The sequence below is a fragment of the Pseudophryne corroboree genome, chromosome 5, assembly GCF_028390025.1.
Source record: "Pseudophryne corroboree isolate aPseCor3 chromosome 5, aPseCor3.hap2, whole genome shotgun sequence".
NCBI lineage: Eukaryota > Metazoa > Chordata > Amphibia > Anura > Myobatrachidae > Pseudophryne > Pseudophryne corroboree.
Genome location: NC_086448.1, coordinates 260,640,754 through 260,784,932, shown reverse-complemented (window position 1 = coordinate 260,784,932; position 144,179 = coordinate 260,640,754). Strand labels below are relative to the sequence as shown.

General features: G+C 43.9%; 1 long non-coding RNA gene across 1 annotated transcript; it reads left to right on the top strand.

Moving 5' to 3' along the window:
* Positions 1 to 30,016: 30,016 nt before the first annotated feature.
* LOC134928972 (uncharacterized) lies at positions 30,017 to 125,884 on the top strand. The gene is made up of 3 exons (XR_010178174.1): positions 30,017 to 30,313; positions 60,160 to 60,270; positions 124,350 to 125,884. It is a non-coding gene; the product is annotated as an uncharacterized LOC134928972 (long non-coding RNA).
* The last annotated feature ends 18,295 nt before the right edge of the window (positions 125,885 to 144,179 follow it).

Sequence of the window (144,179 nt, the reverse complement as noted above, 5' to 3'; positions counted from 1 at the left end):
CACTGTGCCCCTTGTAGTTATCCCCCAGTCGCTGTGCCCCCTGTAGTTATCCCCCAGTCGCTGTGCCCCCTGTAGTTGTGCCCCAAGTCACTGTGCCCCTTGTAGCAGTACCCCTTGTGGCTGTGCCCCAAAGCCCAAACACATTAAAAAAAACAAAAACACACACACATACTTACCGCTCCTGCAGCGCTGTCCTCCATCTCCGTCCGCCGGCTCCTCTCTACTATGGGTGAGACGTCATGACTCATGATGTCTCTCCCACTGTAGCGCCGCTCAGACACCAGGGGTCAATTATGACCTCTAGTGTCAGTCAGCGGCGTTGGCTGCAGTGGGCGCCCACACAGCCCACGGCGCCTGCTACAGCCAGGAAGGGGGATCGCTAGTGATTGGACAGCGGATCCAGCACTGGATCCGCTGGTCCAATCACATCTGGGGGACTGACAGGGGCGTGCATTCATCGGGGCTGAATGCACACCCCTGTCATTGCGGCACCAGTAAAGGTGCCGCTTCCCCATACATCTTCAATGGGCTTTCACAGCCCATTGCTGCGCCCTGCCCGCCCCCCGCTGCCCGGACTGTAATGGTATCAGCGGGAGGCACCTCTCCCGCTGCCTCAACCCAAGGATGCAGCACAGTGACAGTGGACAATGGTTAAAATAATAGAAGATATTTATAACAGACGCTGTGTCATAAATATCTTCTTTTTATTATTTTAAACATTATGACAGGGGAGGCACTGCCTCCCCTGACTGCACGTCCCTGGTTTTGAGCCGCCCGCTAATTGCAGTAAACTCCAGCACTATAGGAAATTCATATTGCTTACATGACTACACAATTTTATATATATATATATATATATATATATATATTTCTCTGACGTCCTAGTGGATGCTGGGGACTCCGTAAGGACCATGGGGAATAGACGGGCTCCGCTGGAGACTGGGCACTCTTAAAGAAAGATTAGGTACTATATCTGGTGTGCACTGGCTCCTCCCTCTATGCCCCTCCTCCAGATCTCAGTTAGAATCTGTGCCCGGCCAGAGCTGGAGGCACCTAGTGGGCTCTCCTGAGCCTGCTAGAAAAGAAAGTATTTGTTAGGTTTTTTATTTTCAGTGAGATCTGCTGGCAATAGACTCACTGCTACGAGGGACTGAGGGGAGAGAAGCCAACGTACCTGCTTGCAGCTAGGTTGCGCTTCTTAGGCTACTGGACACCATTAGCTCCAGAGGGATCGAACACAGGCACCTGTCCTCGGTCGTCCGTTCCCGGAGCCACGCCGCCGTCCCCCTCGCAGAGCCAGAAGCATTGAAGTCCAGGATAGAAGATCAAAATCGACGGCAAGAAGACCCTGTCTTCATTTTAAGGTAGCGCACAGCACCGCAGCTGTGCGCCATTGCTCCCACCACACACCACACACTCCGGTCACTGTAGGGTGCAGGGCGCTGGGGGGGGGAGCGCCCTGGGCAGCAATTACATTACCTTTGGGCAAAAATATAACATATATACAGTCCTAGACTGTATATATGTAAAACCCCCGCCATTTTCAATATCTGAGAGCGGGACAGAAGCCCGCCGCTGAGTGGGCGGAGCTTCTTCCTCAGCACTAACCAGCGCCATTTTTTCTTCACAGCTCTGCTGGAAGAGGCTCCACAGGCTCTCCCCTGCAGTATACAAGGTACAACAAGGGAAAAAAGAGAGGGGGGGGGGCACTTAAATTTAGGCGCATATTTACAGTATCAGCAGCTAAGGGGAAAAACACAGTTATCGTGTAAATCCCTGGGTTAATTAGTGCTGTGGTGTGTGCTGGCATACTCTCTCTCTCTCTCTCTGTCTCCCCAAAAGCCCTTGTGGGGTCCTGTCCTCAATTAGAGCATTCCCTGTGTGTTTGCGGTGTGTCGGTACGTCAGTCAACATGTTTGATGAGGAGGGATACGTGGAGGCGGAGCAAGTGCAGATGGATGTGGTGTCGCTGACAACGGTGTCGACACCGGACTGGATGGATATGTGGAAGGTGTTAAGTGAGAATGTTAACTCTTTGCATAAGACAGGGCTGGCCAAACCGGTCCTCGAGATCTACCAACGGTTCACATTTTCCAGACCACCTAGCTGGTGCACAGGTGTAGTCATTACTAATTAAGATGTGCTGCATTCATTCCTAACTGACAATTCTACAGATCTCCAGGAGGCCTGGAAAACATGAACTGTCGGTAGATCTCGAGGACCGGTTTGCCCTGGCATAAGAGGTTAGACAAAGCTGAATCCTTGGGACAGTCAGGGTCTCAAACGGTGCCTGATCCCACAGCTCAGGGACCTTCAGGCGCTCACAAGCGGCCGCTATCCCAGTTAGTCGACACAGATGCCGACACGGAGTCTGACTCCAGTGTCGACGAGGAGGAGGCGAGATTACAGCCTAAAATGGTTAAGGCCATACGTTACATGATAATTGCAATGAAGGATGTTTTGCACATTTCAGAGGAAACTAGAGATGTGCACCGGAAATTTTTCGGGTTTTGTGTTTTGGTTTTGGGTTCGGTTCCGCGGCCGTGTTTTGGGTTCGAACGCGTTTTGGCAAAACCTCACCGAATTTTTTTTGTCGGATTCGGGTGTGTTTTGGATTCGGGTGTTTTTTTCAAAAAACCCTAAAAAACAGCTTAAATCATAGAATTTGGGGGTCATTTTGATCCCAAAGTATTATTAACCTCAATAACCATAATTTCCACTCACACCTCACAATATTATTTTTAGTCATATAATTTGCACCAAGGTCGCTGGATGACTAAGCTCAGCGACCCAAGTGGCCGACACAAACACCTGGCCCATCTAGGAGTGGCACTGCAGTGTCACGCAGGATGGCCCTTCCAAAAAATACTCCCCAAACAGCACATGACGCAAAGAAGAAAAAAAAGAGGCGCAATGAGGTAGCTGTGTGAGTAAGCTAAGCGACCCTAGTGGCCAACACAAACACCTGGCCCATCTAGGAGTGGCACTGCAGTGTCACGCAGGATGGCCCTTCCAAAAAATACTCCCCAAACAGCGACAAACAGTGAGTATATTGATCTTTTCTTTTCAGGTATCCGTGGATTCTACATGGAGAAGAGGACCGATGTCGGCGTGTGAACATAGGTAAGTATGTGTGTGTCGACGTATGAATTAAAGTTTTACTGTCACGGTGTGTGTGTCCTGTTTTTATTTGGGTATTTTTTTTCCAGTAGTACTACAGGTACCAGCGGGCCCGTTTTTCTCCCGCATGCTGGTACTTGTTGTTCTCCAAGTACCAGCTTGCGGGGGAGGCTTGCTGGGACTTGTAGTACTACTGTAAAAAACAATATTCAGACATTTTACTCCAGGCTATTAGCCTCCCATCCGCAGCCCATTGGATGGGGGGGACAGCCTCGGGCTTCACCCCTGGCCCTTGGGTGGCTGGGGGGGGGGGGACCCCTTGATTGAAGGGGTCCCCACTTCCCCAGGGTACCCCGGCCAGGGGTGACTAGTTGGATATTTAATGCCACGGCCGCAGGGCACTGTATAAAAGTGACCCCCGGCTGTGGCATTATCTGTCCAGCTAGTGGAGCCCGATGCTGGTGTGAAAAATACGGGGGACCCCTACTCGTTTTGTCCCCCGTATTTTTTGCACCAGCACCAGGCGCAGAGCCCGGTGCTGGTTTTAAAAATACGGGGGATCCCCTGTCAATTTTTTCCCCGCATTTTTAGAACCAGGACCAGCTCGAAGAGCCCGAGGCTGGTTATGCTTTGGAGGGGGGACACCACGCCGTTTTTTCCCGTTTTTTAAAATCGCGGCAAAATCCGGCAAATCGCCCGTTTTTCGCCCGCGGGAATGTCGAATCCGTTTTTCATTGAGCCGGAATTCACCTGTCGAATTGTGTCGAATTAAAAAACGGCGATAATTTGCCGCGATTCGCCGTGAATTGCATATACCCCTAAGTATTTTCATTTTTCTAGCGAGAGGCTGAGTGCTTCCATCCTCATATGAAGCGGAACCACTAGCCATGAACATAGGCCAGGGCCTCAGCCGTTCCTTGCCACTCCGTGTGAACTACTAGTATGAAGAAGATAGAAAAAAAAACCCCACCACTGGTAGGTATACAATTATGGACGAGCACTGACGACACAGAGGTAGCTACAGCCGTGGACTACCGTACTGCGTCTGCTAGTATAGAGATGACAATGATATAAAAAAGATATATATATCACTACTGCAGGTATATATATAATATAATGAGGGACCTGCTGGACACTGTCAGCAGACTGCTGAACTACTAGTATGAAGAAGATAGAAAAAAAAACCCCACCACAGGTAGGTATACAATTATGGACGAGCACTGACGTGACGACACAGAGGTAGCCACAGCCGTGGACTACCGTACTGCGTCTGCTAATATAGAGATGATAGAGATGAACAAAAAAAATATAACACTACTGCAGGTAAATATTTATATAATATAATGAATGACGGAACTGGTTTTCCATATGGACAGGGCAGAGTTGCGGACCCGTCCACATTTTCTGCCAAAGGTGGTGTCATCTTTTCATCTGAACCAACCTATTGTGGTGCCTGCGGCTACTCGTGATTTGGAGGACTCCAAGTTACTGGACGTAGTCCGGGCTTTGAAGATTTATGTTTCCAGAACGGCTGCAGTCAGGAAGACTGAATCGCTGTTTATACTGTATGCACCCAACAAGTTGGGAGCACCTGCTTCAAAGCAGACAATTGCTCGCTGGATATGTAACACAATTCAGCAGGCTCATTCTGCGGCGGGATTGCTGCATCCTAAATCAGTAAAGGCCCATTCCACAAGGAAGGTGGGCTCTTCTTGGGCGGCTGCCCGAGGGGTCTCGGCACTGCAACTTTGCCGAGCAGCTACTTGGTCGGGGTCAAACACGTTTGCAAAATTCTACAAGTTTGATACCCTGGCTAAGGAGGACCTTGAGTTTGCCCATTCGGTGCTGCAGAGTCATCCCCACTCTCCCGCCCGTTTGGGAGCTTTGATATAATCCCCATGGTCCTTACGGAGTCCCCAGCATCCACTAGGACGTCAGAGAAAATAAGATTTTACTCACCGGTAAATCTATTTCTCGTAGTCCGTAGTGGATGCTGGGCGCCCGTCCCAAGTGCGGACTGTTTCTGCAATGCTTGTATATAGTTATTGCTAATTACAGGTTTTTTTGTTATGAGCCATCCGTTGTGTGAGGCTCCATTATATTCATACTGTTAACTGGGTAAGGTTATCACAAGTTGTACGGTGTGATTGGTGTGGCTGGTTTGAGTCTTACCCTGGGGTTCAAATCCTTTCCTTGTAATGTTAGCTCTTCCGGGCACAGTTTCCTTAACTGAGGTGTGGAGGAGGGGCATAGAGGGAGGAGCCAGTGCACACCAGATATAGTACCTAATCTTTCTTTAAGAGTGCCCAGTCTCCTGCGGAGCCCGTCTATTCCCCATGGTCCTTACGGAGTCCCCAGCATCCACTACGGACTACGAGAAATAGATTTACCGGTGAGTAAAATCTTATTTATTTATTTTTACATTTAATCTGTGACCTATACATTTAGATGTCTGTCTGTGATTGCTTAAAGTTTTAATGAATTTACAGATATGTTTTCATACTGCTTTTATACTTACTGGTTATTCAGCTACAGAATTGCCATGAAGGAAAGCTGGTATGAGACGGCATAGAGTAAATAACTGTTATCAAACCCTCTTCTTGGCTACAAAGTACTATCATAAATTGTTGTGCAGTCTGTGTCAGATATACATTGTAGTAATGACTGTATTAGGCTACATTTTGCTAGTGGGTCTCTGACCTCACCTGTTGTGCAGGAACTCAGTTTTTTCAGCCTGATGATCCTGACTGTGTGGGGTTGCTTCTATTTAGTCAGTCCATTGGCATACAAATATTTTCAGTCCGAAGGACACATTGCATTTTCATTTTGTCCATTGTTTGGGTGCATTGTTTAGGCCTCTGTTAAACTCTAAAGAATGTTAATAGCACACTTTTTTTTATAATATACATGCATTGACATATTCTAGTTAATATGGACCATGAATCATCCAATATCTTCAAAAACAGATAGTAGAACCTAACTTTATCTAAATCTGTCTCTGTTAAGGGCCCATGAAGCTCTGATGTAGAGAAACTTTATTTCAGACTGTAGTTTGAAAGCTTTTTTTAAGCAACCCCACTGATGTCTGTGTGCTGACATGTTACAGTAATATAGTACATCTTAATGGAAGTCTGACTCTGGGGGTTTATGATTTGTTTAGGGGTTGGGTTTCAGTACTGTTTCAGCTGTTGAGTTTTACGGCTTGTTAGCCGGGGTTTGCCTTGTATGTGTGATCTGGTATGAATCTCGCCACTATCTGTGTATTTCCTTCTCTCGAAGTATGTTGACTCCTCAGGCACAGTTTCTAGACTGAGTCTGGTAGGAGGGTCATAGAGGGAGGAGCCAGCCCACACTAAACTCATTAAAGTGCCAATTGCTTTTGGTGGACCCGTCTATACCCCATGGTACTAATATGGACCCCAGCATCCTCTACGGACTACGAGAAAAGGATTTACCGGTTGGTAACCAAAATCCTATTTTCTGCAAAGCAATATCAGATTTGCTGGAAGAATAAATGTTTTATGAAATGCTCTTTTTAAGTTGGTTTAAAGTCTAAATTCCCACGTACTGTAACACATGTACAAAAGTAAAATGTAGTCAACCTCAAATTAACATACTAAACTGTTTTTTGGAGTGCAGGAGGACGCTACTCCAAATTGTGTAGACTCCAAGTGAGTAGCTAAGCGATTACCGGCAGGCACAGAGCAAAGTCAGCAGGCCTGGAGTAGAACAAACAAATCTCTTGCTGGAGAACAAGGCCTATTATAATATTTCCTTCCTTCTCAGCCAGTAAAGGTATTTTCATATAAATAATTAATTGGCTATTAATTACTTGGGCTTGTTTTAGAATTCAGTGTTGCCTTTTTTCCTTTATACAGTTGCCAACTAAACTGACCGTGAAGTGTCAGCGATTCAGTGGCAATGGTGAGTCTGCTGAATATTTACTTTTTTCAGAAAAAATTGCTGTGCACATGGTTCTGCACACAGTTTTGTACTGTACATGTAACACGAACATAGATGTCTCAAAACTACATCTCTTTAACATCTATGTTCATCCTGTCCGTAAGATATGTGAAGGCAGCCATATGCACAAACATAGCCAGATTAAGGAGGGATGCGGGGCATACTGTACCCTGGGACCCCCTTTGTTATATTTATATAATAGTTGTCTTTCAATTAGGTGGAGCTATAAAAAGTACCCAGCCATTATTAAACTATTAGTTTAAAACAATGTATCACAGGGAAGTGTGACCGGCATTCTCAGGACACTCCCAGCCCCCGTAGCCCTCTATCCAGCCCATTAGATATATCTCATGTTACAATTGTATGCCGTATGATATATTGCATGCAGTATATAGCGGCTTCATCAATCGCATGCGATATTCTTATGCAAAAATAGTGCAAAAGTACCAAATTGTATGGAATCACTCCGGGGAAGGTCCCGGGGGAGTTCAAAGGAAATGACATCAGACTTCAGCCTCAGACATATCGTTGTAGTGTATGGGGCCCTTTACAATGACAGCATTTGAGATGGCCTATTGTAGCTACCTTGACCTTTTGCCAAAATTAATCTGCTGTTTTATTTACACACACTTATAGGACAGTATACACCTTATAGTAAATTATTGTATATTGAATGTTCATTGTATAAAAAAAATATTTAAAACATTTCTTCAAAGGAATCAAAGAAAGTTAAAGGGGGTGCAGAAAAAGAACGAGAAAAAAAAAGAAGGAAGTTGCTAGAAGCTGCTAGTCAGTGTGTTAAGTTGGATCGTTTTACTGTAAAACAACCTAGCGCTACTCAGTCTGTTCCGTCAGTAGAAGTGGAATGTGTACAGCCAGGCGAGCTACAGCCGTCAACTGGCCCTGTTGCTGCTTCATTGCTTGAACATTCTGAATCTGAAACACCAAGTAGCTCCGCATCTCTGTTAGATATCTATGTGCATCCTGATAAACCTGGCCACTCAACAGTTCATAGTGATATTATGTTATCTGTAGGCTCTGCTGAGCCTGTAATGGGGAGCGGGGAGAAAGTTAAAAGTTCTGCCATGGCAGTAGAATGTGTAGGTAGTGTGGAAGATGTTGAGGCTGTCTGTAATCTTTTTGCAAGACCACGGGTAGGTGAGAGGCCATTCTTTTTTGAAAAACATCCTATTCAACCATTTGACAGCTCTGATTTGCCATTTGCAGCTAAAAAAGTGTTTAAAAGAAAAGATGGCTCACAACGTTTTTGGGTTACCTATGACAAAACTTCAAATGCTCTGTATTGTTCTGTATGTTTAGCATATAGCAAAGATACAGAAAGCAATGCGTTCATTCTAGGTATGAAGTCTTGGACACATGTTTATCAAAGAATTGATGAACATGAAAACTCTAAGCATCACAATAAATGTGCTGAGGCCCATATGTATACTGTAATGCACAAAGATGTTGGAGAGCTGGTATTCTCTGTACAGAAAAAGAAACATAGAGAAGAGGTCATAGGTAACAGACAAGTTGTGGAACGAGTGATTGATGTCATTAAGCTTATAGGTAAACGAGGTTTGAGCTACCGTGGTAAGACTGCAGAAGCCGCGTATACCTTAGATGATCCTGTTTTAGATCATGGTAACTTTCTAGAGCTAATTATTCTGCTTAGCAAGTGTGACCCACTGCTGAAAACCCATCTAGATAAGGTTATTAAAAGCAGTCAAAAGGCACGTGCTGCAGGCAGCAAAGGCAGAGGAAATCTTGTGACATTTCTATCAAAGACCACAGTGAACCAGATCATAGTTACTGTTTCAACTTTAATCAAACAGTTTATCTCTAATGAAGTTCAAGAAGCTGGAATGTATTCTGTACAGTTAGACACTACCCAGGACATTTCTGTGAAGGACCAGTGCTCTGTGATTATTCGTTACGTCACTGATCAAGTACATGAGCGACTTCTGTCTTTAGTCAGCTGCACAGATTCTTCTGGGAAGGGATTTTTGGAATTGTTTAAAAAAGTCCTTGGAGAAAATGGATTAGATATTACGAAGTGTGTGGCAAATGCGACAGATGGTGCAGCAAATATGCAGGGCACATACAAGGGGTTTTCAGCTTGGCTAGGCAAAGAGTCACCAAATCAAGTTCACATTTGGTGTTACAGTCATGTTTTAAACCTAGTTATTGGTGATGCAACTCGTTCCCCCTTAGCTGCTGCATCATTCTTCTCCTTGCTTAATGCAGTTGGTGCCTTTTTTAGGGAATCCTATCTCCGTATGGACATACTAGAAAGCTTCATGACTGATAAAAGTGGAAACCAAATGCGATTACAGACCATAGGCCAGACACGATGGTGGGCTAAAGATGCAGCTTTATCCAAAATTTTTGGTTCCTATAAAAACATAGAAAAAGCACTCTTTGTGGATGTCATACTAGCTTTGACCAATGTTGAGGAGTCAGAGAAATTTTCACCTGAGCTACGTGCCAAAGCCAAAGCACAAAAAGAAGCCCTATTAAAATATGAAACCATCATGACTGCATTTATGTATTTACGAATATTTCAAATTACAACACCCTTATCTAAGTATTTGCAAACAAGTGGCCTTGATTTGTTGAAGGCTCAACAAATGGTTACCTCTTCTCTAGAGCAACTGGTAGTGATTCAGCGAGACCTTGCTAATATCAAACTTGTTGTTGACAACTTTATCACACACGTAAAAGAAGAACTAGTTAGACGATTACCTGAAAACATAATAGAAGTCCAGGAGGATTTCCCTGAGAAGAGAATCCGAAAGAAAAAAATGATGCCTGGAGAACAGATTCCAGATGATGTCATTACTGATCCTCTGAAGGATTTTGAGGTTTGCATTTACAACAGGGTCTTAGATGCAGCAATTGAAAGCCTGAAAAGCAGGTTTGCGAAGAATAGTGCAATTTACAGAGATCTAGCTTGTTTATCTCCTACACAGTTTGATGAGGTGAAAGTGCATTTGCCAGCCGATGCCTTGGAGAAACTGGGAGATATTCTGATACAATATGATGAGGAAGCAACCAAAGCCAATCTGCAGTTAGAATTAGTTAGTTTAGCTAAAAACTGGGATCGGTTAAAACTTACGCTACCAGAAGAGTATTGTCTTACCAGGCTTGATGAGGAGGTAGATGAAATTGAAGAACTGTCATCCACACATAGATCTGAAGTGACTTCTGATCAGCAACAGGTAAATTGCAGGAGATGCCTAAACTGTGCTATATGTGTATATGACACTCTGAAACGCTACAGTTTATATTCACTGGCCTACAAGAATATAGGCCTAGCTTATAAGTACTTGCTAACACTCTCGGCAACACAGGTAGCTTGTGAGAGATCTTTTTCAACATTAAAAGTAGTTAAAAACAGGCTACGGTCCACTCTTGGAGCAACAAATTTGGAAGCTTTTATGCTGATGGCTGTTGAGAGAGATGTTTTGATGAACAATGTGGACAGTGAAACTGTCATTGACAAATTGGCTTCCCAGAGTTCATTATTACGAAAAGAATTGTTTTTGGATTGAGCTAATGGAGACCAGGAGGTATATATTTTTGTTGGCTGTTCTTCATTGGTTTCTAAATCTGCTGCTTAGTAAATACAGGGTTACAATTCTGAAACATTGCTGGTTAGCCGATGTTCAATTGTATTCTAATGCCGGGATACGCCACATTTTTCAGTCATTTTGGGTTTCATTAAATCTATGGCATGCAATCACACAAATAAATTGCCTAAAGCCAAAAGCGACGCATAGTAAATATACCCCTAGGTAAGACTTGTTTCTTTAATTTGCTACTAAAAGGATGAAAATGGGTTGGGTTTTCATTTTTCTGCACTTTTTTTTATTAAAAATATTGCTGTTTTGAGGTTTAAAACAGTAATTTTTTGTTGATTTTAGTTACTATGCACAGTGTTTACATTTTTCAGCACTTTATTGGTATTTTAATATTGCTGTTTTGAAGTTTGAAATGTTTGTTTTTTATTACTATGCACAGCGCGTTTTCAGTAATTACCAACTGTTATTTATATATTGTTATGTGTTATGTTTAACCTACATGCAAATAAATTATTTTATCTGATATCCATGTCTGGGCAATAATTATAAGAAATATAGTGTTGATGTAGATCAGAATAGCTATTGATAAAGATTATTGTGTACAGTTTGTACCACTGATGCACCCTACATGGGGGAACACATGTATACCATCAGATTCCAGGAAAACAAACAATGGAAGTTTCACTTTTGACAAAGCTTTTGCTTCTGAGAAGAGATCATCCTGCCTTGTCACCAGGCCCCGCCCCTCAACAGACTCCTCCCCTCAGCAGACTCCACCCGCATTAGGGCTGCTTTGAGAAATTTCCCGGGCTGGTTTTCCAACCCAATCCGCCCCTGCACACACCTGCCGCCCATAGTAATTATACACACATGCCCCATTCTAATTCCACACACCTGCCCTCCCATAGTCATGCCACACACATGCCCCCATTGTAATTCCTTACACCTGTCCCACCCATAGTAATTTTACATACCTGCCCCCCATTGTCATTCCACACACCTGCCCCCACATAGTAATCATACTGTACACACATACTCACATTGTAATTCCACACACCTGCACCCCCCTACAGTAATTCCACACACCTGCCCCCCAACATAGTAATTTCTCGCACATCAATGTTATATATTTATACATACACACACACATATATATATACATATATATATATATATATATATATATATATAGTGGCAGAGACAGCATTTTTCCAAGTGAAAGTAATGTGGAGGATCCAGAGCAGGTTTTGGAAACAGTAGCAGAATCCCAGGTGTGTGATCAGCAGCACCTGGGATTTCCTGATATAAGGGTTTCCAGGGAAGAGTCACCTTGCTCTTGATGGTGGAATAGCTACCCAAGTGATAGGCCGGGTTGTGTGGGTTAGACTAGGGACCACTGGAGCCTATCAAGAGTCTGCCATGCTGAGAGTGCCTGTATGCAACTTTCAGCTGCAGCAAAGCGGGGATCATGCGCGGCAAAGCCGAGTGAGCTCCTGAAAAGGGGCGTGACCTATGAAAAGGGGGCATGGCTTTGCAGGAGGACCCACGATCATGAGCCACGCCCCTGTTTTCATCACTGAGGGGGCATGCCCAACGCTCCGTGAGCTGCTGGCATGCCTCCTCTCCTCCTGTCTCCACTGAATAGATGCTGTGTGCATGCGCACAGCGTCTGACAGGAGTATCCCAACTGCCCCCCCCCACCACCACGGGACACTGCGGCCCGCGGGTGGGACAGCGGTACAGTCCCCAAAAATGGGACTGTCCCATGAAAATCGGGACAGTTGGGAGGTATGCTGCCTGTAATACCGACTGCATATGGATTTAACTTGCTATGTGGTAACTTGCTGTTCAAAATAAACACTGAAAGTGTTCATCTGAGTCCCCGTATTTGTGATCCTTGTCACAAGTGGTGGAGAATGTGAGCAAGGACACGGTGTACAGCAGAAACTGTTGGTAAGCATACCGGTGTTTAAATTGCAAGTTTTCCCTTTTCTTTCGTTCCTCTCTGGTTATGCAGTGCAAGTGGCAGCTTTAAAGGGCCATAGCATTATAGGCAGACTGTTTGCTGTTATGTGTTAAATAGCCAGCAAAACAGACGAGTGTCGGCTTGGACTGTTTGATAAGCCTGGCACATTATATTAAACATCCTAGATTTGTCCTTAAAGGGGCCACGCAGGGCAATATGGAGGAGTTACTAAAACAATTTGCTGATCTTGCAGCTGTGCAACAAACCCAGATTCAAATGTTACATGAGGGGCAACAAACCCAGATTCAAATGTTACATGAGGGGCAACAAACCCAGATTCGGATGTTACATGAGGGGCAACGAACCCAGGCTGAAAGACAGCAAACTCAAATTCAAATGTTGTGTGATGAGTTAAAAGTGCTTAGAAAATCTGAGCCAGAGTGGCAAAGGCTACTAAAGCTCACTCCAGCGGATGATATAGAGGCATTCCTTTGCACGTTTGAGCACACAGCCATGCGGTTGGGATGCAGGAGAAGGTAATAAGAAATACCCAAGGGTATTCGGGCGCTGTGAGGCGAGGTGCTCAGGTAAGCGGTAGCCCATGTTAAGAGGGAAGTCACTCCCAATATATATGCACTGATAAAAAGAAGAAGAGGAGGCTGCGCTTCAAGAGGAAAAGGACAATAATCCACTAAATGTGTACAATTTTATGGCAATTTATTAAAAACACTAGCTCATTAAAAAACAACAGTATTCTGTACAGTTATATTGTGCCATGTGCATGCATGAAAAGGAATAAAATTTACCCAAGATATTGGTTCAGCACATGTATCACATAAGCTCTAAAGGATCCGTTCCAGATATTGCCCTTAAATGGTATAGGTCCAGTTGTAATCCACTATAGCAAGTCCCTTTTAGATGGTGTCTAGAGAGTCCTTTATAAATTCCATATGCCGCTAGAGGTTTCAGGATGGAATGAATGTCCCGTAAACAGTGGGTACCTCATGCAGTGCGGTGATTGAATGGTGCCTCTCTAGGACTCCTTTGGGTAACTGGAAGGTGGTATGGGCTGGTTCGGATCCAATTGAAGAAAGTCCTGCTCCAAGGGTTTAAAAACCTGACGCGCTTCGCTGCATATGCCTTGCAGCTTTTTGAAAAAGCTGCAAGGCATATGCAGCGAAACGCGTCAGGTTTTTTAACCCTTGGAGCAGGACTTTCTTCAATTGGATCGGAACCAGCCCATACCACCTTCCAGTTACCCAGAGGAGTCCTAGAGAGGCACCATCCAATCACCGCACTGCATGAGGTACCCACTGTTTACGGGACATTCATTCCATCCTGAATCCTCTAGCGGCATATGGAATTTATAAAGGACTCTCTAGACACCATCTAAAAGGGACTTGCTATAGTGGATTACAACTGGACCTATACCATTTAAGGGCAATATCTGGAACGGATCCTTTAGAGCTTATGTGATACATGTCCTGAACCAATATCTTGGGTAAATTTTATTCCTTTTCATGCATGCACATGGCACAATATAACTGTACAGAATACTGTTGTTTTTTAATGAGCTAGTGTTTTTAATAAATTGACATAAAATTGTACACATTTAGTGGATTATTGTTCTTTTCCTCTTGATGCGGTTGGGATGGCCTGCGGAGAAATGGTCTGACAGGCTGGCTACCTGTTTAAAAGGGAAGGCACAGCGGGCGTATGTGGACATGACTGTGGCTGAGGCACGCTCCTATCCTGGCCTGAAAAAGGATATACTGGATAGGATTGGAGTGACGGGGCCCAGCAAAGCCCAAGAATTCCGTGACTAGCGGCTGGAGGGCTCAGAGCCTCCCAGGATTCAGCTGGCCAAACTAACCTGACTGGCAAGGGTCTGGTTGCAGCCGGATAAAAACTCTGCAGTACAGATTGTGGAAGTTTTCTCACTGGACCAGGCTATGTGGGTGTTAGACCGCTCAGTGCAGCAGTGGGCCCTTCAGGCTGACCCCCAGACATTTGAGGAGTTGGCAGTGGTGATTAAGCAGCACCTGATGCTGAAAAAGCTGAATAAAGCCAGGTCAGGATACGGGCCACAACCTAAACCCAGAACTCCGGTCCCAGTAGTTAAACCAAAGGCTCCACCTCCCTTGGTGTGCTTTGAGTGTGGCAAGCCTGGTCATGTGCGGCAGGACTGCCCGAAACAGGGTGAGCTGATGGATTGCAGTGCGGGGAAAACGGCGCAGCCATTGGTCAGCATGGCAGCTGCGGGGGTATCCCAAGCAGAGTTTCCCTGTACCGGGTGCAGGTACCATTTGAGCAGATTGGTATGGATCTGATAGGGCCAGTGGAAAAATCTGCTTGAGGGCACCAATACATATTGGTGGTAATGGATTATGCCACCAGGTACCCAGAGGCTATACCCCTGCGCAATATGAAATCTGGCACTATTGCCAGAGAACTACTAACCATGGCCCTCATTCCGAGTTGTTCGCTCGCAAAGCGATTTTAGCAGAGTTGCTCACGCTAAGCCGCCGCCTACTGGGAGTGAATCTTAGCATCTTAAAAATGCGAACGATGTATTCGCAATATTGCGATTACACACCTCGTAGCAGTTTCTGAGTAGCTTCAGACTTACTCGGCATCTGCGATCAGTTCAGTGCTTGTCGTTCCTGGTTTGACGTCACAAACACACCCAGCGTTCGCCCAGACACTCCTCCGTTTCTCCGGCCACTCCTGCGTTTTTTCCGGAAACGGTAGCGTTTTTTGCCACACGCCCATAAAACGGCCTGTTTCCGCCCAGTAACACCCATTTCCTGTCAATCACATTACGATCGCCAGAACGATGAAAAAGCCGTGAGTAAAATTACTAAGTGCATAGCAAATTTACTTGGCGCAGTCGCAGTGCGAACATTGCGCATGCGCATTAAGCGGAAAATCGCTGCGATGCGAAGATTTTTACCGAGCGAACAACTCGGAATGAGGGCCCATGTACTGTATACCCGCTTAGGAATATCAAAAGAGGTCTTAAAGGACCAAGGTACACCTTTCGTGTCTAAACTCATGAAAGATTTATGTTGGTTGCTAAATGTAAACAGGATTGCCACCTCAGTGTACCACCTGGTAGAAAGATTTAATAAAACCCTTAAGCAAATGATAAAGAGGGCAGTGTCACAAGAAAAACGAGATTGGGATCTGCTCCTACCTTACTTGATGTTTGCGGTCAGAGAGGTACCCCAATCCTCTACAGGGTTTAGTCCCTTTGAGCTCCTCTATGGGAGACAGCCCAGAGGAATTCTAGATCTCTTAAAAGAAGGGTGGGAAGAACAACAATGCCAGGACCCTAACGTCGTTATGTTTGTGGCCCAGTTATACGGCCGACTAAGGCAGATTGCACCACTACTGAACGAACACATGGAAAGGGCCCAACAACATCAGAAGTAGAGGTATGATGTCACCTCAGTCAACTGGTCCTTTAATCCAGGAGTCAAAGTGTTAGTGCTGGTGCCCACCGCAGAAAGCAAGATGTATGCACAATGAGATCATCGAGGCTTATGAGATCATCGAGACAGTGGGACCGGTCAATTACAGGGTCCTACAGGAGGGTAAAAGAAGGGGGATACAAGTCTACCATGTAAACCTGTTAAAACCCTGGAAGGAAATTGCCTATAGGCCCACATTGGTAGCTAAAAATATTTCAGAATGCCAGGTACCCATTGAAGTCACGCTTACTCCTGAACAGAAACGGGAAGTGGTGAACTTGGCGAAACGCTACCAAGATGTGTTTTCTGCCATTCCGGGAAAGACACAAATCATCCAACATGATGTTGTGACTCCACCTGGGGTGGTCATTAAACAGAGGCCATATTGCATACCTGAAGCGAAGCGGGCAGCGCTAAAGCAGGAGGTGGAAGATATGTTACGCCTAGGGATTATAGAGGAATCCACCAGTTAGTGGAATAATCCAATTGTCCTGCTACCAAAGCCTTCAGGTGCCTTACGGTTCTGCAATGACTTCCATAAATTTAATCAAGTGTCCCGGTTTGATTCTTACCCTATGCCCGGGGTTGATGAGCTGGTAGAAAATTTAGCCAATAGTCAATATCTCACTACACTTGATTTGTCAAAAGGTTAACAGAAGCTGCTAAGGCAAAAACAGCCTTCTCTGCCCCAGAAGGCTTATTCCAATATAAAATGCTCCCATTTGGTTTACATGGTGCCCCAGCAACCTACCAGAGAGCTATGAATAAGTTGCTGTGGCCCCACAGGGAATATGTGACTGCATATTTAGATGACATTGTTATTTTTAGCTCTGACTGGGAGTCACACCTACCAAAAGTAGAAGCCGTTTTACAATCTCTACAGGTACACGGGTTTACCGCCAACCCTGAGAAATGTGCCATTGGTATGATTGAGGCCAAGTATTTGGGGTACATTGTGGGCAGAGGACAGGTTAAACCTTAGCCTAGTAAGGTAGCAGCAGTCCTCACCTGGTCTAGACCTAAATGTAAATCACAACTTAGGACATTTCTCGATTTGGTCGGATATTATCGTAGGTTCATTCGAGATTTCACTGCTAAAGCGGCTCCACTAACCGAATGTCTGTCTTAAAAAACAATTCCCAGACAAGATAATGTAGTCTGGACCAGTGGAAACTGCTTGGCAGGATTTAAGACGAGCTTTGTGTACTGAGCCTGTCTTGCAAGCTCCTGACTTTAAAAGCAATTTGTGTTGCAAACGGATGCCTCTGGGACAGGATTAGAAGCAGTCCTATCCCAAGAGGTAGATGGAGAGGAGAAGCCCATCCTCTACCTTAGGCGTAAATTATTGCCCAGGGAGAGCAGGTACTCAACTGTAGAGCAGGAGTGCTTGGCCATTAAATGGGAAGTTGAGTCAGTAAGGTATTATTTATTGGGATGAGAGTTTTTGTTGGTCACAGACCATGCAACCTTACAGTGGATGCATACAAACAAAGAGGTGAATGCTCGTGTGACCCGTTGGTTTTTGGCATTGCAGCCATTTAAATTTGAGGTGAGGCATCGTCCAGGGAAACAGCACCTCAATGCCGATGCCCTTTCCAGGAGGTTTGTAGATCCTGGTCCTCCAAGCAACCCTATGGTGAAGCTAGGGGAGGAGGAAGTAGGCAAGGTGGGTGACCTCTGGAAGGTAGTGGAAGGCTGTGTACCTGGGCGGATGGCACAGGTAGGGGTGGGCGAGGCAGAGAGCTTGCCTGAAAATAGTGTAGCTTCACCAGGGTGGTTGAAGCTAAGGGGGAAGGAGTGTGGCAGAGACAGCATTTTTCCATGTGAAAGTAATGTGGAGGATCCAGACCAGGTTTTGGAAGCAGTAGCAGAATCCCAGGGGTGTGATCAGCAGCACCTGGGATTTCCTGATATAAGGGTTTCCAGGGCAGAGTCACCTTGCTCTTGATGGTGGAATAGCTACCCAAGTGATAGGCTAGGTTGTGTGGGTTAGACTAGGGACCACTGGAGCCTATCAAGAGTCTGCCATGCTGAGAGTGCCTGTATGCTACTGCCTGTAATACCGACTGCATATGGACTTAACTTGCTATGTGGTGACTTGCTGTTCAAAATAAACACTGAAAGTGTTCATCTGAGTCCCCGTGTTTGTGATCCTTGTCACAATATATACATATATATATGTGTATGTTTCTAACCTTAAATCTTTCCCTCTCAGTGGGGAGAAGTGAGGAGCGCTGGGACAAGGCAGCATGGAGGAGGAGTAGCAGAGAGTGTGTGTGCACTGCAGGCAGGGAGAACGCGACGTGGGGTACGGGCCGTCTGATGCGGAAGTGCAGCACTGACTGGCGAGCACAGGTACATCTGCCTGGCAGCTGCGGATGTTCTGTGAGCGGGCGGCAGCACTGGGGCCTGGCGGCTGTGGTGGTTCTGTGTGCGGGCGGTGGCGCCGGGTCTGTGTGCGGGCAGCGGTAGGAGGCGGGCCTCTCTGGCGGGCAGCGGTGGCAGAACACCTGGCAACTGCAGCGGCACACCTGTTGAAAAAGGCTGCCCTAAGTGAGTATAATACTGTGATAGCAGTGGTTTGATGAAATGCTAAATTGATTCCTGTCCAATATGCAGAGTGTATATATGGTATCTGAACAAAATCCTGAGCTATGTTTCCTATTAATGTCAGGTATATGAGCTTGTGCAGGTAAAATCTGTATTAGAGTTTTGGATGATGATGTGGGAATAAAAAGAACTTTTTTAGACTGATCATTAGTTGATAAATATTATCATTCCAGGTGTCCTGTAGCTAATGTGACTTCTGAATGTAATCAGGAAAAAACCTTTGTTATGTGGTTCCAGATGCCATATCTGGGATAATTACTGTAGGAAATTAAACAGTGTATTCAATAATGTTAATATTTACGTTAAACTCTGGCTATTTAAATGTAATAGGCTATAAAAAAGTAATAAACTTAAGTAGGTAGGGTATTTTCATCCATTTTAAGATACTGTAATGTTATTGCTAGAAGGGGATATGCAAAAATTCTTAAGGTGTAAGGGTTAAAAATGTGGTGTTCTTTTAGTAACTTACTTGGTTTTGAAGTGATTTGGAGAAAAACCTCATAGTATCCAGTAATGTATGGTCTGAATAGTATGTTTGTATAGGCATAATAAAGTTAATTTCATGTACTTACAGTACTGTATGTTTGACATAGATTTGTAGCAAAGGTCAATGGTAATGGATGTTTCATAATATCCCAAGTGTTGAGGCCAAAATAGTTTTTTCAGTTCCAAATCTATATTTAGCTACTTGGTGGGAAATCCAATTAATGATTTCTTCATAAAATCTGTTAATGTCACCCCCATCCAGTTGACATAGAACTTTTTGATCCCTTGAAATGTTAGACACTTGGGATCACAATTGTATTTCATCCTAATATGTGTTGTTAAAAATCTGCTGATGCTGTTTCTCCTATGTTCACCATTTCTGATGTTCAGGATTTCACTGCAAACCCCATGATAAATCTACTGTATATGTGCTGCTAATGTGGTTTTACAATGTTTTTTTTTAACTGACTCCAAAAATGTGAGATTATAATCTCAGAAATTACATGTATAAATCGCTTGCTATTTCCAAATGATCATTGGTCGGAACCAGGAAAGAGTGATGAAAGGAGACTTATAATTTGAAACACATATTAAATGTCAAAAAATGTTGTCTTGTGTATTATTTGTAGCCTTGTCACATTATTAACTAATGCTAATTGCTGTCTGCAGTATTTTTTATGTTCTGTCTATGCTGTTTGTGTATGAAGATTAACAGAGTTTTATTAACCCAAGAGCATATAAGCGCCCAGATATGTCCAAATATACCAATATCAGTTGTGTTGTTGGGATAAAGGGGGCCTGGGTCATGATAATTGACAGTTGTTTACTGGGGGATTCTGCAGGATGCGAGAGTGTGGAGTTGATATAAGCAACTGTACTAGAATGTTCTCCTCCTCTCCATCTTAAACTCCCAACTAACCCCTCGCCCCTCCCCCCGTTATCTTTTATCTTTATTGTCACTGTTGGGTAAATTTGTGTTTCACTTACTAACCAAAAGAAGAGGCAGAGAACTCATAGGGAATTTATTTCTATGATGGGCACAGGGGGTGTGTTGGTTGGTAGTGGAGCATCTTCTCTTATAATATTCATTTCATGACTTCTTAGACTATGTACACACAGTTTTGTAGGTACTGTCCTATTTTCCTATTTTCTGTGGGCATTGTCTACAACTATATATGCACTGTTTTTTATCATTCATTCCTGAATCTTTATTTTATATCTCCTCTGTGAGGAACATCTCATATTGCTCAACCTATCTCAACATTACCATTTGTACTGCGTTTAATGATATTTGCTTGAAATTAAAAAGCAACTTATAATCATTAGTGACATCTATAATTTTGCAACTTCTGCAGATTTCACTCATAAAAAGAAGGCCATTTTGATAATAGATAAAATATTGATAAATGTAACCGTGACACTGAAATATCAACTATATTCTTACTTGTGCATGTGTCTTAAGGTACTGTATTTCTCTAAGTAAAATGTTTCTATTAGTCTGTAGCTTTGTTATTACATCAATAAGGGAATAGCAAGAAGTACAGTACTTACTGAATCTTAATAATGGTAGTAGTGATGTAACAAGCCTTCAAGCTCAATTAATAGTGTTTTCTATTTGTCATCAGTGGAGTAGTTGTTAAATTAATCTTTTCGGAAAAGTAATACTTTTCCCCCTACAGCTGAGGTGTCCATAAGAATTTACTCACACTGTGTATACACATTTAAAACATTTTCCCCTATTTTCCCATATCTGTACCCCCCACCCCCATTGTTGACCTCTGCCACTCTCTGTAACCACTGCCCCCCTCTCAGAATTGCAGTCCTTGTTGCTGCCACTGGTGACTGTCTCCAGCTGCTGTCCCTGCTAGGTCTGCTGCCTAGCTCACAGTGTATACATTCTACAGTGCTGCCCCAAGAGACTCCTCACCATCCATTGTAGGGAGATAATGCAGCCGAAGGTATCATGTACCCCCCTCCCTCTGGTGACCTGTGCTGGCATTTGGGACACTTGCAAGTGCCAACAGGAAGAGAAGGGGATCAGGAGGTAGCGGCAATTGTAGTTAGTGGCATGGGAAGAAGGGAAAAATGAAAAGCTCAAAGCTGCTGTACAAGAAGGCAAAAGCAGGCAGGGTTCTGAATAGAGCCCGCTGCTGCAGCTACACAAAATACTGTGTACATGGAAGCTTGTGTACACATCCGGAGGCTGTGTGCCATCTCAGAATGGCACACAGCTTCACTGTCAAGTTCCAAAGAAAACCTAGTTTAGAAATTTGATGAATCACATAAATCACTGGGGCAGATTTGTAACCAGGAATGATGAATGATGCATCTGCATCTCTCTTTCTCCACCATGATGAATGAGCCTGACAATTTCTACAAAAGTAGGTGAAATTGTTAATTTTTATTTGCTTTAATATAATTTATGTGATGATGAATAGATCTCTAAAGGTAAACTTACTATAAAGCTCTATTCAAAGTCAGCATGTCTTCAGCTTTTTTGACCAATGGATTTAAAAAGGCAATAATATAAAATACAGTACAAGGCATGTTTGGTATTTGATACTAATGCTCCATTAAATCTTACTACTGAAACCACAAAAGACACAGCAATTATGAAAAGCACCACATAGTAAATTGACACCTAAATATCTTTTCCTTCCTAATACTGCAGTATGTCTACAGAAGGTCTTAGGGAAATCATAAATATACATGGATTTATCTGATAAAGTAGTTTCTGTACAAAATTGGTAGCTTATCTTCTGGATCACTAAACTGAGGTACATTAAATAATTAATTATAGTGTATTGTAATTTCAATATGTTGTCATTTATGCTCAAGGTTGCATAAAAAACCCAAGTTGCATTTTTAGAAATGAAAGATCTTATAGTCTATTTTTTTCAAGGAACTACTACAGTAAGTGACCTTTAAGTCTCTCCTGATCATTAACCATTAATGACCAAAGAGAGCTGGACTGTGGATAGAGTTGCTGGTTCTTCAGCTCATCATAGACATTCCTGTAGTGGCATTAGATAGGGGATTCCAGACTTCTTGGTGCTGAGCACTTTACCATCTCAGGTGCTGAGCACTTTACCAATACCTTTTAAAAAGCTATTTTGCATTAATGATATATTGTGCAGTCAAAACATTTAATATAATTTGAGCTTTAGATTTGCCTGTGACATTTGACTATTCGGAGAATCCATGGAGTGCCTGAAAATTTATTTATTTTATTTTATTTTAATTCTGTCCATTTATTTTTATTAACAACAGTTGGACTTATTTTATTCAAGACAATTTATAAGCAGTGTTTTTAGCTTATTTATATTGCTTGCATTTCAATTTGCATATTTTATGTATTATATGTATTATATTATATTCATGATCATATATCACAGTACAGCAAATAATTTGCATGGACAGATGATGGAATAATATTTTCTAAATTTCAGTAGAAACAAAACAATTTCAATGGCTTCAACATTGGGAGCAGTTGTAGAACTGTGCCACTAGTGGTTTACAGTATTTATCTGTTTTTCCCCCCTTGGCTGCTTCCATTCATCAACTCTTCATTCCTCTTTTGCAATATTCTGCCAGATATTCTGTAGCGTTCATCAAGCGATAAAAGCCTCATCAGCATCGCAATCTGCTCAACTTGTTAATGGTCTTTAGTGATTTTGTTTTAAAAGGACTAAAGATTATGCTTAACACACTCTTTATTAAGCTCCCAAAGCAAAAGAATAGGTGTGTACAATGCACTGCAGCTGTGTGCATTACATTGGTTGTTAGAAATTTCTTTGTGTTCCAGTAATTAAGATTCTTTTCACCCAAGATATTTTAGAATTGTTTTGCATATTTGGTAAAAGTAAATAGGTATCATACAAAAAAGCATGAATGGATGAAAGTCAGGTAAAGAATGTAAACCGTGTAATAAAGACTTGTTATAAAACAACATGCTACTATAACTGTTCTTCTATTTGAGTCTACTATACATTCTAATAACTATTATCTAAGAGCAGCAGAGATGTTGAGAGATAATTATAGCATATGCATTTATAGTATGCTTTTCTAATAAAGTGATCACATGAAACCTTATAATTGCAGTCACAGCACTTGGAACCATGAGCTTGTCAGCTAAGACAATAATTGTTCATAATACCTCCCAACATTCCTGACTTACAGCTTGTTGCACATTAATAATCACATCCACTATTCAGGCCATGAACAGATACAGCTATTCATGTCTACATTTCCCCCTTGGTTTCTCTGTTAAAAACCGATCTGCACCATGAAAGATTAGCCTATTGGGAGGTTTATGTTACTAAAGTCTGTAAACCCTACTACAATAGCATTGGGTTCATATATTATTGAAATGGACTAAAGGTTCCATAGGGACTGTACGTAAACCAGTGTTATTGTGTGTGCATGATACTCTCAGATGAGATCAGAAAATGTAGGCTATAGAACTATTTGATTGAGAAAAAAGGGTTAGCTTTATGTACTGTAATCTCTGAGCTTTCAGAGAAGGTGGCATCTACAAAGTTTAGCTGACACCCCAGGGCAAGGATACTCCGTTCTTTTACTACTGGCAGTAGTGAGTATTAAGGGCTCATATGGTCATTATTTGTCTGTGTAGTTATTTACTGCTTAGATTGAGAGCTCCTTGGAGCAGGGCCCTCTTCCCTCCTGTTCTCACAACCCTCCTCTCTCGCAATTCAATTACAGCCTACAAAGCGAGTGTCTAAACCTGCCTCTCCTCTTGCTCATTACTGTTTATCTCTTCCAGTGGCTACCTGCTACCAGTAGTATGACGACTACTGCTTTGCTTCCTTTCATCTCGGCTTTAGTGTGTACCGAGACTTGTGTTGCTAATTGTTACCTGTGCTCTGTTTTAGTTTTACTGTTACTGTAATGTTAGGTTCTGTGTACCATGTATTGTTCTAATGTCTGCTGTATGTACAGTGCTGCAAAACACTTGTGGCACGCTATAAATAAAATGTAATAATAAGAACAATATATGCAAATATAGTAACTATAATTTGGAACGAGTGCTGACTCAACCTATACCATATTGTATGGGTTAAGTAGATGGGTTTAAAGCCACTGATTGCAGGAAAAACACAGATGGTGAAGAGAAGATGGAATAGGTAAGGAAATGAAGAATATAACAGAATTTACAATCTATAAGAGAAGGGCAATCATGCATTGAAGCTTTGAAAAGAGTTTGATAGGGAGTGGAAGTATTTTCATTTGTTGGGGGTATGGTATGAGTTAAGTCCTAGAGGCTGGAATGGGAAGAGGACATTTGTTGGGAAGAGAGATGGAGGTCATTGGCAGAAGGAAGTAACAAGCAAGTGGGTGGATGGAGATGAGGTTAGACATATAGGGAGAGAGGATTGGGTTGGCACTATATGAGTGTGAGGAGTTTGGAGCTGACTGTAGAGTAAGGGAAATAGTGTAAGGCCTGCTGGAGAGAGGAGTTTATACTTATTTATTCTAGGTATAATCGTATATATTGATTCTGAAATCACTACCTGAAATACCCTTTCATATTTTATATGTACTGTATAATAAATGCCATGATGTCTAAATTGTAAAACCTAACAACATACAATAGACATAACTTCCACTTTTTTTGTGAAATTGTAAATATTTTCTTCTAAAATGTCCATTTTGTTTGTTGATAAAAATAACTTTGTTACTTTCATGAAGTAACTTAAATTGAAAGTCTTGATGCTACTATCTTAAATTCATTACATAGCATTGTCTACTTGTCAAATTTGTTTTGTGGTGTATTAACCCTTAACAAAGGTTCCTTTCTACAGAAATTTTTTCTTATAAAAAATTGTCTTTCGCTGAATGCAGATCAAAGACAAGTACAATCAATAAATGTATGTTTGGATGTTGAATGTGTAAACAAAGTAGATTCTGTGTGCCCCCACTGGGTCATATTCTGTTTTTTTTAATCTATTTTTCTCTATGCATATCCAAGTGTGGAAATGTATGAGTGCCTCTCTTTGCTCACCTGAAATTTTGGTAAATGTGATTAAGCTATGTGAAAAATTCCTTTAAATGTCTTATGATCTAAAATCAATTTCTACTGCAACTGCATGGACTTTGATGTACGAAGCGACACAATTTTTCAATTAGAGCAAACTATTTTAAATGGAAAGGATAATGATTGTGTTATTGATAGCAATTAAATTCATTGTGACAAAAAGAATCCTACAGAATATGTTTCAAACCACCCAAGCATAAATTCCTATTTTGTGATTTTTGTTTTTACAATGTTTACTATTGTGTTCATGGACTATACTTGAGCAAAAGCTCTTAAGTTTGATATGTAACAATCAAACAAATGATCTGAGAATATCAAATGCCCTTTCTTGTATTTATTCATCTAGATTTCAGCAATATGTATTTACTAAATGTCTGTTTGGATTATCCCTGCTCTGAGAGCATCATAGTCATGTTATCATGAGCAGGAAATACCCTAATCATACAGCTTAATATGTACTACCTCTAAAACAAGTAACGAAGGAAGAGATCCATTAGCGATGAAAGGACAGTAACAGATTGCCAAAAGTCTTTGCATGGATAAAGTAGAGGATTGAAATACAATTAGCATGTCATTTTGAGGCTAAAAGCAGATGGTCTGAAGTCTTTGCTTTGTGTGAATTTAAACTATGTGTCATTGGTAAAAGAAAAACTGCTTGTCAGAAGCTAAAATAGCAAAGAAATTTGTAGCTAATACTTTGGAATAATAAATGTTTCAGAACAGATCTCTAAAGAACCAGATGAAATGACATAAAACTGTAGCAAGAGTGTTTGATTGTAACTTTTAACTCTTCATCTGGGATTAAAATGCTTTGTGAGAAAACACTGACGGATTGTTTTGTTATCCTTTTCTGCACATTAGGTTAAATGTGGTATTAGTTTAGCACAGCATTGCTTTTAAAAAGATTTAAGATTATTGTCTGTGAAATAGAATTCCCACCAGTATCAGCACAACTGTCAGGCATGTTTGCATGTGTAACCGCTTGGCGGAAAGCTCCCTCGAGTGTTAAATGTTAACTGTACATTTAATCATAGTTGTCATCTTCACTGACCCTGGTCATTCTTGAATGTCTCTAAGGGGGAGCTGGATATATCTTCTACCCTTCAAAAGTCATCCTGGGAGAACTTCTGCTTATTTTGCCCACAACACTAGGTAAAAGTAGAGGCAAAAGGGGAAGAAAACTCAAAATAGAGCTTGTTTGTGCTTTACCATGGCAAAGAAATGAGAGGCAAGGGGAATTATTTATTATTTATTTATTTATTAACAGTTTCTTATATAGCGCAGCAAATTCCGTTGCGCTTCACAATTTGAAATAATAATAACAAACTGGGTGATAACAGTCATAGAGTTAGGAAGGCCCTGCTCGCAAGCTTACAATCTATAGGGAAATAGGCATATGTACACAAGGAAAGGTGCTATCTATTGCATAGAATGAGAAGACATGTGAGGATATGTGTGGACTGTACAGAGTGGATGTAATTTGATAGGAAGGTTTATGAAAGTTATGTGGGCGGTTCAGGAATTTGATACGCTTGCCTAAAGAGGTGAGTTTTGAGGGAACGCTTGAAGGTTTGGAGACTAGAGGAGAGTCTTATTGTGCGTGGTAGGGCATTCCACAGGGTGGGTGCAGCCCAATGAAAGTCCTGCAGTCGTGAGTGGGAGCGATTAATGAGTGTGGATGAGAGACGCAGGTCTTGTGAAGAGCGCAGAGGTCGGGTTGGGAGATATTTTGTGATAAGCGAAGTGATGTACATTGGTGTAGTTTGGTTAATGGCCTTGTGTGTGAGTAAAAGTATTTTATATTGAATGCGGTAGAGTACAGGTAACCAATGGAGGGACTGACAGAGTGGATCTGCAGACGATGAACGTCTAGCGAGGAAGATAAGCCTCGCCGCTGCATTCAGAATGGATTGTAGTGGTGAGAGTCTTGTTTTGGGAAGACCAGTTAGAAGACTATTGCAATAATCAATGCGGGAGATAATGAGAGCGTGGATTAGAGTTTTAGCAGTGTCTTGTGTAAGGTATGGTCGTATTTTGGATATGTTTTTTAGATGCATGTAACATGATCTTGAGACAGATTGAATGTGGGGAACAAAGGACAGATCAGAGTCAAGGATGACACCTAGGCAGCGAGCTTGTGGGGTAGGGAATTAAAGGGTAAGACCATGCAATAGTAACATAAAATAACAGTGCTGTGCAAAATATGATCTAGGTGTAATTTATAGGTGACAAGGCAGCTCCCACAGTATGCTACAGTAACGTGCTATGAGAACAATAGTAAGTTTGTAACAGTGAGGCAATAACATGGATCCAGGCTTGCTATAGTACACATGCAGCACATATTAAGCACTGATCCCACTGCATCAACTTGGCTAGTGCTTTGAAATGTTCTGCTTCCTGAAGGACTTCTCAAGACTTCTTCACTGACTTGAGTCTGGCATCGGGGGAGGGGGGGGGGATTTGAGAACAGTGTTTCATGTGGAAGAAGCACCATAATATTAATTTTTCAGGACTTGTTTTCTGTATCTTTGGAACATCCATATGACGTCCATACAACTTAGAAGTACTTTCTTTAATACAAATAATAATTCAAATAGTATGTACTTCTGTATGTTAAAAATAATGTATTAATCTAAGAATAAATCATTTAAAATAAACTGTTGTTCGCACCATCTCAAGATGACACTACAGGACTCTGTAATGCTCTTACACTTAAAACAAGTTCAAATCTAAAAATGTTTTTATAGCTCATAGGTGACCTTTTAGTAACACATTTAGTTGGACAAGTCTGCTTTATTGCTTCCTTAGGTGAGCATATTTTTGTAATGCATGTATACAATAAACCTAAGTCATATGAATGCATATATATGAAATACACATATGTAAAAGTTATATTTTTTTACTTGATTTCTTATATTTTCCCATTTTAAAAAATATCCTCCAAAATAAATATGCATGTATTTCAGAAACATGTATAAATATTGTTTGCATGTCAATGTACTGTACATACAGTATACAGTACATTTTATTATTACAAGCTCATGAATATATACTGTATTTGCAAATGTAAGGATAGTTTTCCTATAGACATACAGTATGAAGAGCACAGTAGACTTTACAGCATTAGGGGGTTTACGCTCATTTGGTAAAAGAAAAAACTGGTTTTGTTATATGAAAGCCATTATATAATAATATTCACTGATGTCAAAATCAAGTAGAATATTACAGAGGTGTTTTCTGTTTATCTTGCAGTGAGTGCTGCTTTTTACAGTAGGCATGTGTTTTTTTGCCCTTGGTAGGAGCAGCGGCTGCTGCCCATGGGCTGTAGCATAGGCCACACATGCAGCATGGGGTGCGGGGGGGGGGGGGGGAAGCAGGGGGGTGGTTAGCACATAGATACATACATGTAATATTGTATGTAACATATGTGCTGGCTGCCTTACCTGGGGATAAGCAGCACTGCTGTGTTCCACTGAGCTGCCACTGCACGGGACACAGCACTCAGCTTGTCTTTCCTCTATAAGCACACCCCTACACTCCCATTGGATAGTTCCACAGGAGTCTGGTGGTGAGCTTATAGAGGATAGACAAGCTAAGTGCTATACAGTGTGTTCCATGCAACGGAGGCTCAATGAAACACATCGTCACTGCTGATCCACGGGTAAGGCAGCCAGCACATATAAACATACATGTCATGTTGTATGTAATATATGTGGTAACACCTCCCCCTCTTCCATGCTATGTGTGGTCTGTGCTGCAGCTCAGAAGCAACAGCCACCACTGTTTGGTAGCATACTGCACAGAACTGGGGGACTGATTTAATTATGTATTATTATTATTATTAACAGTTTCTTATATAGCACAGCATATTCCATTGTGCTTTACAATTAGAACAGTAATAGAACAAAACTGGGCAAAAACGACAGACATAGTGGTAGGATGGCCCTGCTCGCAAGTTTACAATCTAGCAGGTTAGCCCTACTTGTACAATGTACTTTTGACTTTATGCGCTATATGAATCTCAGGTGGATACATGACTGAACAAATACACTTATATAATGAATTTATATATATTTATATCTCAACAAAATGTATATATATATATATATATATATATACCCAAAGTATTGCATAGGTGCACTCTCCTCTTTACTTTCTTCACCATGCAGGGTGCACTTTAATTATTCCTCACCGGAATTATCCATATCCACAAAAGTAAAGGCACTTACTACTATTTTCATATTCCAACAACATACAATTTTTATTAATGTTCAATCTTCAGGCACAGCTGTATCAATTCGCTGTTTCAATAAAGCATGTTCTTTAGCTCAGGGTCATAAGGTGCAACTTGTCATATACATCGCTTTTTCAAATGTATTGCAGTGCTCATCAGGAAAAAGAACTTCCATTTAATGCATATTCCATTCTGTGACTCCAAATATTATGCCAACATGCTTTTCCATTTTAAGATATATCATATTTCTTTAATATTAAAGAAATATGATATATCTTAAAATGGAAAAGCATGTTGGCATGCTTTGGTGAGGCTTGTCCAATTGGGAGTATTGGGATATAAGGACTTTCTGAAGTTACAGGGATTTCACTCTATGAGGAAGCACCCATGGGTGCAAAATGTGTTAGTGATTTACACCAAATTCCCAGGAAGGACTTTCCATTTGCCATCATCACCTATTCTCCAGTTGTCATCTGCTGCCAGTGGCCTTGTGGTCACGGAGCCATTCGTGGCGCTATACGCCAGACGCGCCCACTGTGATCATTACATCTAAGCTCGGAGACAACAGCACATTAGGAGATTGGAAGGGAGATGCGGTCCAGGTTACCAGGACACCTCCGGCGGCTGGTGCACACCGCAGTGAGGCACATCCGCCCCGAACAGCAGAGGGTCGGTAACTGTGCACGGGCGCGCAGCCGACCACAGACACTCTCGCTGCAAAGGAATTTTCCACCCAAGGGAACGCGGTGTTCACATTCTCTCTGCATTCTGACAGTTTATTTTTGAAGCCGCATTCATACGGACACATTAGAACGGAGAAAGGTGAGCCCACATTCAAGTAGCCACATTGTTGTGTTTTGGCTTTCTAAATCAAATTGTATCGATACAGTGAATAACAATCAAGATATATTTCTTCAACATGAATACAGTAATATAAATAAGGACACATTTTTTAGATTGTTTTGTCTGTAGCAGACATGACAAACGTCACGTGACCTTTTTTTATATAACATTAGATGCCGTTTACTTATCAGTTTTTAATTATATTAAATGTTTGTGAATATATGTATACTTTTTTTGAGATATAAAGATATATAAATTAATTATATAAGTGTGTGTGTTCAGTCATTTATGCACCTGAGATTCATATAGCGCATAAAGTCAAAAGTACATTGTGTTTTGTTCCAAAGTGCAGGTGGTTTACTCCAGCTGTCACTAATTATTAGTTGTGTGTACACAGACACAACTGGACTTAATTGATGCTTGTTCTATTTTTGGATAGATTTCACATTCATGCAGTTTTAATCTAATTGCATATATATTAGCGCCTCAATAAGTTGTGTGTGGGTAGCCCTACTTGTAGCCTTGTCTGCTTCTGATTGCACCCCATAGTGTTGCAAGAAAAAATAGTGAGGTTACCATTCTTAATTACCTACATTGTGTATAGTGTAAGGTTCTGACAGAATCCTGCACTTTGAATCTTTCCCTGAATGTACTAGATGTTATTTTTTTAACATTTCTATCCGAAATAATGAAGTTAATCATTATACTAGGTGTGGGGCAACTAAAATGGAATGGTTCTTATTATTAACACAAATCAAAATAATGAGTTAATTTGCTGTGTAATGTTGTTGGATAGTTCTAACAGGCCAAGGGTAGTATCCTATTAGAGGAGATAAAACATTGGATGTAAAAAACGTCAGTTTTTCACACTTTTCTCCAATGTTTCACCAATATTTTTTACAGGCTATTCATTTAGGATCGCCCGTGAAAAAACAGCTTTCCTCCCTAAAATACACAGGTTCAGTGAAACCTGTGTGTTTTCGGAAGAAACAGCCCGTTTTCGCATGAAAACTTGGCTGTTTCTGGAGATATGGTTTTGCCTGCCTGAGGCAGGTGAAACAAAATCCCTGATAAGCTGTGCTTTGCGCCGGCTGACGTGGGCTAATAGGAGAGCCCCCGGCGAGGCCTTTAGCCATGGTAATTTATTGCAACTAGTAGGATACTGCCATTAGGGCCAGATGTACTAAGCTTTGAAAAGTGATAAATTGCATGGTGATAAAGTACCCACGAACCAGTGTCTGTCATTTTTCAAACCCAGCCTGTAACCTGGCAGTTAGGAGCTAATTGGCTGGTACTTTATCACCGTGAAATGTATCACTTTTCAAGGCTTTGTACATCTCCCCCTAAGTGTTATCACTTTATCCTGTACTGGATACACAGAGAAGTCATCAGTTCAAAAAGTCACAGCCAGAAACTGTGCCCTTCAACAAATGATTCTTTACAACTTTAAGGATTTTCTGACCTTCAAGACTTTTAGTCTATACGTAGTAGGAATCTGTCCAATTTTATGGTTTAGTATCTAAGTTATTTGAATGGAATAATTCTTGATTTACTATAGTAAAATAACACCATATGATAGTAATAATAAAGATGCATAGAATGTCTCGGCTTGTTACATCCTAATCAGAGGGGACCAATCAGTTCTATCTAAGTAGCATTCATGTATTGTAGAGCAGGTCTGAGCAATGATAATCACAGTTTCCTTTTAGCACAGAGCTCTGCAGTGCAGTATTAGCAACATAATACTCAAAGAAGCACGTTTGTAGTTAAAATTGCCTTCTAAAGTACAGAAAGATCATCATGTTGACCGCTATCATGTACTGCTTAGGGATATTGATGAGGAAATCTACTCTGCACATGTGAAAAAATTATTTCTCCTTAAGTAACACACAGTCATCACTTAAGTTATACGCTTTATGCAGTATAACTGATTATTGAAGTAATGATCTTGTATTTCTTAAATAATCAGCTTTCTGCATATACAGTATATAAGATGCCATGTAATGATTGTGTCTTACTTAACACCTTAAGTAACTCAATTGCTACCTTAGCTCTAAGTAAGAGGTGTTAGGTGGGGTAACTGATCTGAACTTATAAACGACAATTTTATATCATATGTTATTTTAATTAAGGTGCCCTAAATTACCTTTCATAAAGAACTATAGGAAGTCTACAGTATTACACTTTTAAGGAACTCTTGCCAACGGTGACACAATTACTGTATCATTTGGTGTTTCCAATGAAGAATACATAACTGCTGTAGTTGATGAGAAATTGTAAGAATATCATGGAATCTTAAATAAGTTGTAATATACTTTTTACAATAAGGATAATCTAGATGCTAAACAGTACGTAACTTTGCAGTTTAACAAAACACTCCCAGTGGCTGCTTTCCAGGTGGAAAAAGGATTATTGATTTCATTCTTAAGTAAAAATAGAGCAAAAAGTCTAAGTGCATGTGCATTGTGATATATTCCTGCAGTAAATGCTCACACAGTCAATTGTACATTGACAATTGTACCTCTCACCGGTGAAGAGAATGAATTAGAGGCACAGGACATGTCATCAATTAGGTTTTGCAAATGATTACTATTCTAAATGTAAGTAAAGGATAATAATAATGCAAATGTTAATGAATTTTCTCTATAGCTGCAGATATGAAAGACTAATTTATTACATCCATTATAAAGTAAATGTTTTACATACACAGTGTAAATAATGTGTTACAGCAAACAGTATGGGCATGTTTTATTTTCCATTTTTGTTTTGATAATTTGGGATTCAATGAATGTGTGCTCATAACTTTAGGAGGAGCACTTAAGGTGCCATCATAGTAGAACCATTGTGATGGAAGACGGAGACACAATGTAAGACAGAGGGGCAGATGTATTAAGCCTGGAGAAGTGATAAAGCAGTGATAAGTGGAAAGTGATAATGCACCAGTCAATCATTACGGGTTTGAAAAGTGACAATTAGGAGCTGATTAGCTGGTGCATTATCACCTTACACTTATCACTGCTTTATCACTTCTCCAGGCTTAATACATCTGCCCCAGAGAGTGGAAATGCAGACTAACTCGGCCCGGCATGCACACTAAATGGGTGGCAACATGCCCCCATTTTGAATAATGGTGCTGGGTGCCACTCTCACTTCAGCCCCAAATGCTGCAGCGTGTCAGTCATGCGAGCTGCAAACAACATCACAAGACACATTCTGCATATGTGTAAAATGGGACTTGCAATTGCGCAGACCACTAGCTATCGGATTTTTGCGTAGGCCATTGGATTTGCTTACAAATCCAAATCAGGTCCTAAATAATAGAGATGTGCACTGGAAATTTTTCGGGTTTGTGTTTTGGTTTTGGATTTGGTTCCGCGGCCGGGTTTTGGATTGGGATGCGTTTTGGCAAAACCTCCCTGAAATTTTTTTGCCGGATTCGGGTGTGTTTTGGATTCGGGTGTTTTTTTTTCCAAAAACCCCTCAAAAACAGCTTAAATCATAGATTTTGGGGGTAATTTTGATCCAATATTATTATTATTTACCTCAATAACCATAATTTTTACTCATTTCCAGTCTATTCTGAACACCTCACACCTCACAATATTATTTTTAGTCCTAAAATTTGCACAGAGGTCGCTGGATGACTAAGCTAAGCGACCCAAGTGGGCGGCACAAACACCTGGTCCATCTAGGAGTAGAACTGCAGTGTCAGACAGGATGGCACTTCAAAAAAATAGTCCCCAAACAGCACATGATGCAAAGAAAAAAAGAGGCGCGCCAAGGTCGCTGGATGGTGGTCGCTGGATGGCTAAGCTAAGTGACCCAAGTGACCGGCACAAACACCTGGCCCATCTAGGAGTGGCACTGCAGTGTCAGACAGGATGGAACTTAAAAAAATAGTCCCCAAACAGTACATGATGCAAAGAAAAAAAGAGGTGCACCAAGGTCGCTGGATGGCTAAGATAAGCGACCCAAGTGGCCGGCACAAACACCTGGCCCATATAGGAGTGGCACTGCAGTATCAGACAGGATGGCACTTAAAAAAATAGTCCCCAAACAGCACATGATGCAAAGAAAAAAAGAGGTGCACCGAGGTCGCTGGATGACTAAGCTAAGCGACCCAAGTGGGCGGCACAAACACCTGGCACATATAGGAGTGGCACTGCAGTGTCAGACAGGATGGCACTTAAAAAAATTGTCCCCAAACAGCACATGATGCAAAGAAAAAAAGAGGTGCACCAAGGTCGCTGGATGGTGGTCACTGGATGGCTAAGCTAAGTGACCCAAGTGGCCGGCACAAACACCTGGCACATATAGGAGTGGCACTGCAGTGTCAGACAGGATGGCACTTAAAAAAATAGTCTCCAAACAGCACATGATGCAAAGAAAAAAAGAGGTGCACTGAGGTCGCTGGATGACTAAGCTAAGCGACCCAAGTGGGCGGCACAAACACCTGGCCCATCTAGGAGCGGCACTGCAGTGTCAGACAGGATGGCACTTAAAAAAATAGTCCCCAAACAGCACATGAGGCAAAGAAAAAAAGAGGTGCACCAAGGTCGCTGGATGGCGGTCACTGGATGGCTAAGCTAAGTGACCCAAGTGGCCGGCACAAACACCTGGCCCATCTAGGAATGGCACTGCAGTGTCAGACAGGATGGCACTTAAAAAAGTTGTCCCCAAACAGCACATGATGCAAAGATAAATAAAAAAAGAGGTGCAAGATGGAATTGTCCTTGTGCTCTCCCACCCACCCTTATGTTGTATAAACAGGACATGCACACTTTAACAAACCCATCATTTCAGCCACAGGGTCTGCCACACGACTGTGGCTGAAATGACTGGTTGGTTTAGGCCCCCACCAAAAAAAGCAATCAATCTCTCCTTGCTCAAACTGGATGTACAGAGGCAAGATGTCGACCTCATCATCATCCTCCGATTCCTCACCTCTTTCACTGTGTACATCCCCCTCCTCACATAGTATTAATTCGTCCCCACTGGAATCCACCATCACAGGTCCCTGTGTACGTTCTGGAGGCAATTGCTGGTAAATGTCTCCACGGAGGAATTTATTATAATTCATTTTGATGAACATCATCTTCTCCACATTTTCTGGAAGTAACCTTGTACGCTGATCGCTGACAATGTTACGGGCTGCACTAAACACTCTTTCGGAGTACACGCTGGATGGGGGGAAACCTAGGTAAAATAAAGCCAGTTTGTGCAAGGACCTCCAAATTGCCTCTTTTTCCTGCCAGTATACGTACGGACTGTCTGATGTGCCTATTTGGATGCTGTCACTCATATAATCCTACACCATTCTTTAAATGGTGACATAATCATATGCAGTGACAGTAGACATATCAATAATCGTTGGCAGGTCCTTCAGTCCGGACCAGATGTCAGCTTTCGCTCCTGACTGCCCTGCATCACCGCCAGCGGGTGGTTTTGGAAATCTGATCTTTTTCTTGGCAGCTCCAGTGGCAGAAGAAAATGAAAGAGGAGCTATTGGCGGGTCACGTTTTGCTTGACTTGACAAGTGTCTCACCAGCAGGTCTTTGAACATCTGCAGACTTATGTCTGCCGGAGAGATACAACATAGGCTTTAAACCTAGGATCGAGCACAGTGGCCAAAATGTAGTGCTCTGATTTCAACAGATTGACCACCCATGAATTCTGGTTAAGCAAATTAAGGGCTCCATCCACAAGTCCCACATGCCTAGCGGAATCGCTCCATTTTAGCTCTTCCTTCAATCTCTCCAGCTGCTTCTGCTGCTGATTCTGCCTGATGAGGGGAATGACCTAACTCAGGCTGGCAGTGTCTGAACTGACTTCACGTGTGGCAAGTTCAAAGGGTTGCAGAGCCTTGCACAACGTTGAAATCATTCTCCACTGCGCTTGAGTCGGGTGCATTCCCCCTCCTTTGCCTATATCATAGGCAGATGTATAGGCTTGAATGGCCTTTTGCTGCTCCTCCATACTCTGAAGCATATAGAGGGTTGAATTCCACCTCGTTACCAGCTCTTGTTTCAGATGATGGCGTGGCTGAATGCCGAAAGTGGCCCGCAATTCTTCGGGCCACCGACAGCATCTCTTGCACGCCCCTGTCGTTTTTTAAAAATTCTGCACCACCAAATTCATTGTATGTGCAAAACATGGGACTTGCTGGAATTTGCCCACATGTAATGCACGCACAATATTGGTGGCGTTGTCCGATGTCACAAATACCCAGGAGAGTCCAATTGGGGTAAGCCAATCTCCGATGATATTCCTCAGTTTCCGTAAGAGGTTGTCAGCTGTGTGTCTCTTATGGAAAGCGGTGATAAAAGCGTAGCCTGCCTAGGAACGAGTTGGTGTTTGCGAGATGCTGCTACTGGTGCCGCCGCTGCTGTTGTTGCTGCGGGAGGCAATACATCTACCCAGTGGGCTGTCACAGTCATATAGTCCTGAGTCTGCACTGCTCCACTTGTCCACATGTCCGTGGTTAAGTGGACATTGGGTACAACTGCTTTTTTTAGGACACTGGTGACTCTTTTTCTGACATCTGTGTACATTCTCGGTATCGCCTGCCTAGAGAAGTGAAACCTAGATGGCATTTGGTACCGGGGACACACTACCTCAAGAAATTCTCTAATTCCCTGTGAACTATCGGTGGATACCAGACGCATGTTTAACACCAACACAGCTGCCAAGGCCTGAGTTTTCCGCTTTGCAACAGGATGACTGCTGTGATATTTCCTATTCCTCGCAAAGGAGTGTTGGACAGTCAATTGCTTACTGGAAGTAGTAAAAGTGGTCTTCGGACTTCCCCTCTGGGATGACGATCGACTCCCAGCAGGCGTTACACTCAAGGATCCATCAGAGGAATCCTAGTCAGGAGAGGACTCGTCAGACTTGCCAGTGACATGGCCTGCAGGACTATTGGCGTTCCTGTCTAAGGAGGAAATTGACACTGAGGGAGTTGGTGGTGTGGTTTGCACTGGGAGCTTGGGTACAAGAGGAAGAAGGGATTTAGTTGTCAGTGGACTGCTTCCACTGTCACCCAAAGTTTTTGAACTTTTCAATTACTTCTGATGAATGCGCTCAATGTGATGTATAAGGGAGGATGTTCCTAGGTGGTTAAAGTCCTTACCCCTACTTATTACAGCTTGACAAAGGCAACACACGGCTTGACACCTGTTGTCCGCATTTGTGTTAAAATAATTCCACTTCGAAGAGGTGATTTTTTTTTTGTATTTTGACCAGGCATGTCAATGGCCATATTCATCCCACGGACAACAGGTGTCTCCCCGGGTGCCTGACTTAAACAAACCACCTCACCATCAGAATCCTCCTTGTCAATTTCCTCCTCAGCGCCAGCAACACCCATATCCTCATCCTGGAGTACTTCAACAGTGACATCTTCAATTTGACTATCAGGAACTGGACTGTGGGTGCTCCTTCCAGCACTTGCAGAGGGTGTGCAAATGGTGGAAGGAGCCACCTCTTCCCGTCCAGTGTTGGGAAGGTCAGGCATCGCAACTGACACAATTGGACTCTCCTTGGGGATTTGTGATTTAGAAGAATGCACAGTTCTTTGCTGTGCTTTTGCCAGTTTAACTCTTTTCATTTCTCTAGCGGGAGGATGAGTGCTTCCATCCTCATGTGAAGCTGAACCACTAGCCATTAACATAGGCCAGTGCATCAGCCATTCCTTGCCACTCCGTGTCGTAAATGGCATATTGGCAAGTTTACGCTTCTCATCAGACGCTTTTAATTTAGATTTTTGGGTCATTTTACTGAACTTTTGTTTTTGGGATTTTACATGCTCTCTACTATGACATTGGGCATCGGTCTTGGCAGACGACGTTGATGGCATTGAATCATCTCTGCCATGACTAGTGGCAGCAGCTTCAGCACTAGGTGGAAGTGGATCTTGATCTTTCCCTATTTTACCCTCCACATTTTTGTTCTCCATTTTTTAATGTGTGGAATTATATGCCATTAATATATCAATAGCAATGGCCTACTGTACTGTACTCTATATATACTGGTGGTCACCAAAATGCTGCACTGTACTACTATATACTGCTCACAACAATGCAGCACATATATGGATACTTGAAGTGACACGGAGCTGCAAGGTACAGCAAAGGCCTACTGTACTGTACTACTATATATACTGGTGGTCACCAAAATGTTGCACTGTACTACTGTATATACTGCTCACAACAATGCAGCACAGATATGGATACTTGAAGTGACATGGAGCTGCAAGGTACAGCAATGGCCTACTGTACTGTACTACTATATATACTGGTGGTCACCAAAATGCTGCTCTGTACTACTATATACTGCTCACAACAATGCAGCACAGATATGGATACTTGAAGTGACAGGAAGCTGCAAGGTACAGCAATGGCCTACTGTACTGTACTATACTGGTGGTCACCAAAACGCTGCACTGTACTACTATATGGTATATACTGGTCACAAAACAATGCAGCAGATATTGAGCACTGATCAGGATACTGTCTAGAACGGAGTCTGACACGGAGCTGCAAGATACAGCAATGGCCTACTGTACTGTACTACTATAATATACTGGTGGTCACCACAATGCAGCACACTGAGCACAGATATTTGCAGCACACTGAGCACAGATATTGAGCTTTTCAGGCAGAGAATGTAGCCACGTCCTCTCCGCTCAATCTCCAATGCACGAGTGAAAACGGCGGCGACGCGCGGCTCTTTATATGGAATACGAATCTCGCGAGAATCCGACAGCGGGATGATGACGTTCGGCCTCGTTCGGGTTAACCGAGCAAGGCGGGAAGATCCGAGGCTGCCTCAGACCCGTGAAAACACATGAAGTTCGGCGGGGTTCGGATCTTGACGAACCGAACCCGCTCATCTCTACTGAATACACAACTGTTTTGTGAGGATGATTTGCCACAGTATCATTGTACTACAGTACTTGTTTGTAAAAATGATAATGAGTCATTAAGGTACACTACTTGATCAAAAAGTTTTGCGCATCAGTTTATATGCCCACAAAATTAGAATGTATTTTATTGATTTGATGGAGGTGATTTATACTGCAGTACTTTATTGTGTCTTACTCACAATGTCAAGTTTATGTTTAATTGAAAAATTTGGTGTTTCTTAGGACTTTTTCTTTAAGGACTTCGGCCCTCATTCAGCATCAGTTTCAGTTTTGCTAAAAAAGCAAAACTGCAACTGCTATCAGCATTCTGGTGGCTGCCCAGCACAGGGTAAGGCTGCCTAGTGTGCTAATGGTGACCAGTGATGTGATCGCAATTTAATTGCAGTTTCATTGCTGAATAAGGGAAACCCCCCTGCCTGCTCAGCCTGGTTGCGAAGGCAGTCATGTCTTCACCATTTTTCTTGTCGCAGCAGCCATGTCTGACATCACACAGCCACCCCGAACCTGCTCCCATTTTTACTGCCACATCTCCGCAACACCATGTTGCCACCCCTGACCACCCCATGAATGTCTCTGCCTGTCAGTCAGGAACAGGCATTCTTATCAATGCAATGCGATCGCATTTGCCGGCTTGCACACATGCAGAAGGGAAGCTGTGCATGCGCATTTGGCCGAAAATTGGCCCAATGTAATCACAGATGCAATGCTAGCTGAATAGTTCCATTAGACTTTATATCAGCATTGCAGAACCACTGCCAAGGGAGCAGTTGTTCCAGAAATTATAACGCTAAGGCTTTGCACACAGCTTGCAGTCCTACCTATGGCCTCAACTTCTGGTGGAGTAGACAACAGTTTGATTTACAGATGGGCACAAGTACAACTGCAGTCTGCAAATATGTGCTGTACCTCAATGTGCATGTATAGTGTTTTTCCTGTGTACTGTACCTTGTTGATACTAAATTATCATGGCAAATATTTTCTACATTTAAAAAAAATCAAACATTTAGAAACCTCTATACATGAATCCTGCATTTGTTCCTGTCTACATTCCCCTGTACTGAGATTCATAGTCAGTGCCATCTCCAGGCACGTTCGATGGATGTGGCCACGCGGGACATCAGACTAGTAAGGGCATGCAGGTATTTCAAATGTGGTGTTGGTTGGCAGCCAATCAGAGGTTGTGGACCATCAGCAATGGCTCCTGATTGGTTGCCGAACCGCGAGCTTTGATTGGCTCACGAGCCTGTGCCATTTGAAATGGCTGCCACCTGCCCACAGGAGGCTGGACTCGGTGATGGATAGGAGAGATGCACACTGCACTACACTCTACTCCCCTCCCCTCCCCACCCCTCAGACACACAAGCAGCAGTTCCATCAGCAGCAATGGCAATAGCAGAAGCCCAAGCCCAGCAGCGGTGAGTGCTACTGGGGGGTATTATGTGTATCTGGCACTGCTGGGAGTATTATGTGTATCTGGCACATCTGGGGGAATTACATGAACCTGGCACCTCTGGTGTTATTATGTCTATCTGACACTGCTTAGGGTCTTATGTGTATCTGATACCTTTGGGGGTATTATGTGTATCTGGCTCTGCTAACTGTATTATGTGTATCTGGAACTGCTAATTGTCAAGTTGATCGCAGCAGGAAATTTTTTAGCAGTTGGCCAAAACCATGTGCACTGCAGGGGAGGCAGATATAACGTGCAGAAAGAGTTAGATTTGGGTCGGTTATTTTATTTCTGTGCAGGGTAAATACTGGCTGCTTTATTTTTACACTGCAAATTAGGTTGCAAATTGAACACACCACACCCAAATCTAACTCTCTCTGCACATGTTAAATCTGCCTCCCCTGCAGTGCACATGGTTTTGCCCAACTGCTAAAACATTTCCTGCTGTGATACACTTGGAATTACCCCCTGTATTAGGTGTATCTGGCACTACTTGGGGCATTACATATACCTGGCACCTCTTGGAGTATAATGTGTGTCTGGTACTACTGGGGGTATTACATGTATCTGGCACTCATGGGGGTTTTATGTGTATCTGGCACTGCTATGGTTATTATGTGTATCTGGCACTACTGGGGTCATTACATGTAACTGGCACCTCTGGGAGTATTATGTGTATCTGACACTACTGGGGGTATTGTGTGTATCTGGCACTGCTATGGGGTATTATATGTATCTCACACTATTGGGGCATTACATATATCTGTTGCTGTGTTAGGGTCTCCTGCTCTGTGCTGCCACGTCGTCATGGCAACTGGGAGACAAGTGCTAGCAGAGTAACCTGAGCGTAGCTGATACTCCGGTTCGGGTCTTTTGCTGTGCAGTGGTTACAGGCTCTGTGCATGGCAGGGGATCCGGTGCTGGTTTTTGTGCTCACAGTCTGTGAGGTCTGACTGGGGCGTGGACAGCACCTGCTATATAAACCCTCTTCTCAGCTTAGGCAGATGCTGCTGAATCTTTGTTGGTTAGTCAGTTCCTGAAAGCTAGCTAGTACTGTGTAAACTTTGTATTTGTTTGTTGCTTACTGCAAATAGGCCTTGGGATTTGGTATTACACTCTGCCAATCCAGACCTAGCAGTAAGACTGGAGTCAGTCGCTTAACCTGCTGGGGTTCTTTTGCTACTCTGTGAACCTAGCAGGTTTGCGGCTGTATTCTCAGACTTGCCTGCCAAAATCCTTTCTCACTGTGCAAGGTGTTCAGGTGTCAGTTTAGTGGCAGTAAGCTGAACCAGTGCACTGCAAGTGAGGACTAGGATTGTGGAGACTCTCCTTGTGTCTATTATTCCATCTCTGACCAAGGAGTTTACTGCCACACCCGTTGGTAACCCTTTAGGGTTTTGCTGTTGCCCTTAGCAACAGCATTTCGGGTTATCTACGTATTAAATCACTACATCTTGCTTCTTTCCATCTGAGCATTCCTAATACTAGGGAGACACCCAGTTTCTTAGCCTTTGGGCTTCTCTGTTCTCTTTGTGTTTATTTTGTTACCCTATCACCTTCTGTGTATGTAATGTCATATTCCCCAGTCTGTCTGTGAGTTCATTTGTTTTGCATCCCTCACCGTTCAGACACCAGTACATTCCTGCTGGCACTGGTGTACATAACATATTCAGCAGCCTAATACTCCTGTTGAAATTTTGTGGGAATATGGAGCATACCCCTCAAAATACTTTGCAACAGGTGGTCGATCAGGTGCAGGTCCTGACTCGACAATTTAATGATTTGTCCATTAAAATGCACACCTCGCAGGCCGCTGGCGGAGCTCCCGCAGCAGCAGTACCTTCAGGGGTTAAGGAGCCGAAAGTAAATCTCCCGGATCGTTTTTCTGGAGATCGCTCGCAGTTCTTTTGTTTCAAGGAGAGCTGCAAGCTATATTTCCAGCTTAGGCCTCAGTCTTCTGGGTCGGAGATTCAGCGGGTGGGCATAGTTATTTCCTTGCTACAAGGAGACCCACAGGTCTGGGCATATGGGTTGCAGCCTGACTGTCCGTCGCTTAAAAGTGTTGATGCTTTTTTTACGGCACTGGGCATGTTGTATGATGACCCTGACAAGACGGCCTCAGCCGAGGCTCAGATTTCGATCCTTAAGCAAGGGCGAAGGCCAGTTGAGGTTAATTGTACGGAGTTTCGGAGGTTGGCCCATGATACCCAGTGGAATGACCCAGCCCTGTGACACCAGTACCGAAGAGGTCTTTCTAACCAGTTAAAAGACCAACTGGTACAATATCCCTTGCCTGATAGCTTGGATCAGCTCATGCAGTTATCCATTCGGGTGGATAGACGGCTGAGAGAGCGCAGGCTTGAAAGGGAGACCGAGGTTTCCTTCTTTCCCAAGGGAACCTCAGACTCTGAGGAATTTTCCGAGGAGCCTATGCAGATTGGGGCTACCCGCCTCTCCTCGCGTGAGAAGACGCGGAAGAGACAGCAGGGGTTATGTTTGTACTGTGGGAATAAAGGTCATGTGGTAGTATCATGCCCAGAAAAGCCGGAAAACTTCAGGGCCTGAGGGTGATGGGAAATATCCTGTCAGGCCAGAAGTCAGAATTTCCCAAGAAGACTTTTATCATTCCGGTGACCTTGAAGATCCTCGGTCAAACTGTCAAGACTGAGGCCTTTGTGGACAGTGGGGCCGACGGGGTTTTTATGGACCGCCAATTCGCCCTGAAACACTCTGTTCCTTTAGTACCCTTGGCATCGGAAATTGAGATTTGTGGGTTAAACGGGGAACCATTATCCCAGGGTAAAATTACCTCTTGCACTAGCCAAATTTCTTTGTCTATTGGAGCCACACACTCTGAAAAATTGTCCTTTTATGTGACTGTCTGTACTTTTGCCCCATTGGTGTTGGGGTTACCCTGGTTAAGGGCCCACAATCCTCAATTTGACTGGGTCTCTGGGGAGATTCTTAGTTGGGGTACTGATTGTTTCAGGAGTTGCTTGAGCCTTCCAGTCAGGCTTTTGCAGCTAAGTTTGCCAGGATTGCCAGGATGTTATGCAGATTTTGCGGACGTGTTCTCCAAAAGAGTTGCAGAGGTACTACCTCCCCATCGCCCCTATGACTGTGCCATTGATTTGTTACCAAATGCTAAGCTTCCCAAGAGCAGGTTGTACTCCCTGTCACGTCCTGAGACTCAGACTATGGCAGAGTACATTCAGGAGAACTTGGCTAAGGGATTTATCAGACCTTCACAGTCTCCAGTTGGGTCGGGGTTCTTCTTCGTGGGTAAAAAGGACGGTTCGTTGCGACCCTGCATCGACTTCAGGGAATTGAACCGTATCACGATTAAAAACTCATACCCACTGCCTCTCATTTCGGTCTTGTTTGACCAGCTTCGTACTGCCACAATTTTTTCTAAGATTGACCTACGCGGTGCGTACAATCTAATCCGAATAAGAGAGGGGGATGAATGGAAGACTGCCTTTAATACCCACTCAGGGCATTATGAATATTTGGTGATGCCTTTTGGGCTCTGTAATGCCCCGGCAGTCTTCCAGGACTTCATGAACGATGTGCTCAGGGAATATTTGGATAGATTCTTAGTTGTATACTTAGATGACATCCTAATCTTCTCCCATTCCCTGGAGGAACATCGGAAGCATGTACGCTTAGTCCTCCAGAAACTCAGAGACCACCGGCTTGGGGCGAAGCTGGAGAAGTGCGAATTTGAAGTTCAGCAAATCGCATTTCTAGGATATATTATCTCCCCAGAAGGTTTCCAAATGGAGGGTTCCAAGGTACAGGCAGTCCAGGATTGGGTGCAGCCCACTAGTTTGAAGGCGCTTCAGCGTTTTCTGGGCTTTGCGAATTTTTATAGACGATTTATCGCTGGATTTTCGTCTATAGTGGAGCCCTTGGTGGCACTCACTAAGAAAGGGGCGGATGTTGCTCACTGGTCTTGTGAGGCCAAAGCGGCTTTTGCCCGTCTCAAAAGGGCATTTGTCTCGGCCAAGGTGCTGCAACACCCAGATCCAGAGCGTCCTTTTGTGGTGGAGGTGGATGCCTCTGAGATGGGTATTGGGGCAGTGCTCTCTCAGATGGGGGTGTCTGATAATCGCCTTCATCCCTGTGCTTACTTTTCCCGTAAATTTTCGCCTGCCGAGATGAATTATGACGTGGGTAACCGGGAATTGTTGGCTATTAAGGATGCACTCGAGGAGTGGAGACACTGGCTTGAGGGGGCTAAGTTTGTGGTCTCAATTCTCACCGACCATAAGAATTTGGCATATTTAGAGTTAGCGAAGCGCCTCAATGCCAGGCAGGCACGATGGGCTTTGTTTTTTGCTCGCTTTAATTTTTTGATAACATATCGCCCTGGGTCAAAAAACATCAAGGCTGATGCGCTCTCGCAGAGTTTTGCTCCAATCCAGGAGACCACCGAGGAGCCATTGCCCATTGTGTCCCCATCATGTATTAAAGTGGGCATTACCCAGGACCTCTTGTCATTAGTCCTTAGAGCACAGGAGCAGGCTCCTCCAGACCTTCCGGTAGGTCTTTTGTTTGTGCCTCCTAGGTTAAGACAGCGAGTGTTCCTGGAATTCCATGCCAAGAAGTCGGCAGGTCACCCGGGTATTGCCAGAACTCGGGAGTTGCTATCTAGGGCGGTGTGGTGGCCCTCTGTGGCTAGGGATGTGGATCAGTGGGTTCGGGCATGTGACATCTGTGCCCGAAATAAGACTCCTAGAGGGGTTCCTGTTGGCCCATTACATCCACTCTCTATTCCATCTAAGCCATAGACCCACATTTCAATGGATTTTGTGGTGGACTTGCCCAAATCCTCGGGGATGACAGCCATCTGGGTTGTCGTTGACAGGTTTTCGAAGATGGCGCACTTCATTCCATTGGTTGGGCTGCCATCGGCCAGACGCCTGTCTGAATTATTTATGCTGCATGTTGTGCGCCTCCACGGGTTGCCACTTGATGTGGTCTCTGACCGCGGATCCCAGTTTGTGGCCAAATTCTGGAGGGCATTTTGTTCCGATCTCCAGATTTCTGTCAGCTTGTCGTCAGGCTACCATCCGCAGTCTAATGGGCAGACTGAAAGGGTGAACCAGTCCTTGGAGCAGTTCCTCAGGTGTTATGTCTCCAAGTGTCAGACTGACTGGGTTGCTCATCTGTCCATGGCGGAGTTTGCCTATAACAACGCGGCTCACTCTTCTACAGGGATCTCTCCCTTCCTTTGTGTGTATGGGCATCATCCTAAGGCCAATTCTTTTGACCCCCTGGACTCCACGCCTGGTGGTTCCTCTGTGGTTTCGGTCCTTAGAGGTATTTGGAGGAAAGTGAAGAAAGCCCTTGTGTCTGTGTCATTAGTGACCAAAAGGGTTTTTGATAAGCGGAAAAGACCCTGCAGCTTCAAATTAGGAGACTTCGTCTGGTTGTCTACCAAGAATTTGAAGTTGAGACAGCCATCTCATAAGTTAGGCCCCCGGTTCATCGGTCCTTATAAGATCACTAGGGTTATCAATCCGGTGGCATTTCAGTTAGATCTACCCCTTTCTTTGGGTATCGATAAAACATTTCATTGTTCCCTTTTAAAACGGGCGATTAGTAATCCTTCTTCCAGTGGAAGACCTTCCCCTCTTCTGATACGTGGCCAGAGGGAGTTTGTTGTTGAAAGGATTCTTGACTCCAAGATGGTTCAGGGTCGGCTGTCATTTTTGGTGCACTGGAAGAGGTATGGCCCGGAGGAGCGGTCGTGGGTGAGCAGTTGTGATCTTCATGCCCCCAGACTGTTACGCTCTTTTTTCTCGCAGTTCCCCGACAAACCCGCTGGTAGGGGTTTTTGACCACTCGTCAGAGGGGGGGTACTGTTAGGGTCTCCTGCTTTGTGCTGCCACGTCGTCATGACAACCGGGAGACAAGTGCTAGCGGAGTAACCTGAGCGTAGCTGATACTCCGGTTCGGGTCTTTTGCTGTGCAGTGGTTACAGGCTCTGTGCACGGCAGGGGATCCGGTGCTGGTTTTTGTGCTCACAGTCTGTGAGGTCTGACTGGGGCGTGGACAGCACCTGCTATATAAACCCTCTTCTCAGCTTAGGCAGATGCTGCTGAATCTTTGTTGGTTAGTCAGTTCCTGAAAGCTAGCTAGTACTGTGTAAACTTTGTATTTGTTTGTTGCTTACTGCAAATAGGCCTTGGGAATTTGGTATTACACTCTGCCAATCCAGACCGAGCAGTAAGACTGGAGTCAGTCGTTTAACCTGCTGGGGTTCTTTTGCTACTCTGTGAACCTAGCAGGTTTGCGGCTGTATTCTCAGACTTGCCTGCCAAAATCCTTTCTCACTGTGCAAGGTGTTCAGGTGTTGTCAGGAATCGACTCACCACGGCCACATTTGTCCGTCGGTGCGGACTCCGTCCGGGGTCCCTACGTTCTGCTGTCGTCCGCTCCTTTGCCGCCAGACGTCATCCTGGGCCTAGGAACGCTCCTGTAACAGCGGGCGTGTGAGCACGCCGCGTCCCCGCCGGGCCGCGGCATGGGCGCCGCCATGACAGTCTCCATCGGTCAGAGTACGGCGGCCAATCCGGAGCTTGGCCGCACCTCCTTTTCCCACTCCAACCAATGTCTGCACACCAGGGGGTATATCAGGAGCTCCAGAGTGAGCCTGTGGTTGTCCTGAACTTTGTGTCACTCCTGCGACCCATGTGCCTGGATCCTCCGTGTTCCTGGTTACCTACCTGTTCCTCCGTGTTCCTGGTTACCTTCCTGCATTTCCGTGGAACTGCAAGCATTAGCAATCCCTGCATTTGTATTTGGCTCCACACCTATCTACAACCACTGTGTGCTTCAGCCTCAGCAGTAGAGACTCTCTCCAGGTGCATTCCATCACCTCACCTGTGAAGCAGCTTGCTAGCTGCATGTGTTTAACGAACTGCTCTGTGAACTTCCACCGGAGTCTCCTGCATCTGCTACCAGGTTTGCTACACATTTATTACCATCTCTGCTGGCTCCACGTTTTAAACCATTCTGGTTCTCACACCAGTGAACTTATCCATCATTACCATTTCCTCCATAGACTCTCAGCTTCCAAGCTGCACCATTTCCATTGCATACTTTTTATTGTTTATTCCTGCACGTTATTCTGCTGCCTTATTGTGTGAACTTTTATGTTAATAAAACACCATTGTGCTGATGCGCAGAAACCCAATTCAGCCTCCTCACTTCTTCCATCCTACCTCCACTGACCCACTAGCGCCCCCTCCGGGGACACAAGCAAAACCGAACCTGACAGGTGTCAGTTTAGTGGCAGTAAACTGAACCAGTGCACTGCAAGTGAGGACTAGGATTGTGGAGACTCTCCTTGTGTCTATTATTCCATCTCTGACCAAGGAGTTTACTGCCACACCCGTTGGTAACCCTTTAGGGTTTTGCTGTTGCCCTTAGCAACAGCATTTCGGGTTCTCTACATATTAAATCACTACATCTTGCTTCTTTCCATCTGAGCATTCCTAATACTAGGGAGACACCCAGTTTCTTAGCCTTTGGGCTTCTCTGTTCACTTTGTGTTTAATTTGTTACCCTATCACCTTCTGTGTATGTAATGTCATATTCCCCAGTCTGTCTGTGAGTTCATTTGTTTTGCATCCCTCACCGTTCAGACACCAGTACATTCCTGCTGGCACTGGTGTGCATAACATGCTGCTGTGGGCATTACATGTATTTGGAACTCCTGAGGGTATTATGTGTATCTGGTGATACTTAGGGTATTATGTGTATTTGGCACCTCTGGGGACATTACATGTATCTGGCACTGTGGGGGGCATTATGTGTAATGGGCACTGCTGGGGGAATTATGGTCTTATCCCAACCCTCATTTTTTGGGGCCAGTGTGCAGCTATTACTGTGGCCATTATGTGTAAGCCTGCCAATTGTGTGCGTAGATGGGGAGGGGGAGTAATTTTATATATATATATATATATATATATATATATATATATATTAGTAGTGATTTGTATTGTATGCTGCTGCAGTTCTGTAGTTCACCATATAATGGGGAAACAAGACATACATAAACGGGGTTATACAAGTAATAATACAAGTTAAACAAAGTAGACATAGACATGGATACCTGCTCATGAAAGAGATGATAATCTATTTGGTATTATTAGAAATGTTAGGGACTTATTTAATGAAGTTCACCTGGACACAGTGGATGGGCCCACATATTTGCTCAAACTAGTGCTAAGAACTTCACTAAAACTCCCTGTTAACTGTAAGAGTTTATCAAAATTATTTTGGCTATCAGTATTCTTTGTGCTTAGAGTGTGCCTCAGCATTTTTCTATTTCCTGTGTGATACTAGAAGCGTCAGCATGATATCACCTCTTATGTTTATGTACAGCTCAAGTCCCTTTTTCCTCTAGATTTGTATATACATTGTACACTTGAAGTTGTGGCTCCTTCATTTTGGTACTAGCATCCCTCCCATCTACCCTCAGGTGTTTTAATTAGCACAGGTTTTTGCATTGCTGACTTCATATTAGAATGGGATCTGTTTAACGGTAAGACCTTAATTCATTTGTATAATGTCTTAATATTAGACATATTAGGGATCCAATGAGTTCACCTGGATGCAGTGGATGGGCCCACGTATTTGGCTAAATGTGTCCTAAGAATTTCACTCATACCCCATGTTAACTGTAACAGTTTATCCAAATTATTTTGACTATCAGTATTCTTAGTGCTTAGAATATGCACCAGCATTTTTCATTTTTCTTATGTGGTACAATTAGGACCCTCCTTTTTAATCTATTTGAGAAAATAGCTTACAGATGGAGCCGCGCTCATATGAGGCGGCTGCATTGCATACGAGTGCTCACGGCATGACTAGGCGATCCGTCCACCTAGTCACGCCATGAGCACACAGAGATGCTCCCATTCTAGTGAGTGGGGTGCATGAGCATCACAGACGGAGCCACGATTAGCATGGCTCCGTCTGTAGTTGAAACAAGAGCAAACACCAGCTGTACATATTGCTAGCAAAACTGTATATCTCATAAAGTAATTGTATGTTTAGTTAGCAATGTCAGTGATACAAAGATTAATCATTTAAAGTGATATACTTTACTTTTTCATCTTTCCAAACTTCCGGTATGTTTCATTCTATAGTTATGAACAACTTAATCACGTCAACAGAAAAAGAAAAAAAAAACTCTGTAAATAAATGTTTTGAAGATGTAGCCATTATATTTCAACTGATGTTAAAAGTAGCTAAAAAAATGAAAGGGAAAACATATATGTATTCCTGGCAAACAGGATGCCGGCTGTCAGTATCCTGACAGTGGCATCCTGCCCGCCAGAATACCGGCAGCGGGGAGAGCTCTATGAGTCCCCATGCGGGTTCGGGTGCTCGCTGCACTTGCCACAGGATCTATTTCCACTCTGTGGGTGTCGTGGACACCCACGAGTGGGAATAGCCCTTGTGAGCTGGTATTACAGCTGTCGGCATTGTCGGCTGTCGGGATTCCGGCATCACTATCCTGACCTCCGCGATCCTGACAGCTGGCAAATTGATTGCCTCCCATTTGAAAGATACAGAGGTACGTCTCCAATACTATTTTATAAATAACTGATTATTTACACTTCCCTGTCGTTTATCCACTATATGCAACACTTGGGGGTAAATGTAATAGGGTGCGAGAAGCGGAGGTGAAGGTGTTTGTGTGAGAATGCCCAGATTTTGAAAGTGGCAATCATTTACAAAGCATAACCAGATTGTTTTTTCCTTGTAAATGATTGCTGATTTAAAAATACGCACACCTCTGATTCTTACACCCAATTATATTTATCCCTGGGCCCTGGTATTTGTTCTGTTTGTATGCGGTTAGCATACTGTTCGTGGGGATCCTGGCTGTCACAATGCAGATTCTGGGATCCTGACAGGTGCACCATACCGCTGCCGGTATACCGGTGATGTAGGGGATTACCCATAGGTGTGCACGGGGGGGGGGTGCACCCCGATCTCACATGCCTGATGCAGTGATCGCGAGCAGGCTGATTACTGTCCCCTCTGTGCTGCACCCTGTCAGGACTGCATTACTGGCCGGACGCCTGGGTTAATCAAGGATGCCACCGTCCACCCGTCACACCCACCACACGCCCACCTCTCTCCTTCTATGCTATGCCAATGCCAGCCACTGATGAGGAGCAGCATGCAACCAGCATTCCTCTTAGGAAGATAAATTCAATACTGGCAGGCGGCCGGCAGCAGCATTGACACGTCACTCGTTTTTCCAGCAGCAGCAGTACTAGTCTGCGACTGTCATTGAGTGACTGACTTGTAAGTAAGCTGCTGCAGCTTGCAGGGGAAAGAGAGGGGCAGCCAGACCAGGCTGAGGAGGAGCAGTGTTATTGCAGTGAGTGCCATCAGGGGTATTTGTTTGGTGCATACCACAACATCTGACAATGTATCTGCTTTATTAGGATTGCTACAAGGGTGGATATTTTATATTGCGTTGACGTCAATAGATGGTGCTAGACACGCCGAAAAGGCGGTGCTAGACACACCCCTCCGACGGTGCACCCCCTAATAAAATGTGCTGCGCACGCCTATGGGATTCCCCCTCTATGGGTGTCCACGACACCCATAAAGGGAGAATAGAACCTGTGGCGAGCATAGCTCACTACAAGCCCACAGCATGCCGAGTGCAATGGGCCCGCAAGGGGCTTCGTTGCATTTGCCCCCCTGCCGGCATTCTACTGCTCGGGATGCCAATGTCGGGATACTGATATTCGGCATCCGGGGTGGCGGTAAATCATACTGAACCCGTTCTGTTATTTAAAGTATTATAGTATTTAATGGCGATATTAGAATAGAAAAGGAACAACAATAGATTGATCGTATGTTTGTTTTTTATTAACAAGTATAACTTTTTTATGGTTCCTGTACAATGACTTTGTAACCAGTACATATTAATTGTGTACATAAATAAATTCTCAGCTGAAGCTTCAGCTATCCTCCCTTTCAGATGGACAGAGATTGTACTACTCCAGCTTTCAGTTTGCTTCTCCTGATCTTGTATTTGACCAATATACAATTTACCATATGTTGCCCATCTCCAGGAAATAAAACAAAAAAATACTTAATATAATATAATTCATATTGCAACACCATATGTACTGTAGAGTATAATGACCTATGACAACATAAGGGTTGTTCTACTTTAGTTCCATTTATTAATTCCCAAAAGAAGAAGCATTACCTGGAGGTGTTTGCAACGTGGGTATCATGAGACTAATCCTTGGCTACAAATACTATTTCGCTTGTGCATGCTGAATGCATAATACAGTAGCTTCAGATTTGCAAATTAGATTCACATTGTGGCAAGGATTTTGTTTGCTGTGCAGTTTTAATTGGAACATTAGTTGTTTTGATGCTCACATGTCTAGAAAAAAAAGAAAGATAAATATAGACACAGTAAAATGTAATGGATGCTAACATTTTGCAAATCTAGTCATTGAAAATCATTAACTGCCCAGATATGAAAAAAATATCTTCGGATGTATAAGCAGATAATCTGAGGTGAGATAAGATTAATTCCTTGGATTTGCAGCAGTTCAAAAGACTCACATTTAGATTCTTGTGAGAGCACTTTATAATATTGACATTTCATGACCATCTGTAGAAAAGTTATCGGTTTATGATATACTGTACAATGTAATAATAATGCCATTTGCAGATACAGTATGTGGTCTGCACAACTAACAGAAGATCCGTGTACATTTATCACAAATTACTAGTCATAAAGTCATAGTTAGCTAAATACAGTAGTTAAACATATGATATAGGCTAATGTACACTTACAAAAGAGATACTTATCTCCAAACCTTTTCAATGCAAAAGTGTTGTCCCAAAACGGCAAATGAATTTCCCTCTCAAATAACGTAAGTACTATTTTTCCCAACTCTGCATTCATTTTACATTAAGGGAGTCCATTTTGCTTTGTGTGGGTATGTAATATATCTAATAATTGTACTTAATCTGAGTAATTTAGGTGCATTCCTAAAACACATTCTTAAAGAACCTACAGGCAACTAGAGTATTACTGCATATAAAAGTATTCAGTTCAGGCAACATTAATACAACCCAAGTATCTACAAAAGCAAAAAATATTGATGTGACGCTCCTGCCAAACAGGTGCAGGAAGATCATTGTGTCAAGTGACCTTCTATATGAATCAATCTGCTCAAAACTGTTATACAGTACAATAAGATATACACACTAAGCATGCAAGCAACAGCAATACGAGAATATAAAGCTAATACCCCTTTTACACTGAGCACCTAATCTGGGATATTACTGGGGCAACCCGGGTCCTGGCTTGGTGAGAAAGGCTTTGGTGCCCTGGAAATTCAACCCTGGTCAAGACCAGGGTTATTCCCAGGACCAACTCAGATGATCTGCAGTGTGAAAGGCACAATAGAGTTATTAATAGAGCAGCTGTGTTCACTTTACTCGGATTGGACCCGGGATTTAGTTGTAAAAGTAGTATAAAAAGGGGATAAGTATTAAGCCACAACAGAAGCTGATTGCTTTTGACAACTTCTCCACTTTATCACTCTTCAAGGCTTGATACCTTTCCCCCTAAGTGAGATAACCTGTTAAAATATTATAATCTGTAGCTTTCACAACTCACATAAGTTACTATTCCCTTTGAGATGAACCATCAGCTAAATTGAAGCAGTTGCACATTTCTGTGTTTGGTGTACTGTTATCTATTTGCGAAGGTCACACCCCTTTTTCAATGTTTTTTGTCTTTGAACAAGTTATAAAATATATTGTGAACAATTGTAAGAAATAGTACTTTATCTCTCTCTACTTCTCTCCAAGATTTAATAAATCTCCCCCTAATAGTCTCTTTCAGCTGTGGTCAAGACATCAGTGTGACAGTTTGGCAATGCCCGGTAGTGCCAGCCCAGGGCCCTGGATATCCCCCTTCTTGTTGAAGGTGGTGAGGACCAGTTCTGATTATACAACCTGATGCATTTCCAAATTACTGTATTCTAATGTTTGAGTAATTTACATTACGTTGTAATATAGGGGTAGATATATTATACCCAAATGGCCAGTGTCGGACTGGGGCATGTAGGGCCCACAGGGGGAATGCAGTGGTAGGGGTCCATGTTTAGGGGTGTGGTCAGTCAACAGAGGGTGTGTGGCCTGCCACCTCATTGGTTTGACTAACCATTAGAGAGTGCAACGTCTGGGCCCCTTAATAAATATTTACAGTAAATTAATCTGCTGCATGAATGATAATGTACCAGATTAATAACAGATTAATAACAGCAATGCACTGTAGAAAATACACCATAGTGTAGCATAAGGTAACATATGTATGATGTATAATTCAAGTGTACAGTCTGCAACCTGATCCTTAGAGAAGGAGGTGGGCCCCCAGGCAGTGGGGCCCACCGGTGGTCTCCCCTGTACCCTGTGGGCCAGTCCAAGCCTGCAAATGGATCATATGACTATAGCACATCCTACTTTGCCTCTTTAATGAGGCAAAGCAAGAAGCAGTAGCAACAAGATGTATAAACATCTCATTTCCCAAAGTGGGGGAGCGGAAACTACCCCTCCGGAGATCTCTGCTAGACCCCCACAGCCTATCAGCACTCACAGCGCATCAGCCTAGTGCTGAAGCGCTGTGTCTCTCCCCCTAAGCCTGCTCACTGGGCATGTGCGAGATCTCACATGCAGCCTGGAAGCCGGCAGTCACTGCAGCCAAGGGACAGAGCTGTCTCTGCAGTAGGGAAAGGGCAATGACATCTACAGCTGTCGAAATCGATAGCTGTAAGTGTCAGAACAGTCAGTGCCACTGACAATTCACACATTGCCCGGCGTATTGGCGTACTTGTCAGTAAATACTGTTCTTACATGGAGGAGCACTGATACCACTTCTGCCCCATATCGCCTGGTCTTACATCTACCCCCATACTGACAAAAGAGAACAAATTCAGGACCTTATAATTTCTCTACTAGTGAAAACTAAATACATTTACTGAAAGTAGTAGAATACAGTAGTATGTGGCTCTTCTGTGTGAGATAATGTTTTGATTGGTAACTTGACAATAGCATGATGTAATGTTCAATTGAGATTTGTCTAAATATTTCCATGTTGCGCTTGCCTGCTACTGTATTTTCAAAAATTAAGTATTTATGTAAAAACAAGCAATTGTTCTATGTACTATGTTTATCGCCAAACAGTTTTTTTAATTTTAAACTAATTACATTTTTATGAAATATTTAATGTTTAGGGATTATTCATAGAATGTATATTGTATACTGTAAAATATTTGAGAGTTAAAATAATATACATATTTTCCTTTACATTTCTTCTCTAAAGTTAATAATCTGAACCTTCGTTGTATGCAAAACTCTGAACCACTTTTAGTATGAATAATTAATACAATATTGTATTTAGCTTCAATAAATGATTTAAAATTTTAATATAAAGTAACTTCTGGTTCTCTATTTTCTTACAAAAGTCATTATGGACCTGCCCAGTTATTACCAATTCAAATATTAAGCTAATTAAATAGCTATTATATATGTATAAGAAAAGAATGTAAAAATAAATACAGGAATATTGCATAACTTTTAAATATATATTGTAAACTTTAATAAAACTTTAGAGATGAGCAGGCTCGGTTCTCTGAGAATTTCCAGGATCCAAGGGAATCTGAGTGCTGAGCCGGGTTTTCCCACCTTGCTCAAATTCCAAAATGAGTCAAAATGTCATCTTCGGAATCAGATCTTGCGTGTTTTGGATTCGATATACGCCCCTCCATCAGTGATTTGAGCACCATTTCACACAGGACACATGACAGAGCATATCTACTAGACTGCCAGGACATAATAGTATAAACTGGTGCACTGCAGACAGCCCAGAGATCCTACCAAGTGTGTCCTAAGGGCAGCATTATTTTTTTCAATGACATTATTGATTAACCCGTAATTGGTGCACAATCAGTCACACTGGTGCTTTAACTACCTGCAGTGCAGCCCAGAGATCCTAATACAGGAGCAGAGGCGTCTTAACAGCAGTGAAGGCCCTTGGGCACAGAAATGCACTGGGGCCCCTACCCACCCATCGGCGGCAGGGGTGGGAGGTGCTATCAGTGGCAGCTTTGATGTCCCACGTGTGGAAGGTGTGTTCTGTCTTCTGCTCAACATGTGAGACCTGGAGCAATAATTTCTGCTAATTATTCCTTTACTGCACAGATGGAGCGTGAGGGACATTGGGCTGAATGAAGGGGCCCTGGTACATGACTTCCAGGGTGGTATGAGGTGTTTAATACATAGGGGAGGGTCGATAGTGGAGTGGGCTTAATATTCATCATTTTCTGGTGGGAGGGCAGCTTGCTTGACTGCAGATATCTCCAGTTCCTGGAAACAGATTTCTTAGTTTTAATGGGATAAAAAAAACGAGATAGTCCCACCTTTCAGAAGATTCTGGTGACTTGGGGATCAGAGTTCAGGAGCCAGAGCAATCCAACAATGAAAATATAAAACTGCATATTAGGTGTGTGGAGCTGGAGCAGGGACCAGCTGCTTGCAGGCTGATATATCTGGTTCTGGGCATAGTAGAGACAAACTGCCAGTGCTTTCCAAAAGGGGAGAGTCCCAGCTTTTGAAATATACCCTCAGAAAAACTCTAAGTCAGACAGAACCCAAGATATCTGGCTGGGAAGAAACATTAACAGGCTTGGATAGGGACCACTACTTTGAAGTCATATATCTTTGGTTCCCCAGGGCCGACTTTCAAAAATTTGGTACCCCTGGAAAGAGGTGAACATAAGATATCAGCACCTGTTTACCCCTGGGGCCCTTGGGCAAGAGCCCATTGAGCCCATACGAAAAGACAGCCGAACATGGGTAGCCTTAACTCTTGGTGCACACTGTTGTTGTTTTTTCTTTTTTTGTCACTGCCTGTAGTCCTGCCCAGAGCTCCAAATACAGGGGCAGCATTAACCTTTGATTGACTTTGATTGTCTTGTTTTATTTTTTATGTCACTGCCTTTAGTGCAGCATTAAACTTTTACTGGTGCACACTAGTGCATGCCACCATTACTATAATAATCACATGGATTTGCAGCAGTGTGTAGAAGAAAAATGTGTGTTTTCAGAGCCAGGTCATGCCACTGTCTTAATAATATAAGTGCACTGCAGTGATTTGCAGCAGTGTTTAAAAATAATAATACATTTTTTTTTATATAAAAAACACTTATGTGTTCAGGGCCAGACCATGTCCCACAGCATTTATACATATAGCCCCTGTGGCTCCACAGTGTGAAATGTAATTTGTGAAAAAAACAAAAAAAGTTGTTTTGTAATAACTGGCCGTGAAGTCATCAGGGGCCGGCACTTTGTTAGTCTAGAGTTTTAATAGCATTGTCAACCTCCTCATCAGAGATTTCAGCAATAAGTGTGGAGGCTGCTTCCAGGGATAAGCGAGGGTGTTGGCATTGTGAGAGGAAATCCTGGATCTCTGCTACTGTTCTAGGGGAGGCTTGAGGGGACCCAAAGGCATAATACATGGGGAAATGCTCGGATTCTTATTAGCTCTGAAGTAATGCAGTAATTATTCCGCTAGTTGGGCTTTAAGCAGGAGATTAAGAAGGAGTTCATCACCACAAGGGCTGGTGAGCGGAGACTAGAGGGTGAACGGAATGGTAAATGGAGGTATCCAATATACGTTGGGCCGGTTCTGTGCTTAGGAAGATCATGTCTAACCGTGTATATACGAACATCATATAGAGGAGAGTATTTATTTATTTTATTTATTTAACAGTTTCTTATATAGCGCAGCATATTCCATTGTACTTTTAGAACAGTAATAGAACAAAACTGGGTAAAAACAGACAGTCATAGAGGTAGGAAGGCCCTGCTCGCAAGCTTACAATCTATAGGGAAATAGGCATTGATATACAAGTATAGATGCTACCTATTACATAATGGTCCACCAGATTGCTAGGTTCTTAATGGGTTGTATGATATGATCACCCAGCAATGTTGGCCAAGTGTCAGGAGGGTGTGAGAGTAAAGAAAGACAAGATATGTGATGGTATGTGTACTGTACAGAGAGGATATAATTAGATAGGGAAGCCGTGAAGGTTATGTGGGTGGGTCTGGAATTTCATAGGCTTGTCTGAAGAGGTGAGTTTTCAGGGAACATTTAAAGGTTTGGAGACTAGAGGTTAGTCTTATTGTGCGTTGGAGGGCATTCCACAGAGTGGGTGATGCCCGGATAAAGTCCTGTAATTTTGAGTGTGAACAAGTAATGCGTATGGATGAGAGCTGCAGATCTTGTGCAGAGTGGAGAGGTAGGGTAGGGAGATATTTAGAGATCAGTGAAGAGATGTATGTTGGTGCAGTTTGGTTAATAGCCTTGTATGTAAGAAAAAGTATTTTATATTAAATACGGTAGAATACCAGTAAGCAGTGGAGGGACTGACAGAGTGGATATGCAGATGATGAACATATAGCGAGGAAGATTACCCTCGCAGCTGCATTCAAAGTGGATTGTAGTGATGAGAGCCTATGTTTGGGAAGACCTCTCAGGAGACTATTACAATAATCAATGCGGGAGATAATGAGAGCATGGATTAGAGTTTTTGCTGTGTCTTGTGTAAGATATGGTCATATTTTGGATATGTTTCTTAGATGTATGTAACATGATTTTGAGACCGATTGAATGTGGAGAACAAAGGACAGTTCAGAGTCAAGAATGACACCTAGGCAGCGAGCTTGTGGGGTAGGGATGATTGCTGAGTTATCAAGAGTGATAGAGATATCAGGTTGGTAACTACTATTGGCCGGTGAAAATATAATTAATTCTGATTTGGAAATATTAAGTCTGAGGTGGCGTGATGTCATCCAAGATGAAATGGCAGAAAGGCATTCAGTGACACGGCCCAATACAGATGGTGACAAATCTGGGGAGGTTAGGTAGATTTGAGTATCATCCATATAGAGATGGTACTGAAATCTGAAAGAGTTGAATAGTTTGCCAAGAGATGTGGTATAGATAGAGAAAAGCAGAGGACCTAAGACTGAGACTTGCAGTACTCCAACTGAGAGAGGTAGTGAAAAGGAGGTGGAATCAGAGAAATTAACACTGAAGGAGTGATTAGATAAGTAGGATGAGAACCAAGAAAGGGCTGTGTCCTGGAGACATAGGGATTGCAGTGTTTGTATGAGAAGAGAATGGTCAACAGTGTCAAAAGCATCAGAGAGATCAAGGAGAATAAGTAGTGAGTAATGCCCTTTATATTCACTACCTTAGTCAGTGCTGTCTGACTGAAGTGGGTCCAGTAGGCTGTGTAAGTTAAGAAAGTGTGTGAGGTGAGTGTCAGCAAGTCTCTCAAGTAGCTTGGAGGAGCATGGGAGCTGAGAGATGGGATGGTAGTTTGAGAGAGAGTTAGGGTCAGAGTTTTGTTTTTTTCAGAATGGGAGTAATCACTGCATGCTTGTACAGAGAAGTAAAAATACCAGTAGATTGAGAGAGATTACAAATTTTAGTTAAGGTTGGGATGAGCACAGCAGACAGAGCTTTACTAATTTGTGAGGGAATAGAGTCAAGGGGAGAGGTAGGAGAGTAGGCAGATGAAAATAGCGCAGATACTTCATCTTCATTTGTAGGATCAAATGAAGAGAAGGTGTTAGAGGGTTCAGGAAGGGAATTGAGCAGGCCACTGGCTGTGGAAGAGCATACAATTTCATTTTGGATCTTATCAATCTTGTCCTTGAAATAGGAAGCAAAATCTTGCACACTGAAAGTGGCTGGTGGCTTGGGTGAAGGAGGGACAAGAAGTGATTTAAATGTATTAAAAAGTCGCTTGGGGTTAGAGGCTTGAGCAGAGATGAGAGATTAGAAATATGTTTGTTTGGCAGTGTCCAGAGCATTACGATAAGATTGATACACGGTCTTATATGTGAGAAAGTCACTTAAACTACGAGATTTACGCCACTGGCGTTCTACTTTACGTGACAGTTTTTGTAGGTGTCTAGTATATTTAGAGTGCCATGGTTGACATCTAAGTCTACGTGGAGTGTGATGGGTAGCTGGAGCCACTTCATCAAGTGATAGATGTAGTCCCGGGTGGTGGGTTCCTTCATTCTTCATTCAAGAGTAGATGTTGGGATAAGAGAAGATTCAGGGCTGCAGAATTGCGAGAGTGGAATTGTTGTAGAGATTTAGGGAGAGGTTTGGACCTGTCCAGATGACTATCACATTAAAATCCCCTCCAAAAACTACTATGCCCTGTCTAACAAGAGCCAGTAAACTATTAAAAGTGTGGAAGAAAGCAGCCTGAGATTGTTTTGGAGCATAAATATTTTAAACTGTGTACGGAATCCCATTCAATGTCCCAATTAATATGAAGTATCTACCCTCAGGACCTTAATTATCTCTGAAGGTGTAAGTATAAGATGACGGCCAAATAGAATGGACACGCCTTTCTTTTTACAAGTGGGACCCCGAACGTCCACACACCGCTGCACCAAGAGGTAAGCCACTGGAGGGAGGTCAGCTTTAGGGGGGAGGGTTTGGGTACGTCTGTTTCCACCCAGGGAGGGGGGCGTTAGGCAGCAGGGAGGTGGGGTTAGGCTTAGACACCACCCAGGGAGGGTTATGATCAGATTGCAGGAAGGTGGCTATGTTTAGGCTCTCGGAAGCAAGGGTTAGGTTTATGCAACACTGGGGAGGGTTAGGGTTAGGCTGTGGGGGGGGGGGTTAGGTTTTAGCTGTGGTATGGGGTTAGAGTTAGGGGGCCGGGGGGGAAGGTAAGTTTACTTCCTTCCCCTCTCGGGTTTCTGAACATCAGGATGCCATGGTTGGTATTATGACCACTGGCATTCTGAACGCCGGCAAATCATACCCAACCCTAATAATCTAATGATTAATCAGATATGGAGAGAAAATTAAATACTGTAACATTTGTATAAAAGGGACTTCAGACTTTAGGGAGAATGTTCTCCAAGATATAAGAAATGAGTACCCTACAAATTTAAAATAATGATTTTCACAATTGAGTTCTCCCATAGGGTCTACTAGGTTATGACGGCTGTCGGGATCCCGACGCCCAGCATACCAGCGCTGGGATCCCAACTGCCAGCATGCCGGCAGAAGGGTAGAGCACAAAAGAGCCCCAATGCGGGCTCGCTGTACTCACCACGTTGCGGGTACGGTGGCGCGCTACGCATGCCACGCTATTTATTCTCCCTCCAGGGGTGTCATGGACCCCCCAAGAGGGATAATAGTTGTCGGTATGCCAGCTGTTGAGATCCCAGCGCTGGTATGCTGAGCTCCGGGATCCAGACAGCCGGCATATCAAATGCCTCCCCTCCCATAATATCCATTTATCTAAGGTACGCAACACAATGGCTCAGATTTTTCTGGCTGGGATCTGCCAGTATAATGGTTTTTAAAATGAGAACAATATGCAAAGAGAAGCACATTACGTAATAATGGAAAGGCTTTGCTATTATTGACTGTGAAGTAAAAAAAGTCAAATGTAGCAAACAACATAGGGGGTCATTCCGAGTTGATCACTCGCTAGCTATTTTTTTGCAGTGCTGCGAACAGATAGTCACCACCTATGGGGGAGTGTATTTTTGCTTTGCAAGCGTGCGATCGCATGTGCAGCAGAGGGGTACAAAAAAGTTTTGTGCAGTTTCTGAGTAGGTTTGTACTTACTCAGCCCTTGCGATCACTTCAGCCTGTCTGGTCCTGGAATTGACGTCAGACACCCGCCCTGCAAACGCTTGGACACGCCTGCGTTTTCCCAAACACTCCCAGAAAACGGTCAGTTGACACCCATAAACGCCTTCTTACTGTCAATCTCCTTGCGATCGGCTGTGCGAATGGATTCTTCGTTAAATCCATCACTCAGCAACGATCCGCTTTGCACCTGTATGACGCGCCTGCGCATTGCGGTGCATACGCATGCGCAGTAGTGACCTGATTACTGCACTGTGAAAAACAGCAGCATGCGATCAGGTCGGAATGACTCCCAAAGTTGCTAACTGTCTTGATTACATATATTGATCTAAGTTGGTGACTTAGGTTATTGGGTGGACTTAATGAGAAATTGGGTAGTCAGTGGAGAGCAGCTTTCTACTGTAAATATAAATGTTCTGATATTTATTTAATAAAAACATCCCAGCTGTTTTGGAGAAGCAGGTTTTAAAATGATTGTTTGGTTGAATAGGTATAAAACGTCAATAAACTAGTTTAGCAATTTCTTTTTTGAAAAGATTTATATTATGATGCATGTGTGCGTGTAAGGTTAAATTTGTATTGAGACAGTATCAAATAACAACATATATTTACTGCAATTCCACAGAAAAGAAGCATTAAAAATATAATTTAAAATAGAATAAATGTTGCAGAAATAACAAAGAAATGTCTGAGGTCTCATTTATAATTCCAGAATTATGCTTAGTCCTGTTAAAGCCTTAAAGTATTTTAAAGTATTGAGTGTGCTTGTAGCAGAGGTTGAGCAGTTTGTAAAAGCTATTAACATGCCATATGCACTGATTTATACATATTTCCTACTGACCATTACCTGAGAGACTACCAATAAAACTGTGTGTTAAAGCCTGGGCAAAAGCTCAATTGCAAATATTAGAGTAGATTTTGTGCCCAGTATTAACCAATATATTCAAATCTAAAACTGCTTTTGGCTATAGGTCTTATTATAGTATGAATCACCCCCATAATATTGAGATGCCACTTATCAAGCACATCAAGATAATAATATTCTGAAGAAATAAATTTGGTAGTTACAGTATTGTAGGTGAAAAAAGGAAGGTTTTATTTAGTGTCTTGAGATGTATAAAATCATATGTATGATCTACACTAGATAATGAAGCAATATTCTTTAATTGTGTAACATTTGTCACATTGTGGGTTCTACTACAAATAAGTCCAATTCACTGTGGAAATGATTGTATGTCCTGCACCAAAGCAACGCATGAAACAAGAGAAAAAACATTCCAGGCACTGGAGGAAACCAAAGGAAAATGTAAAAAAAAAAACCCACAATTGGGCCAGATGTACTAATCCTTAAAAAGTGCTAATTTGCATGGTGATAAAGGGGGGTCATTCCGACCCGATCGCACGATGCAGTTGTTCTCAGCGCAGCAATCGGGTCTTAACTGCGCATGCGTCGGTGCATGCCAGAGGGCCGAAGGCCGTCGTTACCTAGCGATCGCCTCTGCCTGATTAATAGGTAGGGGAGGTCGCTAGGAGGGAGGGGGCTGCACGGCGGCGTTTGGCCGCCGTTTTCAGGATATGGTCTGGCCAATGCAGGCGTGACCGGACTCTGCGGGGGGCAGGCCGCATAGGCTGCGTGATGTAACACACAGCCGCTGTGACCATGGGCAGCGACGAGTAACTCCCGGCCAGCCGCAGGAGCTGCGGTGGCCGGGAGTTACTCTTCAAGTAAAAAAGCATCGCCGCTGTGCAATGCTTTTGTACTTGTGCGGGGGGGGCTGGACTAACATGCGGGGAGGACAGGGCATCCCTCCGCATGTCTGGGAAGATGATCGTATCTGTGCTAAATTTAGCACAGCTACAATCAACTCAGAATGACCCCCAAATGACCAATCACTCAGCTTCTAACTGTCATTTTTAAACCCAGCCTGTTACATGGCAGTTATGAGCTGATTGGCTAGTACTTTATCACCGTGAAATGTATCACTTTTCAAGGCTTAGTACATCTCCCCCATGACTGAAGCAGCTGCGGTTAAGAAAGTCAAACAGAGAAAAAAAAGGACCAGCAGCACTATACCCAGAGCACTACAATACATTTAAAAAAAAACTATGTGAAAACTAAGACTGTGCTCATGTGATCTAACTAGAGATGTGCACCGGACATTTTTTGGGTTTTGTGTTTGTTTTGGATTTGGTTCCGCGGCCGTGTTTTGGATTCGGACGCATTTTGGCAAAACCTCCTTTAAAAATTTTTGTCGGGTTCGGGGGTGTTTTGGATTCGGGTGTTTTTTTTCAAAAACCACTCAAACCAGCTTAAATCATAGAATGTGTGGGTAATTTTGATCCTATAGTATTATTAACCTCAATAACCATAATTTCCACTCTTTCCAGTCTATTCTGAACACCTCACACCTCACAATATTATTTTTAGTCCTAAAATTTGAACAGAGGTCGCTGGATGACTAAGCTAAGCGACCCAAGTGGGTAGCACAAACACCTGGCCCATCTAGGAGTGGCACTGCAGTGTCAGACTGGATGGCACTTAAGAAAATAGTCCCCAAACAGCACATGATGCAAAGAAAAGAGAAAAAGAGGTGCACTGTGGTCGCTGGATGGCTAAACTAAGCGACACAAACACCTCAATATCACAGGAATTATTTGTTCTAATCAATGGTATTATTGGTCCAAATCACTGGAAGAAAATGACAAAATATCAGGAATTATTCGTTCTAATCAATGGTATTATTGGTCCAAATCACTGGAAGAAAATGACAAAATCACTGGAATTAAATGGCAGTAATGTCGGGAATTATATCAAATGGCAGTACCACTGGACATATACAGATTTGTCAGACAGGATGGCACTTAAAAAAATAGTCCCCAAACAGCACATGATGCAAAGAAAAGAGAAAAAGAGGTGCACTGTGGTCGCTGGATGGCTAAGCTGAGCGACACAAACACCTCAATATCACAGGAATTATTTGTTCTAATCAATGGAATTATTGGTCCAAATCACTGGAAGAAAATGACAAAATCACTGGAATTAAATGGCAGTAATGTCGGGAATTATATCAAATGGCAGTACCACTGGACATATACAGATGTGTCAGACAGGATGGCACTTAAAAAAATAGTCCCCAAACAGCACATGATGCAAAGAAAAGAGAAAAAGAGGTGCACTGTGGTCGCTGGATGGCTAAGCTAAGTGACACAAACACCTCAATATCACAGGAATTATTTGTTCTAATCAATGGAATTATTGGTCCAAATCACTGGAAGAAAATGACAAAATATCAGGAATTATTCGTTCTAATCAATGGTATTATTGGTCCAAATCACTGGAAGAAAATGACAAAATCACTGGAATTAAATGGCAGTAATGTCGGGAATTATATCAAATGGCAGTACCACTGGACATATACAGATGTGTCAGACAGGATGGCACTTAAAAAATAGTCCCCAAACAGCACATGATGCAAAGAAAAGAGAAAAAGAGGTGCACTGTGGTCGCTGGATGGCTAAGCTAAGCGACACAAACACCTCAATATCACAGGAATTATTTGTTCTAATCAATGGTATTATTGGTCCAAATCACTGGATTAAAATGACAAAATCACAGGAATTATTCGTTCTAATCAATGGTATTATTGGTCCAAATCACTGGAAGAAAATTAAAAAATCACTGGAATTATTTGGCAAGATCACTGTAATTAATAATTATAAATCACTGATATTAATTGGTAAAATCTTGCTATCGCCTGCCTAGTGAAGTGGAATCTAGATGGGATTTTGTACCAGGGGCACAATAACTTCATCAATTGTCTAAATCCCAATGCACTAATGGCGGAAAACTGGCGCACGTCTAACAGCGCACTGATGACACTGAGAACTGATGATACTACAGAGTACTGACACTGAGCAGCGAGAACAGCACTGGACTATTGTACTGTAGTATACTGGTCACCACAATGCAGCACTGACACTGAACACAGATATTAAGCACTGGTCAGGATACTAGAAGTGACATGGTGCAGCAAGATAACGCTATGGCCTACTGTACTCTACTACTATATACTGGTGGTCACCACAATGCAGCACTGTACTACTATATACTGGTGGTCACCACAATGCAGCACAGATCGTGGGCACTGATCAGGATACTAGAAGTGACACAGAGCAGCAAGATACAGCAATGGCCTACTGTACTGTACTACTATATACTGGTGGTCACCACAATGCAACACTGTACTACTACTATATACTGGTGGTCACCACAGTGCAGCACAGATATTGAGCACTGATCAGGATACTAGAAGTGACACAGAGCAGCAAGATACAGCAATGGCCTGCTGTACTGTACTACTATATACTGGTGGTCACCACAATGCAGCACTGTACTACTATATACTGGTCACAACAATGCAGCACAGATATTGAGCACTGATCAGGATACTAGAACTGAGTCTTACACGGAGCTGCAAGATAGAACAATGGCCTACTGTACTGTACTACTATATACTGGTGGTCACCACAATGCAGCACTGTACTACTATATACTGGTCACAACAATGCAGCACAGATATTGAGCACTGATCAGGATACTAGAACTGAGTCTGATACGGTGCTGCAAGATACAGCAATGGGCTACTGTACTGTACTACTATATACTGGTGGTCACCACAATGCAGCACACTGAGCACAGATATTGAGCTTTTCAGGCAGAGAACGTATCCACGTCCTCTCCGCTCAATCTACAATGCACGAGTGAAAATGGCGGCGATGCGTGGTTCTTTATATGGAATACGAATCTTGCGAGAATCTGACAGCGGGATGATGACGTTCGGCCTCGTTCAGGTTAACCGAGCAAGGTGGGAAGATCCAAGGCTGCCTCGGACCCGTGTAAACCACGTGAAGTTTTTTTTTTTTTTTTGGGGGGGGGGGTTCGGATCTCGATGAACCGAACCCGCTCATCTCTAGATCTAACTATTACTGGTGGTCGCCACAATGCAGCACTGTACTACTACTATATACTGGTGGTCACCACAGTGCAGCACAGATATTGAGCACTGATAAGGATACTAGAAGTGACACAGAGCAGCAAGATACAGCAATGGCCTGCTGTACTGTACTACTATATACTGGTGGTCACCACAATGCAGCACTGTACTACTATATACTGGTCACAACAATGCAGCACAGATATTGAGCACTGATCAGGATACTAGAACGGAGTCTTACACGGAGCTGCAAGATAGAACAATGGCCTACTGTACTGTACTACTATATACTGGTGGTCACCACAATGCAGCACTGTACTACTATATACTGGTCACAACAATGCAGCACAGATATTGAGCACTGATCAGGATACTAGAACTGAGTCTGATATGGTGCTGCAAGATACAGCAATGGGCTACTGTACTGTATTACTATATACTGGTGGTCACCACAATGCAGCACACTGAGCACAGATATTGAGCTTTTCAGGCAGAGAACGTATCCACGTCCTCTCCACTCAATCTACAATGCACGAGTGAAAATGGCGGCGATGCGCGGTTCTTTATATGGAATACGAATCTTGCGAGAATCTGACAGCGGGATGATGACGTTCGGCCTCGTTCAGGTTAACCAAGCAAGGTGGGAAGATCCGAGGCTGCCTCGGACCCGTGCAAACCACGTGAAGTTTTTTTTTTTGGGGGGGGGGGTTCGGATCTCGATGAACCGAACCCGCTCATCTCTAGATCTAACTATTAAAAACTAAATAACTTTCACATAATAATATGTATATATAATTATTCTGCCATGTATGTCCCATGTCAGATATGCGTAATGGATCGGACCATCCACGATATCCCCAAGCTAATGGTTCTCACTCGGGCTAGAGAGAAGGAACCATGGGAAAGTGTGGTGAATGTATATGTAAGGGTTATGCTGGGAGTGGAGGGGTAGCAGTTGATTTACCAACGGACACAATACTGACCGTCATAATCCTGACAGCCATTGACCGACAGTCAAAATACCAACACGGTCAAAATACCGACATTCACTATGCCAACATAATCAGAATACCGTTGTTTAAAAAAGGGACGCTCCTACTTTTAGCAACTTGGGTCAGCCACCGGCCAGTGAAATACACTGTTACAGTACATTGGCCATGCGCTACCTATTGCTGTTATTAGGCAGCACACAGCCATATTATATTACAGCCCTGTCCTTACCTCTGTTTCCTTTCTGCTGACCGGCCATTGACTCCACCCCTCTTCTTTCTGATTGGCTGGACTGCATAACACATGCACAGAGGGCATGTGAGTGATTGACTTCCACACTGACCTTCTTGCCCAGCATGCTGCTCTGACGAGAGCAATCACTGCGCTGTACAGGAGTATAGGAGCCATTGCCAGCAATTGAAGAGGTGTCAGTGACTATATCTCCACAACTGCTCCCAGCCCAGCTACACAGGGTTCTAACTGCACTGCATTCCCCCCACAGCACGCACCTGTCTGTTTCTAACCCTACATGATCCACTGTCATACAAACCGTTGGTATCTACTTCTCCCTGACACCTATTCCCACCACCCCCGGGTGCCTGTACCCCACTGTCACCCACTGCCTATATTTTCTTTCCCCCTTTATTACCAGTTTTGTGTGTGTGTGTCTCTCTCCATCTGTCCCAACCATGTATACCACTGCCCCTACCCATGTGTAGTTCTTCCTAGCCATGTGTGCCTCTGGCCATACCCATGTGTACCTCTGCCCGGACCCATGTGTGCCTCTGCTCCTATGCATATGTGCCTCTGCCCCAACCTATGTGTGCTTCTACCACAACCCATGTGTGTTTCTGCCCTGACCAATGGGTGCCTCTGCCTGTACCCATACATGCCTCTGTCCGTACCCATATGTGCCTAAGCTCATATCCATTTGTTCCTCTGCCCCAATCCATGTGTGTCTCTGCTCATACCCATGTGTGCCTCTGCCCATACACATGTGTGCCTCTGCCACGATCCACGTTTGTCTCTGCTGCTACCCATGTGTATCTCGGCCGATACCCATGAGTGTAGAGCCAGTGCTAGGGTGTTTTGCACCCCATACAAACTATAAATTTGCACCCTTTCATAATTTAAAAAGGGACGGCATGCATTAAAAATGGGTGTGGTCTCACAAGTAATAGGTGTGGCCACACAATATTATCCCCATTTCAAATTACGCCACAGAGTAGCACAATCTTATTCACATTACACCGCAAGTAGTAGTGCTGAATATACACAATGCCAAGAGTAGTAGCACTGCTAACACACATAATACCCACAATAGTAGTGCTGCGTATACATAACGCCCGCTAGCAGTAGTGCCACTTATACATAAGGAACCCAGCAGTAGCGCCACTGGAGCCCTGGATACTGTAGTTCTTCTCCAGAGAGGTTAGTAGCCAGCTACTATGGGGCCCAGAGCTGAGAGAGGCCACCTTCCCTGTCACAGTTACATGTGTTATATATAGGGGTGTTATATATAGGGGTGTAGCTACCATAGGTACTGTGACTGCCTACCAATGCAATGCCTCACCTACTGGTGTGATCTCCACCTCATGTGACACGATCCTCCTGCTGTGACTGCCTACCAGTGTAATGCCTCACCTACTGGTTAGATCTCCACCTCCTTTGACACGATCCTCCTGTTGGTGCTGTGACTGCCTACTAGTACAATGCCTCACCTACTGTTGTGATCTCCACCTCCTGTGACACGAACCCTCTGCTGGTGCTGTGACTGCCTACCAGTGCAATGCCTCACCTACTAGTGTGATCTCCACCTCCTGTGACATGATCCTCCTGCTGGTGCTGTGACTGCCTACCAGTGCAATGCCTCACCTCCTGGTGTGATCTCCACCTCCTGTGACATGATCCTCCTGCTGGTGCTATGACTGCCCACCAGTACAATGCCTCATCTACTGGTGTGATCTCCACCTCCTGTGACATGATTCTCCTGCAAGTGATGTGACTACTTACCAGTACAATGCCCCACCTACTGTTGTGATCTCCACCTCCTGTGACAAGATCCTCCTGCTGGTGCTGTGACTGCCTACCAGTACAATGCCTCAGCTAATGGTGTGATCTCCACCTCCTGTGACATGATTCTCCTGCAGGTGATGTGACTGCCCTACTAGTGCAATACCTCACCCACTGGTGTGATCTCCACCTCCTGTGACACGATCCTACTGCTGGTGCTGTGACTGCTTACCGTGCTGCATTAGCCTTGCTTCCTACCACTGTGGGTAATGCTAACAATTTACTTAAGCCCAATTTGTGTTCGGCCTCGCTTATAGCTGACTTACTCCAAGCTACATGAGGCCACTTTTCATATATTTCCAGTGCCACTTTACGTTCCCAATCCGCCCCTGTCTGGCATGGGAGAAATGTGTATGATAAATCAAAGTAAATGTACCAGGAGGTATTGACAAGCCTTTATAACATTATCTTATACCGTGAATTTCTTACCCTGTTTCCAAGACAAATAATTAATTTAACTTGTTAATTAAGTGAAAGGAAGATATGATATTTTCCGGGAGATGTATCAAGCCATGGAGAGAGATAAAGTTGAGTATTTGCCCAAATCAAATGAAGCTTCTAACTACAGGTATCATTTCATGTACTGTGCTAGATAAGTGACAGAAGATGATTGGGTGGTTTGGACATCTGCACTTTATTTCTCTCCAAGGCTTGATACATCTCCCCAAGAGTGCTGTATATAAAATATATGTCTGGCAGCTATACAGCAGGCCAGGAGCACCAGCAGGACAGTAGAGTAACAGTTATATCAGTAATAATTTGCGGACCCTGTAAAATTAGTATTCAGTAAAGACGGGAGACTCAGTCAATGAATACATAAAACATTTTTTAGTTTATGTTAAAATATAAAAAGTTTACTAAGTGGAATATTTAATAAATAATGTTTGCGAGACATCTCCAAAAACAGTCGGTTTTGGGGGCTGACCACAAATAATACCAACCCATCTCTATCCTCCCTTTTGGCTCCAAACTCCTTGAGCGTATTGTCTACAACCGCCTTACTTCCTTTCTTTCCTCACACTCACTGCTTGACTCATTCCAGTCTGGCTTCCGTCCTCTCCACTCCACTGAAACTGCCCTTACAAAAGTAAGCAATGACCTCCATGCTGCTAAATCTAAGGGACACTACTCTCTACTTATTCTACTTGATCTCTCTGCTGCTTTTGACACTGTGGACCATCCTCTCCTACTGCAAATCCTTCACTCCATTGGTCTGCGTGACACTGCCCTCTCTTGACTGTCCTCCTACCTTTCTGACTGTTCATTCTCTGTCTCTTCTCATGACTCCACCTCCCCCTCACTTCCACTAACTGTAGGGGTACCCCAAGGTTCTGTCCTTGGTCCTCTTCTCTTCTCTCTCTATACGTCCTCACTAGGTAAGCTCATTAGTTCTTTTGGTTTCCAATATCATCTCTATGCTGATGACACCCAAATCTATCTTTCCTCTCCAGACCTCTCCCCTGCTCTCCTCACTCGTATCTCCAACTGTCTCTCTGCTACCTCTTCCTGGATGTCCCAGCGCTTTCTTAAACTTAACATGTCTAAGACCGAGCTGATCATCTTCCCTCCCTCCCGCATAACCTCACCTCCTACAATCTCATTATCTATCAATGGCACTACTATCTCCTCTAGCCCCCAAGTGTGCTGTCCCTCTCCTTCAAACCACACATTCAGCACCTCTCACAAACCTGCCGTTTTCATCTTAAAAATATTTCCAGGATCAGACCCTTTCTGACCCAGGATGCTACTAAGACTCTTATCCACTCACTGGTCATCTCCAGACTGGACTACTGTAATCTCCTCCTGACTGGCATTCCTGACAAATACCTCTCTCCACTCCAATCTATCCTCAATGCTGCTGCCCGGCTCATTTTCCTCACCAAACGCACTACGTCCACCTCTCCTCTCTTACTAGACCTTCACTGACTCCCCTTCCCTTTCAGAATCCATTTCAAGCTTCTCACACTCGCTTATAATGCCCTCACCCACTCCTCTCCCATCTACATCTCTGACCTAATCTCCCTTTACACTCCCACCCGTCCTCTTTGCTCTGCTAATGCATGCCGACTCTCCTGCCTACGGATTACTTCCTCCCACTCCTACCTCCAAGATTTTTCACGTGCTGCACCACTTCTCTGGAATTCCCTACCTCTCCCCCTCAGACTCTCCACCTCTCTACAAAACTTCAAACGGGCTCTCAAGACCCACTTCTTCACCAAACCCAGCCAAATCTCATCCTAACCCTCTGTTCTACGCTCTCTATGTACCCCATCTGTGTCACCCATGTCTGTCTACACCTCCCCTTTAGAATGTAAGCTCTCACGAGCAGGGCCCTCTTCCCTCATGTGCTTATCCTTTCTTACTTTAATATTCTTCAACTGCAGCAAATCCAGCAGTCTTCTGCCACCTGATACTTATTCCAGTGTCATCTGCTGATGTAACTATGTTCATTTACCCTGTACTTGTCCTATACTGTCATCAACTGTAAGTTGCTGTTTTCCTGTTTAATTAATTATTTGTTTATGTACTCTGTAATTGGGTGCTGCGGAACCCTTGTGGCGCCATATAAATAAAGGATAATAATAATAATAAAATATTAACCAGCCCCTGAATGTATGTACTGGGGACTGCAATGGATATTTGAGATATCTATTGCGTTCCTCCTATTTTGAACACAAAAGCAGCCACCAAAAGTTTCTACGGCAGATGGTAAACTGTGAAACTCACCAAGCTCCAGAATGCAAAGCATTTCTGAGCTTGGCCCGGCAGATAATGTCATTTATAAATGGCTTTTTTTGTGGCCTGTGGGCTACATCATGCAATAATTCCCAGGAGAAGGATCCTTGGGATCCCTCTGCATTCCTGTCTGCTCTCACATACACAGTCTGACAATTGCACATGTGAACTAGCACAGCCGGTGTCTAAACCCAGAAGTAAAGTGATTGCATTAGCAATTATTTTACTTCTTATACATTGCTGGGACGGTCATGAGATTGGTACTCATTATGTAATAAAAGCTACACCTCTGGACTCACAAAGAGTCATCCTTCAGCACTCAGGAGAGGAAAAACCCCCTTGGGGGGAAACCTCTGGGGAATCATGGCCTCAGGATCGCCCTTCCCTCTGGGCATTAAGAGGTGTGCTAATAGAGGATCAGTATGTTATCCCAGCGCATGGGATCCCGGTGGTTGTTATACCAATGCTGGGATCCCAGTACAGAAAAGACCGACAGGGGTGAGTAAGGCGTGTTCTCCCCTCTCCCCACCCCCCTAACCCTGCCTGTCTGCAATCTAACCCTAACCTCCCCCCCTTGTGCCTAACCCACCCGCGGAAGTGCCCCCCCAACCCTGCCTGTCCGAAATTTAACCCTAACCTCCCCCCTTTGTGCTTAACCCACCCGCGGAGGTACCTAATCCTAACCTCCATCCCTGCTGCCTAAACCTTACCCTCCCTTCCCCGCATCCTAACCACTCCCGGGGGGGGGGGGGGGTCTAACCCTAACCAACCCTACCCACTGCCTAACCCTAACCTCCCCCCACCCACAGCCTAAACCTAACCCCCGGCCTGACGACTAAACCTAATCTCCCTACCTGATGCCTAAACCTAACCCTCCCTCCCCCAAAGCCTAACCACCCACGGCGGTCCTTAACCCTAACCCACCCTACCCGCAGCCTAACCCCTCCGCCTGATGCCTAACCCTCTCCCTCTCCCGCCTAACCCTGCCTGTCTGCAGTCTAACCCTAACCTGCCCCCTTTGTGCCTAACTCTCCCACAGAGGTGCCTAATCCTAACCTCTGTCCCTGCTGCCTAAACCTAACCCTCCCTCTAACACAGCCTAACCACCCCCCCTCCGTCCCTGCTGCCTAAACCTAACCCTCCCTCCCTCACAGCATAACCACTCCCGAGGGTGCCTAACCCTAACCCACCCTACCCGCAGCCTAATGCTAACCTCCTCCCACATGAAGCCTAAACCTAACCCAGCACCTGACGCCTAAACCTAACCCCCATCTGATGCCTAAACCTAACCCTCCCTCCCCTGCAGCGTAACCACCCCCCGAGGTGCCTAACCCTAACCAACCCTACCCGCAGCCTAACCCTAACCTCCCCCCACCCACAGCCTAAACTTAACCCCCCCGCCTGATGCCTAAACCTAATACCCCCGCCTAAACCTAACCTTCCCTCCCCCGCAGCCTAACCACCCCCGGGGGTGCCTAACCCTAAGCTCCCCACACCCGCAGCCTAAACTTAACCCCCTGCCTAACGCCTTAAACTAACCCTCCCACCTGATGCCTAAACCTAACCCTCCCTCCCACGCAGCCTAACCACACCCAGGGGTGCCTAACCCACCCTATCCGCAGCCTAACCCTAACCTACCCCCACCTGCAGCCTGACCCTAACACCCCTGCCTGATGCCTAAACCTAACCTCCCGCCTGACGCCTAAACCTAACCCTCCCTCCCTCGCAGCCTAACCACCTCCCCTCCCCCCCTTGCCTTATGCCTAAAGCTAACCCCCCTTGCCCAGTCCTAAACCTATGATCATGAGGATACAGGCGTAGGTATCCTTGCTCATTCGGAGTTCCAACGTCGGGATTCTGAAGAGTGTCGGGATCCCAGTGTCAGTATTCTGACTGCCGTAAACCCGACAGCCGGCATATTTATCACATCTCCTAATAGGTAATGCTTATGTCACAACATTTGGAGCATGTGTCCGCAGCTCTCCTCCCAGGGCAGCTATTCAGGGATCACCCACTGCGTGTAGACGAAGAGGAAGAGATGAAAAATCATTGTTAGTGGATGAACAAGCAGAGAGACAAACTGCAAACAGTGGTGTGGTTGTGTAGAGAGAAAAATCTCTCTATGGGGGTAATTCCAAGTTGATCGCAGCAGGAAATTTTTTAGCAGTTGGGCAAAACCATGTGCACTGCAGGGGAGGCAGATATAACATGTGCAGAGAGAGATAGATTTGGGTGTGGTGAGTTCAATCTGCAATCTAAATTGCAGTGTAATAATAAAGCAGCCAGTATTTACCCTGCACAGAAACAAAATAACTCACCCAAATCTAACTGTCTCTGCAAATGTTATATCTGCCCCCCCTGCAGTGCACATGGTTTTGCCCAATTGCTAAAAAAATTCCTGCTGCGATCAACTTGGATTTACCCCCTATGTAAATATGTTACTCTCACTACTGAGGACATAGAAAGTACCTAAAATAAGGACAATTATCCCAAAGGGGCCATTGTTGTTGTACAATACACACATCTCTTATAGTAATTAGTGGGTACCTTCAGAAAATAAATTTGACCAGTAAATAATAAAAGCTATAAATTGCTAACATTTAGGGGTCAATCCAATTAGGTACGAGTTACCATTGCTGTGACGTTTCAACAGCATCCAAACTCACACCCTTCGTGGCCAGATTCAGCCGATGGGGCTACCAGAAAGTGCGGCTGTTGTAAGACAAACTCACATCTAATTAAACTGACCCCTTAGTTGTTAAATGTGATAAAATAGTAAAATATAATGGTGTAATTGTCGGCCTGATTCAGTTGTGGTTGTTGAAGCAATCGCTGCTACAATCTTGCCGTTCACAATTGCATCGTGAGTCTGAGCAGTCGTAGGCTGAGCAAGTCTCCTAGACACAGGGGGCTCTCCAGCAGCAACACAGGTCGCAATGGGTAATTTATGCACGCACATGGAACGGCGTTTAAATGGACCTGACATGCCTGTATACAGTTAGCCACCCCCGTTACCACCTCAAAAGCTGACTTCCTGTCAATCGCTTTGCGATGGGATCCTCTATGTGAGCTTGATTTAATTTCGTGTGCAGTACAGCCTACACACGTGCACAGTGAAAAAGCATTGAGCCACTTGGTGCAACAGCAGCTCTGCACCCGCATCTGAATCAGGCCCCCTGAGCGGTAAGGAGAAGGACTCTAGGGAAAGGACTATGTCACCTTTATTATATGTAAAGATAGGGAAACAGTCACTTGTTACAGCTCCAATTCACATCATTTATACCATTCTGTACCATTTCATCATTTGGTTATTCCATGGTGGAGATGTATTAAGCCCTGAAGAGTCATAAAGTGGAGAGAGGTAAAGTACCAGCCAATCAGCTCCTAACTGCCATGTTACAGGATGTGTTTGAAAAATGACAACTAGGAGCTGATTGGTTGTTAGTTTATCTCTCTCCACCTTATCACTCTCCCAGGCTTTGTACACCTGCCCCCAGTTCATTGATATACTGTAAATGTCAGCCATTTCACTATCTCACCCGATCTGTATTGTTCTTCCCCCGATCTGTATGTTCTGTATCATGCTCTCCCCACCCTTCCTGTTTTTCTGTATTACAGTATGTTCTACATCTCGCAACCCCCAAAAGTGTATGTCCTTCCTCTATATGTCCTATAGAATATGCCACAATTTCTATGTTTTTGTATTGTGCCCCCACACCATCTCTATGTGCTATACCAAGTTGCCCCCTTCTGCATGTTTTGTATTGTCCGCTCTCCCCCACCATAGACCTATGTTTTGTACTGTGCTCTCAATACCCCCCACCACACACACAATTACACAAGTATGGTAACTTACTTCCTGCATGCTATTCTCCAGTCACTAATTCCTCTGCGACCTCTCCCGTCGTCTTCAACTGACACTTTGCAGATCTCTTTTTGTATTGTGCCCCCACACCATCTGTATGTGCTATACCAAGTTGCCCCCTTCTGCATGTTTTGTATTGTCCGCTCTCCCCCACCATAGACCCTATGTTTTGTACTGTACTCTCAATACCTCCCACCACACACACACAATTACACAAGTATGGTAACTTACTTCCTGCATGCTATTCTCCAGTCACTAATTCCTCTGCGACCCCTCCCATCATCTTCAACTGACATTTTGCAGATCTCTTTGCCGGTCACCCGACACTCTGCAAATCTCTTTGCCAGAACTTTGCCAAATGATGATCTAAATAACCAGAATTTCCTGGTCAGACATACTAAGGGGTATATTTACTAAAATTCGTAATTTTCAGAATGAGGTTAAAGTTCAAACACGAATTACATCGAATGTGTGAAATTGCAACTTTTTGAATTTATTACGACTAATTTACTATGCTGTCGTATTCTGCATTTTCGTGTATTCCGATGTCGATGTCATTCGTATTTTTTGGCAGTGTTTTACGGGAGTCAATAGTAAAACACTGCCGACATTAACACAATGAATGTCGGCCGGATCTGTGAGATCCGTGCAGGGCTTCATTGTGCACCTTTCGTAAAAAAAAAAAAAGTGTTAAATTTTTTTTTTTTTAAATGCGTGGGGTCCCCCCTCCTAGGCAAAACCAGCCTCGGGCTCTTTGAGCCGGTCCTGGTTGTCAAAATATGGGGGGGGGGAATTACAGGGGTTCCCCCATATTTCATCAACCAGCACCGGGCTCTGCGCCTGGTCCTGGTTTAAAAAATACGGGGGACAAAAAGCGTAGGGGTCCCCCGTATTTTTTGAACCAGCACCGGGCTCCACTAGCCAGGTACATATTGCCACATCCGGGGGACACTTTTATTGTGGTCCTGGTGGCCCTGGCATTACATCCCCAACTAGTCACCCCTGGCCGGGGTACCCTGGAGGAGTGGGAACCCCTTAAATCAAGGGGTCCCCCCTCCAGCCACCCAAGGGCCAGGAGTGAAGCCCGAGGCTGTCCCCCCCATCCAAGGGCGGCGGATAGGGGGCTGATAGCCAAGTGTAAAAAATCAGAATATTGTTTTTAGTTGCAGTAATACAAGTCCCAGGAAGCCTCCCCCGCAAGCTGGTACTTGGAGAACCACAAGTACCAGCATGCGGTGGAAAACCGGGCCCGTTGGTACCTGTAGTACTACTACTAAAAAATACCCAACAAAAAACAGGACACACACACCGTGACAGTAAAAGTTTATTACATACATGCACGCCTCCATACATACATACTTACCTATACTCACACGAGACTCGGTCCTCTTCTCCATGTAGAATCCTCGGGGTACCTGTGAAAAAAATTATACTCACATAATCCAGTGTATCTTCTGTTCTTTGTATAATCCACGTACTTGGCAAAAAAAACTAACCGGAAACCCGACCACGCACTGAAAGGGGTCCCATGTTTACACTTGGGACCCCTTTCCCCGACTGCCAGGACCCCACCTGACTCCTGTCAAAGAGGGGCCCTTCAGCCAATCAGGGAGCGCCACGTCGTGGCAATCTCCTGATTGGCTGTGCGCTCCTGTAGTGTCAGTGAGGCTGCACACGGCAGAGATACAATGTAGCGCCTATGCGCTCCATTGTATCCAATGATGGGAACTTTGCGGTTAGCTGTGAGGTTACTTTCGGTCAACCGCTGACCGCAAAGTTTCCAATGGAGCGCATAGGCGCTACATTGTATCTCTGCAGCCTCACTGACACTACAGGAGCGCACAGCCAATCAGGAGAGTGCCACGACGTGGCGCTCCCTGATTGGCTGAAGGGACCCTCTTTGACAGGAGTCAGGGGGGGTCCTGGCAGTCAGGTAAAGGGGTTCCATGTGTAAACATGGGCCCCCTTTCAGTGCGTGGTCGGGTTTCCGGTTTGTTTTTTTGCCAAGTACGTGGATTATACAAAGAACAGAAGATACACTGGATTATGTGAGTATAATTTTTTTCACAGGTACCCCGAGGATTCTACATGGAGAAGAGGACCGAGCCTCGTGTGAACATAGGTAATTATGTATGTATGGAGGTGTGCATTGATAAAGCTGATTATCTTTACAGGAATAAAAGCTATACCTTAAATACACCGTAAATACACTTTAAACCTTAGCCGATGCGGCCGCTATGCTTTAATCACACTCCACGCACCTTTTACGCTATTAGCGTACAGAGTCCCGTACAGTGTACGGACTTTGTGTACACACGCCGCGCTGACGGTACAAAGTACTCACAGCGCGTACACACCCAGAGATACACTTAAAACCTTCTACAGCAATGCAATGCAATAATAATAATAACAACACACTGTAAACCTTAGCAGGGCAATGAGCACACGACACAAATTGTGATTAACCACTGGGTTCCGACACCACAGTGGATTATTTCTGAAAAGGGGTTTACAATACAAATTATTATTATTATTATCCTTTATTTATATGGCGCCACAAGGGTTCCGCAGCGCCCAATTACAGAATACATAAACAAATAATCAAACAGGAAAACAGCAACTTACAGTTGATGACAGTATAGGACAAGTACAGGGTAAATAAACATAGTTACGTCAGCAGATGACACTGGAATAAGTATCAGGTGGCAGAAGACTGCTGGATGTGGTGCAGTTGAAGATTATTAAAGTAAGAAAGGATAAGCACATGAGGGAAGAGGGCCCTGCTCGTGAGAGCTTACATTCTAAATTATACACTACAATACAAGACAATATATAACAGAATAATGGCTACAGTCAATGTACATACGTGAGTATATTCGCGTGCGCTTCCCGGTCCGGTCCTCCTTCATCAAATAGATAACGTTGTGAGTCTTGTGTGTGGCCGGGCTGCAGCAGGCTTTATTTATACAATTCTTCCAAAAGCAATACAATGGATACTGTAATCCCTTTGTCCATTGGACACAGGAATGCACTTTTACAGTACAGGAGAGGTCATAGGTTGATTTGAAAAGGTAGGCGATGTCTTTCTTAACTGCTCTTGTGGGTGGTCTCCTCTGAATTCCCGCCGCAAACATAATATACAGTAAATACAGTTTATATCTATATTCTGCTTCTGCACATAACAATCCGCAGGAACATGCGATCTTCCGCAGACCAACACCGGAATGTTACCCTTAAAATACCCTACAGTTGGATACCAAACACCACCTTATAACCTTAGTCTGTCCCCTCCTATCCTGTAAAGGTGAATCCCTTTGTTCTGCAACCATTTAAACAGCTATAAATTTCTGATGTGGTGCAAGGAGACTATGTGTACATTGTGCACTATTTGGATTAAATATGTAATGTGTTTTGATGGCTCTCCATGCGTGCACAAACTCTGCCGTAAATACCCATACCACGCGCTGATGCGCAGGATCGCAGGAGCGACCATACGCAAATTGCGGATATGTGCACGCACGGCAGAACAAGTGCACGCGCAGTGGGCATGTGTGTGCAGTTTATACGTGCTGTGCGTTCTTCAATATTTTTCGACTTTGACAGCATGTATGTAATAAACTTTTACTGTCACGGTGTGTGTGTCCTGTTTTTTGTTGGGTATTTTTTTAGTAGTAGTACTACAGGTACCAGCGGGCCCGGTTTTCCACCGCATGCTGGTACTTGTGGTTCTCCAAGTACCAGCTTGCGGGGGAGGCTTGCAGGGACTTGTAGTACTGCTACTAAAAACAATATTCTGATTTTTTTACACTTGGCTATCAGCCCCCCATCCGCCGCCCTTGGATGGGGGGGACAGCCTCGGGCTTCACCCCTGGCCCTTGGGTGGCTGGAGGGGGGGACCCCTTGATTTAAGGGGTTCCCACTCTTCCAGGGTACCCCAGCCAGGGGTGACTAGTTGGGGATGTAATGCCAGGGCCGCCAGGACTACAATAAAAGTGTCCCCCGGATGTGGCATTATGTACCTGGCTAGTGGAGCCCGGTGCTGGTTCAAAAAATACGGGGGACCCCTACGCTTTTTGTCCCCCGTATTTTTTGCACCAGGACCAGGCGCAGAGCCTGGTGCTGGTTGATGAAATATGGGGGAACCCCTGTCATTTTTTTCCCCATATTTTGACAACCAGGACCGGCTCAAAGAGCCCGAGGCTGGTTTTGCTTAGGAAGGGGGACCCAACGCATTTTTTTTTTCTTACATTTAACACTTTCCCACCCTTACCACTGATAAACATGCACGGATCTCATGGGATCCGTGCATGCCTATCAGAACACGGTAAAAAAAAGCAGGTCTATTTGAAAACTGCTTTTTTTTACGATTTGTATTTATTCACGGCAGTGTTTGGTTAATGCCGGCAGTGTTTGAGAAATACAAATTTTAGTAAATTACCGAGTTCTAGCAAATAACAGGCGTATTTGACCGATGGTGTATTCATTCGTAATTTTTTTCTTTGACTTCAACAAAAATACGAATGCCCTCATCACTGCCGTGATTTGAGTTTAGTAAATTCCTGAGATGACACTTTGAAGAAAAAACACCATCTCGGTCAAAATCGGGAGCTTAGTAAATATACCCCTATGTGTATAATTATACTACTACATTTTGTTAAATACTTTCATTTTTATTCATTTGCAATGTATCTATTTTATTGACTATTTATCCAAAACCCAAGATCCCTTCTCATAGAGACCCAAGTTATCTGCTCCTGGTTTTACCTTCCCTAGAGCTAGGACCATGTTAGTATCATACACTGGGCCTAATTCAGACCTGATCGCAACAGCAAATTTGTACTCTAATGGACAAAACCATGTGCACTGCAGGTGGGGCAGATGTAACATATGCAGAGAGAGTATGGTAACTTACCTCCTGCATGTTATACTCCAGTCGTTGCTACCTCTGCGACCCCTCCCATCGTCTTCAACTGACACTTTGCAGATCTCTTTGCCGGTCACCCGACACTCTGCAAATCTCTTTGCCAGATGATTTAAAAAACACAAAAGACTATCATTAAGCATAGTAGTAGTTTAAGTACAATAAAATGTCCATGGGTCAATCAGTTTCCCAATTTTCCTTAAACCAAACAAGATACTTTCAAAGTTATCAATATCCCATTTATCTATTTTATAAACTTTTTCATCCCAAAGCCACGATCCTGCCTCATAGAGACCCAGGTTATCTGCATCCCCTGTATGTGTGCTTATCCTCCATACTGCCCTCTTTATTCCTGTAATGCTACATTTTTATTCCTAACTATGTCGTTCCTTCCTGCGCTTCTCCTATTTGTGTGTCCTTGTACCTGTATTCCCTGTACTGTCTATCTACTATACTAGACTATACTGCACTCTGTCTTCCTTACCCCCCTCCATCATGCCCTGCTATGTAGGACTCACCTCCTCCTACCTGTCTTCCTGCATGGAAACTGGAAACGTCAGCAGCTGTAGATAGAATGTTACAGGAAGAAGCATTGTGATGTCATGGGCTAGTGATGTCACAGGCTAGGTGTGATGTCACAGTAACCAGCAGCAAAGCTACAGAGTTACAGCAATCTGACATATACATTTCTACATCAATTACAACTGGATATACATGAGTTTCTAGTTTAAAAAAAATTGAGACTTGTGTAGAAAATGAAGTATAAGGCAATGATGTTCAGAGTGCCTCAATATATAGGTAAATTGATAATATAAGTGACAGGAATTTCTAGACTAAATCACTGATTATATTTTATAAGGAAATAAAGCTCTTTAATAGTGATGAGCGGGTTCGGTTCCTCGGAAACCGAACCCCCCCGAACTTCACCCATTTTACACGGGTCCGAGGCATACTCGGATTCTCCCGTATGGCTCGGTTAACCCGAGCGCGCCCGAACGTCATCATCATCCCGCTGTCGGATTCTCGCGAGATTCGGATTCTATATAAGCAGCCGCGCGTCGCCGCCATTTTCACTCGTGCATTGGAAATGTTTGGGAGAGGACGTGGCTGGCGTCCTCTCCGTTTATTAATGTTGATGCAAATATTTGTGCTTATTGCTTAATTGTGGGGACTGGGGAGCAGCTGTATTATATAGGAGGAGTACAGTGCAGAGTTTTGCTGACAGTGACCACCAGTTTTATCCGTTCTCTGCCTGAAAAACGCTCCATATCTGTGCTCAGTGTGCTGCATATATCTGTGCTCACACTGCTTTATTGTGGGGACCACCAGTATATTATATAGGGGGAGTACAGTGCAGAGTTTTGCTGACAGTGACCACCAGTATACGTTGTCTGCCTGAAAAACACTCCATATCTGTGCTCAGTGTGCTACATATATCTGTGCTCACACTGCTTTATTGTGGGGACTGGAGACCAGCAGTATTATATAGGAGGAGTACAGTGCAGAGTTTTGCAGACAGCTACCACCAGTATACGTTGTCTGCCTGAAAAACACTCCATATCTGTGCTCAGTGTGCTGCATATATCTGTGCTCACACTGCTTTATTGTGGGGACTGGGGACCACCAATATATTATATAGGAGGAGTACAGTGCAGAGTTTTGCTGACCAGTGACCACCAGTATACGTTGTCTGCCTGAAAAACACTCCATATCTGTGCTCAGTGTGCTGCATATATCTGTGCTCACACTGCTTTATTGTGGGGACTGGGGACCAGCAGTATTATATAGGAGGAGTACAGTGCAGAGTTTTGCTGACAGTGACCACCAGTATACGTTGTCTGCCTGAAAAACACTCCATATCTGTGCTCAGTGTGCTGCATATATCTGTGCTCACACTGCTTTATTGTGGGGACTGGGGACCACCAGTATATTATATAGGAGGAGTACAGTGCAGAGTTTTGCTGACCAGTGACCACCAGTATACGTTGTAAGCCTGAAAAACACTCCATATCTGTGCTCAGTGTGCTGCATATATCTGTGCTCACACTGCTTTATTGTGGGGACTGGGGACCAGCAGTATTATATAGGAGGAGTACAGTGCAGAGTTTTGCTGACAGTGACCACCAGTATATATAGCAGTATGGTACAGAAGGCCACTGCTCTTCCTACCTCTGTGTCGTCAAGTATACTATCCATCTAGATTCTAAATCTGTGGTGCATTTTAGTTTTGCAGTTTGCTGACAGTGACCACCAGTATATATAGCAGTACGGTACGGAAGGCCACTGCTCTACCTACCTCTGTGTTGTCAAGTATACTATCCATCTAGATTCTATACCTGTGGTGCATTTTAGTTTTGCAGTTTGCAGACAGTGACCACCAGTATATATAGCAGTATGGTACGGAAGGCCACTGCTCTACCTACCTCTGTGTCGTCAAGTATACTATCCATCTAGATTCTCTACCTGTGGTGCATTTTAGTTTTGCAGTTTGCTGACAGTGACCACCAGTATATATAGCAGTACGGTACGGAAGGCCACTGCTCTACCTACCTCTCTGTCGTCAAGTATACTATCCATCTAGATTCTCTACCTGTGGTGCATTTTAGTTTTGCAGTTTGCTGACAGTGACCACCAGTATATATAGCAGTACGGTACGGAAGGCCACTGCTCTACCTACCTCTGTGTCGTCAAGTATACTATCCATCTATACCTGTGGTGCATTTCAGTTGTGCGCAGTATATATAGTAGTAGGCCATTGCTATTGATACTGGCATATAATTCCACACATAAAAAAATGGAGAACAAAAATGTGGAGGTTAAAATAGGGAAAGATCAAGATCCACTTCCACCTCATGCTGAAGCTGCCGCCACTAGTCATGGCCAAGACGATGAAATGCCATCAACGTCGTCTGCCAAGGCCGATGCCCAATGTCATAGTAGAGAGCATGTAAAATCCAAAAAACAAAAGTTCAGTAAAATGACCCAAAAATCAAAATTGAAAGCGTCTGATGAGAAGCGTAAACTTGCCAATATGCCATTAACGGCACGGAGTGGCAAGGAACGGCTGAGGCCCTGGCCTATTTTCATGGCTAGTGGTTCAGATTCACATGAGGATGGAAGCACTCATCCTCTCGCTAGAAAACTGCAGTGCCACTCCTAGATGGGCCAGGTGTTTGTGTCGGCCACTTGTGTCGCTTAGCTTAGTCACACAGCTACCTTGGTGCGCCTCTTTTTTTCTTTGCATCATGTGCTGTTTGGGGACTATTTTTTAGAAGTGCCATCCTGCCTGACACTGCAGTGTCACTCCTAGATGGGCCAGGTGTTTGTGTCGGCCACTTGTGTCGCTTAGCTTAGTCACATAGCGACCTCGGTGCGCCTCTTTTTTTCTTTGCATCATGTGCTGTTTGGGGACAATTTTTTTGAAGTGTCATCCTGCCTGACACTGCAGTGCCACTCCTAGATGGGCCAGGTGTTTGTGTCGGCCACTTGTGTCGCTTAGCTTAGCCATCCAGCGACTTCGGTGCAAATTTTAGGACTAAAAATAATATTGTGAGGTGTGAGGTGTTCAGAATAGACTGAAAATGAGTGGAAATTATGGTTATTGAGGTTAATAATACTATGGGATCAAAATGACCCCCAAATTCTATGATTTAAGCTGTTTTTGAGGGTTTTTTGTAAAAAAACACCCGAATCCAAAACACACCCGAATCCGACAAAAAATTTTCAGGGAGGTTTTGCCAAAACGCGTCCGAATCCAAAACACGGCCGCGGAACCGAATCCAAAACCAAAACACAAAACCCGAAAAATTTCCGGTACACATCACTACTCTTTATCTAAGAGACTGAATTAATCATTTTCCATTGTGTGTGTGTGTGTGTGTGTGTGTGTATTATATATATATATATATATATATATATATAATGTCCAAAAGTAACGGCACTGGAGACTGTCAGCGAATATAAATGCTGTATTTAGCAGGTAAACGAACGTTTCGGAGTATAGACTCCGTCCTCAGTACCACATACAATCAAATTACAAAACAAATACAAACATTTAAATACCTGTACATTGCCACGTTGTCCTCGCCGCCGCACGCCAGGTCCTCTCTTCCGGTCCTCACCTCACACTTCCCTGTTTCCGCTGACGTCACCGTTGCCATAGTCACGCACAGCGTGCGTGTCATCAGCCCCGCCGCCCGGAACAACAGGGGGATGGATATGGTTCGGCTATAGGAAATCCTGTGTGACGCGTAACCAAGGGCAACAGTGGCTGAAAAGATAAACAGAATAAACAGAAAAAACAAAGTAAAATAAACAAACAAATATTACAGTATACATAAACAAGATACACAAATATTAAAAAACTCAGAAAGCAGCATCCGAAAACATACTGGCCAGAGGTGCCTATATGGGGGGAATTTCATCAACATGCTCCGATGTACACACCCTAACTGGCACACTTTAAATGTATAAACTAGCTGAATATACATAATATCTACTATAGTGTAGAGGCTATAGCGCATTCCAATTAATTTTATCATTAAGCCCACCTGGGGCAAACGTATTAAGGCGCATAATCCATCTGGACTCCCTTTCCAAAAGAGCCCCAGCTCTGTCCCCTCCTCTAAGTGACAGAGGGATATGGTCTATTCCAAAGTATCTCAAATCGTCAAGAGTATGCCCTGCCAACTTAAAGTTGACGATTTGAGATACTTTGGAATAGACCATAGAGGAGGGGACAGAGCTGGGGCTCTTTTGGAAAGGGAGTCCAGATGGATTATGCGCCTTAATACGTTTGCCCCAGGTGGGCTTAATGATAAAATTAATTGGAATGCGCTATAGCCTCTACACTATAGTAGATATTATGTATATTCAGCTAGTTTATACATTTAAAGTGTGCCAGTTAGGGTGTGTACATCGGAGCATGTTGATGAAATTCCCCCCATATAGGCACCTCTGGCCAGTATGTTTTCGGATGCTGCTTTCTGAGTTTTTTAATATTTGTGTATCTTGTTTATGTATACTGTAATATTTGTTTGTTTATTTTACTTTGTTTTTTCTGTTTATTCTGTTTATCTTTTCAGCCACTGTTGCCCTTGGTTACGCGTCACACAGGATTTCCTATAGCCGAACCATATCCATCCCCCTGTTGTTCCGGGCGGCGGGGCTGATGACACGCACGCTGTGCGTGACTATGGCAACGGTGACGTCAGCGGAAACAGGGAAGTGTGAGGTGAGGACCGGAAGAGAGGACCTGGCGTGCGGCGGCGAGGACAACGTGGCAATGTACAGGTATTTAAATGTTTGTATTTGTTTTGTAATTTGATTGTATGTGGTACTGAGGACGGAGTCTATACTCCGAAACGTTCGTTTACCTGCTAAATACAGCATTTATATTCGCTGACAGTCTCCAGTGCCGTTACTTTTGGACATTGTGTAACTGCTGTTTATCTGGCACGGAGAGAAGTTGTTCCATTTACTGCGGAGTGCCGGCTGCCATGGACTTTATATATATATATATATATATAGAGAGAGAGAGAGAGAGAGAGATAGCTATACTAACTATACTATCCCATTAAACCAGGAAACTCACGAAATATACAGTTTCTGTGGCTGGCTGACCTCAAGTCTGCATTTCACCTGGTTTATCAGCCACAGAACCTGTGTAACCCATGAGCGTATAAAGAGGAGAAGAAATAAGAGTTGTCTTTTTTGTGGAGCACTAGAAATGTATTATTCAATACCAGCGTATATATAAAACTGTAAGGCGGGCCCGCAAGGTGACATTCACAGGGAATAGGTAATGACATCCCATCAACTTGTTCACACCCGCTGGAGGTGTTGGAAAGAGGTTGAGTGTACAGTGAGCGTGGCTGTGCCCTGTGCACCACGTGGCACCATTGTACCGACAGCCGGACTGCTAAGAACGGAACCTGGAGGGTACATAACTTTTTGGTTTTCATTTCATCTCATGACACTCCACCCAAAGCTACTCTTCTGGTTATCCTATCAACTAGGACAACAATGAAGGTGACTCCATAACATTTCTTCCATTGTTTTTCCATGTCGCAAAAACATTGCATGTGTGTTACAGGTGACCATCCTAATCATCTCTCCTTCACTTCACAGTAATGTCATTGTTAGTGATACATTATTTGGATCAAGTATCAAAAGGAAACTTAGATATAAGGGTCTGGCCAGCATATCACATATTGCATGACCACCTTGTGCCTGCGCTGTACTGTATGTAGACGGAGCGTTTGGTTTTGCTAATGACTTACATAGACTCCCATAGAGGGCATGCTGACATAGCATATTGTTGAATGTTAACATGTATGATCTTAAACTCCATCTATAAATGTTCTGTTGCGAGACTTTCAATATGCTCAGAATATTGCTAGTGTGACAGATGATTTAGTATATACTAGCTGGATTACCCGGCATTGCCCCAGATTTTAAGAATGTTTGTATACAAAAATAAATGTAAATATTAAACACACAGTATAAATAACATTGTAGATAGCTAAATACCCGTGCTTTGGTATGGGATGAGGATGGTAAATTAGAATGATAGTTTGTTAATTTACGTTGATTGGAGATCTAGTATATAGGCATATCTTGCTCGCCTGATGCACTTTGTGTAGTGGCCGGACCCCTTTTTGGTCCCCCAAGGGACCCTGCTCTTCCCACTATACAATTCTCAGTCTGTGGCTTCCTTCTGCCTCCATTCCCCTCCTCACATCATGTCACTGGCCCTGTCACGTGCAGCCCTGTCATCACTGCGATACATAGTTGCCTACCCTCCCTCATACTGCAGGAGACTCCCTAAATAGCAGCAATCTCCCTCACTCCCTGAAAATTCTAGCAATCTCCCTGATTGCTCCTTACCCCCATTATGCAGCTATTACATTCTTGGGGGAGAAATAAATCAGAGATACATACATTCAAATGGGATCATTAGTGCCATTTCCCTGCACTGGTTATCACAATGATCCCTAAGGCCACTTACGGTATATGGAACCTCTTGCAAAACACAATACACAAACAAATCCAGCAAAATATCAGTGTCTTTTCTTCAACAAATAGATATTATTAACTGTGAGGCTCATTTACATTTGGATGTAAGTCATTTTCATGACACGCCTCTCTGATGTTACAGTACGCGCCCGCGCTGATAGGTGTTACTTTCACAATCTCCCTGAAATGCTTTTTCAAAAGTAGGCAAGTATGCTGAGATATCATGCATGTCCTGATATAGTGTGTGCTGCTGGCCCACCCCTAGGGGTGCTAGTGGGGGTGTGTTACCCTCAAAGTGTTTGTTCCCATATGTTTAGCAAGTTTGTTGTAAATTGCTCCAGGCAATCCAGAGTTATGCTGACTGCTGAAAAAATCTGTGCTGCTGCCTCACCCCTAGGGGTGCTAGGGGTGTCTTACACCCACAGTGTTTGTTCCCAGCTTGCAAGTCATATGTGAACCAAGTTTGTTGTAAATTGGTCCAGGCATTCGGGAGTTAGGCTGTCTCCTGACATACTCTGTGCTGCTGTCCCACCCCTAGGGGTGTCTAACCTCCACAGAGTTTGTTTGCAGATTATAAGTCAGATGTGTACCAAGTTTGGTGTAATTTGCTTTAGGCCTTCCACAGTTATGCTGTCTGCTGACATACTCTGTGCTGCTGCCCCACCCCTAGGGGTGCTAGGGGTGTTTGACCCCCACAGTGTTTGTTTCCACAGTGAAAGTCATATGTGTACCAAGTTTGTTGTAAATTGCTTCAGGCATTCCAGAGTTATGCTGTCTGCTGAAATACTCAGTGCTGCTGCATCACCCCTAGGGGTGCTAGGGGTGTCTTCCTCCCACAGTGTTTGTTCCCAGCTTGCAAGTCATATGTGAACTGTCGAAGTCGAAAATATTTCAGTACACACATCACGTACAAACTACACACAGATGGCCTCCGTGCGCGTACTTGTTCTGCCGTGCATGCACATATTCGCAAGTTGCATATGACCGCTCACGCGGTCCTGCGTATTAGCGTGAGGGTATGAGTAATTACGGTAGTATTTGTGATCGCATGGAAAAGCCATAAAAACACATTACATATTTAATACACATAGTGCACGATTTACACATAGTCAGCATGCACCACACCAGCGAGTTACACTTGCTTAAAGGGTATAATAACAAAGGGAGTAACCCTAACCAGGAATAATGCAATGTATTGCCCGTGGACCAGATCAGAACTGCGGTCAATCATTTCAGAATTCCCCGATCCCCGGAACATTTAGTCAGAAGTATGTAAAGGAGTTAGGTAACGCCCATGAACCCACAAACAAAGTTGGGGGCTCGATACGGTTTTCCACACACTCAAGGGCTAGCAGATCATAGCAGACTTGAATCTATCAGCAAAGGGTGGAAATACATCTTTAAGTTAAACCTTTTTCTGGTTGCTTGGATGTTTTAAAACCCTATTTGTGTGCTGTTAGATTGCGTCTGCTCTGTCTGGTCTGCAGAGGTGCTGAAAGAACCCGGAGGTAAACAGGAAAAAAGCTATTTAAAGATCTGTGTAATTTGTTTGGGCTCAAAAAAGCGCACACAGTGCGTACCAATACTTTGCATACCCTCTCACATATTGTTGCCACAAAGTCTAGATTTTTAAATCAGTTTAGATCTGTGTGAAATCGGATACATTTGGTTGCTATATAGATAAATTTGAATTTAGTAAGGGAGTAATTATAAAAACACAAAACACAGTTCTGACCTGGTTGTAAAGGGTTACACAGAACAAGTGTAGGTTGTGTTTGTGAGCAATTATAGTTTGTATTGCTCACATTTATAGAGATTGTGTGTTTTTTTTTATTGCGGACGCACGTTTTGTACACGTGGCCCGGACAAAGTACAGGAGCGTGCACACGGCGTAAAAGGCACGCACGGTTGCGTGTTTACGCAAGGTTGCGTAAGAGTGCGGACGCTAAGTACAAATCACATGATAGTTTGTTCAATTAAAAGGGGGGATAGTATACCTTAAATACAAATAGCACATAAATATCCGATTTCAAAAGCAGATTAGTATAAGACTTTTGTCTAAGCTGTACTGCCTCTGGGGTAAAGCTGCCAATCAGAAAGAGTAGAAATTTTTCTGTACAGAAAAAACACAGTGTATTTGTGTGAGCTGAAAGCAAGAGTGAGTGTATTGAACCATGTGAATTTGGGATCCCGTCGTTGGTACACCAAGTAAGTGAAGGCTTGGCGGCGCGAGACGGCTGACTCACGCTGAATACGGATAGTGATGTACGCAAATCGTGAGGAGATTTGCAGAGGAGCGTAATAGGGAATTGTGCATTGTGAAAAATTGAAGTAAAGATTTTTTGTTACGCTCCGGCTGAGGAGCACAGCTTGTATATTCGACTCCAGTGGTCGTAGAGTGGATAAGTAACAAGTACCTATACGCTGTGTGATTGGACCGTGCGTTTGTGGGTGCGATACGTGACGCAACTTGATACCCTTGTGCGAACTTTTTGCACAAAACCGCGGTATCATTAGCGCTGCGTAGAGCATGCGCAAGCGTGATTTGTGTATAAGTGTATAGGGAGTTTTCACTGGTCTCTCTCAGGAAAATCTCCAACAGTAGATATTCACAGGAAAAGGTAAGTCACTCCTAAAAACTTCCAGTGAATAGAAGCCAGTTAGGGGCCCTAAGTTGGGTACATTGCCTTACACTATCAAAAGTGTATCGTAGTACTGGCAAACGTGGGCGAGAGCGGTTGAAGAATGCTCAGAGAAATTTCACCATCTGCTTGCATTGTGTATTTTGGTGGTGTTTGTGGGAAAGGACCTACAATAGGAGCCAGTTGCTCAAGTAAGAGACGTATGGTAGCCAGGGTTCAGGCTGAAGAGCCGTGGCCCAAGGGGTCAGCGAGGTTTATTATGTGTGGGAAATATGGTCCACACGCTGAAGCTTATTGTGATGAATGGGTGCGTATGACTGACAAAGATAGGGCATCATTCCGTAGGATGGGCAGCTTTGAACCAGAGGTACTGCAGCATGTAGGTATTAGAATATGTCTGATCAAATCTAGAAAACAAAGGATCAGACATAACGATTGTTTAATTCTGTGGCAACAAGAGGGGTAGGTGCAGAGGGAATTGGCTCGCATGGCAAGTTTCAGACCTAGCAGGAATGTGGACATGAGCACACCATTACCGACACAAGTCGAAGGGGAGGAAATGACTACAATCAATGGTATATCTGTAAATGATAGAAAAATGCAGAATCAATGTGTTAACCTTAACCCTTGCAAGTTGTATCCTGTTTTGAATTCTCTCCAAGGTTATAGGTCAGAGGAAAATGATGCATCCATCCCACTCTAAGCCCTCATCCAGGCAGTCACTTTACAGGAAATTCAGGTGGGCCCTGTCCAACCAGTAAGAGCAGTAACAGTATCCCCCACTGAAAGGACTGGTGAGATCACAGACATCGGTAAGTGTGAGACTGTTCATTACACAGAGACATTAACACCTCACAGTGAGCAGATTAGGAATGGAATGGTTGGGTTACATCCTGTCTTGGAAATAGTAACTTCCAATGGGAGAACCGATAGACAGGGAGTAACCCTAACCAGGAATTATGCAATGTATTGCCCGTGGACCAGATCAGAACTGCGGTCAATCATTTCAGAATTCCCCGATCCCTGGAAGCATTCCACTAGATGTCAGAAGTATGTAAAGGAGTTAGGTAACGCCCATGAACCCACAAACAAAGATTAGCAAACAGTGCTACGGATGTGTTTACCCTCAAATATTGACATCACGAAATTCATAACGGATTGTAAGTTAGATGCAGAAGTACCTCTCACTGATGAGTACAACGTAAAGCAAATCAATTTGCAATTAGGAGTATATTTCCCAACTGTTGTTAAATGGAATAAAATCTTCTCCATAAGACAAAAGGAAGGTGAAACAGCATCCGAATATTTCCATAGGGCTTTGCAAATAATGGCTAGATACACTGGGGTATCGGACATAGGGAACAGTGTGAATTACAGGGAGGTGGCTGTCTCTGTGCTAATGGACGGGCTCAATAAGGCATTAAGGGACAGGGTGCAAATATCTTTGACTTATTGGAGAGGGGTCACAGTAGCTTATCTTAGAGAGTGCGTTAATGAACAACACAAGAATATTGCTAGGCACAGAGAACAACAGTAGGAGAGGTTGAGGACTGTAAGTATACAGACACACACAGGAAAGACCCATCAGCCCAAACACCAAATCTCTAATGGTAAGTCAAGGTCAATAATATGTTACACTTGTAGGAAGGAAGGGCATTTTGCCAGAGATTGTAGGAGTAGTAGGACACATAGTCAATATAAACCCCCTAGACAGAAAACACAAGCCACATTATTAAACACATAGACAGGACCAAGGAACATGTAGTAAGGAATCACAAGCCATATAGAAAACACAGATTCAGTTAATGGGAAGAACGGAATAAAGGCAACTTTACCCTTTAACAAAACTTGCTGGGGTTAAGATGGGGCCTCTAAACTTTTGCTTCTTTCCTTAGCAGAAATGGCCCCTGATTAACATAACAGGAGCTTTGTTAGATATGATATACATATAATGTGCTCCCGCTCAGGAAGAACAAAGTATGTAAGACACCCACGAAGACTAATGTTGCATTTCACTGTTCTAGATGCATGTCCATCACACGTAGAGGAAATTATCTCACAGATTCCGGGTTCCCTATGAATTTGGAATGGACAGGACACTGGATTGATGGCTGGGATAGTCCCAGTAGTGACACAGCATGCACAAGTTTTAAGGGGAGTAGACAATTAGAGAACCACTTCCCCGTAGTGCCCAATCCAGATTTATAAAATCTTCTTTACCTCTACAAACTTATCTGTCACTAACTTCCATGTGATTAGTTTTTCCTCACAAGTTTTCTCTTCATCTTACGTTCACCGACAGGAGGGTACAATACATGGACCCAATTACAGTTCAAACGCCACATGCCTACTCGGTCCTTCAGAGTTCTGTCCAAACCCAGTATATCTCACCAGCACAATGACACCAGTATCACTACAGTGTGCCTGGTCATGCACAAAGGGTGGAGAATGGGGATACTGGTGAAGGGAGACTGTGTACAGACACCGATATGCATGATGGTGTGACAGCCTGTTGGTGAATGCCAAACCTGACATTTTTCTTTTTTTTATTATTATTCCCCTCTCTTCTCTCATCCAGAGATGGTTTGCTTCACACAACTGATAACACACGACAGTAAATTGGAATTAAAAAATTTGTGTTCCCTACAGGAAAAGGAGGTCTGGAAGTCGAAGGGGTATGGTTAGGAGTCCCCAGGAGAGATGGACAAGGTAAGCCAGGATCCCCCTAGGACATATCTCCCAAGCCTAGCTGAGGCGGCATATGGTCTGACTCACCTAGGGCAAGGAGGGTATGTGCAAGCTGGTAAGAGCCTACTGGAGAGTGCCAGGATTCTCTTCTCATGCATGTAAGAAAGCAATGACATGTCTTATTTGCTTGAGGAAGAATATTGGTAAGACAATACCAACGGAGCCATCCCATATCCCTCCTACAGACGGACCTTTTCAGGTAATACAGATCGACTTCGACAGAACCAAGTTTGTTGTAAATTGGTCCAGGCATTCGGGAGTTATGCTGTCTCCTGACATACTCTGTGCTGCTGTCCCACCCCTAGGGGTGTCTAACCCCCACAGAGTTTGTTTGCAGATTGTAAGTCAGATGTGTACCAAGTTTGGTGTAATATGCTCCAGGCCTTCCACAGTTATGCTGTCTGCTGACATACTCTGTGCTGCTGTCCCACCCCTAGGGGTGCTAGGGGTGTTTGACCCCCACAGTGTTTGTTTCCACAGTGAAAGTCATATGTGTACCAAGTTTGTTGTAAATTGCTGCAGGCATTCCAGAGTTATGCTGTCTGCTGAAATACTCAGTGCTGCTGCCTCACCCCTAGGGGTGCTAGGGGTGTCTTCCTCCCACAGTGTTTGTTACCAGATTGTAAGGCATATATGTATACCAAGTTTTGAGTACATTGCTCCAGCAATTCCAGAGTTATGCTGTCTCCTGATACACTCTGTGCTGCTGTCTGCCCCCCTAAGGGTGCTAGGGATTTCTAATTGTTCTAGTTGTCTCTGCCGTGTTTTAATACGCTTGTATGTAAAATTTCATGATCGTTGCTTGTAAACTGTGGATTTGTATAGAAAGACAGACGGACGGATTTTCGCTTTTATATAGTAGAGTTTACTTTGATATGTGACTGTCATACTTGGCAACATTTTATAACAAGTTCCAGGGATGCTTGGTGGCTGAGCACAGTGCATGGTGGAATGTCATGTGCTGATCTGTCTAGGAGGACCTTGGTGCACTACAACTCCCATCGTGTCATGTTTACTGGACTTCATTATAATGTGATGATTTGTTTGTAATACATGTTCCATACATTTTCATTTATACCACTTAATGTGTACATAACACAGTGTTTTTAGGGCCTAATTCAGACCTGATCGCTCGCTAGCGTTTTTTGCAGCGCTGCCATCAGGTCAGAACTGCGCATGCATATGCACCGCAATGTGCAGGCACGTCGCACAGGTACAAAGCAGTTCATTGCTCTGCAATGGGTTTGTGCAAAGAATCCATTCGCATTGGCGATCGCAAGGAGATTTACAGGAAGAAGACATTTGTGGGTGTCAACTGACCGTTTTCTGGGAGTGGTTGGAAAAACGCAGGCGTTCCCAAGCATTTACGGGGCGGGTGTCGGACGTGAATTCCGGTCCCGGACAGGTTGAAGTGATCGCAGCGGCTGAGTAAGTCCTGGGCTACTCAGAAACTGCACAAAATCTTATTGTACCGCTCGGCTGCACATGCGATCGCACACTTGCACAGCTAAAATATACTTCCCGGTGGGCAGCGACTATGTGAACGCAGGACTGCAAAGAACAGCTAGCGAGCGATCTGGTCTGAATTGGCCCCATAGATCCTCCAGAAACCTCATGGGGCTGTTTTACTGGTCCATGTCAGGTTTGGCCATCCAAGTGTGAGGTCAAATTGATGAATAATCCTGGGCCGCAGCTCCAGAGGCGGGATGGGCCTGTGTGTGGCCAGCTGTACAGTGTAGACATCGGATAACAGCCCATGTCCTCTCATGCTTTACAGTGTTTAGTTGCAAAATTGGTGGTGGTGGTGGGTGTTTGGTAGGCTAAAGCACTGGGGCTCGTTACAAATACTGGAGTCTATATACTAAGCCTTGGAGAGAGATATAGTGGACGGAGATAAGTACCAGCCAATCAGCTGCTGTCATATTATAGTCTGGGTTTGAAAAATGACAGGAGCTGATTGGCTGGTACTTTATCTCCATCCACTTTATCTCTCTACAAGGCTTAGTACATAGACCCCATTGTATGCAGTGGATGTGAGGGTGATGATATGGTTAAAAATAGATACTTTTTTGCTGGTGAGCTACAGGGCCCAGATATTACCAAGTTCTTGGCTGCCAGTTGGGAGGGGTATGACGCAACTATGTGGGCAGTGCAGGGGCATGACAGCAGAATCGCATCATCAAGGCACAGTATATAGAGCCACGATTACATCATTGTAAAGCGGGGGAATGGGCCATGATGATGGGATTCAGCAGGAATAGCGTCATCAGCTCGCCTGGACAGGTCACTTCACACGGGAAATGGGCATCAGCATGTGGAAATGAGGCGTTACTGAAGATATGCCTACACCTTGGTGCCTGCTATCCTGGAGTCTCCAAGACATTGTCGGAGAATAGGCAAGTGCCATATGCTCTATCATGCGTTGGGATCGTGTAACCGGCGGTTGGGATCCTAGCAGTCAGCATCCTGATGCCGGGACCCTGGCCGCCAGATTGCCGGTGGGGGTACAAGTGCAACAGAGCCCCATGCGGTCTCACCAAGGGCGTAGCTACCATAGGTGCAGGGAGTGTAGCTGCTATGGGGCCCAGAGCTGAGAGCGGCCACCTTCCCTGTCACAGTTACATGTGTTATATACAAGGACGTAGCTACCATAGGTGCAGGGAGTGTAGATGCTATGGGACTCAGAGCTGAGAGAGGCCACCTTCCCTGTCACAGTTACATGTGTTATATACAGGGTGTAGCTACCATAGGTGCAGGGAGTGCAGCTGCTATGGGGCCCAGTGCTGAGAGGGGCCACCTTCTCTGTCACAGTTACATGTGTTATATACAAGGACGTAGCTACCATAAGTGCAGGGAGTGCAGCTGCTATGCAGAGCTGAGAGGGGCAACCTTCCCTGTCACAATTACATTTGTTATATGCAGGGCGAAGCTATCATAGGTGCAGCTGCTTTGGGACCCACAGCTGAGAGTGGCCACCTTCCCTGTCACAGTTACATGTGTTATATACAAGGGTGTAGCTACCATAGGTGCAGGGAGTGCAGCTACCAGGGGCGGATTGGCCCACCAGGACACCATGACAGATTTCAATGGGCTGGTCCCATATCCCCCTCAGCCAGGCCGATTCACACTCAGGCTTGGCTGGCTCACACTGCTTACAGTACTTGATGTTCATTGGAATGTAATCCGGAAGTTAGGCTAGCGGGCACTTCCATATGCCACTAGCCGTGAAAAGTGGTGATGCTGTTCTACCAATGGGGGACCTTGAGAAAGTTAACCAGCCCAGCAGCATCCTCTCCCTGACCCCGGCCAAAGGTCTCTTCAATGTTCCCGGCCCAGGAGCAGCAGCAAAGCGATGGTCGGAGCCGGGTTCACTACACCCGCTGCTACCCCAGCTCCTGCACTCTCACTGAACTGGCCAGAGCGGCGACTGAGCACTGAAAGGGACCCAACAGGGAGGTTATTTTTAATTACATTATTTGCATTATCATGTTAGTCAGAGGCGTCACTAGCGTTGGTGTCACCCGGTGTGGTAACTCATGGTGTCACCCCCCATGGACCTCCTCCCCTATCACACCACACAGAATTCTGGTGAAGGGGGGGGCGTGGTGATGGGTTTGCTAACAAAAATCCTGCTGCGATCAACTTGGAATTACCCCCTATAGCCAGAAGTGCCGCACTGTTTTGAATATGCTATGAATATATAGTTTGTGAGGGCACCAGACACAGTTTTTCTGTTTAATGGAGTGTTGAACCATATGCTACATATTATATATATATATATATAAAAATGTGTGTGTGTGTGTGTGTGTGTGTGTGTGTGTGTGTGTGTGTGTGTGTGTGTGTGTATAATATACACCCAGTATCATAATATGTATATACCCAGTGCAATGTCAGAGATCCTATTGCCTGCTTATCCCCCCTGTCCAAGTATTTCCTATCCCTACCCGCCTCCATTCCCCTAGTACTGCCCAAACTTCTATCTACCCTTACCCCCTTAAAACCCCCAGTACTGCCTGCCCTCACATCCCATAATATGTGATAGGACACAGAAATGTTGAGTAGGACCCCAATTTTTTAAAGTGAGGAGTCCCTGGGACCCACAATTTTTTTTGCTGTGCACGATCACTGCAACACCCATTAGCACATTGATCCACCCACCCTATCAGCTGACATAACGCTCCCCTTACACAGCAGCACCCATACTTCGCTCACACAGCATCCACACTACGCTCACACAGCAGCACCCATACTACGTAACACAGCACCCATACTACACTCAAACTGCATCCATACTACACTCACACAGCACCACCCATACTTCGCTCAAACAGCATCCACACTACGCTCACACAACAGCACTCATACTACACTCACACAGCAGCACCCATACTTCGCTCAAACAGCATACACACTACGCTCACACAGCAGCACTCATACTACACTCACACAGCAGCACCCATACTACGCTCACACAGCAGCACCCATACTACACTCAAACTGCACCCATACTACGCTCACACAGCAGCACCCATACTACGTCACACAGCACCCATACTACACTCACACAGCAGCACCCATACTACGCTCACACAGCAGCACTCATACTACACTCACACAGCAGCACTCATACTACACTCACACAGCAGCACCCATACTATGCTCACACAGCATCCACACTACGCTCACGCAGCAGCACCCATACTACACTCAAATTGCACCCATACTACGCTCACACAGCAGCACCCATACTACGTCACACAGCACCCATACTACACTCACACAGCAGCACCCATACTACGCTCACACAGCAGCACCCATACTACGCTCACACACAGCACCCATACTACGCTCACACACAGCACCCATACTACGCTCACACACAGCACCCATACTACACTCACACAGTAGCACCCATACTACGTCACACAGCACCCATACTACACTCAAACTGCACCCATACTATGTCACACAGCACCCATACTATGTCACACAGCACCCATACTACACTCACACAGCAGCACCCATACTACGCTCACACAGCACCCATACTATGTCACACAGCACCCATACTACACTCGAACTGCACCCATACTACGCTCACACAGCAGCACCCATACTACGTCACACAGCACCCATACTACACTCAAACTGCACCCATACTACGCTCACACAGCACCCATACTATGTCACACAGCACCCATACTACACTTGAACTGCACCCATAGTATGCTCACACAGCCCAAATTACCCCCCCCCCCCACAGCACTCAGTAATCCAACAATTTATACATCCCACATTCACCCCCATACAGACACATACACACATCAGAAATGGATTCTGCTCATCATGGACATGGAGAAGCCACTATAGAAGTTTGCAGCAACATCAGCAGCAACTACATGCTCGTGTAGTTACAGTCTGGGGGCGGAGCTTGTGTGTGTCAGGCTCAGTCAGGACCCGGAGTGAGGAGGGCTGGCCAGTGCACTGCCTGCACGGGTCTGTGGCTGCTGCCTGCTGATCTCACTGACAGGTGAGAGTGTCGGGCTTTAGGAGGCGGGGCCTGGGAGGAGGGGGTGTGGACGCAGCCGTGGACCAGGCATTTTCATGTCAGGGGATGGGGGTGCATGTGAGTGTGCGGCTCGTTTTGGTGTCACCCTATAGAAGGGTAACACCCGGGTGCGGGCCGCACACCCCGCACCCACCTCATGACGCCACTGATGTTAGTGTAAGGTTTAGGGTGTCCCCGGTCACAGTGTATGGTTTGGGGACTGGACAGGAGCAGGATGTACTGTGTTCTCAGGATGCCAGCTGACCAGGCAGCACTCACAGCCAGCCCAGGGACAATCTCTAATGCAATGTCCTTCAGCCCTATAGCTGCCCAATGTATGTCCATGATGAAGGGCCTACAGTATTTATGTGGTGTCTACATATGTAATGCGGTGGCTACCCTATGTAATGCGGGGGCTATGTATGTAATGTGGTGCTAGTCGTAAAATGCGGCGCTATACGTGTAGTGCGGTGTTATACCTGTAATGTTGTGCTATTCGTGTTATGTGGAGCTATTTGTGTAATGCAGTGCTATATGTGCAGTGCTATACATGTAATGTGGTGCTATACGTGTAATGTGGTGCTATACGTGTAATGCAGTGCTATTTGTATAATGTGGTGCTATTCATGTAATAATGTGGTGGCTATGTATGTAATATGGTGGCTGTGTAAGTAATCAGGGGTGGATTGGCCACTGGGACTGATTCTGATGCGCTGGTACCCTGTGTCTGTGTTTCACTACTTGTGTGTGCTCCCTCCCTGTACTGTGCTGTATGTAGTGTGTGCTCCCTCCCTGTACTGTGCTGTATGAAGTGTGTGCTCCCTCCCTGTACTGTGCTGTATGTAGTGTGTGCTCCCTCCCTGTACTGTGCTGTATGTAGTGTGTGCTCCCTCCCTGTACTGTGCTGTATGTAGTGTGTGCTCCCTCCCTGTACTGTGCTGTATGTAGTGTGTGCTCCCCCCCTGTACTGTGCTGTATGTAGTGTGTGCTCCCTCCCTGTACTGTGCTGTATGTAGTGTGTGCTCCCTCCCTGTACTTTGAAACATATTAAGTTAAAAAAAGGGGTTTGTAGAATGAAAAATCAATAAAATCAGAAGTAGATTAAAGGCATGACTGCAGTGGCAGTAGACACTGAAAGTGGGCATATCAGTCCTACATTCAGACGTACAGATGTGCATCAGGAAAGGGTATTGTAGCAGTATATGCATAAAGGGGGTCATTCCGAGTTGATAGCTCACTGCCAATTTTCACAGCGCTGTGATCAGGTAAGAAAATGGCAAAACTGCGCACGCATGTCATACAGGTCAAAAGAGCATTGTTGTTGTGCAATGCTTTTAGCGACAAATCCATTCGCACAGCTGATTGCAAGGAGATTGACAGGAAGAGGGCATTTGTGGGTGGCAACTGACCTTTTTCTTGGAGTGTTTGGGAAAATGCAGGTGTGTCCAGGTGTTTGCAGGGCAGGTATCTGACGTCAATTGCGGGACCTCAATCACTACAATCATCACACAGGATAAGTAACTGCAGGGCTGGTCTTGTTTTGCACAAAATGTGTTCGTGTCATTCAGCTGCACATGCGATTGCACACTTGCAAAGCAAAAATACACTCCCCCGTGGGTGGTGACAATGCGTTTGCACGGCTGCTAAAAGTAGATAGCGTGCGATCAACTCAGAATGAGGGCCACAGGTAAACATTAGCATAACGTAAAGCAAAGGAGGCCCCAACTGTGTCTAACTCAGAATCAGTACCTCTGAGGAGTGACCCTACCCTCTTGACAGGCCCCTCCCCCTCAACAGACTCCACCCTCATTAGGGCTGCTTATATAAATTTCCCGGGCTGGTGTTCGATCCCAATCTGCCCCTGTGTGAATTGCTACTTATCCCAGCTATACATCACATCAAACCGATGCAATCTATAGTGTAGAGATGAGCGGGTTCGGTTCTCAGAGAACTGAATACCCCCGAACATCATGTTCTGAGCCAGATTCCGGGTCTGGCTCGGGACTTCCCACCAGTCTTGGAAACCAGAACGAAGCAAAACGTCATCATCCCGCTGTCGGATTCTCACGGGTTTTGGATTCCATATAAACAGACCAGTGTCGCCGCCATTTTCACTCCGTACTTGGAGAGTGAGGGAGACAGACCTCTGTCTCTCTCTGTGGGTGGTGGCGTCAGGTTGGGTTAGTGTGTGCTCTCTAGTGGTACCCTGTGGTCACTGTGGTGTCCCTGTGCTGTTAGGGGTGCTGTCCTGACTGTCACTGGTGTTTGATGTGCTGTTGGGGGTGCTGCAGCTTTACATGGGTGTTGCTGTTCTGGCTGCCACTGTGTTGTACAGGGGGCAGGGGCACTGTCCTCCTGTATGCAGTGAAAATACAGGGGTGCTGGCAGTAAAAATTCAGGGGTGCAGTGAAAATAAATGTACACTGGCCCTGTCTTGTATGCTGTAAAAATACAGGAGTGCTACTGTTAAAATAAAAGTACACTGGTCCTGTATGCTGTAAAAATATGGGGGTGCTGCTGTTAAAATAAAAGTACACTGGTCCTGTATGCTGTAAAATACAAGAGTGATGCTGTTAAAATAAAAGTACACTGGTCCTGTATGCTGTAAAAATACAGGGGTGCTGCTGTTAAAATAAAAGTACACTGACCCTGTATGCTGTAAACATACAGCGGTGCTGCTGTTAAAATTAAAGTACACTGGTCATGTATGCTGTAAAAATAGAGGGGTGCTGCTGTTAAAATAAAAGTACACTGGCCTTGTATGCTGTAAAAATACAGGGGTGCAGTGAAAATAAATGTACACTGGCTCTGTCTTGTATACTGTAAAATTACAGGGGTGTTATGAAAATACAGGGGTGCTGGCATTGTCCATGGTTGCGATGTCTAGGCCTGACCTTCACAACACTGTATGGGAAGAGGAGGCTCCTACCACCATTTGCACTCCCTCTGCAAGTGCTGGGAGGAGCACCGCCAGTCCAGTTGCTGATATTGAGATTAAGGATGTCACTGTAGAAGTACACCAGGATGAGGAGGATATGGGTATAGCTGGTGCTGTTGAGGAAGTTTACGATGAGGATTCTGATGGTGATGTGGTTTGTTTGAATAAGGCACCAGTGGAGACAGTTGTTGTCCATGGGATGAAAAACTCATTGTCATGCCTGGGCAAAATACCAAAAAAGCCACCTCTTCGGTGTGGAATTATTTCTCCACAAATCTGGACAACAGGTGTCAAGTCATCTGTTGCCTTTGTCAATCCATAATTAGTAGGGGTAAGCACATTAACCACCTAGGAACATCCTCCCTTATACATCACCTGCAGCGCATTCATCAGAAGTCATTGTCAAGTTTATAAACTTTGGGTAATAGCATAAGCAGTCCACTGGCACCTAAATGATATGGTTTTTTGAATATTATTTCTCTGTGAGGATGAGGATGTAAACACAGAAGGGGGAATCTGAGGATGAGGACAACATCTTGCCTCTGTCGAGCCAGTTTGTGCAAGGAGATATTAATTGCTTCTTTTTTGGTGGGGGCCCAAACAAACCAATCATTTCAGCCACAGTCATGTGGCAGACCCTGTCGCTGAAATTATTGGTTTGTTAAAGTGTGCATGTCCTGTTTATACACCTTAAGGGTGGATGGGAGAGCCCAAGGACCATTCCATCTTGCGTGTCTTTTCTTTGTCACATCATTCCAGGGGTGCTGCTCTCATTGGGGTGCTGCCCCTCTGTCTTATCAGTCCAGGGGTGCTGCCCCACTGCCGTTTAAGTCCAGGGGTGATGTTGCCTGTCTGCTGTGCTGTGTAATTATCCAGGGGTGCTGCCTATGCTGTATAAATCCAGGGGTGCTACTGGATAATTCCAGGGGTACTGCTGTACTTGATCCTAGGTTTAAATTAAAGCTTAGATCAGAATATGAAACAAGCTTCAACATTACAAACAGATTTGTGAAAACATAGCTGCAAAGGTGGAAATGGAAATTGCAATTTTGATGACGTGTTTTCCAAAGAGACCACATTTGTGGCCAAAGTCAGAAGTGAATGATTCATAATCCAGCGCAATTGCCTTAGAGGTAAATGTGAGATTTTCTGCCAGAGCATTAGAGAGAGGTTCTTCTCAATTATTTCTTGTTAGGGACTCACTCAAATGAATTGCTTCAATTAGTTAACCTTAATTTTGATTAGAGATGAGCGGGTTCGGTTCCTCGGGATCCAAACCCCCCCGAACTTCACCCATTTTACACGGTTCCGAGGCAGCCTCAGATCTTCCCACCTTGCTCGGTTAACCAGAACGCGCCCGAACATCATCATCCCGCTGTCTGATTCTCACGAGATTCGTATTCTATATAAGGAGCCGCGCGTCGCCGCCATGTTCACTCGTGCTTTGGAGATTGAACGGAGAGGACGTGGCAGCGTTCTCTCCCTGAAAAGCTCCGTAATCTGTGCTCAGTATGCTGAAAATATCTGTGCTCAGTGTACTGCATATAATCTGTGCTCAGTGTGCTGACAATATCTACGTTCTCTGCCTGAAAACGCTCCATATCTGTGCTCAGTGTGCTACAAATATCTGATCAGTGTGCTGCATTGTGGGGACTGGGGACCACCAGTATATAATATATATACTTTTCTATAGCTTCTATAATACTTGTCAGGACACATGGTCACAGTTACACCGCTCTGTACTGATATACAATAATATATATACTTTTTTATAGCCTCTATACTGCTTGTCAGGACACATGGTCACAGTTACACTGCTCTGTACTGATATATACAGTAATATATATACTTTTCTATAGCTTCTATACTGCTTGTCAGGACACACATGTGTCACAGTTACACCGCTCTGTACTACTACTGATATACAGTAATATATATACTTTTCTACAGCTTCTATACTGCTTGTCAGGACACATATGTGTCACAGTTACACCGCTCTGTACTGATATATACAATAATTTTTAATCATTTTCTATAGCTTCTATACTGCTTGTCAGGACACACATGTGTCACAGTTACACCGCTCTGTACTGATATGTACAATAATTTTCAATCATTTTCTATAGCTTCTGTACTGCTTGTCAGGACACATGGTCACAGTTGCACTGCTCTGTACTGATATATACAGTAATATATATACTTTTCTATAGCTTCTATACTGCTTGTCAGGACACACATGTGTCACAGTTACACCGCTCTGTACTACTAGTGATATACAGTAATATATATATATATACTTTTCTATAGCTTCTATACTGCTTGTCAGGACACATGGGTCACAGTTACACCGCTCTGTCTGTACTGATATATACAATAATATATATACTTTTCTATAGCTTCTAGTATTACAGTGCAGCATTTTGGTGACTAACAGTATATAGTTGTACAGTAGGCCATTGCTTTATCTTGCAGCTCTGTGTCACTGTAAGTATCCATCCATTCCATTTTCTTCCAGTGATTTGGACCAATAATACCATTGATTAGAACGAATAATTCCAGTGTTTTTTGTCATTTTCTTCCAGTGATTTGGACCAATAATACCATTGATTAGAACAAATAATTCCAGTGATTTTGTCATTTTCTTCCAGTGATTTGGACCAATAATACCATTGATTAGAAGTTAAATGAATAATTCCAGTGATTTTGTCATTTTCTTCCAGTGATTTGGACCAATAATACCATTGATTAGAAGTTAGAACAAATAATTCCAATGATTTTGTCATTTTCTTCCAGTGATTTGGACCAATAATACCATTGATTAGAACGAATAATTCCTGTGATATTGAGGTATTTGTGTCACTTAGCTTAGCCGTCCAGCGACCACAGTGCACCTCTTTTTCTCTTTTCTTTGCATCATGTGCTGTTTGGGGCCAATTTTTTAAGTGCCATACTGTCTGACACTTCCGTATATATGTCCAGTGGTACTGCCATTTGATATAATTCCCAACATTACTGCGATTTAATTCCAGTGATTTTGTCATTTTCTTGTGCTGTTTGGGGCCAATTTTTTGAAGTGCCACACTGTCTGACACTGCAGTGCCACTCCTAGATGGGACAGGTATTTGTGCTGCCCTCTTGGGTCACTTTGCTTAGTCATCCAGGACTAAAAATAGTATTGTGAGGTGTGAGGTGTTCAGAATAGACTGGAAATGAGTGGAAATTGTGGTTATTGAGGTTAATAATACTATAGGATCAAAATTACCCACAAATTCTATGATTTAAGCTGTTTTTGAGGGGTTTTTGAAAAAAAAAAACACCCGAATCCAAAACACACCCGAATCCGACATAAAATTTTCAGGGAGGTTTTGCCAAAACGCGTCCGAATCCAAAACACGGCCGCGGAACTGAATCCAAAACCAAAACACAAAACCCGAAAAATGTCCGGTGCACATCTCTAATTTTGATTTATTATTGATGTTCCTCATTTTGGGATTAATTATTTACAAGATGAGCATTTGTTGTACAGGATTCTTTTCCTAAGAGCTGTGTTGGGTTATCGCAAGACCTTGCAGTGTTAGAAGAACAAAGTTTCAGTGATCTTGCATTGCATCAGCTTTCCATTGCACTGCAGCACTAGCTGGGCCAGGAGCTCCTGTGAGGCACAAACAGTTACTGAATTACTGAATAAGGCCAAGTATGGAGTCTCATGGTGGCTTACAGCCAGAAAGATGTCTGGCTTGCCAGGCTTAGGCATGCTGTGGGCACAGAGGTTAGCATTGCTTCCTCCCACAGTCCTACTTATAGTATGAAATTATTTTCAACTGTAGAGTGGTAAGCTCCACTAGGGTATGGGCTCAATAACAAAAATTTCACTGCACAGTCCTGCTTAGTACTGTACCGAACCCACCCGAACTTAACTCCCCCCATCTGGGGCTGCTGTAGGGGCTCAGGAGGGGCTCCTAAAACATCTAAGGGGCTTCTTTTTTAAAAAATAAAATATGAATAAAATAAACAAGACACACAGGTATGCTCACATGTGTGTAACTGGGACACACAGGTATGCTTACATGCGTGTAACTGGGAGCTGTGAAAACAAAAATAAGGTATCGCCACAAAATATGTAAATAAAAATGCAAGAAAAAATGGAAAAAAAGAAACCCATAAGATTTTCACAAGTAAGTCTCCAGACTCCGTGGAGGGGAAAATATCCAATCTTGATACTGTGGTATACACCAGTTTATTTACATCCCAGCATTAAATCCGAGATTATCTTAATCTCTGAAAATGGAGAAGGGGGTACAAATTTGGAGGCTTTAGCCCCTGGTTTTTCAGTTTGTCCAGTATGGTCCTTTCCGTTCTACAACAATATAAGAGTGGAGGTGAAAGCCTGTGTGTTGTTTCTGAGTGTGTGTGCCTCTCTAATTTTTAATCACCTTCTGGACACTTTCCTCTTCCTCTTGCTTCTTCTCATAATGTGAAAAGTAATCAAAGAAGGAGGTGGTATGTTTGTAGTTAGCTATGATTCTGAGAACTTGATGAGCTTTTTGCAGGGGGACCACCTGTTACTGAAATGATAGGTTTATTAAACTGTGCATGACCTGTTTAAACAACATAAGGGTGGGTGGGAGGGCCCAAGACAATTCCATCTTGCACCTCTTTTTTTCTTTGCATTATGTGCTCTTTGGAGCCTAGTTTTTAAAATTGCCATCCTGTCTGCCACTCCTAGATAGGCCAGGTGTTTGTGCCGCTCCACTTGTGTCGCTTAGCTTAGTCATCCAGCTACCTCAGTGCATCCTTTTGGCCTAAAAACAATATTGTGAGGAGTGAGGTGTTCAGAATAGACTAGAAATGAGTGGAAATAAATGTTATTGAGATTAATAATACCAAAGGATCAACATTACCCCCAAATTCTGTGATTTTAGCTGTTTTTATGTTTTTTTAAAAAAACATCCAGATCCAAAACTAAAACCCGAAAGGGTGGTTTTGGCAAAACTAATCCAGATCCAAAACATGAACGGGGATCCAGATCCAAAACCAAAACTCAAAACCCGAAAAAGTGTCCACTGCACATCTCTAGTATAGTGATAAGTAACATCTCAAGTACCGGTGAGCACATAAAGCTTTAAGGGAACAGGAACAGCTGTTATTGGCAGAATACCCTCTCACCAGCTCTAAGGGTCTCACACAAATAGTGCTGGAGTTCCCTAACAGTGTAATAACATTGATTTGAGACTTCTTTTTGATGATTCAAGAGTCTCCACTATTCACGTTATGCTGAATGGATAACTTTTTATTTAGTCAAAAAACATCATTACATCCAACATCTTCAGAGAAGTTTGGGATGAAATCTATTTCTGTTTATCATTATGGGTGTAGTATGGTATGCCGGCTGTCAGGGTCCCGGCGCACAGCATACCGGCATATCGACAGCGTGGCGAGCGCAAATGAGCCCCTCACAGGCTCGCTGCGGGCACGGTGGCGCGCTATGCGCACCACGCTATCTATACTCCCTCCAGGGGGGTCATGGACCACCCAAGAGGGAGAAACGTCGGTATGCCAGCTGTTGGGATTCCGGCACTGGTATACTGTGCGCCGGGACCCCGACAGCCGGCAAACTGAAGACCACCTATCTTTACCATGGGAAAGAGTTACAGTACTCAGTATTTGTCAAATCATACTAAATTCTGCAACTAAAGGGGATAGAATTAATAAAATAACAAATGTATACATAAGAATAGACAAATTAATGGATAGCAAAATTACATTTTCATACTGTGGGAAAATGGTACATGATGGAATTTTACTGAAATCAATGGAATACTGAGAATATTTTTTGCATTGCAGACCTGAGTTATTAATATAAAGAGATCTCTAATGCAAAACTGAGCAAAACATCTCAAATCCCAACTCGCTTCAAAATTCAGTAAGGATGGTGTAATGGTTAGCATTACTGCCTCACAGTACTGAGGTCATGGGTTCGATTCCCACCATGGCCCTAACTGTGCAGAGTTTGTATATTCTCCCCGTACTTGCGTGGGTTTCCTGTGGGTACTCCAGTTTCCTCCCACAATCCGAAAATATACTGGTAGGTTAATTGGCTCCCAACAAAAATTAACCCTAGCATGAATGTGTCTGTGTGTACATGTGGTAGGGAATATAGATTGACAGGGACTGATGTGAATGGCCAAATATTCTCTGTAAAGCGATGCGGAATATGTATGCGCTATATAAATAACTGGTAATAATAATATTAAATTAAAGATTCTGTTTAGATCATGATCACAGCAGATACAGTAACTAGAGAAATATACAAATTGTTCAAATAGTGTAGCTGCAATGTAGCAATTTATTATATTTTGCTTTAGCAAACTGAACTTTTTCTGTGAAATGTGCATATTGTTGAAAGAGGAATATAGTACAGCACAGACTCCAGTCTTCATAATCTCCAGGGAGACTTCATGCCTAATCCCAAAATGGCTGCTGGTATATACACTGAACATCTGCAAGGGCAATCTTGTCTTTACTGTGTGCAGTGACATGGTGGGAGGCAGGTGTCTCCTGCTTAGCTCCTGTGAGGGACCTGGTTAATGCCTGACATACTGTAATACCTGCCTAATATTGTACCTGACATACTGGTTAATAGCTGACATACTGTAAAGATGTTCCCGCATCCCTGCATTGCTGCCCATTTGCAGCCCACTTACCAGCTAGTGAGGTGCATGAAACTGTGCTATGCTCAAGCTCCACTACATCACCGTTACATGGAACAGTAGAGATGAGCGGGTTCGGTTCCTCGGAATCCGAACCCGCCCGAACTTCATGTTTTTTTACACGGGTCCGAGCGACTCGGATCTTCCCGCCTTGCTCGGTTAACCCGAGCGCGCCCGAACATCATCATCCCGCTGTCGGATTCTCGCGAGGCTCGGATTCTATCGCGAGACTCGGATTCTATATAAGGAGCCGCGCGTCGCTGCCATTTTCACACGTGCATTGAGATTCATAGGGAGAGGACGTGGCTGGCGTCCTCTCCGTTTATAGAGAAGAGAGTGAGACAGTAGAGAGAGACACAGTAGTAATTTTGGGGAGCATTAGGAGGAGTACTAGACTAGTTACTTGCTGAAGTGAAAGATAGTGTGAGTGTGACTGTATTATCTGACTTGTGGGGGAGACACTGACAGTGGGGAGCAGTTAGAGTCTGAGAGCAGGACTCAGGAGTACATATAACGTACAGTGCACACTTTTGCTGCCAGAGTGCCACACTGCCATTGTGACCACACTGACCACCAGTATAATATATATTGTGATTGTCTGCTTAGGAGTTCTACTTGCAAGTTGCTGATAGTGTGACCAGTGACCTGACCACCAGTTTAATAATCACCACCAGTTTAATATATATATATATATATATATATATATATATATCTTTCAAAGTGTTCAGGTGTTGCGCAACAGGAACTGTTGTGAATCAGAGTTTATAATATCACAATGAGTGCAGCTTCAGATCCCCTCCAAGCCACTGGAGTAAAGGTAAAGACTGTCGAAAAATGGAGAGCGCACTCTTGATTATATAAAAAGTAACAACTTTTACTTTGTAGCATTTGATTACATACATTAAAGGTTAAAATTCATCAGCATGGTGTTTCCACCGCAACTTAGCCGGTATATCTCCCGAACCACAGCTCGTCTGATCTCCGGCTCTGAATCCAGAGGATGACGTCACGGCGTCTACGTCACTTAGCCACGCTTAGGGCGTGGCTAAGTGACGTAGACGCCGTGACGTCATCCTCTGGATTCAGAGCCGGAGATCAGACGAGCTGTGGTTCGGGAGATATACCGGCTAAGTTGCGGTGGAAACACCATGCTGATGAATTTTAACCTTTAATGTATGTAATCAAATGCTACAAAGTAAAAGTTATTACTTTTTATATAATCAAGAGTGCGCTCTCCATTTTTCGACAATATATATATATATATATATATATATATATATAATTGTATATAATATATATATAATATTGTATACCACCTACCCGTGGTTTTTTTTTTTTCTTTCTTCTTTATACATACTACTATAGTAGCTTACTGTAGCAGTCTGCGGTGCTGCTGAGCTGACAGTGTCCAGCAGGTCCGTCATCAGTCATTACATAATAAATATATCTACCTGTCCGGCTGCAGTACTAGTGTGATATAATATATATTGATTTCATCTCATTATCATCCAGTCTATATTAGCAGCAGACACAGTACGGTAGTCCACGGCTGTAGCTACCTCTGTGTCGGCACTCGGCAGTCGCTCGTCCATCCATAATTGTATACCACCTACCCGTGGTTTTTTTTTTTCTTTCTTCTTTATACATACTACTATAGTAGCTTACTGTAGCAGTCTGCGGTGCTGCTGAGCTGACAGTGTCCAGCAGGTCCGTCATCAGTCATTACATAATAAATATATCTACCTGTCCGGCTGCAGTACTAGTGTGATATAATATATATTGATTTCATCTCATTATCATCCAGTCTATATTAGCAGCAGACACAGTACGGTAGTCCACGGCTGTAGCTACCTCTGTGTCGGCAGTCGCTCGTCCATCCATAAGTATACTAGTATCCATCCATCTCCATTGTTTACCTGAGGTGCCTTTTAGTTGTGCCTATTAAAATATGGAGAACAAAAATGTTGAGGTTCCCCAAAATTAGGGAAAGATCAAGATCCACTTCCACCTCGTGCTGAAGCTGCTGCCACTAGTCATGGCCGAGACGATGAAATGCCAGCAACGTCGTCTGCCAAGGCCGATGCCCAATGTCATAGTACAGAGCATGTAAAATCCAAAACACCAAATATCAGTAAAAAAAGGACTCCAAAATCTAAAATAAAATTGTCGTCGGAGAAGCGTAAACTTGCCAATATGCCATTTACCACACGGAGTGCAAGGAACGGCTGAGGCCCTGGCCTATGTTCATGGCTAGTGGTTCAGCTTCACATGAGGATGGAAGCACTCAGCCTCTCGCTAGAAAAATGAAAAGACTCAAGCTGGCAAAAGCAGTAGCACCGCAAAGAACTGTGCGTTCTTCGAAATCCCAAATCCACAAGGAGAGTCCAATTGTGTCGGTTGCGATGCCTGACCTTCCCAACACTGGACGTGAAGAGCATGCGCCTTCCACCATTTGCACGCCCCCTGCAAGTGCTGGAAGGAGCACCCGCAGTCCAGTTCCTGATAGTCAGATTGAAGATGTCAGTGTTGAAGTACACCAGGATGAGGAGGATATGGGTGTTGCTGGCGCTGGGGAGGAAATTGACCAGGAGGATTCTGATGGTGAGGTGGTTTGTTTAAGTCAGGCACCCGGGGAGACACCTGTTGTCCGTGGGAGGAATATGGCCATTGACATGCCTGGTGAAAATACCAAAAAAATCAGCTCTTCGGTGTGGAAGTATTTCAACAGAAATGCGGACAACAGGTGTCAAGCCGTGTGTTGCCTTTGTCAAGCTGTAATAAGTAGGGGTAAGGACGTTAACCACCTCGGAACATCCTCCCTTATAAGTCACCTGCAGCGCATTCATAATAAGTCAGTGACAATTTCAAAAACTTTGGGTGACAGCGGAAGCAGTCCACTGACCAGTAAATCCCTTCCTCTTGTAACAAAGCCCACGCAAACCACCGCACCAACTCCCTCAGTGTCAATTTCCTCCTTCCCCAGGAATGCCAATAGTCCTGCAGGCCATGTCACTGGCAATTCTGATGAGTCCTCTCCTGCCTGGGATTCCTCCGATGCATCCTTGCGTGTAACGCCTACTGCTGCTGGCGCTGCTGTTGTTGCTGCTGGGAGTCGATGGTCATCCCAGAGGGGAAGTCGTAAGCCCACTTGTACTACTTCCAGTAAGCAATTGACTGTCCAACAGTCCTTTGCGAGGAAGATGAAATATCACAGCAGTCATCCTGTTGCAAAGCGGATAACTGAGGCCTTGACAACTATGTTGGTGTTAGACGTGCGTCCGGTATCCGCCGTTAGTTCACAGGGAACTAGACAATTTCTTGAGGTAGTGTGCCCCCGTTACCAAATACCATCTAGGTTCCACTTCTCTAGCTAGGCGATACCGAGAATGTACACGGACGTCAGAAAAAGACTCACCAGTGTCCTAAAAAATGCAGTTGTACCCAATGTCCACTTAACCACGGACATGTGGACAAGTGGAGCAGGGCAGGGTCAGGACTATATGACTGTGACAGCCCACTGGGTAGATGTATGGACTCCCGCCACAAGAACAGCAGCGGCGGCACCAGTAGCAGCATCTCGCAAACGCCAACTCTTTCCTAGGCAGGCTACACTTTGTATCACCGGTTTCCAGAATACTCACACAGCTGAAAACCTCTTACGGCAACTGAGGAAGATCATCGCGGAATGGCTTACCCCAATTGGACTCTCCTGTGGATTTGTGGCATCGGACAACGCCAGCAATATTGTGTGTGCATTAAATATGGGCAAATTCCAGCACGTCCCATGTTTTGCACATACCTTGAATTTGGTGGTGCAGAATTTTTTAAAAAACGACAGGGGCATGCAAGAGATGCTGTCGGTGGCCAGAAGAATTGCGGGACACTTTCAGCGTACAGGCACCACGTACAGAAGACTGGAGCAACACCAAAAACGCCTGAACCTGCCCTGCCATCATCTGAAGCAAGAAGTGGTAACGAGGTGGAATTCAACCCTATATATGCTTCAGAGGTTGGAGGAGCAGCAAAAGGCCATTCAAGCCTATACAATTCAGCACGATATAGGAGGTGGAATGCACCTGTCTCAAGCGCAGTGGAGAATGATTTCAACGTTGTGCAAGGTTCTGATGCCCTTTGAACTTGCCACACGTGAAGTCAGTTCAGACACTGCCAGCCTGAGTCAGGTCATTCCCCTCATCAGGCTTTTGCAGAAGAAGCTGGAGACATTGAAGGAGGAGCTAACACGGAGCGATTCCGCTAGGCATGTGGGACTTGTGGATGGAGCCCTTAATTCGCTTAACAAGGATTCACGGGTGGTCAATCTGTTGAAATCAGAGCACTACATTTTGGCCACCGTGCTCGATCCTAGATTTAAAACCTACCTTGGATCTCTCTTTCCGGCAGACACAAGTCTGCTGGGGTTCAAAGACCTGCTGGTGAGAAAATTGTCAAGTCAAGCGGAACGCGACCTGTCAACATCTCCTCCTTCACATTCTCCCGCAACTGGGGGTGCGAGGAAAAGGCTCAGAATTCCGAGCCCACCCGCTGGCGGTGATGCAGGGCAGTCTGGAGCGACTGCTGATGCTGACATCTGGTCCGGACTGAAGGACCTGACAACGATTACGGACATGTCGTCTACTGTCACTGCATATGATTCTCTCCCCATTGAAAGAATGTTGGAGGATTATATGAGTGACCGCATCCAAGTAGGCACGTCAGACAGTCCGTACTTATACTGGCAGGAAAAAGGGGCAATTTGGAGGCCCTTGCACAAACTGGCTTTATTCTACCTAAGTTGCCCTCCCACAAGTGTGTACTCCGAAAGAGTGTTTAGTGCCGCCGCTCACCTTGTCAGCAATCGGCGTACGAGGTTACTTCCAGAAAATGTGGAGAAGATGATGTTCATAAAAATGAATTATAATCAATTCCTCCGTGGAGACATTGACCAGCAGCAATTGCCTCCACAAAGTACACAGGGAGCTGAGATGGTGGATTCCAGTGGGGACGAATTGATAATCTGTGAGGAGGGGGATGTACACAGTGATATATCGGAGGATGATGATGAGGTGGACATCTTGCCTCTGTAGAGCCAGTTTGTGCAAGGAGAGATTAATTGCTTCTTTTTTGGTGGGGGTCCAAACCAACCCGTCATTTCAGTCACAGTCGTGTGGCAGACCCTGTCACTGAAATGATGGGTTGGTTAAAGTGTACATGTCCTGTTTATACAACATAAGGGTGGGTGGGAGGGCCTAAGGACAATTCCATCTTGCACCTCTTTTTTCTTTAATTTTTCTTTGCGTCATGTGCTGTTTGGGGAGTGTTTTTTGGAAGGGCCATCCTGCGTGACACTGCAGTGCCACTCCTAGATGGGCCCGGTGTTTGTGTCGGCCACTAGGGTCGCTTATCTTACTCACACAGCTACCTCATTGCGCCTCTTTTTTTCTTTGCTTCATGTGCTGTTTGGGGAGTGTTTTTTGGAAGGGCCATCCTGCGTGACACTGCAGTGCCACTCCTAGATGGGCCAGGTGTTTGTGTCGGCCACTAGGGTCGCTTATCTTACTCACACAGCTACCTCATTGCGCCTCTTTTTTTCTTTGCGTCATGTGCTGTTTGGGGAGTGTTTTTTGGAAGGGCCATCTTGCGTGACACTGCAGTGCCACTCCTAGATGGGCCAGGTGTTTGTGTCGGCCACTAGGGTCGCTTATCTTACTCACACAGCTACCTCATTGCGCCTCTTTTTTTCTTTGCGTCATGTGCTGTTTGGGGAGTGTTTTTTGGAAGGGCCATGCTGCGTGACACTGCAGTGCAACACCTAGATGGGCCAGGTGTTTGTGTCGGCCACTAGGGTCGCTTATCTTACTCACACAGCTACCTCATTGCGCCTCTTTTTTTCTTTGCGTCATGTGCTGTTTGGGGAGTGTTTTTTGGAAGGGCCATCCTGCGTGACACTGCAGTGCCACTCCTAGATGGGCCAGGTGTTTGTGTCGGCCACTAGGGTCGCTTATCTTACTCACACAGCTACCTCATTGCGCCTCTTTTTTTCTTTGCGTCATGTGCTGTTTGGGGAGTGTATTTTGGAAGGGCCATCCTGCTTGACACTGCAGTGCCACTCCTAGATGGGCCAGGTGTTTGTGTCGGCCACTAGGGTCGCTTATCTTACTCACACAGCTACCTCATTGCGCCTCTTTTTTTCTTTGCGTCATGTGCTGTTTGGGGAGTGTTTTTTGGAAGGGCCATCCTGCGTGACACTGCAGTGCCACTCCTAGATGGGCCAGGTGTTTGTGTCGGCCACTAGGGTCGCTTATCTTACTCACACAGCTACCTCATTGCGCCTCTTTTTTTATTTGCGTCATGTGCTGTTTGGGGAGTGTTTTTTGGAAGGGCCATCCTGCGTGACACTGCAGTGCCACTCCTAGATGGGCCAGGTGTTTGTGTAGGCCACTAGGGTCGCTTATCTTACTCACACAGCTACCTCATTGCGCCTCTTTTTTTCTTTGCGTCATGTGCTGTTTGGGGAGTGTTTTTTGGAAGGGCCATCCTGCGTGACACTGCAGTGCCACTCCTAGATGGGCCAGGTGTTTGTGTCGGCCACTAGGGTCGCTTATCTTACTCACACAGCTACCTCATTGCGCCTCTTTTTTTCTTTGCGTCATGTGCTGTTTGGGGAGTGTTTTTTGGAAGGGCCATCCTGCGTGACACTGCAGTGCCACTCCTAGATGGGCCAGGTGTTTGTGTCGGCCACTAGGGTCGCTTATCTTACTCACACAGCTACCTCATTGCGCCTCTTTTTTTCTTTGCGTCATGTGCTGTTTGGGGAGTGTTTTTTGGAAGGGCCATGCTGCGTGACACTGCAGTGCCACTCCTAGATGGGCCAGGTGTTTGTGTCGGCCACTAGGGTCGCTTATCTTACTCACACAGCTACCTCATTGCGCCTCTTTTTTTCTTTGCGTCATGTGCTGTTTGGGGAGTGTTTTTTGGAAGGGCCATCCTGCGTGACACTGCAGTGCCACTCCTAGATGGGCCAGGTGTTTGTGTCGGCCACTAGGGTCGCTTATCTTACTCACACAGCTACCTCATTGCGCCTCTTTTTTTCTTTGCGTCATGTGCTGTTTGGGGAGTGTTTTTTGGAAGGGCCATCCTGCGTGACACTGCAGTGCCACTCCTAGATGGGCCAGGTGTTTGTGTCGGCCACTAGGGTCGCTTATCTTACTCACACAGCTACCTCATTGCGCCTCTTTTTTTCTTTGCGTCATGTGCTGTTTGGGGAGTGTTTTTTGGAAGGGCCATCCTGCGTGACACTGCAGTGCCACTCCTAGATGGGCCAGGTGTTTGTGTCGGCCACTAGGGTCGCTTATCTTACTCACACAGCTACCTCATTGCGCCTCTTTTTTTCTTTGCGTCATGTGCTGTTTGGGGAGTGTTTTTTGGAAGGGCCATGCTGCGTGACACTGCAGTGCCACTCCTAGATGGGCCAGGTGTTTGTGTCGGCCACTAGGGTCGCTTATCTTACTCACACAGCTACCCCATTGCGCCTCTTTTTTTCTTTGCGTCATGTGCTGTTTGGGGAGTGTTTTTTGGAAGGGCCATCCTGCGTGACACTGCAGTGCCACTCCTAGATGGGCCAGGTGTTTGTGTCGGCCACTAGGGTCGCTTATCTTACTCACACAGCTACCTCATTGCGCCTCTTTTATTCTTTGCGTCATGTGCTGTTTGGGGAGTGTTTTTTGGAAGGGCCATTCTGCGTGACACTGCAGTGCCACTCCTAGATGGGCCAGGTGTTTGTGTCGGCCACTAGGGTCACTTATCTTACTCACACAGCTACCTCATTGCGCCTCTTTTTTTCTTTGCGTCATGTGCTGTTTGGGGAGTGTTTTTTGGAAGGGCCATCCTGCGTGACACTGCAGTGCCACTCCTAGATGGGCCAGGTGTTTGTGTCGGCCACTAGGGTCGCTTATCTTACTCACACAGCTACCTCATTGCGCCTCTTTTTTTCTTTGCGTCATGTGCTGTTTGGGGAGTGTTTTTTGGAAGGGCCATGCTGCGTGACACTGCAGTGCCACTCCTAGATGGGCCAGGTGTTTGTGTCGGCCACTAGGGTCGCTTATCTTACTCACACAGCTACCTCATTGCGCCTCTTTTTTTCTTTGCGTCATGTGCTGTTTGGGGAGTGTTTTTTGGAAGGGCCATCCTGCGTGACACTGCAGTGCCACTCCTAGATGGGCCAGGTGTTTGTGTCGGCCACTAGGGTCGCTTATCTTACTCACACAGCTACCTCATTGCGCCTCTTTTTTTCTTTGCGTCATGTGCTGTTTGGGGAGTGTTTTTTGGAAGGGCCATCCTGCGTGACACTGCAGTGCCACTCCTAGATGGGCCAGGTGTTTGTGTCGGCCACTAGGGTCGCTTATCTTACTCACACAGCTACCTCATTGCGCCTCTTTTTTTCTTTGCGTCATGTGCTGTTTGGGGAGTGTTTTTTGGAAGGGCCATCCTGCGTGACACTGCAGTGCCACTCCTAGATGGGACAGGTGTTTGTGTCGGCCACTAGGGTCGCTTATCTTACTCACACAGCTACCTCATTGCGCCTCTTTTTTTCTTTGCGTCATGTGCTGTTTGGGGAGTGTTTTTTGGAAGGGCCATCCTGCGTGACACTGCAGTGCCACTCCTAGATGGGCCAGGTGTTTGTGTCGGCCACTAGGGTCGCTTATCTTACTCACACAGCTACCTCATTGCGCCTCTTTTTTTCTTTGCGTCATGTGCTGTTTGGGGAGTGTTTTTTGGAAGGGCCATCCTGCGTGACACTGCAGTGCCACTCCTAGATGGGCCAGGTGTTTGTGTCGGCCACTAGGGTCGCTTAGCTTAGTCATCCAGCGACCTCGGTGCAAATTTTAGGACTAAAAATAATATTGTGAGGTGTGAGGTATTCAGAATAGACTGAAAATGAGTGTAAATTATGGTTTTTGAGGTTAATAATACTTTGGGATCAAAATGACCCCCAAATTCTATGATTTAAGCTGTTTTTTTGTGTTTTTTGAAAAAAACACCCGAATCCAAAACACACCCGAATCCGACAAAAAAAATTCGGTGAGGTTTTGCCAAAACGCCGTCGAACCCAAAACACGGCCGCGGAACCGAAACCAAAACCAAAACACAAAACCCGAAAAATTTCAAGTGCACATCTCTATGGAACAGTGAGTACGGCTATAACTGGTATCTATAAATAAAACAATACCACTGGTTAATGAGTCATCTGCTATAACTCTGCAATATCAACACCTGCACAAACCTCATTTTCAACAGTGATATGCTCTTCATGATCTAAACATGGAAAAGATCCATAAAAATCAGTTCCAACTACACTATGTAGAAAAAAGTGACTGAAAACTGACAGCATATTCTGTAGATCAACAAGATTTTATTGACATCAGTACTTTGTAGAGCCAACATGTGCAGTGATTTATTGCAGACAACCTTCTTGGCAAACTGATCACAAGATCCTGGACAACAGTAGGTGCATGTTTTTAAATTCCGCTTAAGTACAGTGACTAACTGAAACACTAAAGAAGATCAAGTCGGTGTAGAACAAACCCATCACTCCAATTCATCCCAGAGGTTCTCAGTGGAATTAGGAATTGGACTCTGAGCTGGCCAGTCCATCTGGGTTACTGAGTTTTCTGTATAACAGTCCAGCATCACCCTGGATACATGACATTGCGCAGCCTATAATGATCCCATTTTCACACTTGGTTAGCTCCTGCTGGCAATATATTTAATTATCAAATGATCTAATTAGTGCCCCTCTACTCGTTTTTCACCTTCTCAAACACGTGTCTGCTGCAGGGGCAGACCATTTCAGTTGGGTATCAGCGGGGAGGAGGTGGGGGGGGATGGGAACAAGCCATATCTAACTTTAGCAAGGGACTGTCGTTCACTGTCACTCTTGCCTCAGTCACCCACTATCTCACTATAACCCTTGTCGCCCAGTCACTTACTTTCTTCCTGAGACCCGTGTCTCACCAGTCACATACTGTCACCCTGTCAACCCTGCTTCAGTCACCCACTATCTCCTTTTCACCTCTGCCTCCCCAGTCACCAACTATCTCGCTGTCACACCTGCCTCACCAGTTACCTACTATCTCCCTCTACAATTGTGTGGACATGCCCCTTTCTTTCGAGACTACACCCCTTTTTGTGGCGAGGTTATCCCATCAAGGGGTGCCAAAATTTACAGTTTATTTGCTTACTCAAAAAAATAAGTTTGGGCTGGCCCTGGTTGCACTGTTCCTTGTACCCATGCAATAAGTTTAAATCCCTATAGAATTGTGCTAAAGGCGTACTGTATGTGTAGTACTACAGTAAGAGTGGTGACAGTAATCTGGCAAGTAAAAGTGTATAAATCCAAAGCAGTGATACAGCATGATATACTGTGAACCATGCTTTGGAACATCTTAGTATTACATGCTGGCAATTTCATAAAATCCCAGTAGGAGCAATTGCTTTTCCTATGAAGATCATAAGTTTTGCTTATATGATGTCTTTCTGATACTAAGATGTGAGTGCATTGTATTGTTTTTCATATGAAACTTCTAATAAAAATGCTACACTAGTACAGATATCTTTAACAGTCCAAAATATATATATGTATAAAGAAAATATAGAAAAGCATTTCTTGAAAAAGGTCATGTGTTAAGTGCCTTCAGACTCACAAGTTCTATTGATCGGAAAGCTGGAGTAATGAAACACAAAAGAAAGCGGTCCTGTGTCCAGAATAATTGATACAACACCTTGTATTTGTAGAAGTACTGTGCATATACTAAACCAGGGGGATCCCTGAAAATTGTGAATTAGAAAGAAGACTTCCAGTAAGCTGGGTACCATAGGCGTTTCTATAATGGGTGCTGTGTGTGCGGAGCACACGGGCCCCTGCATCGCGCACACTGCACCTATACATTATACTTACGCCTCTGGAGTCCAGCGGCGGCGGCATTGCACTGCAGACAGAAATCACTTGGAAAATGGTCGCCACAAGGGCCTATAATAGAAGCTGCACACGAGTCCCCTCCTCCCTTAAAACGCCCCTTCTGGGTACATACTATAAGTGTGATATTGTACCCATCGTATAGTGTATTGTCCCATTGTATGTGCTGCACGTCCAATGGAACAATTCCATGACCGATGCATACATCACGCCATTGTACAGCGGATTGTCCAGTATGTACGGTGGATGTGATATATCATTACATTGCATTGCCACATCACTGTGTCGCCCCAACGCATGGCGTGTACCCAGCTTAAGGTACTAACTAAAAGTAGGATCAAAGCAAAACAAAAAATAAAATTGAATTTTCATCTGGACATGGGGTGCAAGGACATGTTTTTATTTAGTTTGCATTCAGAGCAAAATAATGGCTGCTTTTGGATATAGTCCACAAACAGAGGTGGGACGGCTGAAGACAATAGAGTTGACTACCACCGGGCTACTGCCGTGAAGCGCTATTGTCTCTTTCATTGTCTTCAACTCTGTGTGCTGACCTGTGACCCCTGCCAGACCTTATCTGCCTGCAACGAACAGAACAAATTACAGGGAGCTGTAGATCAACTGCAGTGCACTATGTACTGCTCCTTTCACTGCCATTGCTGTGCACACCCACTGACCTCTTAGCTTCTGCTATCACCGATACACCACAGAGCTGGGCAGCCTCTGTCACCGGCATAAAAGCTCTTTGCTGGCGTGGTACCTCTCCCAGTGCGTGACTCCGGTAAGGCCCGACCTGGTTGCTGAGGTCTGTCATTGATTGGTGCTCTCTACTGCAGGAACTGGCTCCTAATGGGGTTGGGAAGAAAATCTTACTCCAAATTCCTCTCTCTCTCTCTCTCTCTCTCTCTCTCTCTCTCTCTCTTTAACCCTGACTTCATCTTTCTCTCTCTCTTTCTCTCTCTCTCTCTCTCTATCTATCGCTCTCTCTTGCTCCTCTCTTTCTCTCTCTCTCTTCCTGACACCCTCTCTCTTTCTCACCCCCTCTCTCTCAATCCATGACACTCTTTGCCCTCCCCTATTTCTCTCTATCTTTCTTTCTCATTCTCTCACATTCTCTGACACCCTCTCTGTCTCACTCCTCTCTCTGTCTCTCTCTCTTCCTGACATCCTATCTCTCCCTGACAACTTCTTGCTATCCTCTTCTTTATCATTCCATCTCATTCCCTGACCCCCCCCCTGACATTCTTTCTTTCTCTTTGATACCTCTATCTTTCTCTATTGCCTCTCTCTCTTTCTTCCTGATATCCTATCTCTCTCTCCCATGCCCCACCCCCCTTCCCCCTCTATCTATCTAGCTATTTATCTATGGGGGGAGGTCACCAACATTTATCTTGGCTCCAGGCAGGGACGGACTTGGGGTCAAAATCGACCCCAGCATGTGCGTGCAAAGGCGTGAACAGGGATGCACAGGCACTAAGACAAAGTGGGGCCAAGGATCTTCTCTTTTCTTTAATTTCCGTGTGTTCTTAGGAGCAACTAGCCATATAAAAACTTAAAAAGTGAGACAATTATTTGGAACAGACAGAGAACACCTAAACTATTTACACCAGTTCTTAAATGTGTCTTAAAGCCATGGTTTGTCGGGCAAAATCTCTGGCAATTTGCAATGGCTTTGAACTTGCTGTAATACTTACACATCATTAAATCCCCTCCCTGATGTCCATTTCAAAAACTCAATTAAATGTGGCCCTTGTGTTATTTCAATTTTGCTGGGTATCGTCAAATGTAATATTTTTTTAAAGTAAATCGTAAAGTTATTTACAGGTTGAGTATCCCATATCCAAATATTTCGAAATATGGAATATTCCGAAATACAGAATTTTTTGAGTGAGAGTGAGATAGTGAAACCTTTGTTTTCTGATGGCTCAATGTACACAAACTTTGGTAAATAAACAAAGTTATTAAACATATTGTATTAAATGACCTTCAGGCTGTGTGTATAAGGTGTATATGAAACATAAATGATTTGTGTTTATGTACACAAACTTTGTTTAATGCCCAAAGTAATTAAAACTATTGGCTAAAATGACCTTCAGAATGTGTGTATAAGGTGTATATGAAACATAAATGCATTCTGTGCTTATACTTGTGTCCCATCACCATGATATCTCATTATGGTATGCAATTATTCCAAAATATGGAAAAATCCGATATCCAAAATACTTCTGGTCCCAAGCATTTTGGATATGGGATACTTAACCTGTACTTTGATTTAGGTAAAATCATGTGTTCAGTGTAAGAATTCAGTCAGTATGTACAGTATAGTGTTTGTGGCACATGCCATTATGTCAATAAGAATGTATACCATTTCTATGCATTTATCCACACTGATGATCCTGCTTGTGGTGGTTGGATTCCAAGGGCTACATTTACTAGAGCTTCTAAGACAGACAAAAGGTGGTTTTGCCAAAAGCAACCAATCAGAATCTACTGTAGTTCTCAGTTCTGTATTTCTTTCTAGAAAATGATAGAATCTGATAGGCTGCTATGGGCAACAGCACCACTTGTCTGTTTTAGAAGTTATAGTAAATTGACCTCCAATCCTCAAAAGAAATTTTCAGTAAAAAGTAAAAAAACAGGGTCTCACATTGTCATAAAATTGTCTCTGCGTTATTGAGAAAACAAATATAAATGTAGAATTGCCATAGCCTGGATGGATACAATTCTCTATCATATATTATTAACCATCCAGAATCAGACATTGTCACTATCACATTAATGGGCTGGTGTAGAATTGTACGTAACATTTTTCAAATTGAAATGAAGTATTCTTGTATTGTGTGTGTGCACAAAAAAATCTTACTCTTCCATTCTTATAATTATCATATTTTTGCTTAAGACTTTATAATTAGAAAGGCAGAATGGAGATGGGAGGGAGTACATTAATGTGCATGCAGCTTGTGCACATTGGCGTCAATTACGTGGGTGCTTCCGGGCCCGAGCACCCACGAAAAATGAGGAGCACCCGCAGAACCAGCCGCTGCCCCAGTAAATTTACCGCTAACCCCTGCACCCCCTGCAGTGGATTGAGAGGCGCTTGGGGCTGTGGAAGCGCTTCCGTCCAATGCAGTGTAAAAAACCCACCACTCACATTTAACCTCTAGCGTCTGTCTCCTCAGCAGCAGGCATTTTAAGAGGTTTTTATTTTACATTGCTATGGATGGAAGCACTTCAGCAGCCAGGCCCGCCATCAAGGTGGGACGGTGGGGACTCCAGTCCCGGGCCCCGGCTGAGAGGGGGCCCGGGTGGCAGCAATGAGGATCGCGGGTACATGCCAGCTGCCTGCGGTGTGCGCACCGGCAGGACAGGCAGCCACGGAGGCACACAGAGCAGCAGTGTGTATTCTTTCTATTCAGCTGGCCGTGAGCCAATCGGAGCTCACGGACCAGCAGCCAATCAGGAGCTGTCAGCTCTTGCCGGTCCATGAGCTCCGATTGGCTCACGGCCGGCTGAATAGAAAGAATACACACTGTTGCTCTGTGTGCCTCCGTGGCTGCCTCCGTGGCTGCCTGTCCTGCCGGTGCGCACCGCGCAGGCAGCTGGCCTGTACCCACAATCCTCATTGCTGCCACCCGGGACCCCTCTGGTAAGCTTTCGGGGAGCTACGGGTCAAGGGGGCCCTTCCAAGTTTGTCAGTCCTGGGCCCCATAATTTCTGATGGCAGCCCTGTCTGCAGCCACCAGCGCATCTCAATCCATTGTGGGGGCTACGGGGGCTAGTGGTATACTTACTGATGCCCGCACCCACCCTCCCAATCTTTACTGGGGCAGCGGCCAGGAGACTTCTGACAACGCACTTGAAACACCTAGAATGTGCAGGAGACCCCTGGCAATGCGCAGGAGACCCCTCCAAGCATGGAACCCAGAGCATGAAACCCCTGACAATGTGCATGAAACCTTTGGCAACGAGCATGAGACACCTGACAACAGGCATGTAATTTAAAATTAATTAGAAACCTTACTGTGTGGCGTAATTTGTAAGGGGCAGTTTTGTGTGTGGGGTATAAAATGGTCTCAGGGCCATAACTGTGTGTAGCATAATATGTAATAGACATTACGGTGTGTGGCATAAGGTGTAATAGACATTGCGGTGTGTAGTATCACATATAATAGATATTATGGTGTGTTGCATAATGTGTAATGGGCCTTACGGTGTGTGGTATAATGTGTAATAGGCATTGGGCCTTACGGTGTGTGGTATAATGTGTAATAGGCATTACAATGTGTTGCATAATGTATAATGGGCATTACGGTGTGTGGCATAAAATGTAATGGGCATTAGTCACTGCCGCGACCACCCATTCATTCCAGCTGCCACCTCCCGCCGAGCACCCACCAGCGAAAAGACCACAGCAAAAGGTTCTATTTATTAAGCATTGGAGAGAGATAAAGTGGAGTGATATAAACTACCAACCAACTCCTCTCATTTTTCAAACACAGCCTGCAACATAGTAGTTAGGAGCTGGTTGGCTGGTACTTTATCTCCATCCACTTTATTTCTCTCCAACGTTTAGTACATAGACCCCAATGTCACTATCACATTAATGGGCTGGTGTAGAATTGTATGTAAGCATTTTTTAAGAATTTAAATTAAGTCACTTAATTAAGTAATTAAGTCACATATGATTCTTTAATGAGCCATATATGTTGCAGGTTCTGGAACCTTGGTGCACTGATGATGAGGATGATGATGATCAGCAACCTTTTCTGATTGACCGACTACATGTTGATCCTTCCCACAGATACTTTAACTGTTATTAGTATGGGTTTTGCGGTCTATTCGCATTTTCACGTTTTTTTTTGCAATCTTTAACAAAAAATCAGCTTTGCCATGTGACTTCATTATTTAAACTTAATTAGTTCTGTACATTTATTTTGTTTTTGAGTCTGTATTCTATTTTACTGTACATGGTAAGTGTCACTATTAAGAGTAGAGTAATTTGTGTTGGAAGCAGAGCACTCAGTGCTATCTCCCTTCCGTTTACATGCCGAGTACTGGCAAAGTCACGTCACTGCCATGACCTCCGACCTGGATCCCAAGTGCACTACCGTGCATGCTTGGCATCTCCACAGGTCTTATCTGTCTGCCCTCCTTAGGAGGAAGACTTTCCCCTAAGCAACTTGCACATACCAGAGACTGTGACACACAATAGAGGCTCCACAGACCCCACTGTGTGACCACCGATTACAGCAAGAAAGCCACTGCCATCTCTGCACGTATATAAGGGTGTGCTACACCATCCATGCTCACCATTTACATTAACCTGGAAGCTCCTGGTTGGATCTGTCTCTTAGTACTGTATGTGCATACTTGCATTATCCCTATAATGAATCCAGATTATTAATATCTGGCATGTGGACTGACCTCCATCGGACACCGCTGGCACCTATCAACACTATAGGTTATGCCAGTACATTTATCATTTACTACTTTAACCATGCCAAGCCATATCTTCTGATGCAACCTGGTACATATAATAATGTTTTCTCCTGATGTAAAACTGAGTTTTGACATAAAATTATGTGGAACTCTACATCAGCCATTAAATAGTGAATTGCAGCTAGTAAAAATAGGAAAACTGTGATCTCAGCCTTGTGGTATTTTTTCTGTTTTCTGATTTTTATTAAGGCAGCTTTAACCAATATTTTCAAAAACTGTGTACAGCGATAAATCAATACGCTCAGCTCCATAGCTGCTTAGTAAGTATAATGTGACAGTCCTCGTATCATGAAATATCCTACTCTCACTTTTTAAAAATTCACTGTTTATCCCTAAAGGTATAGTAAGACCTAAAGGTTTATTTTCTTATGTTTACAATATAGAGCATAAATTTAAAGAACTTGTCATTGCAAAACAAAACTGGCATACCTATTGTACTGTAAATCGCTCCTTTCCTTTTTCTTTCGTATCATATAATATACTCATCTTACGGTCAGCTGAGATGTGTTAAAGAATTTGCAACTGTATTGTATATTTTGGAAGAATATAAATGTACCACTAAAAAGTTTCTTGTGATGTAACTTTAACATGTTTAGTTGTGTAGCTTGTAGTATGCAGCATGTAAGTTAACAAGCTATTTACTTCTGTAATATACACGTATTGCACACAGCAGGCTAGTACAGGTTGAGTATCCCATATCCAAATATTCCGAAATACGGAATATTCCGAAATACAGACTTTTTTGAGTGAGATAGTGAAACCTTTGTTTTCTGATGGCTCAATGTACACAAACTTTGTTTAATACACAAAGTTATTAAAAATATTGTATTAAATGTCCTTCAGGCTGTGTTTATAAGGTGTATATGAAACATAAATGAATTGTGTGAATGTACACACACTTTGTTTAATGCACAAAGTTATAAAAAATATTGGCTAAAATGACCTTCAGGCTGTGTGTTTATGGTGTATATGAAACATAAATGCATTCTGTGCTTATATTTAGGTCCCATCACCATGATATCTCATTATGGTATGCAATTATTCCAAAATACGGAAAAATCCCATATCCAAAATACCTCTGGTCCCAAGCATTTTGGATAAGGGAGACTCAACCTGTACTATAGACCACAATACTATCAGTATGAAGATGCTTTTTGCATTTTTATGACTTTATCAATAATGATGATTAGTAGTATGTCAATGAAATTGAATATTCTTATACCTAAAGGAGCATAATTACCTAGTAGAGACTATTTTCACTTGAGTTGAATGTTTCACCCCATCCTCATGTTACTATGGCATATGCACATCATTAGACACTCTTTAATGAGCCCTTATAGTTTTAGGATATTGACACTGTAAATCTATAGTAGTTATCTTGCAGAATGTTTTATGTATTATTATATTGAAAATAAGAGCAGTGTTTTTGGGTGCAGGTGTTGTTAGTGGGAGGGGGGGGGGGGAGAGTAGCAAGCCCCTTGTGGGCTCAGTGAGGGGGCAGGATGTAGGGGGAGATAATGTGACCGGCGGTCTCCTCACATAACTACATCACATTTGTCTGATATCACTACTCTTGATATGAATTTAGTGTGGTATATTACCACTATTCTTTCTACATGAACAATATATAATTGGCCATCACTTATGCAATCATGGGCCTGTTGACAGAAGATGTCCCAGCTGCACAACTCTGCAGTCTGCATGTAGTGACTTGCAAATGGACTTCAATGCAAATTTTGTTGCAAAAAAATAGTTTCTTAATGACCAAAAGGTAAAGGCAGTAGAATTTATTTTCTTCACCATGTAGCTTAATCTACTCTATCCCTATCGCTACCTTCCTAAGCAATGGCAAAACTTTATCTAATCAGATTTGTTCCACTGCAGTAGGGGGCTGTGCATGCAGCCTGTGTAAAATGGAAATATGTGCTGCATACTTTACACTTACAAAGATCATGCATTATAAACAATCAAAGTATAATTTATTATTTCTGTAATCTTTAGCATCCTCCATCACTGGTGCTGATTTAGTTTAAAGCAGTGGTTCTAAACTCCAGTCCTCAAGTTCCCCCAACATGTCATGTTTTGTGGATTTCTTTAATCATGCACAGGTGAGTTAATTTATTTTACTGGTTCAGTCAATATCCCACCTGCCTCCCCACAAAATATAACCTCTTGGGTGTACTTAGAGTCAGAGTTGAGAACCGCTAGTATAAATGATTTTGTAGTATCCTGGGAAGAAGTCAGTGCTGGTGAAACAGTTCTGGGATTTGGGGCTTTGCCGTGCCTGCTCTCTCTGTCTGCGACTGACTTTCTATTTGTGTACACCTGAATTGAGCCTGTTTGTTTGTTTGCAACTCTGCTGATGGAGACATCAGTGAAGTTGGAATGCCTCTATTTGGCCTACAAGGTGAAATTCTGTGGAAGCCTCATTTAACTGAAAATGAGATGTAGCTAATTGTCTGTTCTGACTAGATACGTAGCATTGACATTCTTAAAGGCATCTATAGTACAATAATAATTAAGCATGCTTATTCCTTAAAAAATAAAGCTACTGTAGATTAACATAACTCAAAATATTTTTAAACTCATTTGTGTGACAATCAATATTATTTCACAGCAAAGCATAAAGGCTACAGATTCATTTCCCAGCAGTACTTTGTGTGGCAGGCTCATTTATCTCTGTTCTATATTTTATGACTAGCCAATATAATATATAGATTGTATCTGGATTTCCTTTAGGCTCATACATGTGCTTGGTCTTACAGTATTTGATTTTTTCAGGAAGCATTGATTAATTTGAAGCAGTCATTTGATTTCTTCCTGGATTGAGTAGTTATAGTATCATTTCATGTCTTATAAATATTTTACACCATTACTAATATTCTTAGTGTGAAGGTTAATTGCTATGTAAGTGGCATTTTTTCTTATGTAAGTGGCATTTTTTCTTATGTAATCACTTTTCAATTCCTGGTTATAATGTGACCGAAGACCATAATTAAGGGACCTACAGCAGTGTAGAATATTTAAGCTTTTGGCAATGTTCTGTCTGGAAAAAAAAGTGATTTAAAAGGTCACTGTGATTCTAGCATTAAGGGAAAGAAAGACAAGATTACCATTTCTAATGCAAAATCTGTTCTGAAATTTCAGAGAGAGCTCTGTGATTGGTTAATGTCACCCTTGGCCTATAAGCTTGTACAACTGAGTTTTGCCGAAAGCAAGTTCAATGTTCTTGAAATGATTACAAATTGAAGCGACTGTGAAACTGAGTTTGCAGACCACACATTTTTAAAAGCAGATAAAAACAAACCTTTTCAAATTCAGGTTAAAATACTTCTGTCAAATAAGCCATACGACCACAATTTAAGTAACAACAACAAATTCATATTATTCTGGTGGAACCCTCTGGACAAGAGTTGGACAATCATTTTTTATGTATGATTTTTCAGTCTTATAGCCTGTTATGTCTGGAGGGTAATAGAATTAGGTTGCGGCTCACACTGTGTATGAAAGTAAAGCTGCTCACTTGGCTTAGAAACTAATAAGACTTGAAATGCATCCCCAGATGTGTCATGCCTGAGGGTTGGGTTTGGTTTGGACAGGCAATTGTGGATGGAGCTTACACAGAGGGAGTACTGTATAAATGAATTGAGGAGTTAAGATCTGGACTCTGAGCTGGCAATTCCATTCGTGTTACTGAATTTTCTGTGTACCAGTCCAGCATCGCCTTGGAAACATGACATTGGTAACCTATGATGATCCCCTTTTCAATCTTGGTTAGCTCCTTTCGACAAAGCATTTCATTAGCAAATGATCTAATCAGAACCCCTCTACCCGTTTTATACATGGGTCTGCTGCAGGAGCACCCCATTTCGCTTGCAAAGAGTATATGTGTGTGTGTGTGGGCGGGGGGGGGGGGGGGTCCAATCCCTTTTGGCTACATAGTGTATAAGACCCACAGTGTGGACCACCAGAACTGAGATGCCTTACCTTGACCTGGTGGCATTCTATATATTTACAAATGTATGAAACTGAGATCTCTGTAAGTCTCTTTATGCTGGCCTATTCTACAGTGTGCTAGGGGGAAGATTTGCTGTTTTATATAATGTACATAAAATCCTACCTTACATGCATATGTGATGGACTTATAACTTGATTTGAGAACCTTCCATTCTGTTTATCAGTGTTCTATGGGGCATGGATGGGATCAATAGTTGGTAGATATGCTGATACCTGTAGTACCATATTAGGGGATCTTAAGGTGCCTCCAGGTAATGTAGCTCTCAATTTAGAAATACATTAAGATATGACCTGGAATGGGTGCTATTATCATGTAGTGTAGGGAACACCAGAGCAGAGATACCATGGCCTGGTGGCTTTACATATATTTGCAAATGTATGCAACTGAGATCTCTGCAAATCTGTTATCATGTGTATGAGTGTACAGCTGGTCTCTTTATGCTAGCCAATTGTGCAGTATGCTGGCAGGGGGGATTGTTGGCTGTTTTTGTGTAGTATAAATGTAACACTGTCATGGCACTGTTCTCTAGAGTGTATATGATATTTATTACATTATATTTGGTACAACAAATGGTAATGCAAAATTTACGTGTATTACTAACACTGTCACACAGTCATCTTTTGGCAGAAATATACATACTTCTAATCCTGAAGAATTTCTTGCTGAGAAATATTGCTGTGTTTGGGTTTAAGATGTGTTTGAGATAAGTGTGATCATCACTATTATCATCAAAGCTTGTTTATAAGAAACCACACGAATAATAATGAAATAAAACAGAATAATACATACGATTAATAAATGTAAAAGTAATGCGTGAACAGTTGTGTGTGACAGTATCTGTGTAAATTCTCAGAGCAGGTATTATCATACATTAGGGAGCGTGTGCACTGAAAATCATTCAAATCATGTTATGATCATAAGTTAGAGACTGTACACATGATGGACAGTGTGGGAATAGGTAGAAACAGGAAGAGGTATCAGGTCTAAGACATAAAGCTGAGAGGACCCTGCCTGTAAGAGTTTACAGTCTGTATATCAACATACACTCATACACCTACAAGTTATGTGAGATATTTTTTATTTGGATGCTGTAATAAATTAGTATTTTTAGATCCACTCCTAACAAGACCATCCTTTATTCACAAATGGGTATCCCATACTACCATACAGGGTAAGAGGAAGGTGCCTGGTCAGGAAAGAAAGGAGAAGACCCAGAAGAATTGTGTTTTTGAAGATAAGGGTCTATAAAAAGAAACCTTTATGGGTGGATAAAAATGTATCTTTGTGTGAGTGCGCACCCTATTACTCTATTTATAGAGAGGGGAAAAGATTAAGTAATGGACGATTATCTCTATATGGACTACACTCTTTGAGGATATATCATATTTACCATAGACATACTGCCCTATTGATATTTTTTGTTTTGTTTTTGAGATTATCAACATCTGAGGATTCCACGACAGACAGACATTCTGCCAGACCACTTGATGTTTATGTATGGAATCAGTTTTTTTACATACTCCTAAAGATTGAGCCTTACAATGGATACCCATAAAAATTAAGGATTTATGAATAGACAGCCTGTTAGATACTTGTTACACAGCCTATATAAAGTGACTGTGTCTCCTAATATAGGGATAGTACAGTTTACGGTGGAACTGAATTTTTCACATTCGTCTCTTAGGGCTAGATGCATCATCGCTTGGAAAGTGATAAAATGGAGAGTGAAAAAGTGACAGCCAATCAGCTCCTAACTGCCATTTTTCAAACACAGCCTGTGACATGGCAGGTAGGGCCTGATTGGCTGGTACTTTTTCACTCTCCATTTTATTACTTTCGAAGCGATGATGCATCTAGCTCATAAGGGGGGTACACACGGAGAGATCTTTGTTTAAAATCTAAGCAATCTGACTAGATTGCTTAGATTTTAAGCACGGATCTGCCATGTGTATGCCCCCCAGCGATAGCGATGCGGCTATTGCCGGTTCAAGATTGAGCCTGCATGCAGGCTCAATCTAGCGAGTCACTCACTTCAACGCTGTGTGAAGTGAGCGCCCCCCCCGCCCGGCTCCCCCCTCTCTCAGCACATCGTGCCGTGCTGAGCTGGGGGAGAGATGTGTGCTGAGCAGTCTGTGTTAAGATCGCTCAGCACACATCTCTCCAATCAGTACCCCGCTTTAGACCCCTATAAGCGCACTGTGTATGAAGGGTGCAGTTGTTGGTCTTATCATATTTATTATCATATGTGTAATTCTTGTGTGGTGGTAGGTGACCCACCTTTGATAATACCAGATTACAGTTCCTGTGGGAACTGTGTTTTATTTTTTACCCAGAGATGATGGTATCTGTGTCTGTGTCTACCTGTAATGATGCATATATTACCACCAAGAAATAAAATACATAATCAACATTCTCGATACCTCATTGCTATAAGGAAAGATAATAACAGAACATAACAAGATTGGTGGAGGATCATTCCTGTCCCTAGTGTGGAAGTCACATACTGTATTGGGTGCATCCTATGATACTATGTTTTAGGACACAAGTGGGGTGATATTTAGCCCCATGCAGGTAGCTAAACGGGCAGGAAAATTGTTATTGGCTGTATCAGCTGCAGCCAAGTAGTGCATACTGCAATTGTTGATGCTCTATAAATTTTCAGGATGGATGGTTGGAGGACTGCTTACAAAATGAGAGGCCCACTTAGTGTTTCTCTAAAACATGGGAGTGTTTCATTTATACCCTTCTCCCTGTGGTTCCAGAGCAGCTTTTGATAGGTTTTCAGGGCATTCTGTGGTATTGAAAGTGTGATGGTTCAGCTTTCAACTACTTTATTACCTATCACATGATACCTTATGTTTCATGTCTATTGCTGTGTGCTGTATATCTGAAATTGTTTGGTTTGGGCTGCTGATTGTGCTTCTCAATTAATCAATAACAAATAAGTGGTAAGTTAACCACAAAGGGGCCAAAGCACAGTGGGTTTACACTAGTTTATGTAGCCTAAAATAAGAAGATTTTAATTGCCTACCAATAAAACCTTTTCTCATAGTCCATAAGGGATACTTAGTATGATGGAGTATAGATGGGGTCCAAAGGAGTAGGTGCACCTTAAATTTTTTCAACAGGGTGTGCTGGCTCCTCCCCTCTAAGCCCTCCCTCGCAGCTCAGTCTAGGAAAACTGTGCCCGAAGGAGATGGACATACTTGAGATGAGGAAACATGACAAGACAACTAGTGGTGAGATTAACAAACCAGCACACAGCAGAAAAAGCACACTAGAAACAGCTAGTGAAACCAGAAAACAGCAACAGCTGTGTAACCAACTTCACACAAGAATAATAACATGCAGGAAGGTGAAGCACAGGCACCCAGTATCCCTTATGGACTACGAGAAAAGGATTTACCGGTAGGTAATTAAAATTCTCTTTTCTCTATCATCCATAAGGGATACTGGGGACACTTAGTACGATGGGGACATCTCAAAGCTCCAAGAACGGGTGGGAACATGCTGAGATGCCTGCAGCACTGTACATCAAACTGGACATTCTCAGTAGCCAGGGTATCAAACCTGTGAAATTTTAAAAATTTGTTTGTCCCTGACCAGGTAGTGGCCCGGCACAGTTGCAAGGCCGAGACACCACGGGCAGTCACCCAGGAAGAACGCACAGATCTGGAAGAGTGGGCCTTGACAGAACGAGAAATAGGCAAGGCCGCCAAAACGTAGGCCTGTTGAATAGTAAGCCTAATCCAACAGGCAATAGACTGCTTTGAAGCAGGATGACCCATTTTGTGAGCATCATACAGCACAAAGAGGGAATCCGATTTTCGTACAGCAGCAGTCCTCTTGACTCAGGGCTCGTACCACATCAAAGGACTCAGGAATTGAGGAAGTGGCTGAAGTCGCCGGAACCACAATAGGCTAATTTAGGTGGAATGCAGAAAACACCTTAGGCAGGAACTGTTGTCGAGTCCTTCCGCTCTGTCCACATGAAAGACCAGGTAGGGGCTCTTACAGGACAAAGCACCAAGTTCTGAAATGCGCCTAGCAGAAGCCAAGGCAAGGAGCATGGGCATCTTCCAAGTGAGGTACTTGTCCTCCACCGACAGCAGAGGTTCAAACCAAGAGGACTATAGAAAGTTGAGAACCATGTGTAGATCCCAAGGTGCCATGGGTGGCACAAAAGGAGGCTGGATATGAAGGACACCCTGCAGGAATGTCTGTACCTTAGGCAAAGCAGCCAATTTCTTCTGGAAAAAAATGGACAAGGCCGAGATCTGAACCTTAATAGAGCTCAACCTTAGGCCCATATCCACACCAGCCTGTAAGAAATGCAAAAAGCGACCTAGGTTAAAACTCGCTGGTGGATATTTTTGGCTCTCACATCAGGAGACGTATTGTTTGCAAATATGGTGGTAATGCTTCGATGTGACAGCTTTCCTGGCTAGAATCATGGTCGCAATAAACTTACCCGGAATTCCCTTCTCAGCTAGAAGGTTCTGCTCAACTGCCATGCCATTAAACGAAGCCGCCATAAGTTTGGGTAGACGAACGGTTCTTGCAGAAGAAGATCCTCCCGAAGTGGCAGGGGCCAGGGATCTTCTATTGCTATGGCCAGAAGATCTACGTACCAGACCCTTCGAGGCCAGTTGGGGCAATGAGAATTGCCTGAACTCCTTCTCTTCTGATTCTTTTTAGAACCCTGGGAAGCAACAAAATCGGAGGAAACAGGTACACCAGGTGGTAAACCAATGGCGTTGTCAGCACATCCACCGCTGCTACCAGAGGGTCCCTCGTCCGGGAACAATAGCACTGAAGCTTGTTGTTGAGCCGAGAGGCTATCAGATCAATCTGCGGACAGCCCTACTGATCTGTTATCAGTCAAAATACCTGCGGATGGAGAACCCACTCTCCTGGGTGTGGGTCGTGACGACTTAGGAAGTCCACCTCCCAGTTGTCTACTCCTGGAATGAATATGGCCGGTACTGTCCTTGCATTCCTTTCAACCCAGAGGAGAATCTTGGATACCACCCGCATGCAGGCCCTGCTCTTCGTCCCTCCCTGCCGATTGATGTAAGCCACTGCCGTGACATTGTCTGATTAAACTTGAATGGCTTGACCTTGGAGCAGATGAAAAGCCTGCAGCAGAGCATTGTATATTGATCTGAGTTCCAGTATGTTTATAGTAAGGCAGGCTTCGAGGCTTGACCACCTGCCCTGAAACTGTGCCCCTTAGGTGACAGCTCCCCAGCCCCTGAAGGCTCGCGTCCATAGTCAAGAGAATCTAATCCTGGATCCTGAAGCTCCGCCCCTCCTTGAGGTTGGAGGGTTTCAACCACCACAGGAGAGAAATCATGGCCTGCGGTGAGAGACATACTGTATGACCTGGTGCATCTGCAGATGTGAACCCGACCACTTCTTCAGGAGATCCAGTTGGAATGTCCTTGCATGGAATCTGCCAAATTGAATGGCCTTAAAGGAGGCCACCATCTTTCCCAATAGTTGGGTGCAAAGATGTACCGAGACCCTGTTTGGCTGCAGAACTACCCAAACCAACTCCTGAAGTGCCTTTGCCTTGTCTGCAGGAAGGAAGACCTTCTGAGCCACCGTGTACAGGATTATTCCAAACTGGAGATGCTGGGTTGGCTCCAGGTGGGATTTTTGAAAATTCAGAATCCAACCTTAGTGTGACAAGAGTGCTGTCATGCGGTAGCTGCTGTCCAGCAGTAGTTCCTTTGATCTTGGTTTGATCAGCAGATTGTCCAGGTAGGGGACAATGTTCATGCCATGAATCCTGAGTTGGAACATCATTTCCGCCATCACTTTGGTGAAAACCCTTGGGGCCATGCACAGGCTGAATGGTAGCACCTGGAACTGGTAGTGTTCCTCCAACAAAGCAAACCTGAGGTAGGTCTGATGAGGCTGCCATATCGGAATATGGAGGTAAGCATCCTTTATGTCTAGAGTGACCAAGAACTCCCTCTCCTCCAGACGTGAGATCACTGCTCTCAGAGACTCCATTTTGAACTGGAAAACCCTCAGATATGGGTTTAATGATTTGAGGTTCAAAATGGGCCTCACTGAACCATTCGGTTTTGGTACCACAAACAGGCTGGAATAGTATCCCTCACCTTGTTGCTGAAGTGGCACAGGAACAATGACCTGGGTCTGAGCTAATTTTTTAATGGCCTCACGTAGCATGAGCGTATGGATTCTGAAGCCAGTAAACCCAACTTGAAAAACCTTTGAGAACTTTCGAACTCCAGTTTGTAGTGCTGGGAGATCAGGTCCTTTACCCAGGCATCCTAACAGGAGCTGTTCCAAATGGAGCTGAAGAATCTCAGATGAGCACACACCCTGAGATCCCCCTGGAGCGGAGGGGCACCATCATGGGGAGGGTTTTGAGGAGACAGAGCTGACGCTCTGGTCCTGAGACTCAGTGGTGGCAGGTTTACGTGACTTACCTCTGGAGCCTTTGTGCCGCATTTGAGGCACCTCTTGCCTTACCCTTAAAGCACGCTGTCTGAAAGGACTGCAGTGAAGGCCGAGCGTAAGAACATCTAGCCAGTGGAGCAGCAGAGGGGAGGTACGTGGACTTTCCAGAAGTAGCCTTTGAAATCCAGGTATCTAATTCACCTCCAAACAGCCAATCACCTGTGAAGGGCAAGGCTTCCACGCTCCTTTTAGACTCCTCATCCACCACCCACTGAGGCAACCACAATGCTCTGCATGCAGAAACTGCCATGGTAGAGGTACGGGCATTTATAATGCCAATTCCTTTGATGGTATCACAGAGGAAGCGGGCAAATTCTTGGATGTCACCATATCAGCCAGGGACTTATCCCCAGTGAGGCCCTCCTGAAGAATACCAGCCCAAGTACATATGGCATGAGTCACCCAACAACCTGCAATAACAGGTCTTTGGGAGGCCCCTGCTGCAGCATAAATAGATCTTAAGGTTGTCTCTATTTTCCTGTCTGCTGGTTCCTTTAAGGCTGTAGCCCCTGGAACTGGCAGTATTGTCTTTTTTGACAGATGTGATATTAATGCATCAACAGCAGGAGGCGTTTCCCAGACCTTTCGCCGTGCATAAGCAAAAGGAAAGGCGGCCACCCATTTTTTGACACTTGGAATTTCTTGTCAGGAGCAGCCGATGGCTCCCTGAAAAGATCATCCAGTTCATTTGAGTCAGGAAATGTAACCTGCACCTTTTTCTGTGCAGAGAAAAAGGATTGCTGCACATCAGTCTCACTCCCAGTAATATTTAGGACATCCCTTATTGCAATGAAAAGTGAGTCTACACCCTGTGCAGCAGAGGAATCATCTAATTCAGTATTAGATTCCATCTCCTCCCCCTCTTCCACAACTGGCACCTCCTCCCTGGATTCCGAGAGGATATCAGGAAACTCCCTTTTTTGGGACAATGGGGGTCATTCCGAGTTGTTCGCTCGCAAGCTGCTTTTAGCAGCTTTGCACACGCTAAGCCGCCGCCTACTGGGAGTGAATCTTAGCTTATCAAAATTGCGAACGAAAGATTAGCAGAATTGCGAATAGACACTTCTTAGCAGTTTCTGAGTAGCTCCAGACTTACTCGGCATCTGCGATCAGTTCAGTGCTTGTCGTTCCTGGTTTGACGTCACAAACACACCCAGCGTTCACCCAGACACTCCTCCGTTTCTCCAGCCACTCCCGCGTTTTTCCCAGAAATGGTAGCGTTTTTTCACACACACCCATAAAACGGCCAGTTTCCGCCCAGAAACACCCACTTCCTGTCAATCACATTACGATCACCAGAACGAAGAAAAAACCTTGTAATGCCGTGAGTAAAATACCTAACTGCATAGCAAATTTACTTGGCGCAGTCGCACTGCGGACATTGCGCATGCGCATTAGCGACTAATCGCTCTGTTGCGAGAAAAAAATAACGAGCGACCAACTCAGAATGACCCCCAATGTATTTGGAAGAGGAAAAACACATCTGCTGTCTGCCCTATCTTTTATCAGAGCAGCCATTGACTGTTGTAACTGCTGCCTTTCCTGTCTGGCAGTAGTCAATTCATTGGACATGTCAGCCATCATAGTTTAAATAGAACTGAGCCAAGCTGGCTCCTGCAAATCACCCCCAGAAGCACTACTACCTTGTGAAGGCTGACTGCATTGTTCACACATGCGAGAATCTGCAGGGGAGGTAGAAAACCTGGTGTGACAAATAGTGCACACAACTTTTTTCTGCCAAAGGACATTTACATTCACACACACATACACAGAGACACAGGTACAAGCAAGCCTGACTAGCCCAGTATATGTGGAGAGACTCATAGAGGAGGAATAAGCACACAGCATGAAACTAACAATTATATAGTTAGAAAAGAGGCAATTTGGTGTACAGTGCGTGAGGAGCCTAATACAATTGTCCCACAGTGGGCTCTCCCCCTTAACAACACCTTGAGTGTCTGGCCATGGAGAATCACTCGGAGGAGCTGGCAGTCGTACAGCAACGCTGAGTGCAAGAAATGGCAATAGGTAGGCGCTGGTCGCACTCTGAGGAAGCTCCGCTCCTTACAATGGCACTGGAGCTACATGTATATTTATAGTGGCAAAAGTCCCCAATGTGTGAAAAATGAGGCATCCACACCTATTTTCACAACCACTGGCCAGTTTACGCGAGGGGAGGCTATGGAATCCCCCCAAGGGGAGTCCGTATGCCCGCCCCACGATCATGCCGCATATAGAACCGGGGTCCCCGAAAGCGGGGACCCGGTTGTCACTCACCACTCTGTCAACCTTCAGGCTCTGTACTGGGGGTGTGCGGTGTGCTGCGGGTGTGTGCGCAAGACACTGACCCTCAGGACCGCTGTCCTGTCAGCGAGATCCAACTCAGCACCTCCAGGAGGCCGGTGCCGGTCCCCCCCCCCAGTTTCCCTCAGTGCAGGTAAGCTATTGCCCAACAGCTTACCTGAAAATAACAAACATTAAAATAAACTGAAGAAAAACTCTCTGGAGCTCCAGAGTGTGCATCCTCTTCTGAGGGCACATTTTTCTAAACTGAGCTGTGAGGGTGGCATAGAGTGGAGGAGCCAGCACACCCTGTTGAAGAAATTTAAAGTGCACCAGCCTTTTTGGTCCCCATCTATACCCCATCATACTAAGTGTCCCCAGTATCCCTTATGGATGATAGAGAAAAGCAAATTAGCTTTGTTCATGATGAAAGGAAACTGGTTGCATGTATATGTTCCAAGGAATATTTGTGTGAAACAGGAAAGCGGAGGTTCATTTAGAGGCATAACTAGGGTTAATGGCACCCAAGTAAATAAAAAACTGGTGCTCCATGAAATTTGCCCAATGTCCTACACTGAGCCACAAGATAAAAACTCAGTGGAAATGAGGGATACATGAGTGCAAAGCAAAACATCAATATGACAGTAATGACTACACCATGCACACATAAGCCATTGTGGAGTTAACTTCAACAAAATCTGATACTGTTAACTGGTGCAAATCCAGTACATGCTGACAATGATAATGACAGCTTCCAGCACTACCCAACCACTTCTGATTGGTTGACTGTGAATTCATATCTGAAGCTGATAGGTGATTTCTTCGATCCGCATGCACATATTATGTTTTTGTGTGCACGTTTACGCAATGTTTATTTTGGCTCTATATTATAAATTATTCTAATAGTCAAAGTATATTTTGCAAGGAAAGCATGGGTGTGAGTGTACAGATGTGTCCTCATACACCAAGCCTCAATATGCCATGTGGTACGATCAGGGCAGCCAAGAGAAATCCTGGGCCCCAGTATAACAACTTCCTGGGCCCCCCTGCCCCTCCTGGAGGGGTTGTTACCACAGCATGCTGGGGACATGGCCACACCTCTTTGGGGGCATGTCTAGCATATGAGAAGCACCCATGGCATGCCTCCCAGTCAGGGTAGTAGAGAACCTGGCTGGGCCCAGGGAGCATGGCCTAATCACAGGAGGTGTGGACCTGGGCCCCCACTGGGCCCCTCCAACAAACCCTGCCCAAGTCATTTTACCCTCTCCACCCTCTCTCGGCGCCACTGGGTGCGATATGCCTGACCGGAGTGTACTTCTCCAAGTAATATAATGTAGCAACTTTTTCTATAAATTTGCAGTTTATTCACACTGCAGATACAGTGAAACACCACTCAATCTGTATCAGAGACATAAAGCTGTGACTTTCACCATACATGAATTAGGGTGCCCACACACGGTGCGATTCTGGCATGCTATTTGATCTTTTTAGTTCAAATAGCATCGCGTCTAGTTCAAATTGCACTGTGTGTATTGTCCCTTGCGATGCGATCCACGCTCCCGTCTAGTCCATATCTGAAGGCAAAATAGCATGTGCTGGCAGGTATTTTTGTACTACATCGCATATTGGGGGTAATTCTGAGTTGATCGCAGCAGGAACTTTGTTAGCAGTTGGGCAAAACCATGTGCACTGCAGGGGAGGCAGATATAACACGTGCAGAGAGAGTTAGATTTGGGTGTTGTGTGTTCAATCTGCAATCTAAATTGCAGTGTAAAAATAAAGCTGCCAGTATTTACCCTGCACAGAAACAAAATAACCCACCCAAATCTAACTCCCTCTGCACATGTTATATCTGCCTCCCCTGCAGTGCACATGGTTTTGCCCAACTGCTAACAAAGTTCCTGCTGCAATCAACTCAGAATTACCCCCATAGTACATTGTAGTGTATTCAAAATCGGATGTAATTCAAATAGCATACCCCACTTAGTCCAAATCGCTTACCACACATTGTATAGGCACAAATCACACCTAGCACAAATACAGTAGCACCGTGTGTGGGCACCATTAGTTTTAAATATGTACAATGTAGCAAATGAAGCACAACATGTTTTGGTTCTAATTTCATCCTCGTGTTTTGGTTTTGCAAAACTACTCTTTCGTGTTTTTGGTTTTGGATCTAGATATTTTTTTCATTTAAATAAAAAAAAAGGCTACAATCATGTAATTTTTGCAATCCAAAATCAGATTTCATTGTGTGGCTAGCCCTGTGTCTCTCCTGCGCTGGTTGAAAAAACAGTAGTGACAGGTGTGGTATATCCCTGCAAAAGTAGATCCAATCTCTCTCTTTTTTTCATCAGAATCTGTCTGTCTTCCCTGCACTCTCACTGATATGTTCACTGCTTTCAATAGCACACATATGAGATGCAGAAGTATGGCGGCAGATGTATAGATTCTGATATATAATTCTTAATATACTTACCATACACACATAATACTTATTGCTATTTATTGAGAGTAATACACTGATGATGGGTGTTTAAGAGTGAATTATACCTTATAAGAGATGTATGATGATTGCAGGGCATTATACTGTATGTTGCATTGCATTTAAAATACTACTCTGTTGCACCAATATACCTTATTTGTGCATGGTTAACACATGTACAAGCTTACCAGCATATGAATCACACCTAAAGGAATGCTACCTTACCAATGCTTCCAGGAGTAAATTTTGGAGATATTTCTCTGATCCATCAACTCATACGACTGTTTGATGTTATTGTTGATCTAGAATCTACAACTCATAATATAGTTTATCATCCATTGTTTCACATTGGTACTGATATAGGATTTGGAGAGTGAATACTTCTCTATTTATACTTAATGTTTACTTACAAGTACAAGAGAGATAAAATGTATATTTAAGTCTTACTGTAAAATTACATTTGAAATTGTTATTATTAAGAGTGTTCTTAGGAGGGGGGACAAAATGATAGTCTGAGACACAATATTTAAAGCCGTTATTAAGTTATGTATTAATATATACAGACACATTTAGAATTAAGAGAGCCCCAGAAAAGAGTCTTCTTCTCTCTTCTATTGTTTGTAGTACTGTATTCTGACTCCAAGGAGCACCACAAGCCAGATATGTTACCCACCCCCCATTAAATTAGGGGGCATATATGTAATTATGTTGGTTTCCTAAATACTAACTATGTGGCAATTAAAGTTTCTGTGCAGAATCTCCTTTGGTCTTGAAAGTAGATGGGCACCTCAAAACACACAGCAGCCAGAAAACAGCTTACCGGTCCAGGGTTTTTATGCAACCTAGCCATACCCAGCTTTATTGTGCAATACATAAAACACAAAACAACAAAAAAATTCCTATCCTATCTGGGCACTAACTACACAAACAGATTCCCTCTCTCAGAGTGTTAGGACCTAATTCTCCTACCACTAACATATGCATATGTACAGTACTCATGGTCAGTAAATCACAGTGTCTTATAAGAAGCCTGCTGCCTATTTCCCAAGGTAGTGAGACCCTGAGTAAATTCCTGACACATTTTAAATCAGACTCTTACAGGTGCAGGTACTAATAAGCCTGCTCACAAGCTGAAGACCTGAAATGGGCCTAATGGATGGAGCCTGACCTTTCTTTCCATCCATACCCCCAATAACCCTTAACCGGCTGTTACTAAAGTACAAAATATAACCAAGTCTGTATTGCAGAAACAGACATATTCCTGTGGGTTCAAATCATAAAGGTCAGAAATCTGAAACAAACATATCTTCTGTTTATAACTTTACCAGTGCTTTTATCACAAGTACATAGAAAAGTTTTTGTCATGCAACTCTTTTTAACAGGAACTGTTCTTTCTTTTTCTAACAGTAAGATTCACTATTACAATAAACACTATAAACAATCATTCCTTATTCTTTCCATCCTTTCACTAGATGTTCAGTCATATTTTTGTAAAATGACTTCATCCAATCAACTACAGTATACTCTACATTTCCTAGACTTGTAAAGATAATATAAATCACCAAAGGGTTCCATTAGCTGTATAAAAACTATCATTCTGTGGTCTTGCCTGTTGATTTTTAGCTATTTACAATTATTATTATTATTATTATTATTATTATTAATATTAGTAGTAGTAATAATAATAATAATATTTTAATTTGAGACTTTTCTTTGATTCTGATTTAAATGTAGGACTTAAAAATAAAAAGCTTCAAATTTATTTTACAGACTTGTAACACAGAAAATCAGAATCTCCACACAAGCTCTTAATTAGCTGCAGCTGTGCCTCTCCCAAGCAGCTAAACTCACCACCTCAGAAATGTGTACCAAGTATAAGAGATTGTCACAGCGGTGCTACTTAATGGGGGTCATTCCGAGTTGTTCGCTCTGTATTTTTTTCTCGCAACGGAGCGATTAGTCGCTAATGCGCATGCGCAATGTCCGCAGTGCGACTGCGCCAAGTAAATTTGCTATGTAGTTAGGTATTTTACTCACGGCATTACGAGGTTTTTTCTTCGTTCTGGTGATCGGAGTGTGATTGACAGGAAGTGGGTGTTTCTGGGCGGAAACAGGCCGTTTTATGGGTGTGTGCGAAAAAACGCTACCGTTTCTGGGAAAAACGCGGGAGTGGCTGAAGAAACGGAGGAGTGTCTGGGCGAACGCTGGGTGTGTTTGTGACGTCAAACCAGGAACGAAACTGACTGAACTGACCGCAGATGCCGAGTAAGTCTGGAGCTACTCAGAAACTGCTAAGAAGTGTCTATTCGCAATTCTGCTAATCTTTCGTTCACAATTTTGATAAGCTAAGATTCACTCCCAGTAGGCGGTGGCTTAGCGTGTGCAAAGCTGCTAAAAGCAGCTTGCGAGCGAACAACTCGGAATGACCCCCAATGTTCCCAGTTCTGGGAAACATTAATTAGGTTGACCATATTAGCCCTTTAAACTGGAACACTCATGAATGACACAGGTTCTGAGGCTGGCTGACTTCAAGCCTGCATGTCACCTGGTTTTAATCAGCCAGAGAACCTGTGTAATTCATGAGTATCCCAGTTAGGGTGGTCTTCAGTTTGCCGGCTGTCGGGATCCCGGTGCACAGTATACCGGCACCAGAATCCCGACAGCTGGCATACTGACACCTTTTCTCCCTCTTGGGGGTCCACGACTCCCCTGGAGGGAGAATAGATAGTGTGGCGAGCGCAGCAAGCCCGCAAGGGGCTCATTTGTGCTCCCCCAGCTGTCGTTATGCCAGCGGTCGGGATTCCGATGCCAGTATGCTGGCCGCCGGTAGCCCGGCCGCCGGCATACCCTACTACACCCTCCCAGTTTAAAGGGCTAATATGGTCAGTCTATATTAATAAAAGGTTAATAGCAACACTGTATCTAAACAATGGGTAGGATGTAATGAAGTCCGAGTTGGCCAGAGGTGCGGGTTCCCGGATGAACTTTGAAAATTTTTTAAAACGGGAAATCATTTACAAGGCATGGTTTTGCCCTGTACATGATTGTCGCTTTAAAAAGTCTGAGTTCAGCCAGGAACCCGCACATCCGGCCAACTCGAACTTCATTACATCCGGTCCAATGTCTCAAAATAAAAACTTATTCTATCTAATTAGTAATCCTCTGAGTAGTTCACCATACACAATGTTTATATACTCCTAAAAAAATTGAATACCAATAAAAAGTCATTAAAAAAGGCACAATGAAACCTCAGAGCACAAGACACAAAAAGTCTCCTTATGTCACATATACCAGGTTCCAGAAGCTTTCATAAAGAAGCTCACCAGACCTCTGGAAATACTATATATGCAGGGTTTACTATACTCTGCAGAAAAGTTGTTATCCCGGGGTTCCTGCTAATCTGCACCAATGGTTTTCTGGGTTTTCGGTTTTCAATGTATAGCCACACTTTAAAGTGCTCTCTCACAGCAGTGGAGGATATGACTGTCCTGCCAACAAATAGCTCCTTTTATTAAATCTGCTGGAAACCGGTATATGTGACATAAGGAGACCTTTTGTGTCTTGTGTTATGAGGTTTTTTTGTGCCTTTTTAATGACTTTCCAATGGAATTTTTTTTTATTTTTTTTAAGGTATATAAGCATTGTGTATTGTTAACTATTCAGTGGATTACTAATTAGAATAAGTGGTTATTTTGAGACATTATAAAAGATGGATAGAGATATTGTTTGGATACAGTGTTGCTATATGGATTTGAATTTGGA